The sequence below is a fragment of the Chenopodium quinoa genome, unplaced genomic scaffold (genome assembly GCF_001683475.1).
Source record: "Chenopodium quinoa cultivar QQ74 unplaced genomic scaffold, ASM168347v1, whole genome shotgun sequence".
NCBI lineage: Eukaryota > Viridiplantae > Streptophyta > Magnoliopsida > Caryophyllales > Amaranthaceae > Chenopodium > Chenopodium quinoa.
In genome coordinates this window covers 138,922-267,314 of record NW_018743893.1, presented here as the reverse complement: position 1 = coordinate 267,314, position 128,393 = coordinate 138,922, and the positions used below count along the sequence as shown (strand labels likewise).

Sequence of the window (128,393 nt, the reverse complement as noted above, 5' to 3'; positions counted from 1 at the left end):
TGTAAATCCGATATACTCCAAGTATAATCTTTGTTCTTGCTTCTATCATTCATATCTCGTTTGTATGTGGTATGTAACTTATCTTATACTCTCTCCTTTTACTACCGGACACAGTTACAATTACAGTCACTGTCACAGTCACCGACACTGACACAATCATAGTCACCGCCACCGAACCTTAATCCTTCTCGATCTTTATCTAGATTGCATGATATTTTGTTATACTTCATATAGTATGAATGAAGCTAAGGAAGATTGGGAAACAAACTAATATAACACAAATTTCATTTTTCTTACAAAAAAAATATACATATTCGTAATTAAGCATTGCTTCATATAGTACATATTCATTTCAAGTAAATTTTGACTGTTATATATATCCTAATATATATTTTAACTTTTAAAATTTTTTGAAAAAAGATTCAAATATGAAAATATACTTTTTATATTCATTTTACTTATCACATTCTAACCTATTCATATTAGACAGTTACATCAATTTATACAAGCATGCATGAAAGAAACAAAGAGCAAAAACCACATGAGGTCTTGTGTTAGAACAAAATGGAGGATAGAATAAGAGGGACCGGATATTTCTTCTAGGCACGTAACTTAATGCTGCTTTCCTAATAGTTTATTATCGCCCCTCTAAGAAACAACAGGGTTAACACGATAAAACTATTGAGATACAAAGAAGAGACCAATTGATTTAGGTTGTTTAACTAAACCAATCTACAAGAAATTTGTGAGCAAGTGTTTGTAATAACCCAAGAGAAAATACTCTAGAAAATTCTCACAGGAAGCAAGTTTAATGGTGTTTTTCTTGATCATCTTTTATTATCCATTCACATTAGATAACCATTGCTATTTATAGAGAATGAGGGATGTACATAAACTAGTGTCCCTCAAGAGTTATGTCTTTTGACCCAAAAGACATCAACGCAAATTAATTATAATAAATATTATAACTACGCAAATTAATTATAATAAATATTATAACTACGTAACTTAATTATAATAAATATCATAATTACCTACTTACGTCAAAGTACATGAAAAGGTAGTAAAAACATGTCTTTTCACTCAAAAGACGTCAACGTAATTAAATTTCATTACGTTCATTGCTATTTTTCATTTACTTACCCTCCTCTCATAACAAAACTGCATATCATTCATTTCTTCAACTCCCAACGATATAAATGTGAATCCTAAAAGCACATTTAATATATAAATGTTCTAACATCTTGCATTATTACTTTGCCTCGACCCTTTTCATTGAAATATCATTATATCATATCATCACTTTGATTACGTGTATGTCCACTGTACCATCCATCAAATTAAATTATATCGAAATTTAAACGTCCATTGATCCTAGCTAATTAAGCCTTTGACAATGCAAGTAAGGCCCTATTCAGTTCACCTTATAAATTTAATATTCAGCAAAAATAATTTCAGTTTAGTAAAAATAATTTCAGTTCGGCAAAAATAAGTTTAAATTAGTTCAATAAAATTAATTTCAGTTCAGTAAAAATAAATTCAGTTCAGCAAAAATCAGTAACTCTAAAGAAGAAATATAATAGAGAATCAGTAAAAATAATTTCAGTTCAGCAAAAATCAGTAACTCTAAAGAAGAAATATAATAGAGAATCAGTAAAAATAATTTTAGTTCAACAAAATTAACTTCAGTTCAGTAAAAATAATTTCAGTTTAGTACAATAATTTAAGTTTAGCAAAAATAATTTTAGTTTAGTAAAATTAATTTCAATTCAGCAAAAATAAGGTGAAGTGAACGGGGCCTAAAACCGGGCCTAACATTGATATCAAATCCAAAATTTATGACAAAATCAGATGACAATATTATTTTGTAAATGTTTACCAATATTACTAATGTTCGGCGTGCTCACCCTAATTAGACATCTTCCAAAACAAGTTATAACGCTCTGATTTTGCAATAAATTTCTCCCCTTAATTTCTCTGATTTAAAAATGAACTAACCTTTCTCTAAAGCTTGATCAACCAAATTAAAGGTGGAAGGTAGGGGACAGGAAATTTCCAAGTGAAGTTAATTTCCAAAATGCAATGATATTCACCCTTTATTTTATTTTTTTCCCTTCATTTAGATGGATGATTGTTGCATACCAACTGAAACAAACAGTTACTGATTTAGGCTTGAGTGGACTTAAAAGGTCTAACATGCAATCATAATATAATACGAACTACGCAGTATTATTTCTTCTTTTACTTCCCATTTTTTTTTTTTTTTTTTTTTTAAGGATTATGATTTGATAATTTAGCATCATTTTTCTCACCACTTAGATAGTTAGAATTGTTAGCCATAGACTGTACAAGATTAATAATGCTGAATTGACTCACTAAATTTTAGTCAAGCTAATACAATATATAATATCTTCAGCAAGCTAAGAAATTAAAGGTCATAGAAACGGAGAAGGAAATAAATTGTAAAGCTAATAATTTTTTGTTCTCTTTAAACTAATTGTAACATTATATTTTACAGTATAGGAATTTTCAAAACTTAGCGTTGATTTCATTCATTGTATACGGAGTAATAAGAAATGTAATGTAATAAGGTCGTCGAGGAAAATAAAGTAATCTGATTTCTCTTTTCATAATTACTCTGTGGTACACTTAGTAGGTTTAGAACTTTAGATCATTATTAATGTCTAAACCTTGAACATTTTATCTTAATAGTTTAAATAGGATTAATTTTCCTACAAGCTTGTTCTGTAAGTGATAAACTCTGTAATTTGTCCATACCTAATTTCATTTACAATCAAAGAACATGATTTCTCATATTGCACCATTTTATACTTTGAAAGTGACTTCATTTCCATAAATATAAGTATATTATACGAGGACAATTTTGCAATGGCTACAATAATACTATAGCTATAATAATTATTGAATCCTGGCCGTACATTTGTCAGTATAAAATCCATGTCATTCCTTAAATTGACTTGGAACAATTTTTTTTATTATTTTTTTATTTTTTTATTTTTTATTTTAATTTTAAAAAAAAAAAAAATTATGTAGTAAATATGTGGGTTTCTCTTTTGCAAAACCATTAAAATTGCTAATACCCTTCCTCTCTGTAGACTCTAATCCTCGTGATACTCCATCCAAAATTAAAACTTTATCTACCAAAATTCCATCAATTATCCTCTCCTCTGCACCTTTCTTCCTTTTTTTTGTGATTTAGTGCTACAGTGAATTTAGCATATGCTATTTGATTATAATTTATTTAATCGAACTCCTAACGACCTAACGTTATATACGAAGTATTATGTGTATGGAAATTAAATTCCAATTTCTCATCAAAACCACTTGTGAAGGCGATGAGATGAGGCTGTAAATATTGGTACTATAATTCGTCAATGGAGAACAACCACACCTCAAATCATACAAAAAAAATTATGAGAAATAATAATGAATTTGAAAAGCTTGTAAATATTGCAATAATTTATAGCCAAACCTAAGCCAAATGCGCTCATCGTTGGATTCTTAGGATGGTAAGAATTCCAAAATAGACTTTATCAAAAGCCGAATGTAGGAGAAAGGAATAATAAAGGAACATCAAATCTTCATCCTCCCTTTTACATTTTGTATGTTTTTCTTTAGACATTATTTTAATTTTCATAGCCTTTTTCTTTCAAAACAAAATCTTTTAATTGGTCAATCTACAATTCATTTTTATAGTGAGTTGGATACTTCACCATTAAGGTGTTTCCTACTACCATAAGCTTCATCATCCAAAAATATTCCAAACCCTCCTTTTTAATTTTCTTTTGCCAACTATATGTATAATATAAATGTACATATTATGATCACCATATAGTTATTGAAGTATCTTATTCTCCAAGAATGTTGCAGCTCCAACCATCTAGAATCTTCCTTTTTATCATGGAAGATTCACATTTTTTTATATGTATGTACACTACATTAGAGCGTCAAACTGACGGTTCATGAAGATCATTCGATACCAAAATGAAGTTAAAAGGGTCGAATGTCCAATAAAAGGTTATGAAATAAGTAGAGTTTAATAATTATACTGTATGTTAATCTCATTAATTAATTCAAAAAATATTGGGTTTTTCTACGTAGTAACCTCGTTTTTTTCACTTTTCTACGCTGTGACCTAACATATTTGATTTTTTACGCTGTAACCCTAAACTACGAAAAGTCACTACATTGTGGCCTTGCCGTTAAACTGCCGTTAGTTGCTTCCGTTAACATATTTCTTTTAACAAAATATTAATTTATTAAAAAATTAATTAAAAAAAAACTCCTTCCCCACCAACCACAATCCCTGTACATCCTACCACCACCCTCCCCCTCCTTTCCAGCCACCTCTTCCTCTCCCACCGCCTAATTCTGGCAGCTCATCCCCTTCCCCTCCAAATTCCGACCACTGCACCGCCTTCCCCTCCTAAATCCGGCAGCCCCACCACATTCCTCTCCCAAATTCGACCACCCCACCCCCTTCCCCACCAAATTCCGACCAGCGCACCCCCTTCCCTTCTCAAATTTGATAGCTCCACCACCTTCCCCTCCAAATTCCAACCACCGCACCGCCTTCCCCTCCTAAATCCGACAGCCCCACCACATTCCTCTCCCAAATCCGACCACCCCACCCCCTTCCCCACCAAATTTCGACCAGTGCACCCTCTTCCCTTCTCAAATTTGACAGCTCCACCACCTTCCCCACCGACATTGGATTAAATCTCAACCCCCCTCGAAACCCAGAACCCCAACCACGCAAATCTGGGTTTTGGATTTTGTGTGTTTGGATTCTTGGTTTCATAGATAAAGGGGTGGCCTGGGTTTCGGGGGTAGATGCAGGGAAGGAGGGGGTAGAGACGGCTGGGGAGAGTGAGGGGCGTCAGTAGGGTGGTCGGAAATTGGAAAAGGGATGGGGGGAGGAAGGGGAGGTTTCGGGCTGGTGGTTTAGAGTAAGGGGTGCCGGTTTTTGGGTGGGGGAACTGGAGGGGGTAGGGTCGCCGGCCGAAGCTTTGGGCACCTATGTCTGCAGGGGGGGAGGGGGAGAGGTGGCTGACGGGAAGGGGCTGGTGGTTATGGAGGGAAGAAGGGAAAGGGGAAGGGGAAATGAAAAAAAAAAAAGTTTAATTTTTTTCATTTTAATGGAAGCAACTAACAGCAGTTTAAGAGGTCACATATAGTGGCTTTTCGTAGTTTAAGGTTACAGCGTAGAAAGTCATATATGTTAGGTCACATCGTAGAAAAGTGAAAAAAAAACGAGTTTACCACGTAGAAAAACCCAAAAATATTTCTTCAAAATATTATTGGGTACTGGGGTTTTAGGCAAAGGCCGATCGAATATAAAGAGTACTTAAATTAATTATTGTATCTACAGTTAGAAATCAATAACATAATATTAAAATAGACATTAGGAATGACACGTGTCACTTCTAGTGCTGTTTTTTCCCTCCAAAACTCCCCATCCCTTTTTAGCTAAAATATTTTATTTTTGAAATATTTATATATTAAAACTACAATAATATTATTTCTAATCATATATATTATCTTTATAATGATTGTATTTCTTTTATTTCGTGTTCTATTTACTTAAAGTCCTTACACAAGATTTTGAGACATTTTAATTAAGGTAGAATAAGTTATAATTTAGAAGGTTGAAATATGGTGGAGTGTATAAAATAATGGAGCCAAAAGTACAATATTAACATTCAAATTACCATTATATATATAGTTGTACAATAGTGGGGTTCAATGGAGGAAAAAAAAAATTCTATTCATCGTGTTGATAGAAATCTTATGGACCAATAATAATTGAATTAGTTTTCTGTTAAATATTTCTGTGATAATTTACCAACTTATAACTTTTTTTTTCTTCTTCAAAAAATCTATTAACTATTACTAAATAGGTCATGCTTACATCGATCATTTTGGACATATATCAAACTATCATTAAAAAATTCCCGAAAACAATATATGATGTCATCTTTATTTATTTATTTATTTATTTATTTATTTATTATAAAATTTATTCTACTTAGCTTATTGTTTAGAAGTATATTGTATAATTTTTTTTTCACCTAAATTAATTCATTAATGAAATGTCATACGATATCTACATTGTATAATTTTATTGGGAATAACATGCATCATTAATGTAATATAATGTATACTATTTTTAAATATTTTTAACACAACTAATTAACAATAATATTTTTTTTCTCAATTGTAGTTTTAATAATTTTTACCTTATTATTTCGTCTTTCTAATACGCATTGCATTTTTGTTTATTCTACCTGAGTTGCCTCATTTTTATATTATATCACAAAACAATTATGGGAAAAAAAGATTATTACTACCATACATCGCACGGGCACTAATCTAACTAGTAGATTTTAATATGACAGCTTAGCTTAATAAGTTAGGGCAGGAGGGCGATTCTCTGCTTTGAGGATACTCAACATTGGTTGATAATTTACGCGACTTTCTTCACCAAGAAAATAAATTAATAGCAAATTACTCCATAACAAAAGGCATTTTTGATACAAGTGAAATAGGTCTAGAGAATAAGGGAAAGAACGAAAGAACAAGGCTCAGGTTAAAAAATAAGTCCTATTCTATTCTTCTATTTCAACAAATATTAGTTTAGATAAGATAATTTTTAGAAAAATAATTCATGATAAGAGTTTATCTAAGTTCAATTACAACTATAATAAAGTCTAATAAATTTAAATTAGTTCAAATAAGTTCATATATAAAAATCAAGTGAATATAACACACCATTAAATAGATATTTACCAATTTTAATAAAAGGGTTAATGATGTTATTAAACAACCAAAATTAATCGGGCACACCTCAAATCAAAATTAAAAATGCAACATACAAATTGAGACTAGTAAGTTTCAGACTTAATAACTATTCTAAATTTTTAAGTACCAAAAATAAGGGTATTTTTCATTAAGATTAGATAATAGCCCAGTAACCTGCTACCAAACCTTTGGTTACCACAAGAAAATTAAGGGAGGTTTTGGTTTTGTTGCACCTCACTTTTGAGTACTCCATTCTTATATTGTTCGTTTTTACTAGTCTTAATCTTAAAATGTGAAACTAATTTTAATTTTCTTTTGATTATCATGTTACAGGACAAATTTTGCAAGACTATATTAGAATTTTGAAACTGAGGATATCTATAATTTACAAGGCAAGGACAACGTTCTTGAAGAAACTTACTTTGATTACTATGCATTCATTTACATCGTAGATGCAAGATTTGTACACAAAACTGAATGAGCCCCACTGTACAATTCTCGGACTCAACACCTCGGTATACATATAGTCATGTACAGCCTCAATATGGACACATTCGCACAACAAAGGATATACAGAGAGGAAAAAAAGAGAAGGGAGAGGGCACAAGACCAACTATACAAAGAATTATGAGGGCTAGTTACTTGTTTCTTCACATCCATGCACCCCATCCAGGGAACATATTGCATAGCCTCTCTGGGTCAATCGCATCCTGTATCAGCTGTTGAACCTACAACACAAAGACAGGATGTTCCAGACAAAAAAAAAAAGAAAAAAAAAGAAAAAAAAAAAAAAGGAAAAAAGAAATAAAAAGATAGGATGTTAAGATTTCTAATAGACATAACCATCTTCAAATGACCTAAAATTAGCTAATCTTTGATTTCTGTTAAGCATGCAGGTTTCTGAACATATTCAGTAAAATCTAATATGAAGTAGCTTGTAAACAAAGTCATCTGCGGGGCAGGTATCACATAAATATAAACTACATTAACTTAAGCTTGAGCATAAGGCATGCTGCAATTTAACTTTGTAGGTTTCTCATGAACTCTATCAATTTAGAGTACTTTTGTCAGTGAGCTAATAAATCTCTCTCACAGTTAGTTACAAATCAGAAGACGGTATTATACTTCTATAAAAAATCAAAAACAAGAATCCTGCTTGGTGGCCTAATAGAGGTAATTGTTCTTGTACTAGCCTTTGATTTGTTATTGGTAGTTCAGCATTAAGGATATATTGGTATGGACTTGATATAAAAGAATAAGATAAACAAAGGAATTTGACAGTGCTCTCAATCTCATTAATTGTTTCATCACATGGAACTATAGAAGAAAGACTGAGAAAATGGACAAAGGAAAGACTGAAAGATTGGGCTCGACAGCGAATGGATGTAAATATATACTGTCAATTATTACCAACTCAATTTACCTGTCCATGCACACTTCTCATTTCACCATCCTCATAGCCATCTAGTTTTTGTTTAACACGCATCAGTGCACGTGCAGCATCCTTATTCCCCTCACATTCATCTTGCGAGTCTTCCCAGCTAGTCTCTAAATCTTCATCTGTTTCCTGTCAAAGGGCAAAATACATGGTGGATGAGCATCACTTTCACATAGTAACACTGATGCGCAAATTCACTTCTAATTTATCAATAATTATCATTTTTTTTTTTTTTTTTTTGGAACTGTAATTTTCATTTATTTATACTTAGCACATGCTTGTGCAAAGGGGAAAAAATAAATATATAAAAGATTACATTATACAAAGTATAAAGGATTTCTATTACACAATATGTTAAAACAAAATTCACAAATGATGATAACTTATGTTACATGTGGTCTCGGTCTGAGTGTTATCTAGACCAGAAATAGCAGCCAGTTACCTCATGTCCACTCGAGGCATAGTTCCCAGTCTTCCCACCCAGGAGGCCAGAACACCCAGGATACAGTCTAAGGTATTTAGGGAGTGAGAGCATCTGTGATGAACATTGTTGGCTGTGGCGCATGATGGATTTGAGGTTGGGTGGGGGGGGGGGGGTGTTCTTAAAATGGTCTTTTCTAGAGCAGGTGAAAATGACCCATGCCCAATTACCCAATTAAAACTTTGAATCAGACCCAAAACAAATATAACCAGAATTTGACACAAACTGATATGATGGTTATAAAATGACATGATCCTTATTAAAACGCCTAATATTTTACTAATGTTTTATGATAACCTAATTGGCAAAAGACTGGAATGTTTGATCACCCATGATATGACCAGAATCAGATAAATTGAATTAAGCCCAGTATGACGACTCTGAAGTCTGAACAACCCTCTTGCTAGGTCGTTCTTATCAAATGCTGCGAGTTATTCAGGTTTATATATATATATATATATATATATATATATATATATATATATATATATATATATATGATCTTGATGTGGTCCACAAAACTATCAATTGTACGTTTAACTTAGCTGTGGAAAGTTGAAAGCTACTATTACTATTCCTCACTTAGTTTTGGACTGCTTTCTTGATTTGCATAAGAGAAATTACCTTTTGCCTCTGCAGTGCCTTCAGTGGAGATAGAGCCCATTTATAAAGAGGATCGTGAATGAAAACCTGCATGGCGATAAGAAGGTAACTACAAAATACTAAATTGCTTATTAAGATCCGTAAAGACAAGAGACTTTATGAGTTGGCAGTACTTCAATGATAGTCAGGAGAGCTTCTTTATTTGTTCGCATCACGGCAAGTGTTTCCTCACAACATCTTCTGAAAACACCTTCAACTCCGGTGACGCCCATCCCATCTATGATGTCTCGTGTAAGCCTGAATGGTACCTGGAAAAGATAGGTGAACTCACACAATCAAGCAGAGAATAATAACACAGGTACACCATAGTAATTAAAAAAAGCAATGAATTCATAGACAAACCCTCTCTGGTGTTTTAAGCATCAAGCCCTGTTCAAAAGCTACACCAAGATCAATATGAACAACTTCTGCAGTAGCCTGATCAATTAATATATTCATAGAATGTCGATCTCCCAGTCCAACAATGTAGCCTACCTATAAAAGAGAAAGTTTGTGAGCATAAAAAATTCTCTAGAAGATAAAACTCACTGTTTGCAGCTGAAGCAATTAGCAGCCTAGATAGTTAACAATACACTCAAGTACGTAAATGAAGAGAAAATGTAAGGTGTACAGCAGCACTTGCAAGGGAAAGAATCTCCTTAATCTTTTAATTGGTCTAGTGGAAGTTTACCCTAGAAAGTATATAGAAATTTCATAACTACAGGTATTTTGAAGCCAATCAGGTCAATGCAGTTAAGAGGTTGATTGAACATATATTAACTATTTTTATCAGCTAATATACTCCACTGGTAGGGCTCAGGGTTAAAACAAAAATCTTGGTGCGTACATGTTATCATCCAATGATGTCACCTTCATTTCAACTCTGTTAGAATCTTTTGAGAATTTTTCCATTACAATTGATTTTCATTAAGGTTTGAAGCCAAGGCCCAACTAAAAATAGTTACTATGATGGCTTAAGTTATTTATACGGTAAAGATTTATGTGTATTAAAAAAGAGGTTAAATTTGTCTACTACAATCAAATGTATCTGACAGAATTCATCTTCACTGATACAATAGATCTATAGACCCCCTTGTTGAAGAAAGCAATAAAACACGACATGAAAGAGGGTATGAAGAATGTTCAGCAATGATTGTAGCTTTGCAATGATCATAGCTTTGCAGAAAAGGAATTTTTAAATTTGATTTGATTGATATGTAGCTATTAGATTATCTCTTGTTGATGTTCCATGACTTTATCAACTAATCAATTTATTTAAAATGTCAAAACGAGAGATAGGAATCCTCAATTCCTCACCATTGAGCTGGCTGCCACACTCCGAGTGTAAGCCAATCTTTTCTCAAACCAATCAGCTGGCTGCAAAAATCTTTCAAGAAAGAAGAAATGCATGACAGGCCTGCAATAATTGTCACGTCAGCCAGATAGAGCCCCCAATTTCTAAGCAGATTATCTGAAGGTAACCAGTACCTGAAATTTTCAGACACTTCCTGAAATGCCTTGCGCTTATCTTTCACCTATAAGAATCAATTACATAGATTTAATCAAGATGTTCAACTTTTGAAAGTTGAACTGGAGCAAAACTTAGAATAGGATGCAACAAAAGACTTACATTCATCATGTGCTCCCGACATTTAGAAAATGGCCAATCTCCTGCACCATAGCGCCCATGTGCACCTCCATTACGTGAGCTGACAAGCAATAAACATTTGAGATTTATCATAACTCAAAACATACATGGAGTAGGATAATCTATTGCACATCAAACTTACCTTCCTATAAGATATTCACCCAGGGGAAGAGTACCATCTACCCACTCAATAATACCCGCACTAGGAGTAAAAGGGACAACCTGCACAGCCCTCTCAATATTAGTCAAAGAGAACCTCATCTTAAACTTTTGCACTGACAGATACCAGTAAGCCAGATACTTTGCCTACCATATTCAACTTTTAGTCATTTTATGAGCTTAAATCACCTTCATGAAGAGACACACTCTGATATCATTTATTTTGGGAAGAAGAAACAAATTTAAAATACCTTAGAACAGAAGGTACATACCTTGTATGTGCGTACTCCTAATTTTCTTTTCCACGTGTCTTGATTATTATATAAAAATGTGTTGACCAAGCCAAAAAATTGCTCCATGACCTGTTAGCCACAGAGGAAAAGATGTCTAACAATAAAAACCAAATAAATATATAAACACAGGAATAAGAATTGTAGCAAGTAAATGATATCTGCAGCAGAAACTTCAGACTTCATGATTAGTATCAAAGATTGCTTCAGCCAAGGTTTGCCAATATATATGTTTCTGGAACTGAAAAACTTTCAAGACAAAATGCTCCTGATTAAACAGGAGATTGTTTTTATTCAAATTACAACATCTAAGAGGAGAGATAAAAAAGATAATTAGTTATTGTGTATTATGTTCTTCTTTTGATAGGAAATTATATACTTCGTATGTACTAGCCAAAAGCTCATTACATATTTGCAAAATTAGAAAACAACCACACAATAAAGGACTACGAGCAATAACATAGTATTTCCCTGAGAGAACCGAAAATTAAAGATTTTCAGTCCAACATTATCTTCATCTTCATCTACACAAATTATTCAAATTATTTTTTGAGAAAGTAGCCTGGAAGTCAGGAATAAAGTTACAATGACAGAAAAGAAAGTTAAAATTATTGGTCTCATCCACCATGTCAAATGACAATGTCAGGGGAAGTATATGCTAAAAGCATAAGAAATGAGGACCAGAACATCATCACATATGCAAACAGTTATGAATGGGAAAAAAAAAAAAAAAATCAAATAGACAAATCAAGATTTAAGAAGCAGATAAGATAACAAAAAATTACGAGTGAAAGATGTACAAAAAGATGAGATAAAGAACTGAAACTTCAGGTTGAACAAAATACCGCATCTTGTCTCAGATCATCATTTCCAGATTTTGCCAATTGCCTATATATTTTACCATCAGAACCATAGCACTCAACCACTTTTGGAGCATTGATACCATTCATCACTCTACACAAGGCAAGTTCATCAACTTGATGATTATAAACATGATCAAATACTGATCAGAAGTAACAGGAACAACAAACTTGAGATTTAAAGTTCATTGAACATACACAACAGAATCACCCAATCCTTTGAAGTAGGGAAACGTCCCTTCACTATATTGACAACTACGGTCAACAGAGACATTGGACGTCAACACTGGTACCTGATATTCAGCATAGCAGATTTATTATTAAGCAAACTTACAATCTATTTACTGTATGCAACCAAGAATTATGGTATTGGTATTGTTTCTTCAAAAAAAAAAAAAAAAAGGAATTATGGTATTGAACATACAAGTTCAAGTTCCCGGACACTTCGAATATCTCTTGGAAGGCCAACCTTCCTGTTGGTATCCTGTTAACAAAATAAGATTCAGTAATCTTTTAAAAAGCTACCATTACAATTTATATTCAGATTGTTACAGAGCTCAAAAAATTCAAGGGTTTAAATCTAGGATATCAAAGGGGAAGAAGAGGAACAAACCTCTCTCTTTGTCTCTAACTCGGCTAGTCTAATATAAATCTCCACCAGTTGTTTCATCTATATGACACATAAATCATCAAAACAGCTTGTCAATATTGGCGAACCCATTCGTATAGTGAACATCTACATAATTGTACTTTAATCAAACCTTGGAGCTCATACCAAACTGGCAACTTGAAAGGGTCAACAACAAAATGGTCGCCTACACTACTTAATTATAGTACATGTTTACCTGTCTAATAACGTTCCCATGATGTGATAGTAACTCTTTCAAAAGATTTTCTGCGGCAACCTTTTTATCTACATCAACCACATACGAGTTTCTACTGCGTTGTTTGTCCTTTATCCGGTCACCATTTGCAAGAGCCAAAAGCTGATTCCAAGAGATAAATGATACAGTGGTGAGGTGAAGGGGAAAAAAACAAGGGATCACCTTAAGTGGAAATTATTGAACCCCAACCCCCCCCCCCCCCCCCCCCCCCCCCAAAAAAAAAAAAAAAAAAAAAAAGAAGTATACAAAATTGAGAATATGCTATGAAATGGAAAGGCTGAAAACAACAATGCCCTTTTCCCTGAACCTATATAATATCATTACAGAGAATACAGGATACAATATACCTGCAGTAAGGTGTGATATGGGTGCTCAATGGCCATTTTCTTCACTAGTGAAGCCAAAGCAAACTGCATGATTTATTAGGTAGTCAGTCAGCTATATTGTAAAAAGAGCTCTCGCATCTATAATTTATTAAGCTGACTTGTAATTGGGTGTTGAACAGAAGCATATACTTAGACTTAACTTGAAAAAGGAGACTGTTCTAATTCTAAATAATGCTGCGTGGGAAGTGTAAGATAAGTGAAAATAGAATCTACAAGTCTATTGATCCCTATATATATGAAACTAAGAGCATAACAGTAGTTTCTATCAAATCACATCCACCATCGCCATAACTATCCTACACTCTACTCTGTCCTCTCTCTCCTGCAGAATAATAAAAGCTAACACTATTCTCTTTTTTTATATACTATGTTTCTTGAGTTGACGTTATACATATCTTCACAAGGAACACTCTCAAAATAGCAGAATATTTAAGATCTATGCTAAAAGCTTATTCACAGCGAATGTGCCTAGTAATGGAGGGGTCAAAAAGAAGGAATCCATCATTTCCAAGTAAGCTTGGAAAGGGGAAAAAAATAAATTGAAATACTTCGTGTGAATTACAGTTGTTTCATTTGACCGGTTACTATAGTTCTGTGTCACTGGTGGATGAAGTTTTCATTCGGTCAGAGAAACAAAGAAGTTTAATATATTAATCAGAATGGTGGGCTGGCCAAGGGTGTGTTGCCATTTGCAGAATGGAGGTTAATTCTTGAAAATTACTCCGTATGAACATGAACGTTGGTCATAATTCAAAAAGTTTATCAGGAGAAATAGACACTCTTGAACAAAGTTATCAGGAGAAAGACCGGCTACTTTAGAAAGAATGTAGGATGCTACTGCAAGAGTAGCATCAATAATAACATGCGGTAACCCAAAGACGCCATTTATGGAACCAACTCAACTGAGGCCTTTTCTGTGATTATGATTGCAGCTGACTTTTTTCTATGCACGTTGAAAATACAAGTCTCTCCAAAGGTTGGGTTGTTTCGTTTTGCAGAGAATTATTCTCTACTTATGATGCTCGACCCTAGTGCGGCGGGCATGGTTCAAACTTACAAGTCTCTAGAGGTGATCAAGATGGGCCTGACTTTTGGCGGGCTATGGACATGCATTTTAAACATTTTTATTTAATACTTTTGGCTGGTCCAAAATAGCCCGAAAAGCCCGGTCTAAATTTATGGGTTTTGGGTAAACATTTTCAGCCCAAACCCTGGCTCGGCCCAACTTAGTGAGACGATTTTTAATCCTCCGGCCTGCCCTTTGATCACCTCTACAAGTGTTCAGAATGAACATGTAAACAAAGATGCTTTCCCTTGAAGTGTTCAAATCTCTAAATTAATCTAAGATCTCAAATATCCTCACATCATAGGTCTCTCCAGGACTTTTGGCATCAATTATACAAAAATCTATCTGCAAAAGCCCAAAAACTAGTAGACAGTGTTGTTGATGCTGAAGTATGCATTCTGGTATACCTGAAAGCTATGGGGACCTTGAACTTCTTTTGTGCTGCCCATCCTAGATGCAATCTGGTAGACAAGTGGTATAAATTTGTATGACTGAACCTACAAACATGAATTTTAAAATTAACAAATATGATTGCGAAATTATGACAGATTAAAATTACAGAATAATAGTCCTGAGGAAACTGAAATACAAAATAAAAAAGCTGGCAGTCAATCACAATGCACATGTATCATGACAAAAATGGATCCACAACAACGCAAAATGAAACTGTCTTTCTTGATATCACTTTCACGCCGTGTAGGCTTTCTACCTCCAGGTAGCATTGAGTATAGGGGATGGGATGATTTCAGTTAGGCATAAATACAGGATAAAGCTTTTAGGATTCGCTTGGAGATGAAGCAAAAGGGCTAGTAAGAGGAGAGATTAGGTAATAAGAGAATATATATAATGAGAAAGCCAATAAACCATCATGATTTGAAACAATCCATTTTACAGACAAGAAGCCATCTCATATCATTTTTGTATTTGTTCCCTCTAATTTTCTATGGGTTAATTAATATTTACCTTGACAGCCTATCGATAGAAAATAAAATGAAAACTAATGATTCTAATACATTTTAAATTAACCTTTTGAGTTCCAGATATTCATTGGAGAATTCTAAATTGTTTTCAGAAAAAAACTAGCAAAGCACAAGTCTAGATCCCTCATGATTACACTATTTGCACGCCTTGGAACTTAGGAAGAGAGGGCACAAACTAGAATACCAGACAGAAGAAACGATTAGATGTCAAACAATCATACATTCACTTGTATAAGATTGAGCTTCTAAGCGCTGACATATGATTAATACACTAATATTGCTTTGCAATGACATTTACATACCTCATTAACAGTGTTGACCATTGCCTTAATAACATTTTGCCTAGAAGAGAGGCCAAACCAGATAGAAACAAGTCGGAATACCTGAAATAATCATAGAAACTAGATAGATTACTGCTAGCATAGGAGTCAATCAGGCATACGAGAAAAAACTAAAGTGTGTGCCTCGACACAACATTCCAGCAACTACATAAATAATTTTGTAATAATTAGAGGTTAGATAATGATCAAGTTGTAATTATAACTAGAATTTGGGTCACAATTGAATTATTTGTATCTTTAAATTTATTTAGCAGATATAATTTCTACAACATATATCACAGATTCATATGAAATGTACTTAGAAACAAGATTTATTTATGGTATATTGATATATTTACTTAACAAATCTAAATTACATGATCAAACTTTCAAAAGAATAGAAAAATAATGAGACCATATAACTTGAATTATATTAATCCCTTCGTCCCATAATGATGAGTACATTTCTCACATGTGCTACCACTTTTGCATTTAGTGAGAGAAAGTGATGGACTGCATAAATGGGAAAATGTAAATTGGTGCAAAAATCCAAAAACATGTCAACATCTTTGTTATAGTACAATTTTTGGTACAAAAAGGTAGGACAAGATTTATAAGGGTATAATTGTCTAAAACCACATGACAAAAATGGAATGATTCACAAATGGGCACAAATTTTTGGGACACCTGAAAAGGAGTACATGGACATTTTTATGGGACGGAGGGAGTATCATTTATATATAAAAATGATGTAGATAGCATTTAAGAAAGTATATTTGTAAAAAAATACTCCCTATCTTTGGTTCTAATTGCATCACTTTGATTGACACATTTTCCAAGACACAACTTTGACACTTGATAGCTTTAATTGTCTATTAATAAAATACAAAGAAAGTTGAAATTATGAAAATAACTATTGTGAATAATCAAACAATAGTATATGAATAATAGACTAGTAAAAGCGATGCATTTACAAGAAAACAAAGGATGCATAAACAAAAAAAAAATCATATGATTATAGTAAGTAATATTCCCTTGAGAGAATATTTATTCACCAAAATACATAAGAAAAGCCATTATCTTCCTCATTGAGAGAATATTCACCTAAATTCTTAGATACTCCTCATCACATGGGATTTTATCATATTGTTCTAAAGTGTTTTAATTTATCAGTTTTTGATGAATTGCATAAAAAAAAACAAACGAATTATGGTGGAATTCATAGCAAAGGCGTCATATTTTTCTCACTGTTAACCCGTTGTCTCTTTCTCCCTTTTCCCCCGTCTTTCTGTGCAGAAGCAATTCAGAAACCATCACTCATCAACAATTTAAAAAGCATCACATATTTTCAGCTTATTTCCCCCCGCCCCCCTTTCTTACCCTCTCTCTACAACTAAAGACATGACAATAAACTGGCAAGCTCCAGCGTCGGAAGTTCCTCTAGGGTTTGACATGTATGTTTATCACAAAAGAAGAGAAGAATAGAAACGTCCAAGCATTAAGTACCAGAGCACAACAAATTGAAAACTAACCACTCTGACATCGTATTTTTCCCCTAAGATGAGGCAATATTTATATCCATCAAGTGCCAGGTTCAAAAATTTATCTCTGTCATCCTGAAACATAAAATAAAAATGTCTCAGAAGCTGGATATTGAGAATGAATCACACTTTCTATACAAAGGTTTATGCTTATAAAGGCGGAAACAAAATTACTACAGAAGATTAAATGGTGGAATTCATAGTTACAACCACCTGTTATATGGCTGATGAAGTACAACAGTGAAAATATTTGTAGCAGAACTTTCACATTAGACAAGCAGTAACACTACTGCTGTATGTAATTTTCCTTTCATCTCATTGCTATTGTCAATACATCCATTTTTTCTGCCCAGTTACATTATCAAAATTGCACTTAACAAGAGTATTTGATGTGCTCTAGTGGAAAGTATTTTAGCTCCAAATGAGTTGTTAATCACATTCAACATTAACTTCCATATATCCTTAAGCTCTGACTATATGCATGTGATGCAGGAAATACTACAATGCATCTCAATCATCACTTTCTCTGGCAAGCACAAGTAGGCAGCCCATACCGCCAGATATACCGAACATCAACTTTAAGTGCAGATATAATCCAACATGCACATGATATGACAGATACAGCATTTAGTTACAAAGAAGAAACAAAAATCTGAAAATTTGCAGTTACAAAATACCTGTAATTTTTCAGCAACCTCAGTGTCCAAAGCAAGTTGCTTTTGCAAATCCTGTATTTTTAGTGAATAGTCTGTTTTCTCCCCCTATACAGCAGAAAAAAATAAGTGTTAAGGAAAGGGATGAGGAACGAATATACTCTATATTTATCATCTATATGTACAATAGACCAGTAAACAGTGCTAACTTGCCTTTGTTGAACTCCTGAATCTCTTAATGAGAGCCTCCAATTCCATTTTCTGCATTAAAATAAATTTCATGAGTTAATTCACTTTGCTTGGTATATTGCATTCTAAGTTCTAACAAGATTAAATTAGTACCTTGTGTTTCCTTAAACGCAAACCAGCTTGCCATTCGCTGGAATTCAGCCTTTCTTCATGACTTCTAAATAGTGCATCTGCATAATGTGCAAGATGGAAATGTGCCTGGCATTTTTTGTCCACAGATTTCCTGTTGAAAGCTTTGAGCTCCTCAGCAAATGTCACAGCACGCTTCAAGTACTTTTCCAAAATTGTCCTCGAGCTGCATCCAGTTCAACTATAAGATGCCTACAGAATAGAAAATGTTCATATACAGGAGACACATGCATGATATTATGACTGACTTGCTAGATCGAGTTTCTGCAAGCCACTTGCCAACCAAACGATGTACATCTGATGCATCTTCATTTGATTGGTTCTCTTCTGCAATATATTTTGCAAGGTTGATAGCCATCTCTTGCCGACCTTGTGCTCTCAGAAGTTTGGCCTCTTCAAGCTGCAAACACAAATTCAGTAACACAATTGTAGGTAATGACCTTTCAGGTTTCAATGACACCTTAGATTTTTGGTATCAGACTCCACACTGTTCTCGAATGTAACCTTGTGACATAGTATTACCACATTCTTTGAAGTTACTGATCAAGTAATTTTTACTGATATTTTTAAAAACTTGAACTTATTTTGCTTAACTGAACTTAGATTACTTTTACTGAATTCAATATGTTTAAAGTGAAGAGAACAAGGCCTAATAATAGCATAAAAAGGCCATTAAGTGCTTCTAAAGAAACACAATTAAATGCTTGTCATCATTTCTCTTGAAAACATCTCTCTCCATGGTCAAAATTCTATTATTGACAGCTTCATAATGCTTCTTGACGTCACCTAATGCTTACTAGCTCCTGTAATGCTTGCCATGTTCACTTAAAGAGGTCGGCTAGAAGTTTGTGGGCAATCGATTTTCCCATGTTTTGGTTAATATAATAATGATATACTCTATTAAAAAATTTTCTCCCTTACCCAGGAAATATATTTTCTTAATCTGCTCCATAATCATAGACTTCCCACTGCCTTGTGTCCCTCGTACTCAGTGCATCTCAGGCAAATTCTCATATTTTTGAACTGATAAGAACAAGCACATCAATGTTGCCTGGTAATACAACTATCCATATTCCAAAAGTTAAGCTGATATATTGTTAGGTCCAGATCAGGAAAAGTGTCTCTATAGCAAATTCGCAGCACAAGTGGTAACTGGTAAGTTTAGAAATGAACCAGCCCAGCCTACATACTGTTGAAGAAGTGAAGGGTTTAATTTCCAATTTGTTTTTAAGTTATTGCATCTAATCAATAGTCAACAAATTTAGTCCCTTCTCCCCCCCCCCTCCCTTTTCACCAAATTTTAAACTGATATGGTGTTTTTTCTTCTTTCAAAAAACATTTTATACTTCAGTTTAACAAAGAGTAAATTAAATTTTTTACCCTGCCATGCCAGTACAAACTTGTATTTTGGCCACCCAATTCCATGCACATGAATTTGAATTCATGTAAAGATGCAGCAGCTTGAGAGAACATAGTACCCTATCAATAAATAAATCATTAGTAAACAAATTGACAAAAAATTCTGACAAGAAAACATAGTATTTTATTTTACGAGTAAAACCTTGCGAAGAACAGATGAAGATTGCAGAAGATGCTGAACTGTACAATCCTTACAACCCAAAATTTGGAGCAGGACTTTTCTGAATGCTACAAATGGCTCTAACAAGTTCATGTGCAGTTGTGTCTGCTTCACAATGTACTTCCACTGTGCATTCAGACTTGATAGCTACATTATAAGAAAGAAAAGTGTGATAACCAGTTTTATGACCATATATATGACTACAGCCCAGTAGAAAACGATCCCCCTTTTCTTACAAAGAAATTATGAAAGTTAAAAATGCTCCTCCGAAAGTATGCTACTCCCTCCGCCAGTTTTCATTCTTTACGCTTTGACTAATATCTTCAACTTTTTAGTACTTTGACTTTAATAATTCACTATTATAAATTTCAAAATTATATCATGTGGGATCTTGTTAGATACGGCTTGAAATGAATTTTCTAAATATCAACTTTTCAGAATTTTTACTCATATCATATTGAATAAATACGCGGTCAAAGATAAGCATTAGATACCGTGAACTCCAAAGCGCAAAGAATAAAAAGTGACGGAGAGAATAGTTTACACTGAGTGTCCTAATATGAAGGCATTGTTGGACTTGCAAGTCATAGTAGCTAATAATGCTATGAGGATGAAGACTGTGGGGGTATAGAAGAGAAAGAACCTAGTTGATTTATCAAGACAAAGCATTATTTTTACCGGATAATATGTTTTGATGCAAATGATGATTTTTTTATCCAACTCTATTGCAGATGCATCCTTATTGATTCTATTCACACTTCTCATGGATAGGCAAGAAGCTATAATAACAATTGTCTTCAGGAATATCTTACTACAAAGAACTGACGGTGATTGTAACACACACATTAACCCTTTGTCTAGAGAAAACCAAAAAAGAGCTATAAGATAGCCTCAAGTACCTCATCCAACACTGGAAAAGTGGGTTCAGAAAGCACATTACACTTATCTTGCCAGGAACTTGTACTGTTACACATTGGTCTCCATCTCAAATCCCATGTCATGCCCAGATGATCTAGGATCTGCATAGTGTGAATAGGGAATACATATATTAGGGTCTATCCAATTGTCCTCTTCAACTACTTCTGATCAAAAAATATGGAATTTCAACTCTGCGATGTGCACAACATAGTTGAAGGTTCACAATAATACAAGGCTAAACCTTTGGAAATCCATCTAACATTGGGTTAAAGGGAAGATATACAACAGTGGAAAAATTGGAAATGGAAAGAAAGATGAGCATCAAATAACTAAGGTATATACCACTTGGCATTGTAACTGCTGTTCTATGATGTGCAGACCTTAAAACAGTAAATTAACTTTACCAGAGCATATACCTGTAGTTTAACTATTGTCGAGTAGATGTACTCTGTGCTCTCCTCACTTGCATGATAAAGAGACAATGCAAGCTCCTAAACACATAAAATTGTAAGTGAGTTGCCTATGTCCCTATATTGCATTAATATGCTGCCTGTCATAACAGAAAATCAGACATATTTATGACCTGTTTGGAATCCTTCAGTTCTTTATAATATTCACGGGAATCCCCTTCTTGCAATGCCCTTAAACAGCTGATCATATAAAGTAGAGGCACAATATTAATCAAGAGAATGAAAACTCTTACTCTTTCTTTGCAAGTCAGGGCACCCCATCAGTATAAATAGGATACGGTTGTGCAAATCTTACATTCCAGAGTCTGTTGGGTTAAAATGTAGCTACAACAAACACATGTACATCGAAAAGAATAATTGCGCGGCAAGTAGGTGTGTATGTGCAATGATGAGTGTGTGCATGTGCTGGTGCATGTGTGGGAGGGTGCACAACTGAATACATCAAAAAGAGAAATCCATATGGCATGCATTGATGAGCAGAAAGATTGTTGAAATTTAAATAATAAGGAAAAAGGAATAAAACCATTTCAAATATTCATTAACTTTTTAGTTAGGCGGAAAGAACCAAAGTAAAAAAATCTTAAGATAATAAATATTTATACCTTGAACTTTATCAGAAATTATATGTGCTTATAGGGGCCTGAGGTAGGCTTTTACAGAGTGCTGCCTAGACGAATCCTTGTACCAAAAAAAAGTCTCACGTGGAAATTTACATGGTACCTCTCTAGTTTTGGCAATTCTATTTTGTACAAATTGATATACATTGTTCTCATGGTACCCCTTTGAACTGTTCATCTTGCCCCTGAACAAAGTTCAATTGCTCACGGAGCGCTTCTCTTTTATCCATCAGCCCATCAATTTTTTTGAACTGCTCAGTCATGTACTTATCGGACGATGCTAAGTTGCGGTGCACGAAGCACACTGACTTTAAAGCAAAAAGATTGAAGACAGACACAGGGGCGGAATTCAAGTCGGAACTCAAATACACAATTATACCCAGAGAATAGAGACTTTGTTGCTTGGATGAAGCTGCGAGAGACCCGCCAAAAGGGCTCTATTAGATACTATGTGAAGGAATATTCAGCAATAATGTTGGACATCCTATACATGAATGAGGACTGTTTGTTCAACTTTATTAACAGTTTGAATAAATAGGCACAACAAGAGATTTTGAGTATCGGCAAAACATGGTGAAGCCCAAAATCCAAGTGTACCATGTGAAAAGTAATAATCATTGGGTATCAATTAACCAAAACTAGACAGGTGTCATATAAAATATTCAAGTACCTTCACATTCATTGTCAGGTTTGATGAAGAGTAGTTACCTATGCAGGTTTTGATTGAAACGGTCACTTCTAGAAAACTGGTTTGAAGCTATTGAAGTGTCTCCTATGTTAAACATAGAGAAGTCCCAGTTGCCAGAACGCCAAGCAGCCTCATACTAAATATAATTAAAAGAAGCAAATCAATTAAAAGAATTAGCATTAATAAGCATAATGAGATAACAACTTTAAAAACAATCTCAAAGCTCATCAAGTTCCTTCATATAATCAGACAAACCTGCAGTTCCACAAACTCCAAATCATGTTGGAACTCCCCTCTACAAGAAGCCAACCCTTGACAATACAAATCAAGTGTATGGGCACACCCAATTTGTTGCAGAGATTTAATGACCCCTTTGTATGGCTTTCTTTGCTTCACCCCTAATTCTGCTTCCGATAAAGACACACTAGAAGTTGCCCGACAGCTTTCATCAGTTGAGTACTTTGGATAATTCTCCAACGAATCTAACCTCACTTGTAAATCATAATATTTGAGAGCCTTGCTCCAGTTGCCCTCATGTTCGAAGGTCAGAATTTGAGAGGTCAGCTTCACAAAAATCCCACAACAGGAAATATTAATCAGTTCTAACTATGAGCTAATTGCACTCTTTCATCAGTATTTGAAATTTACATTAAACGCAGGGTGGCAGAGATTTAACTAGAATTCAGATAATCAAAAAGCATTTCATCATAGCAATTTCTTCAATTTCTACCACTATATATCTTGGATTCTAAAATAAAGGGAAGGCCAAAGTTTTGTGAGAATTGTGACAAAGCTTCTTATAAAGAAAATGAGCATTCTCCCTCTAATCTTAGAATAGATGCATATGTTGAGCAATATACTCCCTTCAGTTGAAGATAAGTGCAATTTTAGGATTACTGCCCAAATCTAAGGCATAATATGAGAGGTTGGAAAGGATATATTTCCCTTATTCAATCAGGTCAGTTTTGTTGGGGGGGAAATCATGCTATGAGATTGTGTTTGAGGTTGAATACGTAAATCTCTTAGAATATAAAAACTAATTTGAACAAAAGAAAAAGATCCTAAAACACAGGCCCTGTACTGTTCAACTTAATAATATCACTGCAGTAAAAAGAAAGTTTCAATCAGTAAGTTTACGTTTTTATCAGCAATAATCAGTTTGGTTGGTATAAGAAAGTCTTGATCAGAACAAATCAGTTTTGAATCAGTAAAGCAGTACATGTCATACAGTTGAAGGATCAGTAAAAATTAGTACTACTCAATAAAATCCAGTTTTATTCAGCAGAAATCAGTTTATTCTGTAGAGCTTTTTTTCAGTTCAGTATAAATCAGGTGAAGAGAACAGGGCCTTACATCTGAATGGAAGAAATAATGTATAGCATACCTTTAAGTATGTATGAGCTATAACATATACTAACACAATAAGCAAATGAGGCACTAGCCATATACTATAAATTATAATTCTGACAAATGGATGAAGAATTTTGCACTAAAGATTAGTGGAAGATCATCAGTTGCCTCCAACGATTCGCTTGAGAAACCTATAATCTAGCATGATACTAATACAGCTCAAGCTATTTAATTAATAACGATGCTTTAAACAAAGGGCCACATTATTTGCAGTACAAACATTTTCAGAATTAACAAGCTCAGTTATAAAGTTTCCAAAATTAAAAAAACTATCAAAGGCTGCAGCATGCTGTGCTTCCTTCAAACCAAATACAACTCAAAGACAGAGACTTTATGCAACCATGTAGTTTGTTGACAGACCTTGTGGGATTGAATAATTCCATATAAACCATCAGGTTCATTTATCTGTGTGAGAGCTGAGAGAAGTAATTCAATATGTTTGGGCAACTGCATGTCAAAATATTAAAGAGGTTAACATTAAAGAATTCTTCCTCATCCCTTTTTTTATATCTAATTCATGCATTTCACAACAAAACTGAAAGCAGTATCTCAATAATATTCACTCACTGTTTCAACATGGGAAAAGTCAGGCTTTCCAAGTGTAAGGTTCTTGAAGTGGTCTTCACACCAGTGCTCAACATACAGCATAGCGGTAAAGTAAGACCCACAGAGCTGTTTTTTATCAGCAATATTAGCTAGGAGAAAAGTTAATATTAAAAAAAAAGGAAACTGAAAAGGCTTCTGTAAATTGCTGTATTGGTACTCACAATTGCTAACTTCGCCACGGTAAGGTAATCAACATTGAGCCAGTATACCTACCAAATCAAGAACAATACTTCTCAACACGGAATTACAGGAATGACGTACATAATAACCATCTAACATGATCACTTTCCCCACTTTTTCTTTTTTTCTTTCTATTATTTAAATTGAAATACAACTAACATTATCGATACTATTTGTTTCTACTATAACCATTATTACAAGTAATGGTTTAGTACTTCTAATCAGATAAACAATTATCCAAAAGTACACAACGCACCAGTGGATACATCAGTTCTTTAGTAAACCAATTTGAAATTCTAAGGCCATTATGTATCAGTTAACAATAGTCAATAGGATCCATAAGAAGCCAAAACAGACATTTTCATCCTTCACCCAGTCTTTCTCTGATGTCTCCAAGCCCTATCATCTGTACTTAAAGTTCCTAGATTTCCAGCTATTAAAAACCATAAGACTAATGAGAAATGCATCCCATGTCAGGTTGTCCACTGTAGCCTTATCAACCTATACAAAAATAGACTACATATTTTCAATGAAATATTACAGCAATTATGGTCTCCTCAGGACCTCCCCAAACTCTGTCATGACCAGAACAGAATCCATTTAGGGGAGGAAGGGGTTACTTTGACCATTCTTACCAGAAAGGCAAACGACACTTTAGTTTTAATTGTAATTTATAATTCTAACAAAATCTTGGATAAAGCTAAGTCAATTGACTCACGATGTCCATCAACATATAGCCCGTACCTTGTGCCACAATGCAGTGGATGATCCTTGGGCCTTCATAGATGCCCGCGATTTTGCACCCTGTGCAGAAGAAGACCGAGAAGCCTGCATGACATCAAATACTTGCTACATGAAGATGCCAAAATAAAACACTCAAACATATTCTCCTTCACCACCCTCCTTTGATGGTCATCCACTACAAAGTGGGAAAGCGGGGGGGGGGGGGGGGGGGGGGGGGGGGGGGGGGGGTGGTGTAATTAAATAAAAAAGGAGGTAAAAGTTCACCTTTGAACTTTCTTGTTTATTAGATATTGAACCTGTACTGGCTCTCTCCATAACATGACACAGTCGTAATTCATTTAATACTTCCAACATCACCTGAATAGACTTGGTCAGGTTATTCGTCTCAACAAGTATATGCTGCTCTACCTGCATGTTCAATTGGAGATTATTGTAGTTTAAACAAAGTACAGATATTGGAGAGGCCTAGCCCTATTGGCTTAGAAGTGGCCTTTTAACACAAACACATGCTTTAGTGAATGAATAGGAAACCTTGACAGAGATAAGATGGCAGAAATCAGTTGCCAAATCCTTTCTTCCAGCCAGATTGATCATGATACTTGGCAGTAAAAGTTCAGCAATTTCAGCCTTCAGCAACACAATATCTTGACATAACCTGCCAGCAATCAACTCATATAAAATGACTTAAAGCCAAATATACAGTGCCGCACAGGTCAATGTTTTGGGTAAATCCAAGCCTTAAACATTGAAGGCCCAGAAAATTACCTAAGGGTGATATCACTGCAGTGACCAATAAGTGAGTAAACAAGTGGACATATCCAGGATTCAAACATTTTGTCACTTGTTTTCCATAGTGATGACTCTTCTAACGATCTTCCTTCAGCTAGTAATTTCACATAAATAACAAACAAGCTTTAGAGTGCAAATTAATAAATAAAATAGTATCATAGAAAAAAAAAAAATAGTATCATTGAACAAAAAATATGGTGCTAACTGTACTCTACCAGATTCTAACATATGCAGCAGCACAGCAGAAAGTGCAAATAATAAGAAATGCAACCTTATCCATCGTCACTACTCACTGTTCAATAAGGAGGCTGGGAATCTTAAGAGTTACTCAATTGGGAGGCACAAAGAAATTGGGAAAATCTGTAACAGCTTGTCCTCGTTCTATGTACTTCTCTTTTCCGCCAATAGTATCTATTCTTTTTTTTTTTCTTTTTTTAAAAAAAAGTAAAAGAAGACCCACCAAGAGTGAAGCGTACAAGTAAAGAACACGTAACCACATAGCCAGAAAATAAATGATAACATATTTCATTTTCTAGGTTAATATTTAGATGCATCAGATAATCAATCAATATATTTAGCACAATCCCTATATGCATTTATTAACAATCTACAAGTAGATGATTTAAGAGGTATATGTTTCAGAGGAGGAACTAAGATCAAAAGGCTACCAGTAAACTTCTTTTGCAGATCCAATAATATGCTTTCTACCAGCTGCATATTGAATCCCTTTGAATGAACCTACAGCCCAATATAACAATATAATAATTGTAAGCTCTGTTATACTATTATCTGACATATGAACTTAATCAGTGATTCAACTTAAGACCAGAGTCCATATAAACTAGCACAAATGTAATCAGACATTAAACCAAACAAGTTTTAGCACTGCACTAACCTCAATAAGAGACCTTTCATAAGACTCAAAAGATCCTAAAATTCTATTGCCTCTTTCTGTCGACAGTAAACCCTGAATAAAAAAAAATAAAAAAATAAAAAAAAAAACAATAAGAAAAAGAACCAGAAAAAGAACTTAATAAACTTATAAGATTCAAATGGACAAACAATACATCTTGTAAACAATCAATTACCCGGATCAAAACTTGGAGGGCAAGTGAAAAAGATGAAACAACAAATTATATACAGCTAAACCATATGTCAATCAAGAGATGACTGATAAACTTACACGGAGAGTTCTAGATGATAAATCAACTATTTTCACTGAATCATCCATCAAATATTTCTTCAAATTCCTTATTAGGGCAATCAACAGTTCTTCAGATGTGACAGCATCCAACTCAAAATTCATTACAGTGGCATAGTTTCCATCAGATGCTCCACAAACATGTACATGGCGTAAGTTACCAGGTAGATGGAAAACTACCGAACGTGGATCCCCAATTCCAACCTAAAAGCAGGGGGAAAAAAAAAAGAAGATAAAATCCAGATCAGCCTAAAAAACAGTATGAAGCTACACCAACCAGAATACCTTAGAAATCAGATCGGACACCAATGCCCGAGCATCTGCATCCTGTGAACCGCATATCCGAACAAGGGACCAGACAGCTTGTACAATCTCTAGGTCAGATTGCCAACAATTATCTATAGATTTACTTCCAGCAATCTCCTCGACGCAGAAACTCTCCCCACCTAGTAGCTTCCTGTGAAATGCTTGGAGACTACAAGTATTTCAAACAATTTGAAATTAGCACAGGATAGCAGTGCAACTAACTCCACTGTTATTTCCCTTTCTTTTACTCCCCCTACCATCAACTATAGATATCAGTCAAGCAACATACAAAAATCATTCCTGATCAGACACAAGGATCTCAAACTTGGCTGTACTTCAGATAAATTACGGAGTATTTCAAACACGACATTACAATCTTTCCTCTGGACATAATTCATGTCACGACATCTGATAACATATTGAAGAATCTTAGGAGTGTCAAAACAGAAAAGATGATTTCACTCTAACAACAGACATGGCTAAAGAACCGATTAGACCAAGCTGTTACTAGAATACAATATTCTGCCAAATATGTTAACGGAATTTTAGTGGAAAAAGAAATGTAAAGTATTTCCATACACATGTAGTACAGCCTCATGATTTTGCACTTCAGATCACCAGCCTTTGTTATTTGAGGTACAGTGCTCACCAACATTGTACATTGCACCAATATTCTAAACAAAGTTTAAAATGCTCATAATAATGAAGGTTAACTGCAGTGCTTTTATTCAAATTTCATCATTTGTAAAATATTAAAGAGTGTTTTTCAGAAATTTCACAAGATTTCACACAAATAATAAGTTGAAGACGTTGTGTAAAAATGCAAGAATCTGAATTATACTAAACATAAAAGCCAATTCTTTGTATGATTCTCTAACAATCCTAAAAAAAACTAATTACTATATAGATAAACATACTGATGAGATAGTTTAGGGTTTTCTTGTTTTCTAAAAGTTACAGGGTTCAAAAAAAGATTGGCTATCCACTATGTTACTTAAACTCTACATTTCATCTCAAGTACCAGTATCAAACTCTCGGACCCCGACATAAGTATGGACACTCTGTGCCTTATTCTGGGCCAATCTTTAAAAATTAAAATTAACAGAATTGCCAAGTTCGTAGCCTTTGCTAAAAGAAAGAGAATGTTTATCATCTCATCCATTTGAGTCCTTGGGTTAAATCTCTTTGGCAGTTTCCTCTTTTTTTTTTTAATAAAGAAGCTGGAGAAGTCTATCACTTTGACGTGCACGCACACATACACACACATGACAGCTAAAGAAAAGCCAATATATACAAGATAAAGCATACCTCCATAGAAGTAATCTAGGCGGAAGATGGCAAGATCTCTTAACAAACTGCAATAAAATACGTCACATCAGCGAGTAGTAAACCAAGAAGTTGAATGCATGAGCATGAAGAAAATCATAGAGACCAACATATTTAAAGAGCAGAAGGCAAATTGTACCTTCAAAAAGTGATCTCTTGGTGAGTAATCTTTGCATAATTCGAGATGGAAAATCCTAATCCTGTCAAAGATCTCTAGCTCGGGGAATGGTTCAAATTCCTAGAAAGAGGGGGGGGGGGGAGGGACCAAAACCAAAAAGTTAAAGGGAATTCATTCTAACTTTATGTTCATTAAACGAGAAGAAAAGACACAGAACTTGATTTTTTTTTTTTTTTAATATTCTTATCAATACTTGGCCATGCTATAAAAGTCCTCATAAATCACAATACACAATACAAAAGCAGGGGGAATCATGGTATTAGATCTCAGCTGCATAACCTCATTGTTAAGTACTTTTAATAATACTGCGACTGACACTTAAGCTGCACGGCCTGCAACATCTGCATTCAATCCACATTGCCCACAAAAGTGGTTACGTGACTGTTACCGCGTTTGCGACCACATCCGAGATTTAAAACCATGGGGATTATAATTCACAACAACAATGATATATAATTATAGATGCTTCAGCCAAGAGCTTTCTACCTCCCTACCTTATGGCAGGCCACTGCCCTCCATTGAAAGATAGAGAAACAGAAAATGAACAACAAGTTTACAAGAGACACAAATTTCACATCCTTGCTCCTTAAGTCCTTGGTGTAATGATATAAACTCTGTCAGAGCACTCTTCATGTTTTTTGGACACTTTTTCCAAAGAGTACCAAATAACCAAAGATCACAAACACCAGCTATTTACAGGGCCCCAGTTAACAATCAGATTATCACAGTAACTCCCCCCTCCCCCCCCCCCAACACCCCTACCAACAGAAAGCATTAAAAACAATTCCCAAAGAAGAAGAGGAAAACACCAAATAAAGCTACAATGTTGGGGGGGGGGGGAGCCTTACTCTAATGTAATCATGCAGAGATGGATCAGAATCCACTGTCAGAAGGTGAAGCAACGACAAAACTTGGGATGAAGGAGTACAAGAATTATCTGTATTAGACCCCAAGGGTATGCAACAGGCAACCAACTTTGACACCAGAAACTGCAGAGAACCAAGAGATGCATCAAGCTACATAAGCTTCGGATACCACTAGAATTTGGGTTAAGATATGCAATATATTGAATTTAAAAAATAAATAAATAAATAAATAAAAAAGGCAATCTTCAGAAAACAACAAGTTAAAATGACAAAAGCCCAATTGAGAATTTGTATTAAACATCACCACGAATAAACCAATGAACAATCATAACATAAATTTCCCTTCACCTCATTTGGTCTTATGCCTCCGGAATATTTATGACTGCCTGAGTATCAGTTAGCATACACATTTTGCCATTAGTTTCTAATCCTACAGAATTCCTTGTCCTCATGTGATGTACAGATATAGTTTCTAGGAGAAAGGATGAGCCAGATATATTACAAATCTTTAAAAAGGAAACCATACATTAATGCACAATCAACACGACCTGAACTCATTTATATTTGAAACAAAAAATACAACATAACTTGGAATGTGACTCCAAGACCGAACCTATGTTATTTGGACTGTTCATTTCACCTTAAGTACCCGTGTCGGATCCTCATTGATACTCAGACATGGATAGGACACTTTGACACTTTATTCTGGGCTAAAATCAAAGAAATGTTTCACAAGGTAACCGGGTCAGTCAATTGGACACATATTTGGGTTGGACATGGGTATCCAACTCCAAATAACATAGGTCCAAGCGCATATGAATTCTAAAAATCTGAAAGTGATTTTAAACAAAATGATGCACAATACTCTCTAAAGGCTTATTCCTCTTATTCCATTTTAATCCTTGGACAAAACATGCAACCCAGACAAGTCAAGACACCAACCCAACACATGAACACCACAATAACTCTGGTACTGAAGACATCAGTTGTAACAAGTTTCTGCAAAGAAGCCATCAAAATAAACGATTTTGACATCAAAGACTCGATCTCTACAAAAAGTGAAAAGCACAATCGACAAAGAGCCTAGTCAGTAAGTTTGTTTCAGGCTTTCAAATCATATAGCAAATTAACATGAATAAATGCTTATGTGTTAAAACTTCTTGCTTCTGGAAACAAGTCAAACACATTAATAAAATTTTAAAAAAGAAAAACAGAAAAAAAAAAAAAAAAAAAAAAAAAAAAAAAAAGGATGCAAACCTGCAGCTGTTCACCAAGAATGTGAGTAGTCTCTCTGGAGGGATTAGTCTTAAACATTTTGAGCAAAATGGAAATCATATGACAACATTGATCTTGTAAAGCTGGAGAACTGATTAATTGACCCACCAAATTAAACAGGTAACTGAAAAATCAAAAGCAAAAACAACATTTGTCAGACAAAATTCCAGAAGGGAAGATTCTAAATCGGGATTCTAACAGATAAATTGAATATAAAAAAATGATAAGGTCCATAAGAACTTGCCATGATGTGCTCGGAACTGCTACTCTATGGCCAAGGATACTAATAAGCACCTCGATTCCAGCTAAACGGTGTGACCTATGCCTTTCATGAACTGCTGCAGTTACTTTGTAATGCAACTCTACCAAAAGCTGCAAATTTGGCAATAGCAGTCAGACAGAAAAGCCTTATTACCTGGATATATTGTACTTGTCTGAAGTGTGTTAAGTAAACATTAACCAACGGATGCATCTCTTACCATCAAATAAAAGAAACTTTCAAAATAGAAAATGAAAAAGGAAATACCATGAATACTCTATCAGGACGAAAAACATTAATCTTATCAACAACTCCCTCAATTGAAGAATGATTGTCACTGCAATAAGCAGATATGTTTTAACTTAGAGAGAGAGAGAGAGAGAGAGAGAGAGAGAGAGAGAGAGAGAGAAATGAACACACAAAACTAACTCAGATAGGATATCTTACAGCTCCATAAAACCATCAACTACTGTCCGTACTGCAAGTTCAACAATCTTTCTGGAAAACAGAGGAACCATAGTGTCTGATGCAGAGGAAGCAAGACTGAGGATTTGACAAACTATAGTAACCTGTAGGTATAAGTTCAGGAGCACTTTAAAACATCAATATTTTCATTTATTTTAATTATTACTATCATATTACAAAAACAAATTAGAAAAGAAATACTTCCTCTGTTTCAAATTAGATGACACGTTTTGACTTTTGACACGATTCATAAACTTTGCTTTGACTAACATTTGTGATTTATAGATACATAAAAAACATAGTCATGTTGGATCTTGTTAGACTTGCTTCAATGTGTACTCAGTTAAAATTCAATTTTTAGTATTTTTACAATAGTATAATTGAAGATATTTTCGATTGAATTTTTGCATTGGCAAACGTGATAAAAGAAACGTGTCATCTAATTTTGGAACGGAGATAGTATGTATTTATGATAAAAAGACTACTACTACTACTACAGCAGCAGCAGCAACAACAACACAAAGCCTTAGTCCCAAAAGGTAGTTTATTTTTTAAGAAAATGAAGCATAAAAAAGACAAAAACAAAGTACTCCCTCCTTCCCACATTAGTTCTAAAACTTATCATGGCACATGGTTTTAGATAATCAGTGGTTGTTTAATCATCAATTGTTATTTAACTGGGAAAGTAGATGTGAAAGAAGATAGTGGTCTATTATTTTCATGAAAAAGTAGATGTGAAAGAAGATAGTGGTCTATTATTTTCATGAAAAAGTAGATGCGATAGAGGATAGTAGGTATTTTTATACTGAATGTGCGAGTGTTTGGCCCTAACTTTTTGGAAAAAAGAGGAATTAATATACTATTGGGCTCCTTCCAAAAATAGAATTGTAAAAACTAATTTGGGACGCAAGGAGTAAATTTTTCCAACAACATTTTAGTAGTTAGGTCTCCACAAATTTTCCTAATATGTGGCTGGGCATTAGGTTTACAACTTAAGTGAAATAAATGCATTTTGCAATATAAGAGCTACTGATCAAAGCTAATTCTGAAACATACAATCGTTTTAGGCTAGGTGAGCTTTTCTAATTCTTGAGTTTTCCTGGGATAATTGTTTACCTAATATTTAGCATGGTTTACACCATCACAACGGAGCTGAAGGCCAAAGAAGGTTCATCTATATATACAAAGCATCTTGATAATTTAAATTTCCATTTCTAAAAAGATATATAATTTGGTTTTGACCATAAAGACTAACGGCACGTTTAATAGCTGGTAATAAATTGTGGTAATGAGAATGAAATTTAAGTGTAATTTAGTATGGAAAACAACTAATAATCTCCATGGGAGCTCAATCTCATCCAAAGCATGTGTTTTCTTCATATATTTCCATTACTATCCATTACCACTTGAGAGGTGGTATTAGGTGGAAATGGAAATTTAGAAGAAAAATAGACAATTTAGGGGTAATCTTGAGTGATCATGGGAATGAACATAAAGTTTCTTTTTAAATTTACATTTAATTTATTCCCATTACCATTGTTTATAATTAGTTACTAAACGGGGCATAAGAGTAATTTCTAATGCACTGATGAGAACTACAAGAACAATTCAAATCGATAAAAATCCAAGATAAGAGAACTTGCAAAAGCAAAATTCAAACCATGTGTTTCTTTATTAGCATGTCTCTCTCATCCTCAGAAATCTCAGCAAAGTGCAGAATTTTGCTCTGAAGTGCAGCTGACCCCTTTTCCCAGCCAGCCATTTTGCTACAATACAACACCATACAGATAGAAAAGACTGGGACAAAGTGACTCCTAACCAATACAGGTACAGATTGCCTGGTAAGCTGCTTACACGAAGAAAGCGACGTTAGACAAAGAAGCAAATAAATATCACAAAAATAATATTAAATTCTAATTAAACAAAGCCAACCCTAAAAAACAAGGGAAGGGATGGAAAGCGTCAGAAGCTCAAAGGATAGTTTCATCATGATTTTCCTAAAGCTTTTGGAAGCAAAGGAGGTGCCCCAGACAAACAGAAAAGAAATGTGTACCGCAAGGAAAAAAGGGTTAGGGATAGGTTAGTTACCTCAGCTAAACATTGTAGGTTGGCGCTATCACCATGCAAGACAAGGGCAGGTAGAAGCCACGGACAACAAAAAAGTAGAAAATGATTTTGCTCAACATCTAAACCAAAAAGATCCATTATCTGCAAAAATAGATTTTAAGGTTAGAAAGCAGAGCTACAATACTAAAACTATAAAAGAGAACCTTCCAGCTGTGATGTAGATTGTTGCAGAAAAGGCATAACACTTATCTTCTAATTAAAATTATGGCAAAACTCAAGAAACATATAATAGAAAAGGCCTTTGTGGTTACCATTTTTTTTTCCTTTTTAATCACACTTTATCCTTATTTTCTTTGTTAGATGAAAGATGACCTATACTCAGTAAAATACTTACATCTCACATAAAAGTACTGATACACTGAATAAGGAAAAGAAGATAAGAGTTTAATGTTTACCTGTACAAATGCAAATAAGCTCATGCCACAGGCAACCCAGCTAAATAAGATAGGACCCATAAGTTCTTCCAGGTACTGCAGGAAAGCAGAAATTAATCTATGAAATACAAATTTAAAAAGATGAAGAACCAGCTTAATGCAAGCCTAATTATTATAATTTGTCAAAGCAAGTAACTAACAAACTATTTATAAGGGGAAATCAAACAGTAAAAACAAGAATGTGCACTGATACCATGCAAAAAAAGAAATAAATATATAAAATAAAATAAAATAAAAAAAACAGAAAAAATCACTAGCAGAAATTATTACTATGGCAAAGACAAACCTTTGACCGACATGCATAATGTAGCTTTCTTGCAAGATTATCTAACACTGTTTTGACCAATTGCCTGAATTAAAATTGTAGTCATAAAATTGCCCACATGTACTTTATGTAAATTTAAAGAAGGTAGCAATAACTACCTTTGACAACAACCAATTGCAGAAATCACACATATCATGAAAATTGCCTGCATTTATCATGGTTATTGAAGGCAAAATAAAAAAAAAATTCCAAAATAAATTGTATATATAAATGTTGCATTATAAATACCTCTGATTCTACTTTCTCACTATGAAAGGCAGCATGCATGAGAGTAATGACAATGGTTTCCATAATAGGATGAGAAGCATAATCATCAGGCCAAACCTCCTTTTCAGTAACAACTTTCTCTTTTGAACACATAATCAATTTCGGACCAAAGTTGGAGCTACAAGGAAAACCAAGAAAAAATGTCTTATTAAACCCGTCAAAAAAGCCAACAAATAAGAATGTGATAGAAGCATTTGACAAAGGAACTAGCAAGAAAAAAAATAAAAGTTACAACTAGTCCAACCAAACAATGTGATAGAGTTTATATTCGGATATTCCCTACATTTTTCAGTTTCCAGAGAGTGGATATTCTGAAAGGTAAGTGAATGATAAAAACCAGATAGACTTTATTGAAACAAATATACTTCCTAGGTTAATTAATCCATAATTTCTGTTTGACATGCTCCAGCTTCTAAAATGATGTCTGGTTGCTAAAATTCTTAAAGAAGTTAAAAAAAATTACTTGTATTACGCTTACTTATTTAATTTTCTGTATTGGCCTTGATTTTTCGTCAAAAGATTGATTTGACAAAATCAAACCATACGTATACAATACTTTATAAATTGTGAACACTTTTATACGTATAACAGGAGATTCCTAACAACTTACAAGACAAAGTGATTCTAACAGTTTGGGTAAGACACTAGCAATAGCTAAAGATTTTATTATACATTCTATCACCATCGATGTATCTATATAGTTGATTTACTAACATAAACTTACTAAATTACCATTGTGAGAAAGACCACTGCGAAATTTTGGACTACACCACTACATCAATTCCACATAATCATGAAATCTCACAACTAAAAAAAAAAAAAATCTAAGCATTAGTCAACCAGAGAAAGAAATCAAATCTACCAGATATCCTGAAAAAGCACATCATGACCATCCCATGTGAGGAAAAGAATACCAATTCTTCTAGCCAATATAAATCTCACTCGATAATCAGGATCCTTCAGCAATATAAACAACCTTTGGATCATAGTCTGTTAAAAAAAAGAGACAAGTTTTAGGCTAATGGCAATTTAAAGTCAGACAACTGCCTAAAAGGACCTAAGCACAAAATGTTCCCTGGTATCAACAATTTTCTTACCCTTTAAAAGCCAAGTGTCTGTCTTTTTTGAAGGAAAATGCGTTCATATAAGTCATACCATATTATAGGAAGCTAAAATACACAGAATAATACAGTCAAGGAAACTAAAACAATAAAGTTATTTATTATTAGAAATCAAAAGTATTTTGAGATTAGATTTCATAATATCTTTCCCAAACATTAATTTAGATGTTTAAAATTTAGGTTTTTCCAAGAACAAACATACTTCATCCGATACATAAAAATTGCAGCACTTTGAATTTTAGGGGGAACTTAGATATATTAACCGCATATGTTCACTAATGTATAAGAAAAAAACATGTTTTCAAAATATGATTTTTTACAACTCTTACTAATACACAAGTAAAACTATTTATGGTCGATATGGTGCCTTAGAGATCATGAAAATTGAAAGGTTGATATATTATAATTCAACGTATCATCTTTTATCATAAAATTTTACCCCATGCATAACAAAGGTCATCATACTAGTAAAAAACAAATAGGGGAGAGCTAGAAAGCAAATAAATGGCACCCCCTTCTTAACAACATACATTCCCAATCTTCCTTAGTTCAGCTATTTTAACATATGTGATGAAAATGTTAATTACCTGACCAATCAAAGGATTTAGACGAATAAAATCACAAATGCAATCAACCAGCTTTCGACGTCCAAACCAATCAAGCAAATTAGACTCGGCAACTTTGATCAACAAATCTCCAAGTGGCAACAAGCTCTGTAATCACAATGAATGAATAATTCATGTTAATGAATCTCCTGTCCTAACAGAATCATTCAAAAAAGGAAGACCGAGCATATAAAAATTTTGTAGATGTTGTATGCCTTTTTATTAATGAATTAATATTATTACTGAAAAAATAAATAAAATAAAGAGATGCCAGCATATGTAAAATAATTCAATTTGCTTCTTAGGCCCTGTAATCTTCATCTTACAAAAAAATAGCATTCAGTAAAAATAAGTTTAAAAATAAGTTTAAATCAGTAAATTAGGTTTTAATTTGTAAATATAAATTCAATTCAGTAACAAAACTTTAAGTTGAGCTTAAATAATTTCAATTCAGTAAAAATAATTTCAATCAACAAAAATAAGGGGAAGAGAACATGTCAGCTAATTTTACATTGCTTCCATAGCACTTCTATAAGACAATACTCAACAAATATTAGATGTACCATAAGCAATGTTGTAGTCTAATATGTAGGATGTCTTCCTTTATATGAATATCATGGTTTGGAAACCTTTTGTTCAGCAATCAAGCTTCCTCCGTTGTTTTTAAATTGAAATGTTGGAAATTTTACACTACTCAGACAAACTCCTTTGACCATCTTTTGTGACTAAATAAGTTCGGAAAAGCATAGTCACGTAGAGTCTTATTAAATTCATCTCGATATATACGTATAAGTTATTAGTTTTTATAATATTTACTGAAGTACAATAAAAATGCTCATGGTACAAAGTGTGCATTAGCAAGCATGACAAACCCAATGTTGAAATGATAAAAGTACAAAGGAAGTACTTTTAAATTCACTTTAACAAGCTCTGTTTGGTTTGTCAATTTGCATCACATATTACATAATAGAGTAAATCCATGAATTATAATGGATCATCCCTAAAACACAATGACTGAAAAAAATTATTTGGTCTAGCTTAACAAAGCCCCACTCCACCCCAACTCTATATACACTCTCCTCCTCTTCTCCGCCATTTCACTTTCCTCATATTTAAACCAATGATCACATGTACTGAGTGCTGATCCACTCCCTATCTAAGTGTAACTGTTTAACCAAATACCTCCCCAACACAACCCACTACGATGAGTATTCTCCAAAATGACCCAATAGATGAGATCCTCAAGCTCAAAAAAAGAGGTTTAGTTTTGGTAGAAGGGTTAGATCTCTAATAAATCATTAGTTCTCTTTAATTTTCTGTATCAAGCATAAAGGTGTTACAAACTAAAACTCAAGAAAAGTAGCACAACCAAGTTGCAAACCCCTGGAACTCTACCAAAGCAACGTGGCTAAGTCAAACAATGATACCAATTGTAACATCCAACCACTTCAGCAACCCACTTTGAGTAATAAACACCTAATGGGCAGTTGAGCATTTGGGCACATAGACCAAAACCCTTGAGTTCAAAAGGAGCATTCTTTGTTATTTTGGCTAAAGGGTTGAACCATTATAAACAATCACTCATTCAGTTCCCTCCCCCCCCCCCAAATATCCTCCAATGCGGAAATCGGAAAGTCATAAAAGTATGAGTAGGGATAAGTCATGTGGAGGCAATTTGGAGGAGAACGAGAAGTAATAAATCATGTGGAGGCAAGGAGCGAGAAAGAAGAGAAGTGAAAGATCATGTAGAAGCGAAGTCTGACGGGTCGTAAAGAGGTGATGTTAGAGGAGAAAAAGAAGTGAGGTGTTCCCACACTAATAAAAATGGCATTTTTTCCATGTAATCTCCTGAGTACAACTTAAAAAAAACCACCTGCTAAAATAAATTTAAGCCCAAGACTTCAGAAGATGAATCAAATTCGGAAAAAATGGGAACTATCAATGAACAGCATACCAAGCAATTTTGAGAGAAAAAAAGAGCTGCAAACCATTCAGGAGCTAATAAATAACAAAGCAATACAGAGCAGCTCAGCTAGAGCCCCCACTACCGCAGAAGGGCAGTACTGAATTTGAACAAGAATATGAAATTACACCATCCTGATGTAGTCACATGGAGCTCTGTTCATCTTCTAATATAGAAATTAGAGAAAATGGTCCCATTTAATCCCAAAACAAAAGAACATTTTAAGGAAAAAAATTACTAAAACGACAGAAAGGGATATTTTCCGGCATCCTCAAGAAAATTTAACAAAACAAAGGGATTGGGACAAAGACAAACATATCATCAAGCCAGTAAGATTTCTTCCTCCCAATGGGGGTATCCAAGATTTGTTTACAGGCAAAGGATCAATATTTATAAGTACCTTCTCATCAAATCTTTCCTTCATAGACTGAAATCCATCTTCATCTTTCCCATTGCAACGCCAGTATAGCAAGGTTGCTAATAAGCAACATATTGTAGTTAGGACATCAACGCAAGGAAGCCTCAGGCTCAGTTTCAGCTCAAGAATTTCATCCACCAAGGCAACCTGACCCAAAAAGTTTGTAAGAAACAATAAGCGATTCTTCTCTCTCAAGATAAAGGTTGCACTTTCCGCTTTCATAAAAAGTAATTACAATGTTATCTAGTTCACAAAGATTTTCCAGGAAGATATATACCATTTCAAAGTGGGATTCTTTATTTTGCAGACTAAGATATGAAGGCACATATATTCTCTAATTTACAATGTATTGTTACAATAAAGATAATGAGGAGAACAGATTACCAAGTTAGTTAGCTTCGCCAAAGAAGACCAGTGAGGACTCTGGCAAAGGCTGTACAAAATCCTTTCACATACCTGCCAAAACATACAGAATAACAGGAATATTAATTTAGCATAGATTGTTAAGGGTTGAGGGGGAGTTTCCTCAGTATTTGAAATGAATACTGTGCAAAAACAAAATACCTTGGAATCTCTTTCGGAGCTTAGAATTTCAAACAAAATGTCCCATGTAGCCATAGGCAAAACTGAGAAACAACTAGCCATTAACGATAATGTGTCCACTTTCAACTTTGATCCAGTAAGAAAATTTCCAGCCCCAGTTGTCCCATCAATAACATCACTAGACTCATCAGCCACATCCAACTCCATGTCTATTAGCCTGCTTTTGCTTCCCTCCAACGAGAAGGGTTTATCACCAGAGGAGCTAAAACTGGAAACCTCCGGGGAGATAGTCTCACTTTGTAGGTTTTGGTCACCAATAGAAAATTCTAGGTACAAATTAGAAAAGGCCTTTAAAAGCCTTTCGATACAAAGAACAAATGAACTACGGAATACAGGATCAACTGCAATTTCTTTTCCAACATCGCTGAAAATTGGGCAGCTGAGAAAGCTCTTGAAGCAGACAACAGAAGAAGTTCCATCAAGACTGGGATTTGAACTCCAGAAACTATGAGTTTTGACATCCTTTACTGATCCTTGAACTATTTCAACAGCTGATTCAATCAGACCTGACAGGCAGTTGCCAAGTTTTGCACGGAAAGGGGATATCTCATCTTTTTGTCTGCATTAGTATATACCATCAAATTTACCCACAGATGAAGTAATTCCACATACGTTCAAAGAAAATGTAGTCAGAAACAAAGAATGACAATATTCAACAATAGATTTGGTAGAAAAGGAACAACTTCAAAATAAATAGGAAGATCTAAGTGAATTTGAAACCTTTGGGCTATGCTGTGTTACAATTACATAGCACCTAAATAGCTAACTCCTAGCAAAATATGGAAACTTGTTTGTTCTTACCTTTTTTTTTTATTATTTTTTTTTTCCTTTTTACATGGGGAAAAATTACTTAAAAAGTTTGGTTGTCAAAGATATCTAAGAACACGGAATAACAAAATTCAATTGAAATGTATATCCCGGTCACGCATGAACATATAGTTCAAAGATTATGAGCATAGAGGTATTACCATAGGTACAATGAGAAATTATGCAAGGGAACAGAATGCGCTTTACAATAAGAATGTCTTATTCAAAGAATCTGAATTCATATTCTGAATGTATGGTAAAAAGAACGTGTAGGCATAAGGGGTCAGAATGTGCATATTAATATTCAAAAAAAAAAATTACGTCCTTGATTCTTTAATCCACACACAAAACTTGAACCATAAATATCTTGATTGTTTATCAAAATAATTACTATGTACAAAATTAGATGTCTTATATATAAACATTGAGTTTAATCCAACAACATTTCACAAAATAACATAGATTATATGTACCTCACACTTAAGTAAAAATATGTAGTTAAGTTATAATAAAGCAAAAGTCAAATGTTGCAAACTATGAAGAAAAAAGGAATACAAAACAAAGTGTGTGGACATATAATTGTATATTATGAAGGTATGCTAAAAAAATTTTAAAAAAAAAAACAAAAAAAGAGGTTTATAAAGAACATGTAGGCATACTAAAAAGAATATGCAAGGGATTCGGATGTCCTAGGCCCATAATATAAGAATTGAAACTCAACATTATCTTATGTTAAAAAAATGAACATGAAAAAGTAAAGAAAGAAGAATTTGAAACACTTGGACTATGCCACATTACAATAACATCAAAAAGGAGATAAACAGCTGATTTTTAACAATACATGGAAATCTATTTCTAGAAATAGCATAAGCGAGCAAAAAGCGGTACACACAGTTAAGTAGGAAAGAGACTGACCTTGTTAAAACAGAGCCATAAAGGATATTAGACAATAGCGAACAACGAAGAAAGATGTCAGACAGATTCTTTTCTGTCTTTTTATCCAGCAAATCATAAAGAATGCAGTTCTCCATCTCGTTCGTCAATGGATCTCTTAGCTGACGTGGGAGGCGTACACCTCGAGAGTTACAAGATAATAGCACCTAAAAACAGAGAATCACTAATAAAAATTACTTCTAGTGCACTTGTGTCAACTAAAACAGGCTAGTTCATTTAGTAATGATACAATCACGTCCTTTTATCAGCCCGCTCCCATTAGTAGGTAATTCTAGATCCCCAACACCACCTACTACACAATATTCTAAGAATTCAATTTTGTCCAATTTAACAGAGGAGTTCAATGGGTTACATTCAGTAAAACTTGCTGCAGCAGCACTTTAAAGTTCAGACATCAAAATTTTGTGAAATTAGCCTAGCCAGACAGTGTTTGAGTACAAGTTGTACCCGAACATTGTAGTCTAAGTCCAAATACTTCTTTAATATAATATATAGGTGTATTAAAAGTAGGTGTTATAAGGGTGGGCATAAAAACTTTCATGGGAGTTGCTTGATTTCAAAAATGATCTTTTAGCTTATCAAGCTATAATGGGACCTTTTGTTATAACTAGCATCAGCTTGGAAATTAATAGAAATTTATGGAAATAGTCCAACCATTATCACTTAGGTAGCTGAACCAGCCGTTTACTGCAGTGAATTACTGCTGTTAGGCCGAACCCTACAAGAATTATATTTTTCTGATCCATCTCACAGCCCATGCCACTACGAAGTTTCTTAATATCTAAGTAAGTGTTTTAGCTTAGAAATAGGACCTAAGTTGTATGGTGTTCGTGTTCCACTGTTGTGTTTTGTGAATCCAAATGATAGTTGAATTATATTGAATATTTACTACAAAAACTGACAAGGTCCTAGTGATCAACTGATCAATGCATACCAAACAGGCAAACCGCATAGATTATTTACGAACAAATAGAGAACTCAAACAGTAGCCAAAGTAATATTCAGATACCTTGTCCTGTTGATCAAAATTGATTTCTGCAAGGGTATGGACAAAACAATCAAAATATTCATCAGATTCCTCATGCTTTTGTTGATCTCCCTACACAAATGATCATCATTCAAGGATCAATCAACAATTCAAATTAACTACTTGATCTTAAATACAAATGGAATCCAACATAGCAACTTTAGAGATATTAATTGCCCTAAACAATGAAATTTTTTCAATATGTTCATTCCAGACAGATGTGACAATGGTGACATGAAAGCCTACAGGAAAGAAACTCCCATATATTATTTTATAGCACCATAAAGCCTTCAACTATTTAGCATACCCAGCCAAGAGTGCATTTCACTTATTAAATTTTCAAAAAAAAAAAAAAAAAAAAAAAAAAAAAAGGTTGCAATCACATTTATTGAATGATAATATTTTGGGAGGAAGAATTTTAGAAATCAGTATCAGAAAAATTCTGTCAACTTTTTTTTTTGTAAATATTCACTTACATAGATTACTCTAAGCCAGTCAACTTCCTTTCCAGCAGCTTCATCATCACAATAAGATGAAAACCCTCCACAATGATCCTTGATTATAGAAACTCCCACACATATTGCATACAGTGCTGCTGGCAATAATATAACCACATGCTCATCCAAAATGAGAGTCTCCTGCATCTCAAGATAAATTAAAAATCCATTATAGCATATTCCAATAAGTTTACGTGACAAAGTGTTTAGCACAACACTGTAATATGGAGTATAAAGATACTAATCAGATTGCTTATAATGATTCAAACTCATTGAAGTTTAGCTACTAGGATGTCACTAACCCTTGTGTTGATAATACTCATAACTCCTCTCAAAATATTTTGTCTGAGATATAAGTTGTCACGTAGATCACCCTGCAAAAAAAGATGACGCGTTACAAAATGTTCACAAGTCACCTTGTTACCACAAAAGTAATTTATTCTTCCAATGAAGCTTATTTTTAAGTACATATTACTTCTGGTAACCATTGCAAGTTCTCTATCTCAATTAGGTAATAACAGCTGAGGTATGCATACAATATATGTGTTAACACCCCAAATAAGAGCACATCACCTCATTTTACACAGAACTATCCAGGGTAGATCTTCTAGCAAAATTGAAATTAGAAAGTGAAAACTGACAAATGTTGTTAATGTTGTAACCATCGCCAATACAAAAGATTTTAGAGCTTGCAATAGAATACCAAACCCAGTGAAGGCATGACAAAAATAAAGTATGTTGACAAACAGAGAAGGGAATAGCAAAAGAGCAGAATACACCAGTTGCTGACAGATGCAAGGCAATAATGCCCATAAAAGAACACGTGAATCAGGAAAAAAAATAAATAAATAAATAAAACAATGAAAACATGGAGACTATTGGACAACAAGCTTACTTGAGAACCTTTTCTGGAGAAATAACAAGAAATGAAGTACAGAGCAGACCTGTAGAAAAATTTATATATTAAATAAAATCTGCAAATAAGGTTGCATAGAAAGCAAAGGGTGGTAGGGGGCAGAGTGCAACACGAAGATAAGCTACGTCTTTAATATATGCTTAATTGCTAATTTCTTAAGCCACTAATAACTTGCCACTAAACTACTCAGGACTAGGTTTTATACACTGACTTCACAATGTATTCACTTGATTCCTTATAAAACACTCTCAACTTTATCTCTCAAAAGTTTTACTTTTTAATATAAATACATAGTTACATACTGAAAACAAAAGACAGATTAGAAGGAGACAAAAAGGAAAAAAGTACACCAAAACTGAATTATGCCCGAAAGAGACAAGCCAGGGGAAGCCCCATGAGTTATGACCCTAAGAAAGGCTAATTATTGAGGGTAGAGCCCCAATGACAACATTAGGCTAGCTTAAGTATGGAAGATGTTCCCCTCACAATCTGGTGGTGCACTAGGAAATAAAGAGCCAATGGATTATCAAGGGTAGAGCTCCCCCTCGTCCAGGTTCGACACCCTTTATTTTAGCTTTTTCTATAGGAGTCATGTAGATAAGAGGGTTGAGGGTAGCAGTGCAAAATCTTATTAAAAAGTAAAAAAGCTTACGGAGATGAGATACATCTGAAGCATTGGAGGTCCCAAACATCCTGCGGTACTTCTGTCATATTCAGCATATCCTGGAAAATTGATAATTAGCTGCTTACTTAAATAGTTTAATAGCTGAGATTATCAGATTTCCATTAACAACCAATAGCAGAATGCTGACTCTCAAAAGTATAAGGTAATATGAATGCAGACACACATGTGAGACCAAATATCCAAGCAGTCTGAACGCAGCGTCTGCCTGCACACCATCAAAGTCAGTCCAGAAGGGGTTAGTGAAAGGGGTATTTATTTAAACGTTATAAACAGCAATGCTAAAAAGAAACCAAGAGTTCTAATCTATAACATGTAAGAGAAAATAGGTACTTCCCTGTAGACTACTGTAGAAGGGGAAAAAACAACTTATTGGTTCGTAACTTCAATAGGACTTTTGACAACTAAGCTTTATCTTTTGTAGTGCACATTTAAAACTACTAAAAGTAAAGAACGCGTTATTTAGAAATTTGCTTCATCAGCATGCATTTAGTAACTATTCTACTCGTCAGAAAAACGAAAAAAAAAACTATTCTAGCCTAAGTAACTACACACCAGAATCATGTGTTTTCTATCTCCACAAATTTATTTTCTAATGAAAATAACCTTAGAATTAGAGGTAACTGTTAAAGTAGTCTGTTACATTACAAAATAGTACTTACAACAGAAGTGATGCTGCTGAGCTTTGGGAAACCATGAACAAGGCAGCTCCAAACTGTTTGCCAACCTCGGAAAATCTGCCAAATTGAACGCAACCAATATCACCATTTTCCAACAATGAATATAGACTAGATAATTGAAGTGAAATATTCATATGGACTAAACAATGGGTTTTGTATGAATTTTTCCAAAATCACAGTGTCTTATATGAATTCAGAACTCAAATTATAATATCACGGTAAAAACAGATAACAGAAATCGCCACTCAGCTAATTTTGATTCATAGCCTCATAGGTAAGCCAGCATACAATGTAAACTTGCACCGATCTCCTTTTGGAAAATAGTCTGTATTTATAGCAAAGAATAAGAGGAAATACAACCAAAAGAAAAGAATTACTCACATAAGACACCTATCTACGAGTTTGCATATCTACTAAGAAAAACTCCTAGAAGTCACAGCTCTATGCTCCAGCAACACTTATTAACCCTCCTCGTTTCCAATTGACATGCAACACAGCCGATCCATAGAAGCTAAACCAGTACCATCTTGAGGCTCTTTTTGGGACCCCAATGCATTCTTGTTGAGCAATAGATTATGTGGCAAATGAACCACTTATAAGCTAATCTAGAAGTAGGCCATCATCATTGAACATTTGAACCACTCATAGAACAATCATCACTTTCATAGCAAGTATTAGATCCATTAGCATCTTTTTTTTTCTTTTTTTCTTTTTTTGATCAAGATCGAAGAGCTTAGGGTTTATCAAGAAAAATTTCCTTTAATATTTCTGTTTTATTTATTTCACTTGGGGTTCTCAATGCGTCATGACAAAGGACCATGTAGGCATGTAATGTAGCTCATACACAATACAGCCCTTTGTCAAGCCCTATCTTCATTAAATATCTGTTAGAAAAGAATATATACATATCGAGGATTCACTTTCACTTCTGATTGTATAAGTATAGAGAATTCACTTTCACTTCTTACACCACAATATTACGTATAATTATTTGTTGAAAATTTGGACGCAAAGAGGTAAGCCTTATTCATGTGACAAAGGCTCTCTTTCGAACAGAGGAAAAAATAACTTATATGAAACTGAACCAGTTGATTATACCCAGAATGGGGATTGTTATCATATTAATAGTAGTATACCTTGTTTGAGATTGAAGACGACTCCAGCGGGTCCTTCTCCACAGACACTAGGGGCAGAAGCACAATTGAGAGGTGATGTAAGCTCCTTCATGCATGGGATTAAAAATAAAGAAATTGTAATCAAACAAATAAAGAAGATATGTGCGAAAATTGTAAAAAGACTTCTTAAATTTAAGCAAAGTAAAAGTTGATAGAAAGATTCCGGGTTTAAACTTGACAAGATCACAGAGCTAAATGATATTTTTATGTTCAGCATACCGTAGTGTCCACAGCAGACCGTCATAAGAATGCTCCACATTAGCATCAGACAGGATTCTACAACATAGCACATGTCACAATGACCAGATAAACAAAGAATCAGTCAACACGGAAGGCTTAAAAATCAAAAGGCCATTGACAACTGCAACTACTCAAGTTTATCCCTGAGATAGGGAGGCCAAATATTTGTTACCTTACCTTTAAATTACAATAAAATGGCAACAAATCAAACATGAATACATCTATTCCATTGGTTGGATCTGAGTGGGCCAAGTAACTGCAGTTTTAACTCTAACCAACTAGCCCAAAAAAGACATTGAAAAAGCAATAATGTATTATTATTATTATGAACAGCTTATAAAACCGCGCCTAGGTGTTTCCTAGGAGAGGCGCATTCAACGAGGCGCACACGAGGTGCGTACCTTAATCACTTATTCACTCTAGCGCACAGCCTTTTTATACATTGATTACACTGATTTTATACACGATGTATAATAACAAAAGGAAAATAGCTTCTACTAAGATACACCCCTTAGCCAATATTCTGATACAATGATTTGAAGAAAAATATAGAAGATAAATGAGAAGATGGTTATTCAAAAAGAGAAAAGATACGCCCAGGCATTTCAGAAGTTGGAACAAACAAGAATCAGGTTAAGTCTAACAGTACAAAGCCAACCCTTACAGAGGAAAAAAAAAATCAAGAGATTAAAAGACATTGAGCTTGCTGAAGTCCCCGACAAAACAAGTGCTCAAGATCAGGCAGCCAGCTTATTGCACTACATCAAATACGGCATTGGATAGGGAAAAGTAGAGGGAGAAATAGAGGACATGTCAGACTTTCAATACAAATACTTACTTTTTGTACCTAAACTAATTTGCAAATTTTACTTAATTCCTTTTTTAAGGTTTTCTAAAACTGTTTGGTGTTTTTACGCGCATGTTTTTCCTCTCTTTTTTATCTCCCCTAACCCCTTCTATAAAACTTTCTCAAATTTTATTTTAAATATTCACTTAACACCGCCTCCATTTTTTGCTCGCTGTGTTATTTCTTGTTTTTCTTCCTCTTTCATTGTATCTTTTTTCTGTCTTTATTACATTTTTTGTGGACGGTTCCTTATGAATACTCATGGTAGCCGACCCCATGTCACTTTGGGACAATGGCTTTGTTGTTGTTTTGAAAGTGGCTATGCAGGTGAAGAGAGGAATCTTAACAAATCCACGCAGTGAAACCAGCAAGGGCCTAGTCAGCCAACAACTATGCCAGTGGCTGACACTAACCGCAAAGTACCACATCAGAGAGAGTCAGCAAGAAGAAAAATAGGGTTGATGGTGGCATTCTTATGCAGTCAATCTTCCGTTTTTTCTTAACAAAGATTTGACCATTTCTAGGAGGGGCAGGGGGGTTCACAATTAAAAACCGTTGAATTATCCTGTCTAGTGATCCAGATTCTAAGTTCTCAAATGGGAGAGCAGGAGAGGGTAAGGAAGAGGGATATATTAAGAGCAAGAAAGAGAATCAAGAAAAAATATACCTCTCCAAACTGGAGCATATGCCATCAAACCAATATGCTAAAAGTTCCTTAGGTAAGCGAGATTGGTGGCTGTGGCATAGATGACAAAAGACAGCATGCCTGTTGTAAATCCCCGTTAGATATATGCATCTTATATATTCCAGATTGTACACTCAGAATATAAGAATCACAAGAACACATTACTCATCAAAACAAACATCATAAGCATATATAAGAAATCAATCCTACCTCAAAAAATTTACAAACCTTCCTATTTCTTCAAATCTCTGCAATTAATTAGATTCATTAATTAAAGTTCACCCACCTTGACCCATGATTACCACGAATGGATCACGCAATTGAATCGGTCATGTTGGGTACTGAGACTAAAGACTGATTCAACTTTGGAACTGTTTCATTTATTTGGGTCCAAGTTATCAGGTCACAAGTTAAAATGTGCTAGACCATGAGCTTGAACTCCCATATAAAACTAACTCTATAAGGTATAAGTATATTGAGCCATTTATTCTGGATCAATACAACAAGTCTTACTATTAAATGTATTAGGCAAAACTTTACTTAAAATAAGTCATTGTAAGAAGATATTCATTTTTTATATATACTAGTACAAAAATTTAATCAACAAGAATGACATATCATAGTAGTGTTATTAGGCTAACATAAAATTCCTTATTAACAACAAGCACAAAACGTGACTAAATCTAATCAAAACACGAAGCAAAGATAAACTTAGAAAATATATTGCAACAAAATCACTTAAGTCAAAAATCATGAAATTAAAGGTCCTATGCAAGAGATATTGATTGAACTAAACCCATGCCAACAAATCGCGATATAGAGAAAAACAAATGACTAAATTATGTTTTTGTAACTTAAGCTGTAGAACACTGACAAGATGGCAGTCATCTTTAAGTTGATTAGCTTGAGTGGTCAATTAGTTATAGGTTCGTAACTATCATAGTCCCACTATTTGTGCTCGAGTTTACTAAGTAAATGTAAGCTTAAGTAGACTATTTAATTATCTTGTGGAGAGAGAATTTTAATTAACTTAAGACACTCTAGGATTTGTTTGATTCAACTTTTAATCAAAATAAATTTTTTAACCCAAAAAAAAAAAAAAAAAAATTAAATAAAAATAAGAAGAAGAAGAAGAAGAAGAAGAAAGTTGAACAGAACTGGGCCTTAAAAGGTAGCCCAACTGGCCGACTAACCAAGAAACCTCAAACAGTCGAAGCATATCAAGAAACAAACATCTGAAAATTCAAATAAGTAATAAATGTACTATAGGGTAACATCAATCTTTTGACACTATTTACTTAAATATATAAATCAACATACGTAGTATATACTGTAGTATAGAGGGACTAGATTTATAGGAGGTAACAACAACCACTTCCCCTGCATGTCATTGCCTTCAGTTATCAACTTACAAGTCAAATAGTTTAACAACATAGTCCCGCGAAAAAAAAAAATGTAAATATATCCCCAAAAGGCCACATTAATATACATAATAACAATATTAACTCAATTAAGCATATATAAATTTAGCATTCAAGCTTACCACAGCCATTTTCCTCTTGTCAACTGTTCTTGCAAGTAGGCTGCAGCATTTTCCCTCCTTGCTCGTTTTTCAGCCACTGGTCTTTTAATTACACCAACACATGCCTGCAAAGAAGAGCAAACAAGATAGTACTGGCATGATTATAAGCCTGTCTCAAAGTAAAATTTGAAAAAAATAGCAGGGATGAAAATGTCTATAAAATTATTTCTATTAGTCCAGTGAGGCAGCAATCAAATTGACATGATATAAGAGATATTTATTGTTTCCCTAAATCCTTTGAAACATGGGGGTTTGTTGGGCTTCATTTCCTTCTAAATTGGCTCATTTGCTAGTTGCCTATGTATAGTTATGAAGGAATAATGAGCAATTAATCCAAGTATCTTTGGAGATCAGCATGCCCAGCTACACTTTTAATTTTGTGACTAGAGAAAAATAAGGATTGTTTTTCTGTAATGGATGGACGAGCTGTGATTTTTTGCAGGACAGAGTACTTTACCTTACTTGACCAGGTTTATACTTGGGCCTTTTCTAAGATGATGACTTGTGTGGTTGATGCACTAATTTCAAATATTAGATTGTTTAAACAGGATACCTTGAGCCCTAAGGTTTACATTCTCCAAATACAAATTTCAGTAATGGGAAAAAGAAACTATAAATGATTTCAAAGGTTCATCTCCCACGTCTCCCTGATACTCCTCGATGAGTCTAAGGACAATGGAATGAGGCTGACAGCACTTGAACGACAAATCGACAATTACATAATTATGAATGAGGAAGAGCATAATGTCAATTTTCTCACTTCACGAGAGAGAGAGAGGGGGGGGGAGGGGGGGAATAATATTGTCCATGAGCATGCTCAATATATACAGTGAAATTCATCAAAAGTTCTACCTTATCTAGAAGCAATTTGTCGCCATGATAGAATCATTTAAACAAAATAGTGGCAGCTATATCAATACAGCGTAGTGTGACATAAGAGAGAGCTTCAGGATAACTACCCGGTAGAAAACAAGTGCTGCTAGCTCCAGTAGACTGCGATGAGAGCTAGCTAACATTCCGAACTTTTCATCTTTTGATGTGTCAGACCTGAGATTGACAATAAACCATTATTTTATTGCATTGCTAAATCAGCATTGTCTCTGTGGTTAGGTTGACAGATGATCAAATTTTTACTCCTGTTTCAAAAGAAAAGCAAACAATATTTTCTCAATTCTAATATCAATCCTAGACATAATACATGAGTGGGTATCCCTTCCAAGGTGAGTAAAAAAAATTGTTCTTTCCACGACTAGGAAATGCGGAAAAGCAACAAGTGATGTCAAAATGTTACTTTTGTTTACAAAAAGTAACATTTTGTTAGATAACATCTAGAGATTCTCGACTGTATCTAGCCAGAATTTTTCAGGAGGCTTTACATGTCCATGGCAAATCCAGATATCAAGCTCCACTAAGAAATCTAATCGCCTCTAACAAACAAGACCATCAACCTCTTGATCTCTAACAAGCACTTCCATATACCTCAAAATACAAAAGCAACTAGAATCAGGAAGAGGAATAGGGCCAGGAATTACTGAAATCTCACCGTGATGCAGAAACGCTGGGGATACTGTATTGATCTAGCTCCTTACTGAGTAGCTCTAAAAGTTGTTCTACTAAAGGGATGCCATCTTTATCTTTATCTTCTTCATCTTCATTAACTCTCATCAAATGTAGCTGTAACTTCATGTACAAAATAAAACCATCCTACAAAATAGATACAAGTCTATTAGTTGAATTGGCAGTTATAAGGAAATCACAAGTAAATGTTGCAGAGAGCATAAGTTAATTAGTTTGAGACCTTGAGATCACGATCAGCAATATGCCAATTATCAAATACAAACCGCTTCACAGATTTATGAACATCCAGGGACTGACGGCCTAGATTTGGACCATCTTTTAACAAATACGAATTCAGACACTCAATTAGCTTGCGTGAAACCCTCCCAACCTCCCTGCAAATTTCAGTTAAGGTAAAGAACTACATTCTGGGAGACACTAGCAAAATAAGATAAAGCAACAAATACAATATGAAGCATTTTTGTAGGATTGAGTGATGTACCTCATTGATTTAAAGATCTCAATAAAGAACTCAACTACTTTTTCTCTTAGATGATCAGGAAAATCACCGGGAGGATTTTCAATTAGAGAATGCAGTGTCAAGATACAACGGAAGACTTCTTCTTTGGGATTATTGGAATGACAATAATCCTCCTCCATTACACTTGGTTCAACTTTTTCCATGTACAGACGCACAAGCCCTTCCAGTAGATAGTAGATAACAAAAATCAGATACCCTAGAGAAACAAGGCCACGTCTTTTGAAGAGAGGCACAGATGTCAAATAAGATACAAAACAACTCACCAGAATAGACACGATTTCTCATGTGAAAACAATAATCATGTACTGCCAGAATATGCCGCAGGATAATAGAGTATTCAGAGTGAAAGCTTGGAACATCTTTTAAAACATCCCAAATGTGATTATAGAGAGACTTCACAGCTGCAATAAGTGGAAGATTGTTTCCTAGCAAGTGTAGAAGCAAGTAAAAATTTTAAGTATGTGTGTTTGTGAGTAGGTAAAAAAAAAGTATTAAACTAGACTATAATCCCCTGTTTTTCTATATTCTACTATTAAAAGTAGAGACCTGCATGTTTATATACATACATACACGCTAGAAATGCATCCTAGAGTTATTGGTGTTCCTCATATATACTGCAAGTTTTTATACCATAACAACAAAGAAAATTCTGTTACAAAAGACCAAAAAAAAAATGGAAATTGGTGAACTAATCATGCAATAGCATACATAATCACCATCCACCGTGAACACACATCATTAGAAGCCTTCAGCATTCTGTGTCAGCTACTTCCACACTGAATACACAATGATTGTCCCTCCCAAAGAACACATAAATAAAATCTTGAAGAGGAACAAGTCCATAATTTTACTTCCACTGCAAAGCACCACATACATAGACTACTTAACAAAATGAAAGTAGAGGCACATAGGTCAAGCCTCACATCCAAGGAATATGACAAGTCTCCGCTTGCAACAAGTACCACAGTCATATAATATTATAAGGACAATTTAGCAAAGGGTTCATCAAAATCTTAAAGCTATTTTCCACATTGGACGCGTAATAACAACATAATTTACTGGTGTCAGAAAAACAAGAAGTAGCACATTTTGGAATCAGTATGACAGTGCCACTATATATTTGATCATACATAAAAGACTAAAACAAAGTGAACAGCACTTCATTTGATGGTGCATATATTTTACGAGTTCTACACAATTCCACAAATAAACACAATGAGTATCCAAAATTGCAGATTAATTGCCTCTTTCTGCATACCATGTCAATCGTCAACTTCCTAACAATGTGTATCAGGATGAATTAATACAATTCCACTAACCAATAGTCTACAATTCCTAAATTCACAAAGAGTAGATAAACATGATCGTAAATTCATCATATTTTAATGATACACTTCAAACATGACAGAAATATTATACTTCCATCCATAATCTTACCATAACTCTTACTATCCTGTGCCCGTTGCACAACAATCCGAAGAGTTTTAGCAAACATCAACTTCGGCAATCGCCTCTTACTCGCCAATATCTCCTTGTTTATACAATCAATCAGCAAAGTAACAAGAAACGGCCAAGTTTCAGCTGCATATACACCATTGAAATTCGAAAACTGCTTTAAAAAACCTTAAACATTCAAAAACACAACACGACACGAACTCGAAAGAGGAAACAGGAGACTTACGGCCAGGAATTTCATCTGGTCTAAGCATCGCAGTCTTACGACTGAGAATTCGACAGAAATTAATGGACCTTTCGCCTCCTAACCATGTATTCAACAATTTCATTCCCTCCTACACTCATCGGATCATCAAAATATACAAATATCATCAAATTGAAACCAAAAAACTTCAAATGGAAAGCATAATCAAACAACAACAATGAAAATTCAGAGAATAATTAGGTTTTACATACTTCTCGAATTTTTGCTTTATCCGAAGATAGTTTGGAGACGATCTCATGTATGTCTCTTGAACTAACCGTCGCCATGGTTGCATCAATGGCGATTGAGAGAAGGAGGAAGAAGAAGACAGTGGTTTGGTTACTGCAATTCTGCAAAGAGTGTTGTGGAAGATAGAGAAATGGCGGGAATTAGAAGGAAGGAAGGGTTTAGTGAGGGTTTTAGAGTGAGAAAGTGAAGAACATTCCTTATATTCCTTTCTCAATTTGATATTCCAACACCAGGCCAGGTGACAATTACTCAATTAGAGGTCTTCTATACGGTGGGTTCCATGTCCACCAATATTACTCTCTTTCTTGCATGGGTAAATGGGTAATTTGTCACCGGTATGCATGGTCCGAACCAGGCTTAGCTTCGGAACAAGTTTAGTCTGTTTTGGTCGAGTCAGGTTGGGACAAAATATGCACGTTCAAACCCACAAAACCTAGAATGGGCTTTCAGTTTGGGTCACATTGTGGCCTAAAAGGCTAAAACTATGTTTTTGTTTTTTGAAAACAAAATCAATTCATTAATAAAAAGTCATTCGACATATACAAATGAAATCTAAATTAACAAATACATAAAATAGAGTCAAATAAAGGTTTCCTTCATCAAAGCTCTGATTGTTGAAAAGATCTTGCTTTGGGGCACATCCTCCGCTCACATCGTTGAGAAATGCAGCCTTTTCGGAGGGACGGTCTTACGATTTGTTGTAGCCGTAATGATGGTTATTATGTGATTCGTTTGAACAAATGTTGCGATCGCAAACAAATGTTTACCAACGAACTAATAATAGGACAAAGGACGATTACTTACTTGATAATCCCTAACACACAAATAAACCCTAATGAAAAATAAACAACTAAACTAATAAAAACTAACGACTCCACCATAGGAAAACGGACGAATATCTACACTACTCGTACAGATTTATTGAAACCTAAAATGCAAACGCTATAGAAAAACAGGATTAAAGGGTCGAAAATAGTCTAATTTCCGAATAAATTAAGCTATTTTCGACCTAAATGGCCAAAATATTATAAACCCTAAAGAAAAGAGGCCTAAAACTATGATAATAGACTATCTAAAAACCCGCTTATAAATTGGTAGTCCGATCCGAATGGATCAAAATTTTCTTTCTAGGATCAGTATTACTTTTATATGGAATATGTGGTATGAAATGTATGGAGTACAAAATACAAAATTTCTAAAGTAATTTTTTAATTATTCAATATCATTATGTAACACTTATTTCATAATCTGTTCCTCTTATGTAGATATTTGTAATGTTTTCTCAACATAGATTGAGTTAGAAACATAGTTCACCCAACACCCAATGGAATTGGGTGTGATCGTGGTGCATGAGGCTTCAACGTGGTGAGTTGAAACTAGGGTCATGTCCATTATTTGGATTAAGATTAAAATCCAATATAATACAATACAAATTCGGATTGGATCCGAACTTTTAATCGTGTCGGATCGGATTGAAATTTGTTGGAAATTTTGATTTTCATATCGAATCGGGTTGATCTTGTTTAAATCCAAAAAACCAAATATGAACCATGATTTTACAAATAAAGATTATTTATATTAATCACGTAAAAACTATATTTAATTATATTACTTCCTCCGTTAAATATTAATTATAGCAAAAGGGTAATATTTGTGATATATATATATATATATATATAAAATTCCTTTTGTTGCAATTAATATTTAACGAAGGAAGTAATATTAATCATGTAAAAGTATGTTCAACACTTGTATTAATCATGTACAAGTGTACAATTACACTTTCAAGACTTGAATTTTATAATTGCATTTTTATTTTTATTATAATCGCATTAGGCCCTAAAAATTTGCAACGAACGTATTTTAATTCAGATTTTCAAATCATTTCCAAACAACATAATTTTGATTCGGATTAGATTTGATGAGTGATTTGGATTGGATCGGATTGGATTTGGCCTAAATCCAAACCAAAAACTGAATGGAAATTCCAGTTGAGACATATACTACCACGGTGTTTTGCATCATATAATAATCATGCATAGAGCTCAAATTCTAGTTGTGCAAAACTAACGGGAGTCCTCCGAAAAGGCTGCATTTCTCAACGATGTTTGTTTGAGAAGTGATGGTTGATCGAACGGTAGATGTGATGAATTTGGACTTAAATTTAGGGCTTGAGTCTCCCCTGTCACCCGTGATAGGCCCGGGAACGGGGCCGTCATCAGGCGAATCGGTGAACGTTGTTGGGTGGGAATCACCTTATGTTAGGGAGGCTCTTAGGCAGAGAAGTAGGCATCGTTGGCGTTGGATCAATAATTCAAGGTGACTCACAGGCTCGGAAATCCTAGATTCGCCACTACACATGATTGAATGTATTGGATTTAGGATCAGTTTTATTTGAGATCAACTCAGGGCATATATCAATCCTAAGGTGATTTGGTTCGCATGAGAAAATAACTTCATACGGAAATTCTAATTTCATGGGAAATACTTTCCTTTGGCACTTCCCTTGGAGTTGGGCTAAAGTTGTTTGTTTCACATTGTTTAATTTCCTAATTAAAAAGCCACTTCCCCTACTTTGTCTGACGTACACATCTATTTCATATGGCATTGTTGTAATACCCCGTATTTTTATACGTAGTTTAATTTTCGAAATGAATTATTTATAGTATTTTATTAATTTAAAAAGGTTTATTTTAATTAAAGGTCCATTTTTATTTATTTAATTATTTTGGAAATATTTTATTTTATCATTTTGAAACTTTGGGGCATACTATTTTATAAAAGAAAGTTTTAAGGTCAATGTAATTTAAAGAAAGTCAAAGACTAGTTTGAATAGAAGAAGGAATCATTAAGGGTAGAAGGGGAATTTAAACTAAGAGGGTTTTGAGAGAGGGTATAAATACCCATCACATGAGCAAGTTAGACCTTGCCCAAGGTGGAGAATACCCAAAGGTAAACTCTCTCTCTCTCCTCTTATTTTCTCTACCCTTAATTCCCCCCCCCCCTTTTTTTACCTCACACGTACACACACATGGTGGCCGCTACCACTTCCCACCCGCCGGCCATTGCCGCCAGCAGCAGCCGACGGCGTGGAGGGCGGCAGCAACCCCTCCCGTCCGTGCGGTTGTGTTTTTAAAAAAAGAAAAAAAAAACACACTTTCTTTCTTTCTCTCTCTCTCTCTCTCTCTCTTTTGTTTTAAATCAATCCAACCTTGTTTAATTATTAATTTTTGATGTGTGATGCTTTCATGATGTTCTAATTATGATTAATATGTAATTAATTTTCAAATTTAGTTTTTGAATTAAAAAGCCCCAAATTGAAAACCCCAGGTTTCAAAATTTATGAATATTGATTGAAATTCATTGTAGTTGATTGAAATTATTAAAATTGGTGTTTTTAAACATAATTACAGCAATTTTGTATGTTTTTATAAAGCTAGAATTTTTATATAAAGGTTAGAATTATGTTTCTTGAAAGGATTTTTAATTACCCATTAATTGGGAATAAAAGCAGGTGTGGTTTAAATTAATTTTTATCATGTTTTAGAGGGTTTAAAAGTGATTTAAATAGTGTATATATTGCTGGAAATTTATTATGAATAGGTATTAATGTCTCTTTGTAATTTTGGGTTGTAGGAGATTTCCAAGCGAGTGATTTCGTGTAGTTGTGGCAATTTTGAGATCATATTTGAGGTACGTTTGCGTACTCGACATTTATTTAAGTGTGTAGTAGCATGCTAGGCTTTGTTTAATTAATTCTAAGGTAGTATCATGATAGGTATTGGTTGGAATTGTTGATGGAATTGATGTTGGTGATTGATTTGTGAAGTATGGATTGTTTGTGGTTAATTAATGATTGGAATTAATTATGTTGACATGTTGAATATGAACCACACTTTTATTATTGGTAGGATTGGAAGCATGTTTAATTTAACTAAATTTTTAATTTGGTTTGGAATATAAAAAGGGAATTTTATTATGTTCATATAATTTTTATTGATGCTTTAAGCATGGGAATTGAGCTAGTAAGTGTCTTAGTACACAGGAATAAAAGGAAATGCGGTGCCTAAGTGCACTTAAGGTGTTATAAACACCGAGGGATAGGATTTGCGATGCTTTATGCGCTTAAGGTGTTATTTAACGCCGAGATAGTTTAAAAAGGGTTCAACATTAAATTTATGTGGTCAATAATTATTCAAGAATTAAATTGGTATGTTTGATTACTTGAATGATTTATTATGATTAATTGTGTTATGGATTGAGAGTCATCACCAAGTTTAAAAATATGTAAATAGCGTAAAGTGAAAAAGATTACGCACCAAAACTCTTGGAACGTATACACCTTGAGTATGAACATATGGGGGGAGTTATGGGGTTTTATATTTAACCATAGCTTCTACTGGGAGTACAGGACGCTGTATTTTCCCTTATTTATTTTATGCACAGGACGTCCAATTACTTTCATGTGGCATTTGCCTTCCCGGTTAGCTCCCGGTATAGTTTACCTCAACTTATTTAGGGTAGGGATTTGGTGGGAAACCCGTTGATGCGTAATCAAATTAAATAAGTAATTCATTTATTTATTGGTTGGTTGTATGGTATGTTGTATGCTTGTAAAAAGGTGCAACAAGGTAAGTTGTGTGTTGATAGGATAAAAGCATGTTAGTGTGTACTGTTTACGTTTATGTACTCAGCTTTGCTGATTGTGTGTTTGTATGTTTGTTTGGCCTTATCTTTATCTTGGCCCTACGACCACCCATTTCAAATGGCGAGTAGTGGGGACAAATTAAAGAGAACCTTTTAAGGTGATGAAGCATATTCATGAAGGGCATAAGTGAAGAGCGAATCCTACTGAGTTTCCATAAGAATATGAAGTGTTTATTCGTTTTGATTATTATATATTTGCTTGTGACACTAACACAAAGGTTTTAACATTCGTTTTGTGTTTTGATAAGGGCTTACAATGGTTCTAAGTTGTAGGTTAACTTCGTTTGACTATGGTTTGACTTTTTAAGTTGACTTTTTTTGAATGGTTTTAAAATGAGTCTTCCACTATGTGTCTTTGATAATTGCCTTAGCCGTTTTTACGGTGGCGGTAATATCTTAGAATTTCCTATTTCGTATTTTTAAAAAAAGCAAAACATGTATTTTAAGGGAATGGAATTTCTAGGGTGTTACAATTGTAGCTATTTTAACTACTTTCACATTTAAGGGTATCATCGTCATTCCATGAAAACTGAACACAAGAAATTCAACTCACCATGCTCCATTTCCAATGTCTTGGAATTTTGAGTTTCCATGCTTTATTTATTTTTGGTCAACCAAACAAAACAACAAATACCCATTTCTCACGAAATCTATAAGGGGGTTGTTAAACAACGCTCCCATTTTACAAGGCACCGCTCGCGTTTTAATACGAACTTCCGTGTTTACCCCTTGTAAATAAATACTCACGACACTCACAACACTCATTTCTCATTTATGAAAATATCACAACTCTCTCGTAATTTCACTCTCATTTCATCTCTCTAAAATTAAAAAAAAAAACAAACAATATTCCCCAATATTATTTCTTTTATTATAATTTAATTTGTTATTATTATCAAATATTTAGATAATAATAATACAAAGATTACAATAATAAATTTAATAAATTAATAAATTAAAAAAAAAAAACAAAACAAAACAAAAAAAAAATTAGGAAAGATCCGCCTAAAAAATTAGGATCCACTTAAAATTTACGGATCCACCTAAGTAGATCCGGAAATTTAAGGCGGAAGGAGGATCTCCACATCTGCCCAGAATTTCCTACAAAATCAATAAGCTTTTTTCTAATATTTTTGTAGAGTTGGTATTATTTTATAGGAAATTGCAGATTTATGATTATTCCCGAGCTTATTGATCCACTACAAAGACATTGGAGTTGGATCGTATTTTATGACCGTATATTTAAAGCCCAAGACCGAGTTAAAGAAATTTAGTTCGGTGATTAAGAGCTCGATATATGAAGAGGTCCAAGATTTTACAAGCTATTGTTACTTGATAACCGAGTTAAAGAAATGTTTGTGGATTTGTGCAGTTGCTGTACAGGAAATACGGCGGGAACTTCTTTGTAAATTTGTTGGGCATGTGGAAAGAGTCTGAATATGGTGGTCAATCAATCCCAATTGGTGGACTTGCTTACTATGTTACTGCCCCAGCCAGGTGTGCATCGCTCTCAGTTTAGTTTGATTAGTTTCATGGTTTCAGTTGTTTGATTAGATGTTTCTCATTATTCATGTTTGGACTTGCAGCTTGGCAGACATGGCAGCACATCCTTTCCATGCTCTGTTCTATATAATTTTCATGCTTTCCGCATGTGCTCTATTCTCAAAGACATGGATTGAGGTTTCTGGATCATCTGCTAGGGATGTGGCTAAGCAACTCAAGGTAACATATAGAATAACAGTGAAATTTGTTTCTTGATTCCTTTTCTTTTTTTCTTTTTTTTTTTCTGTGTCTTCGGAGAGGAGACTGTTAAAAGCAGTCTGTTTGGTTTAAAGATGATCTCCTGGTATATCCATTGACCTTGCAATATTCTAAAATTTTCCAGCAATGTGTTATTAATTTGAGTGTTGTGACTTTGTAGGAGCAAGGTATGGTTATGCCTGGACACCGTGATTCAAACTTGCAGAAGGAACTCAACCGTTACATTCCCACTGCTGCCGCCTTTGGAGGCATGTGCATTGGTGCATTGTCAGTCTTGGCAGATCTCATGGGTGCCATTGGCTTAGGCACTGGAATTTTACTTGCGGTGACCATCATTTATCAATACTTTGAGACATTTGAGAAGGAGAGAGCAAGTGAACTTGGATTCCTTGGGCTTTGAGCGCCTTGATCATGTTGAACTTGCTCTAGGATAGTTTTAAAAACTATTTATTTTAAATCCTTGAACGTATGTGTAATGAAAATATATGTTAAAGATAAAATATTGTATGAAAATAAATATATTAATTCGCAAATATGAGAGGATGAAGCTAGATAGTTGGGTTGGTATGAGTTTGATTGAATATATTTTACGTAGAACATCAATTTTAATGTGATTTATAAAACAACAAATTTACTAATATATAATCATAATCATAATTTTGATTGATTGAAAATTTAGAATTATGTGTTATTTTATTGATTGTATAGATATAAACTATACTCCCTCCTCTTTGAATGTAGGGTCGCACATGGTGTGTGGAATAGTAGTCGCTTTCAGTCACCAGTGGATGATTCTCCGGACTCCTCTTTTCGTTCCAAACTTGTGTGGCTTGCAGGTAAGCTAGATCGTGATGAGCTACGTGTATTATGTGTCATGGCATGGTCCCTTTGGTTTTGTAGGAACGAGATGGTTCATGAGGGCTTGGCTCTAAATGCTTCTTAGACGGTTGTCGGTTATGTCAAGCTTGTTGAGGATTACTATATATATGCCAAGAAAGTGTTCTCTAGCCAACCTCGAAGGGACACTCTCTCATTAACAGCGTGGCAACGCCCCTCAGAAGGTTTATAAAAGTAAATGTGGATGCTAGCTAATTCCTATATGGGATTAGGTGCCCTGGCGAGAAACCATAGGGGGAGCTTATTTGGGTTGCGGTGAGACAAATTGAGGGTGTGTGGGAAGTGGAGTATGCAGAGGCATCGGCTGCGCGTTTTGGGTTGTCTGTGGCTAGGCGCCTGGGTGTGACGCAAGTATGGTTGGAAAGTGATTCTTCTTCTGTGTGTGCTGCAATCAACAACGGTTCTAGTGGTTGCTCGCCAATTTGGTTAATTTATGATGATATTAGCATGTTATCTAAGTTTTTTACTGCTTTTATTTCTTCTCATGTTAGAAGGACAGGTAACACGGTAGCCCACCTTGTAGCAAGATGGGATACCCGTGGTTGTTCGGAATTTATTTGTATGGGTCCGTTTCCGCAGAGTTTTGTACTTTTAGCAGATTCTGATTTATAATATTTCTAACGTTTTCCTAAAAAAAAAAAAAAAAAAAAAAAAAAAAAAAAAAAACTATACTCCCTCTATTTTTATCTAAGTGTCCTAGTTTGATTTTGACACTATTCGCTTTGACCAATATTTGTGTTTTATACGTAAGATAAAATATGATCCTTTGATACTTTTCAGCATTGATCGTCTCAAAATATAGTTTTCAAATATCAACTTCTTATAATTTATACTTACGGATAATTACATATATCATTAGTTAAAGTTGTGCATTAACAAACTAAGTGTGCTGGTCAAAATAGGACACTTTAAAAAAAATAGAGGAATTAACTGAAAAATAAACTAAATGTGCCGGTCAAACTAGGGCACTTAAATAAAAACATAGAGATTAACTGAAAAATCAAACAATATAGCTTAATTGAGCAGGGTTACTTAACCTAGCTACATCAATCTTTCTATTCCAATGGTAAGTTACAGTAGATGGATAACGAGGGATCAAAATGGTTCTTAAAGTAGAAGGAAAGTATCTTGAATTCACACAAGTAATATTAATAATCCGTAATAATTAAGGTGAGTGTAGACATAAAGCACATTCTTTGATGCATAGAAGCTTGCTAATCACACCTGTCCTACAATCTACGGACTAATGGACGATATAGTCCAATTCCAAGCCACCACTACTACTACACTAGCCTTAATTTAATTTGGGCCCACTAATTAGGGGTCCCATTTATAAATAAAGACACAAAAGCTATAGAATGCTGCATAAAGTGAAGAAGAGATTTGTACAGTACAAACTCAGTGTGTGAAATCCAAAATCCAAATGCAAAAGCAATTGTTCATGGTAACAATAACAATGTTTCCCTACTTGTACACGTTGCATGCATATACGACCAAAATTGTTGGTAGTCAAGATGTTTATGATGTTTAGTTATTGTAGTGTATTAGAGAATAATTATTACATCATAAAATAAATAATTGAGTAACTAGGATTCATTGTACTTGCTACTTAGCTTTCATCATTTTACACGCTTACATATTTTTGTCATTTACTTGTAATTGGTTTCTTTCTCATTGGTGTTAGACTAATTAAAACTCCTTCACGTGTTACACAATAATTACATATTTACATTACATTATACTTCACTTAGACCATTCTCAGCAGTGAGGAAAAAAAAAACCTCTCAATCTCTTTCTACCCACTTTCTCACTCCTCCCATACAATTTCTCTCATCAAATGTTTTTTTCACCACAGCAATGAGGAGAAAAAAAACCTCTCATCACTTTCTCCTCCACTATTTTTTAATTTATTTTTTAATTACGTTTAAAAATAATTTAATAAAAATTTATAATTACGTTTAAAAATATTAATAATACTAACTAGAAATTTTTTTTATAAGAAATAATTATAATAATAATAATAACAAGAAGAAATTGGGAAAATATGTTAATTTCTCTAATTTATGGGTTTTTTTTAAAGTATATCAAAATGCATGTCTATTTATAGAGAAAAAAAATTTATGGTCGTTGGTGATTTTTTTTTTTTTTAAATAATTACAACGGTTATATTTCAAATACAAAATATAACCGTTGTAAAAAAACAACAAAAGCAGTGGGGGCCACATGTTACTGTTCATCACCAAAAGCCCTCAACTCTTGAGGGTTTTTATTTTCACTCATCGGTGAGTGTTTTTTCACTCATTGATGTAGTCTTCGGATTTTTTTTTTACACCCTTATTTTTACTCGTGAGGGCTTTTCTCCTCACTGCTGAGAGTGCTCTTATATCCACTTGTATATGTATATATAGTACTACATAATTGTATGTATACAATATATATGGAGATATGCAATGGTGTACACTGGGAAAAAAAAAATGAAATTAAAATTATGGGTATAAATTGTTATGTTCATACGTATTCGTATAAACCAAGGCAAGTAGGAACAACTAGCTAAGGGAATACTAAAGTGAAACTCAGGTAATGTTGTTATTACTTAAATGGGCTTGATTTGTAGGAGAGACAATGTATTTCTAAATTACCGTGATTAGACTAATATCACACGGAGTTCTATGATTTTACTTGCAGCATTATATTATGCCTTGTATTATAAGGAGGCAATTAGATAATGTCAACGGACAAAATTTCATTATAATAAGTTTAAACATCTTACATATACCCTTATCCTATCATTCATTTACATTCTCTAATCATTTTCTCAAAGAAAATGTCAATGTATGACATTTTGTATAAGACAGTAATATTGTAAGTAAAAAATTTGTAAGAAGCTAGCTACATACGAGTAGTACTTAATAATTGTTTTTTTTTAAAAAAAAATAAGAGGGTATGAGCTAAATGCTTGATAATTATGGAATAAGTATTGGCACATAAGCCCTATATATTTCACTTGTACATAGGATGACATTTTTGTAAATAATGGGAATCTGAGAAAAATCGGTGGTAGAAAATACAATGACAAAATGTACCATTACATGCATAATAGTACATAATATTACACAAAAATGTACCACTGTACCATTAAAAGAGAGAAAATATACCACCGAATCCCCGATTGCCCTCCTATATGCATGCAAAATACATATGCTCTATGCGTCTATACTCACTCATAATTATGTGTAAGATAGTTTTCATTCTTTTAAATTAAACCAGTCGAAATATCAAAAATAAAATAAAATAAAATTCTAGAGCTTAATAAAAATGTCAACACATGTATAGCTCTCATTTGTATAATTAGTAATTATTTAGTACACTCGTATATATTGACTGCATGTATATCTGTGCTAGAAAGAATATTACTTTCCCAACAAGTTACTTACAGTTGAATTTTACCGACTAAATGCGGACCTCTGTAAAAATAAAGTTGATATGTTGCTGAAAATAACTGATTATATATATAAATGGATAGATGAAACGTGATTAAGAAGCTATAGGTTGATAACTTTCTTTACATCAAATGTCCTTTTCTCTCTTTTGATCCATGTCTTTTAACTTAAAAAATCTTTGGTAAATTACATGCATAATAAGACAGATTTATTTTTTCAAAATACTACGTATTTTATACATATTCTGTTACTCCATCCCCTTTTTACAATTTACTTTGATCTTTTTCTTTTTGTTATGATCTCAAAACTTTATGTACTTTATAACAATTTATAAATTTGAAAAGGAGGGAAAAAAAGACATTAATACAGTAGAAGTGAGTATATAATACGAGTAGTATTATATGCCAGTATTAACAAATTGAATGCAAAGATGATGACTTTAGTAGATGCATAGTGCAGCTTTTAACGGTTAAGCGGGAGTTTATTTTTTTTTGTACAAAGTAAACAAATTATTAATTTAAACGCTCTCTTCATCAATATAACAATATATGCATATCGAACATATGCATAATATATATGGCAGTATGGGTACTAAAATAAACCATGATCGTAAATATAATCAACAAAAGAAACATACAAAGAGACGACAGAGAGTGTATGTTGAAAAACATTTATTTATTAGTATAACTTATCATACTTGTAATAATTTTAACTTAGAATAATTTTGAAATTATATTATCATGATTGATTTCTAATTAAAGGGGTGAATTGTAATGGGATTGGAAGATTAAGATTTGAACATTGGATCTAATGAAACTATTACCTACAGCAAGACTACATTAACCTTTATGCACGCTAGCTCAAATGATAGGCATTTGCTTTTATTTTTGGAAAAATTAACAAAAATAATCCTATCTATTGACCATCTTCTCATTTTAATCCAAACTAGTCTTTAATTTAGAATAATTCAAAGTATAGGGGATAGTTGCTCATATTAGTTTAAACAGCTTAGCAACCTGCTAAACTGATTAAATTATATATGTGGGGCCCACTTTTAATTTTTTTTAATTGCATCTACTCTTCCTCTCTCCTCTAACCACCCAAACTATAGTACCATTTTCGCACCTTTTATGAAGCTTGGGGTTTACTCCATGGAAGTGCTTTCATCAAAGAACAATTTCACATGTATGACGTTTCGCCTTCAAATTTTGTAAATTTTCAATTTTTTTTATTTTTTTTTTCTATTCTTGATATCCGATTATGTATTTCTTTGGTTCTAATATTCCATTAAAATTCAATTGCAGTTCAAATTATTGGACCTTATAGGCGAAATACATGATTTAATATTCACTAAGCTTAGAGGCGAGACGAGACGAACATTGGTTTGTGGACATAGTAAGTTAATGCAATTTTCAATATCTATCGTATTTCAAATTTTCAATAATTTTGAAAATGCAATTGGGGATGAAAAAATTTCACACGCAATTTCTAATTTCACATGACAATTGGGAAGCGTTTGTATGGTACTTCTCACATCCATTTTAATTGCATTACTATTCCATTATTGACTACCCTAAGCTTCGACTGGAACATCAAGCCATAATTTTGATGAATGAGTTAATGCAGATGAGTGGCTGAATGATATTGCACCAGAAGACATGGTTTTAATATTGGAAGGAGGAACCAAAAGGATAAAATCTTGATGGTGACCAGAGGAAGAAGAAATAGTAGTAGAAGATGGTGATTTATGAAGATTTGATAAATGGTTCCAAAAATGACGGTAAGGAGGAGTAATGCAATTAATAAAACAACAAAAATGGGCCACACATGAGTAATTTAACCTGTTTAGAAGGTTACTACCTTGCTCAGACTAATATGAGCAAATACCCCAATACTTTAAATTATTTTAAATTAAAGACTAGTTTGGATTAAAATGAGAAGATGATCAATAGTTCCGATTATTTTTATTAATTTTTCCTTTATTTTTTTATATTACTTTGTAAATGATAATGTTTATTATTTCTTGATTAAGTTACTCTATCAAAATGTGTGCTTTACTTGTAAAAAAAATTGAATTTTGATCATCACATCGAGATCTGATTGGCCTTTTTCAATCCGTTATTAGTTTGCTTAATGTGCCTTTGCCTTTTTTGTTAAGCGATCAATATCATGTTTTTAGTAATTTACTAATTTAGCATTTTTTAATGACCATAAGAGAGAAATTTCAAACAAAATGCCTTGACGCATATACTATACTTTAATTTAGACCTTTTTTTTTTTTTTTTATTTTTTTTTTATAATTAACTTATGCTATTCTTATCTTATTAATTTGTCATACTTTTCAAAAAAATAAAAAATCTTGTTAATTTGTCGAATAGCTGCCACATAAATTATAGAAATGTTAATTTAGTTTTTCTATTGTTTAATTAACAAAGGGAATACCCTTCATTAAAGGAGCTAGTTCGATATGATCCCTCCCTAAATTATTTGTAACGACCTTACTCTTTTGATTAATAAGAAATCATGTCACATTTGATTTTATTTTATTTTCAAGTAAGAATAGTTGTAAATTGACTAAAATCATAACTTTTATATACTCGTAACTTTATATTCTATATTCTACACATACCCCCTAATACATTATCCTACATACATTTGTAGGTGGTACAGTACACCTGAATTATTTAAATTCCCAAATTAGTCTGTTTAAATAGTTTTCACATACAGATACATTTTAAAAATATAATTTGATTTTGCGTAATATACTTGAAGTGATTAAAAAAAGAAAAATTAACAATTATAATACAATTAATAAAGCTTAATTTGACAGGTTAAAAAATGGAAAATTATTTGATTTTCATTTTTATTTTTCTTGAAATGCTATAAACTTATGGTTGTTAACTTGCTATCGTCACCATTTGCATATTTGATTATGTGCATATTTTCATACGTATATGAACTAATGTTTGATTCTCGTAGTTGAAAATTTGGCGAGCCAATCACGTGTTAATGGAAGAAGTTTGAGTGAAGTGGAAAGGCACGTGATTTAAGAGAGAATATATCCTTTGCTTGTAAGAAGCGACCATAAGGGCCCCACAAAATTGGGCCCTCCTGGGTCGGTCATTTGGGCTCTGTTTCTTTATCGAAGAACGAGGAGCCCATCAGATAAAATATTCTCTCTCTTCTTGGATGCGCTTGCTCAAGTCACGTCAGACAACGACCACCAAAATTTCTTTCGGGTAAGCCTATGAACGATAAATATTATGTCTACGAGTACAATTTTTAACCACTGAAAACACTTGCACTCTTAAGTCTTAATACCAACGTTTTTCTTAGTAAGAAATTTAATTATAATAATGGATTATTATTAGACGGGTAAATATAGTTACTTTGATACATTTTAAAAATGATTAACAAATAATATACAGAGTATTGAGTACTTTGTAAAATTGCATTTCGTAAGTTCCATATAAAGACGCATCTAGATAAATGTCATCGAAAGCTACACATGATTTTTTTTTTGTATCTCTATTGTGGAGAAATGAGAAGTTATTCACTGCACCTAGCTAGGCATCCACCTGTATTTTTTCTGTGTTCGTGATGTTTTCACTATGGATTATTAATGAATAAAGACTTAGGAGTTAGGACTAATTAAGGTGAAGTAGAGTGATGTTACGCTCAATGACATGACGTATAAAATGCACATCATGTCCTCGAACATTTGATTATGAATTTGTGATTAATGCTCGTACATAGCAAATTACATTGTGAAAAAATAACATGTAACATGCATTAAGATACGAATCGGATATGTTCTTTGATTTTCAAATTGTTGAATGCGTGAGATCATGCACTCATATACAAAATCTAATTTGTAAGACATGAAACGATTGAGTTCGAATACGAGTCAAAATATGAAAACATTGTTGAAAAAATAAATTAATTTTCATAAACATGCGATTTGTAAAATTGTAAACACTTTTGTGAGTTCAGTTCAACGACTTCAACCTGAACATTACTCCGTCTAAAGACCAAAGAATAATTTTTGTTAATGTGTGTGTGTAATCTATGCATGTCGTTTAGTTAATTTGGATAGTGGTGTGATGTGAAGTTAATAATCGTACGAATCAGCTTCACACTGTAAGTAATAATGAAGACATCGCAGCCGTCAAAAAAATAACAAAGGTGAGTCAAGGTGATGTAAGAAAGTGGGGCCCAAGAGATTAGACCGGAATTATTTGGGACAGGGACAAGAAAATAGGGGGCCCAACAAAAAAGATGTCACACCGCCGACGCTTCGAAGAACACCGTAGTTTAAGGTCCCTAGAGGGGCTACTCATATCTGGGACAGTCACACCATATCTATCATTACCACCTAATTTGCCTGTCCTTGGACCCTGCGTTCTAAGTGGGGTACTTTGAAATTAGATGATGATGACAATATTATGTTTTGTTCTTTTAAAATAATATATAATTTAAAAGATTAAGGGAGTAGTCCGTGAAAATTTGTTATTTTCAAATTTAAGTTATACGAGTATGACCCTGTTCTTTTGAGCTTTTTGACAGAGTAGTATAAGGGTTAATAGAGTAGAACAAATTTCAACAGAGCAGAGCTTTCAACACATTGCATAGCAGAGTAGAACAACTTAAAAGAATAGGGCCTATGAATAGATAATATGAAAATGAAAAGAATTTTATGAAATAGAGGGAGTATAAAATAGTTTAACTGCAAAAAAGCTTTGATTTTAAACTTATATAAAAAAAAAATTGCATGTTGTGATTAATATAAAACAGAGCAATTAGAATTAGTTGACTTTGAACAATTGTCATTTACCATATTGTTACCTCATGTGTTCATTCCCTCTAAATGAATCATGCCGTAAAATGTGCATGTTAGACATATTAAGGGTATAATTGGGGACTTGGGGTACATATTATATCCTAATTACTTCCTTTATACCTGTATAAGAAAAGAGATAAGACTAGGTGTCTCATTGTACTTCCTCGGTCTCTTTATTTTTGCCCCATTGTCATTTTCTGGGTTAAATTTAAAATTTTGACCATAAATTACCGCTAATCTATAAAAGATAATATAGTCATGAGTAGTCTTGTTATATTCGTCTCATTGCATATTTTATTAGTATCACATTTTTACAATTTTTACATTTATGGAAATAAAGATATGGAGGTTTTAAGACGAGTTTTGTGGACCGTGCACAGTCAAATGGGGCAAAAAATAGGAATTTAGGGAGTATGAGGGATTAACCTAATATATATATACAATAGAGGTCTAAGAGGAGAGAGTTAGCCTGGATTTTTGTCATTACAAAAATAACTTACCTATAGGACATGTTTATATTGAGGAAAATGTATTAAAAAGGTAATAAAAATCAAATTAAGCAAAATGAAAGTAAATATAGGGAAGGAGGAAATAGTGATGGTGTGCTTGTAAGAAAAATTATGTAGTAATGGTGAGGTATGAGGGTTAAAAAGAGGCTCATTTTGGGGGTATTAGTTACACTAGAGGAGGGTGTGTAACTATTACCCTCGTTATGAGGATAATAATTTTTCTATCTCTCTCTTTTCTTCATGGAACAATTATCTTATTTCATTTATAAACATCTTACCTCCTACAATAACACCTCTAGCTAATTACTTATGTTTTTTCAAGTTTGACTTTTATTACCCCCTTAATATATTATCCCCAATCCAAGCATATATATGGGTAAATATTCCATGTAAAATCCGTATATAGTAATTGCATTTACTTTGAGCATCCTTCTAAGCATTGTTTACATACATATTGCACTTACTTTATTGCTTGTAAACATACACTATTCACTATGTATTACGATAATGATATTTGGAAAACTACATAAACTTTTGAATAAAAATAGTAGTAAAAGAATATAAAATCTTATATAACTCTTGTAATTAAAGATTATCTAGTTATTTAACTATCATCATCCATTGTATGAAACAAAGTGGATCATATTATAAATCGAGCTATAAAAAACCATTTGCCTACATTAATTATTTAATCCAATTAGCAGCTCGATTTGCTTCACTAGAGACTAAGTAAACAAGTAGAACACAATAACACTCTAATAACATGCATGTACCGGAAGTGCTATAGAGCTAGCAAAGAGAGAAACGTTACAATTGTAGATTTGTAGTCGTATAATAAGATCATGGGAATAAATTAAGTGGCTTTTATATACAAAATATATGTGAAAACTACTGAAATTATCATGATTGATGAGAATATATAATAGTATAATACAAGTACATAATACATAAAAATAGGAGCAGCTAATATAAGGATAGTTAAGTGGGCCATAATGATGATGTTAACCCCAAAACCTCACCTTTTTCTTCCTTCTTATTCACGACCAAACCCACTCAATACCTCCCACCTTTCCTCACTTCTTCTTCTTCTTTCTTTCTCTTTCTATACTTCTTCTTCAATTTTCTCTCTCTAACTATTTCTTAATACTGTACTACTATATATTCACCAATCAAGCTTAAATAATTTGGCTAATTTCAAAATTTGAGAGATTACATATATCTTTTATAAGTAATTATTATTTGATGATGGCGCATTCTTCTTTGCAAGTTTGCATGGATTCATCTGACTGGCTTCAGGTATATACATTTAATTTTTATTCATGCATAAATTTTTTCATAATTAACCAATACTATATGGTAATTAGCATATAGGTCAATTTATAACACGGTATCACCTACATTTTCACTATTTTAAATGTTGTGTTATAAATTTATTTTATCATTTCTCTATACATTTGTTTAAAGATGTTGATATGAAGAAATTTGAACTCTCAATTATTATGTACTACATATGTATTTAATTAGTACAAGTATAATTAAACTTGTTAAAATTTTCTTGTTATTCTAAAGAGGTAAAGCAAGGTGAATAAGAAGCAAGGTTACTTAACAGCTTAATGTTACTTAATGGAATAATTAGTACTCAATTTTTAAATGTTGGTGTAATTTATGCTGTTTTCCCATATGTGTTGCATCTGTGATAAGCTTGCTCTTGTACTTAATATACTGAACTTTAATTGGTTGTAGTTTAACTAAATTTACTATAAATAATCTTTTTTATGTACACTAATTAAGTTTATGATATTGCTAGCGCTCTCTGTCATTGTGGTGGAGTCTCATTCACCTAGATACTCGTAGAGTCGTACATATATACTGCTTGCGTTAGTTTTGTTTCTTATTATTTGCAACAAAGAGGTATTATAGTCGGTACTCAATATGTTATATGAACGTACTAGCAGGGCACAATGTCGGAGGAAATATCAACAGGGCTAGACTCATCCTCCTCGCCATCAGGAGGAACAACAACAACAGAGTGTATGCTAGCAGCAGCATGCTCGTCAAGGACGGGACCGGCATTAATGGAGAGAAGGCTAAGGCCACCACATGACCAACACCTGAAATGCCCAAGGTGTGACTCAACTCACACCAAATTTTGTTATTACAACAACTACAGCCTCTCACAGCCTAGGTACTTCTGCAAGACTTGTAGGAGGTATTGGACTAAGGGAGGAACCCTAAGGAACATCCCTGTTGGAGGTGGTTGTAGAAAGAACAAGAAATCGAGCTCGAAAAAATCCAACAATGACCAACAAAACCAACCCTTGAATGTCCATCTTCATCATGGTGGTAGTAACTCCATCCTTGGACCCAACTCGAGCCCTAACAACCCTATTGACCTCCACCTCTCATTCCCTCATGAAGTGCAATTCCCACCTCACCTTGCTAACCTTATCGGCGCGCAAATGAGCCTCGCCGGTGGGGGAGTTTCATGGAGGGTGGTGGTCTAATGAGGCCTATTGATTTTATGGAAAGCAAGTATGAGGGTTTAGTAGGAGGAGGGAATAGAGGGCATGATTTTATGGGGGGTAATACTACTAATGGTAGTGAACAATTTGGTCTAATGGGTGGATTTGGAGGGTATAATGGTAATAATACTACTACTTTTGGTGGTATTTATTCTTCTAATTCATCACCTTTTGGAGTGTCTAATACTAATGATATGCATCATCATCATCATGATGGAAGTTCAGGAATTAGCTTCATGGATCAAAGATTGTTGCTCCCATATGATGGGAACAATAATGATCATCATCATCATCATCATCAAAGTGGGGTAGATGTGAAGCCTAACCCTAAGCTTTTGTCCCTTGATTGGCAAGACCAAGGTTGTGCTGCTACTACTACTACTACAACTTCTGACCATAATGGTGGCAAGGACTCATCTTTTGGGTACAACATGAATAGTAATGGTGCTAGTCTTGGCTCGTGGACCGGCTTGATGGGTGGCGGTTTTCAATCTCCTACCACTAATTCACTAGTCTAGCACACCAAGGGAGCTTGCATACGATAGGGCGCTCATGATGAGTATCTTAGTAATACGTCGTACTTAACTTTTACATACTTGATATCTAATATCGTTATATCTATTACTTACGATGACCTGTCTAAAAAAAAAAAACAATCATGACGGATTCTACTTTGATGTATGTTGAGAATATTATGCTCATAATTTGTCCCTAAAACGCTTTATAGCGTAACTTAGGTTTTTTTATTATTATTATTTTTTTTTTCTTCTTTGCAATATAGTATCGATTAACCCAATCCGGTAACTATGTGAATTCGAGTTTTTTCAAGAGCAAGGTTAATGAAATGCATGTAATATAGACGTGGCCTGGGTCATGGATGTACTCCAATTTGAATAGCAAGAAGACATCATGATAATGTGAATGGGACTTAGGGGAGCTTCATTAAGTCAAAAAGGGAGTACACTATAATAGCATGCCTTAGCTAGAGTAGTATTATTAGTCCATGTAATTTGCTTTTATTCAATTTTGTTGTCTACGTTAGATTGGTTGGATCGGAAGACAAACTTAGGTTGTTGGGATTTGTTTGTCACACGAGGGCATATCATATATACATATGTGTAATATATATTATATTTTAATACTCAATTTAAATTAATGCACCAACATTACATTGCATAGTCCTTTAATTTCTATCTCACAAGCAATATCTTATTTTGATCATATTTTTAAATAATGTTATTGATAAGTATAGACGTACATTTTAAATGCTTAATTTTGATGATATTTGTTAATGGATGATTAAAAGTATTGATGGTTAAAGGTGTGTGTTGACAAATATGTCTAAAAGAAATAAACATGGTATTGTGGGATGGTGTGAATACCGTCTTTATAATTTTGTATTTGGCATACAACATGCAACCTTTATTTTCTTTTCGCGGCTAGGGAACATGATAATGATGGGAACTACTACTACAACACATAATTAATTAATTAAATTAAATACAAAAGTAACTTGACCTAAATGTGGTTAGAGTTTGAAACCTGGGAAATTAAAAAGAGAAAGCAAGAATTTCAGAAAGGAGAAAGTAAAATTCTCATCAGGAGTACAAAAGCATAATAACATGTGATTACAAAAACACTTTAAATCCAGAAAAATGTAGTATTTGCGCAAATTTTGTAAATGGTCCTGTACAACTGTAGGTTTGATCTATCAAATATCTTGGGTTTTGTAAACCATTAATTTCAGTCTTTCTAGCATGCTACAAGATAATGCCAAAAAGTGAATTAGTTGGGCCAAAGGGTCAAAAGACAAACCCCAGCCTATAGATCCACTTTAAATCATAATCATTTGGGACGAATTACATGATTTCCTTTTGAGTTTTGAATGATATAATAAGTTGAATTGTTGTTGATTTAACAAATTTTAAAATGATTGAACCTTGATTATTTTGCTAAATAGAATCTGTTGTGAGTTTATGCAACTATGCAAGAGTATTGTTTTGTGACATCTCAATTCAAACATTGTGCGTAGATGAAATTTTGAGTCCTTAAACACTTACACACTGATTTTAAGGAGATTTGAGGTATAGGTTTTGGGGTGTCATATATTACCAAATAATTGGCGGACATTACTTGTGTGCATTACCATTTTTCACAAGATAACGTTTTAGTAGAGTCACTTCTATAATTCAATTTATTTCCTTGATCAAATGAATTTTTGTGTGGAAAAGGGCCTCTTAGTTAAATGTCAATGGAGAGAAATAAGTTGACAAAAAAAAAAAATAAAAAAAAATGAAACAACTATTTTGAGTTTTGACACATTTAATAATGAAACTTAAATGAGGCAAATGATTCAAGACAAATGGAGTAGGAGCAAAATTCAAAATTCATATATTACTTTGTATATTTGATGCAACACATTTCAAATGGAGTTTTAGGTTTCATTCATTTTGGTGCAAAACTTTGTCATTAATGATTTGTAGCCATTTCTATAAATTTTTATTTAGCTAGTAAGACAATAATTAATAGAATGGTATGGTTTACTGAGTGCAGTATTTGATTAAAAAGACAAAATGTTTTAAAAGACGAAATGAATAAGATGGAGTATAGGAAACCCCCCAAAAAAAACTAACTCAAGTGCAAAATGTAGTCGTAGAAGTGACTATTAGACATGGTAGAGCGGTTAGTTGTACGAGTATTATCAACTATGAACAAGTTTTCAACCAGTGAAGATGCATACTCCCTCCATATCTAAATATGTGTACCAGTTTAACTTTTGCACTATTCACACTCCAACTTTGACTTGATTTTATACTCATATATATAAGTGCACATGTTATTGTGTAAAGTTTTGTTAGATTAGTCATAATGTATTTTCCCCAATGTTAACTTTGTGAGTATTATCAACTATGAACAAGTTTTCAACCCGTGAAGATACATACTCACTATATATCTAAATATGTGTATTAATTTACTTTTGCACTATTAACACACCAACTTTGACTTAAATTTATACTCTTATATATATAATGCACATGTTATTGTGTAAAGCTTTGTTATATTAGCCATAATGTATTTTCCCCAATGTTAACTTTGTTTTTGTAAAAATAAAAAGAAGGTTACATTTTTTACTTCATATTAATTTTGCTAATGGATAATTAATGATATTAATGGTTAAAGGTTGTAGATTAGCACGTGCGTCATTCAAAGTGATGTACCAATTCAAATATAGAATACAAGTTGTATAGGGGTAGGAAGGACTGTGGGATATTAGGGAAAATAAGTTCAGAATTTTTTTATTTTTTTTTTCCTTACAAATTAGCGTACATGTAAGGTCAAGCTAGAGTCAGATTAGAAAAAAAAAAAAAAATTTAGATCAAAGCTAATACTCCGTAATAAAAATACTACGTAAGTATTTTAAACAGTGCGTTTTGTGTACAGTTGACTATATCATGTCTTGCTTGTAAAAGAACAAAATAACCTCTATAACACTGATTAAGTAACCCCTACACCACTAAACAAGTAATCCTGTAATACCGACAGAGAAATCACTATAAGAGTGATTAAGACGAAATATAACACTAATGAAGTAACCCATAAGAATGGCTATTTGTTTTTTTTTTCAACGGAAATAAATAAAATAATTTTACTACGGATTACTGAGTACTTGCTCAAAGTAAACTACGGAGTAATAGGATATTGGGGCATTTTCACGGGCACTCTCCTACTTTCTCTCCTCCATTGAAGCGTACTCTGAATTCTCCGTTAAAGCGGCTAGTGAGCTTCCTCTCCTCCATTGAAGCAGCTTCTCTTAGGTAATTTTTATTTTTTATTTTTTAAATTCTATCATCGAAATCAATTTTACAATCTGTGTGTTTATCGTTAATTTTAATTCAATTTAGGGTTTCTCTAAGGTGGATAATAGAACTATTGCTTATAATTTAATTACCGAAAGATTATAGCAATGTTAGAATTTTGCTATTCATTAAGCGAGAAGGATATTTGATAATCTGTTGCAAAACCCTTTGATGCTAGGACGGAACTATGAAAATGGAGCCCAAGTGTCATTAGATATATCTATCAATTCATTTGGTAACCTGTAGCTTTATTTTGGTTTACAATTAGACGAGTAATTGTCAATTAGAAACTGGATTTAATTAGTTTTCAGGAATTTATTTACTGATATTTTGGATGGGAGAGTGTTTTAGAAAGTGGGTTATGTTTGGATGAATGCTAGCTAATTAAAGCAGACTGGATTAAAATGGTATTTGTAAATTGGTTATTTGGGTGTTGAATTTAGTTGCTTTTACGTGTAAAGAGCTCCCCAGCTTGGATCTTTTCGATTTTTTGTTTTCGGATAGAACTAAATTTCCCTTTGTTTAACGATGGCTTACTGTGATTTATAATTCTTTTTTGTGCAAGTTGTGTTTTATGTTGATATTAAGTTCTTTTGGGGGTTTGAATTTTCAAGAACCTATCTCCGTTTCCGTTTATGAACAATGCAATTTAATTGGAATTCTCCTGCTTTGAGCTCTCAAAATGGTGTTCGTCGCATGGGAGTAGGTTCGTTGGTAGAGTGACGTGACTTGTGAGAATGTGAGATCTTTCAGAAGAGGTGTGTGCTGAATATAGTGTGGGTGATGGTGATGATATGTGGCAAGCATAGGGGGATTTGGAGAGGAAGAAAGTAGATGCCCCATTGTTATTCTGTAGAACATCGAACCTGCTATAGGAATTTGAGTTGGCTAAAATGGGGGTTACTTTTATTTTTATTTTTATTTTTATTGATTGATGGTAATGATAAAAGCTATGATTTTGTTACTATTTTATCATGTGAGAATGTTGGATCTTCTGTCCAATAATGCTCTTTGATATGTCGACTGCTGTTTGCTGTTCTTGCTGTGTAATTTCTATTCAGAAGGAGCATTTATATGGCTTGTTGCTAATGGTGAAAAACTTGTGATCTATGATGTTTTTTATGTGACATTCCTACTAACTACCTATAATTCCAACTAATAATGTTACAGTTACTAGTTATTAGTTCTTTGGGGCTTTTATTGTATGGCTTATGAAAATTATACTTTTGAGTATGGTTTGCAACATTCCCCTGTTTGTGCTGTCTAGTTAACATTTGTTTGTTATAGATTTATTTAAGTATTATTTAGTCTAATACAAAGAGATTGCTCTCAACCAGTGTTACCTATGTTGTGGTACATGGACGGATACTAGAAACGCAATTTGCTGAGTGATTGTGTTAAACTGACCCAACAGTGGACCTCGTCCCAATTCACATGGTGTGTGAGTGTGTGTGTGTTGGGGGGGGGGAGTTGTTAGTGACTTAGGTAACGTTGCTCTCAACAATGCTTAATGACAATTATGAGAGAAACTCACAATGGATGAATAAAGCAGATATCGTTTGTTGCAACCTTGGTATCTTGTGTATTGAATGATAATGTGATTTAACTAGAAAAAGGTCACCGGATGTTACTTTTCGTAAATTTTTGAGATAGAGCGACCCTTCTTAGTCAGAGGGTCACTTTAGGCAGAATTCTGAGAATAGAGTTACTTTAATACAAAAAGATTACTAGATCTGAAAAAGGGTGTTTAGTTTGTTTAAGGGTCACTATGCGATGAAGAGGGTCAATATATGTAAAAGGCTTTGTTTGCTACAGTTAAAGTTTGAAGTATAGATGATTTGAAGTACACTGTCGCCTATTCAATGCGTGATACCCCTCTTTACTCAACGATTGATGTTGGTCTATATATTCCTTTTTGTTCAGTTTAAGCCTTCAACTACTCAAAGAGGTGTTTGGCAATGATAAAAAGATCCTTAATTTCCTTTTTGGGAGGAAGTCAATATTATGTTAGAGGCTTATGAGGAGAATTTTTTTTAAATGTGGAAAAATTGGTGTGGATGTCGATCTTAGGAGAGAAATTGAAGCTGGTAATTTGCAGTGTATTATATTGAAGGTGCAACGTAATCTGGTTCTGCTTCTTGCTTCTATCTGCAGAGTTTTAGGAGGGTTCACTGATCAGTGGTGTACCCAAGTTCATCTTGCAAGCAGTCACTAAAATATCTCTTACCTCGTTTCATTTGGTGTGGCCTAATCCACACTTTCGATCCTTTACAGTTTACAGCTGCATCAAAATTAACTTTGCATTAGCCAAGTGGTGGAGGGGAACATCTGATTGCATTTGTAGGAGGCTTATACCTCATTCTATTTATATTTATTTGCATCTTTGTATTTGCATTACCAGGCTACATCTTTGACGAGGTGAACATTGACTTCGCACAACCCAAGAGTTTGTACTCTTTTTCTCAATCTAAAAAGTGCCATATATGCTGATCATTTGTGAATGGCCTACAACCTACTGGCTCGGCAAGGAAACAGCTTATAATTATCTATGCCTTGCGTCTGCTTAGATTTAACACCACTATGATAGTGACTTTGTTGCCACTGTCTTTGCCCTGAACATAAAGCATCTTTCGTCCTATTTTTCGTACCTTTGAGGCTTTGAATCTTTGAACTAGGGAAGAATTCTTTTAAAGTTGTCATTTCTCTCTATCTCTCTCCTAATCACATGCATTATTATCTTTCTCTCTCCATTCAATACTCACAAACAAATTTTGCCTAGGACTCTGTGTAAGCTCATTTGTTGCACATAATATGAAACAGTCAAACAGAGGTAGTATTCTCATTTACTAGGGATCTTTGAACTAATTGGAACATATGATGCCTTTGAGGCTTTAATGTTTATGATTTTATTTTCTGGAGATGTTAAATTTTTTTAAATCAAAAGCAGGAAGCAGGAAACTAGGAATTATTTGTACTTTTGCTGTATCTGAATGAGAAGGACATAATTTGGGGGAAACGAATTAAAAACACACACATAGATAAAAAAAGTACTTCAGTTCTTGCTTGAGCCGAGCCTTGGACCTGCAGTTGTTTGGTCTTGAACTCTAGCCGAATCTGAAAGTTCATTAGTTTTTGAGTTGGGAATATTTTTAGTTTGCTGCTAGACAAGTCTGTGAACACTTTAAGATGCAATGCCTATTAAAGTATTAATCTCTTTATATCTTTTCCACGACTTATTATTGTATTTGTGATATTGTGTCCTTGTGTTTTCCGCTGTTCCTTCTCAGGTTAGATCAGCTGTGTTTGTACTTCCAAAGAGGCAGCTTTTTTTATTGTGAAGATTTTTTCTTGCGTTCCCTAAATCTCTGGTGGAATATGCATTTCATTAAGCATTTAAGAAACTTACATGTAAGGTCTATGTTTGAAAAAAAGTATATCTTATCTCAAGCTCGCTGTCTGCAAACTGACGTAGCTCAGAAGACCAAGCCTAAAAAGTACAAATATCCCTCAGTCTACGACCCATATGGATCAAGACCAGCACCATCGGAAAAAGTCAATCAGTTAGCAGAGCAAATTATTACCCTAACGGCTGAAGAACGAGCTCAAATTGGTCCAGCACTCAGAGAGATACTCAAACATCCTAAATTGGAGAAGATTTCAACAGAAGGCTTAGACTTGGGTGCTGCAGCTGCTGGAACCAACACTCAGGCTGAGGAGAAAAAGGAAGAAAAAACTGCATTTGACGTGAAGTTGGAGAAGTTTGATGCTACTTCCAAACTTAAGGTGATCAAGGAAGTCAGGGCGTTGACCAGTCTAGGACTGAAGGAAGCCAAAGAGCTTGTGGAAAAGGCACCGGTAGTACTTAAACAGGGGCTCACAAAAGAAGAGGCAGAAGGCATAATTGAGAAAATAAAGGCTGCTGGAGGAGCTGCAATAATGGAGTGAAACAGAACAAAGACAGAAAGAAAAACCCATTAAAAAAATGGATAGGTTTCAGGAGCTTCTGGTGTTTTTTACGCTTCTAATAGACAGCAATTGTTCCGGCTACTACGAGAAATGAAGAGATTAGTAGTTTGGCATATTTTTCGTTGGGACTTAATGGTGTTGGTTAGTTGTGCTGTAGTCCAATGTGCTTGTAACTGGGATTTTCTTCTAAGTTCTGAATATTATTGATATTTTTGGTCCAACGAGTCCTGACTTTAACAATAAGAATTAAGAACTAGGAAGAAAATATCAAATCAGTACCCTTGAGAACAGGTTTGGCACTTCTTAGTTTTTTGGTCCAACAAGTGCTCCAATATTATTCTTGTTTTATCTTTGTTCTGTAGTTAAGAGTATTATTTTGTAACTCTTTTTGCTCCAAAAAAGCTCACAACCAAACAACCCCACTCCCTTCCCCAACCCTGTTTAACGACCCCCTCCCTTCCCTCACCCCAGGTGGCGATTTTGGGGTTGGGGGAAGGGAGGGGGTCGGGTCGAGGGTTGGGGATGGGGATGGGAAGGGGTCTAGCTCAACACTTGCAGAGTACTTTTATCATTTCAGTTTGATGAGAAACAGATGAAGATGCAAATTCCGGGAGTATATTTCGACCTTCACATAATTTTTTTTTAAAAATTTGATTTGCCCTTATTTATTTATGTTTTTTTATTTTAATTTTTTATTGGCTGTTTCTGGGAAAGTTAAATGCATATGACTGATATAATCATATAAGTACTATAGCTGGTGCTTAAACTTTCTGCTAAAGTATTCATTCCTTTTTAACACAATAGATTTCTACAAATACTTGTAGTAGTTTTCATGATTATTGCTAATAAGTTTTGCATTGCTAATTGAATATGACCGACCCTACTGAACCAGCACAGGTCAGTGCTTGAGATAGAGGGGAGTAAGGGCTATGTCAAATTTACATCCAACGAATATGTACATCAAATAATTCTCAAACTTGTGTTCTTTAAACCAAAAAATTCGGACATCTACATGAAATCTCAATGTTCTAGCTCTACAGAACGCCTCAGTAAGCAATTCATTATTCGAACAACAGAAGTTTGTCATTTCAACTTGCTGGTTCAAATCTGCAGACACAATCGTAAATGTTCCCCTTGAGTAACTTCTCTGCCAATCTCTGGTTCTTCACCATTGCAAGCTGCGAAACAAATATTATATAACAATAACTTAATAATGGTTCTAAAAGGAAATGGGGGTATGCAATTCCTCTTATTCATATAAACTTTGTAAGACGCAGGGTTACAATGCTCACCTTCAGAGCATCGCATTTGAACTTAGCATTGAAATTAGTATGAATAGCTCGACCCATGCCTTCCAAAATTACCTGCACGCCACAAACATACATCATTCATGTAATTTGCGTTCGCATTTACTATTTTATTTATGTTTATTCTTCTTTGTTATTTTTTATATTTTAAGCTATAGGCCTTGACAAGTTAACAAGACGAAACACCAAAATAGATACACGAGTACATTCAGTTAAATCTTGAGTTCTTGAGTAAGGAGAGACTTGAGATATCAACTTATAAAGCTGACTCAAAAAGCTTACAAGAAACTCAACATTTTTATTTATAGTTTTTTTTTTTTTTATTTTAATTTATTAATTAAGTTGAAATTTAAAAAACCTCTAATAGGCTTTCATTTTCTATGATTTCAAGCTGAAGCTCAAATGTACAGGTTTCAACAAGTGCAAGTCAAACTTTGCAATTTCCAACTTCCAAATTTATGGGAGTTTGAACTAGCAAGTAGAAGTATAAGTCGAGCTCGAGCTTCAGTATCTAACTTGTATGACATGCGTCTCTTCATTCAATTAACACAACAATGTAAAAAATCATGAATCAACTGAAAAATCTCTCCAAAAGAAGTGCAGTAAACGTACCAAATCAGCATCTTTGGCAGCAGCAGCTACCTCAGAGCTCACTTGTCGTAAGTCAATGCATGGACTTCCACATCCATTTTCAACAACCATTAGCGGCACGGAAGGCAATTCTTCTTTAGAACTTTCTTGGACGTTTATCATTGCATCCACAAGAAGCCCACCAGCTTCAGCTGCTCTTCGGAGAATATCACAATTCTAGGAAGAGAAAATTGAAACATGAATTCATTTAGAACACCCACAATGAACCTCATGCTCAAATCAAACACGAGATTAGAAACATACCTTTGCTGCCTCTGCAACAATGTCGGGAAGCTCCATGGCAGTCACATCATTAAGAGCAGGGAGTGAGTTTGCTACCAGGACAACCTGCAAAGCAATCACCGTACTAACTAACAGTTAGATGAAAAGGCATAAGGAAAAAAAATATATAGTCGGACAAGCCATCAAATACTTAAGAAGAAAAAGAGTAGCTATGGGAATCACATTAAAGCGTCCAACATAAATGGATTTGAAAATTATTTATAGTGAAAAAGCGAGAATCATTTTAAACATTCAATTTGGCTAAAGAATGAAGAGCTTCAGTACTTGATACCAACATTAACAGAAAGTCAAAAGAAAGAAGGATAAACAAAGGCTAAAAACACAATACAATTATCTTCATGGACTTGTATCAGCTTAGGTGTTTTTTATTTTTTTTTAACAGACTTATCATCTCTAAATATCGAATGTACATGTTATTTACTAGAGCCTACAATTACACTTACTTCAGTTCCACGTCGAAGAAGCTCTCTAGCAAGGGGAAGCATCCCTAAGACAATGTCAGCACCAGAATTATCCACAAAGAGCAATGCTCGTTTATGAGGTGGTGGCTTTTTGCCACTTGATCCGAGCATTCTTTCCTTGAACATATCAAAATCATCCACCTGATACATGAGATCAAATCATTAACAGATACGATATTGGAAAACAATCCAATGACTAGCCCATAAAGTGAGGAATGACACAATGCGGTGTAGAAATTTGCAACAAAAAGAAAAAAAAAGATCAAAATCATATCGGTACACTTACTCGCCATGGTCTTTGCATCTTTTTCCGACTCATTCTATAAATCTCAATAATTGTCCCTTTGTGATAGAGGTCCACACATGCACGAGATCCCCAATCAAAAATGTTTGCTGCAAGGACTCCCTCAATCAAGGTAAACAGTCTATCCTCCTGCATAAGTAAGAGAATTATATATAAAGTTCTAGAGCAAATGCTCATTGATATTACCATTATAAACCACACATGCTCTTGTTCTATGACATTTGATCATGAAAACAACAAACGCTCACACATACCTCAGACATGCTGTCAAGCTCCATAAGAAGGTCAGGTAAAACAGCAAGGGAAGCCTCGTTTTCCCTACAAAACATGAATGCATAATAAAGATTTATAAAAGAGAGCATTTGACATAGGTCTGAGCAATATTATAATCATTAGTTGATGACAATAATTGATTAAGAGAGTTAGATGCTCTTAAATTTCCATTAATTAACCTTACTATGTTTATGCTTCTATACGGTAAAGTACAAAAGCAGGTACCTTTGCTTTATGCTTCTATATGCATCATTAAACTGAAATTCCCTCAAGCATTCCTCCCTCAGTTCCAGAAGATTGGCAAGTCCTAACTTCCCATAAGCAGCAGGCTCTTCCATCAACCTATTAAGGAGTTCACAAATAAAATTGTCAGATAAAATCTTTAGTGTTTGAGAACCATCAATCTCGGAATATACAAGTATATGACTAATAATTAAGAACATTGGAGAGCATATTGGCATACTAATCATACAATAAGCAACAATAGTAACAATTGTGCCAGATATGACTGGAAGTGGTTATAGATAAAGATCCAAAAGCAACTCAACTCATCCAGTTCAACATGAAAAGTTCAAAGTTCAGCCAAAACTGAGTTCCTTTTTACAGGACCATAAGCCATCAGTTTTCACAAGCTTGAAGCCTTTTTCCGCATTAATTTTTATTCCTTTTTTTATTGCTAATAAATTTTATTGGTTGAGTGTAACATGTGATTACAGATATTTCCTTTCTAGTGAGAGTGAGGGATAGCTCAAGTGGTTAGAGTTTCCCTCCCGGTTCTAGGAGATCCTGGGATCGATTCTCACCCCTGCCCTTGTGGCTCTCTAAAACCAAAAAAAAAGAAAGATATTTCCTTTCTAGTGACATTGAAAGTTCCTGGGGCAGAGGGGGTAAACAGAACACTGACATCAGTATCAGTAGTGTCAGTGTCAGTAGAAACTAAGACACTTGCCGAACGAAGTTGTGCTCTCCAACAAAAGCTTAACCAAAGACGCATATCATAAGAGATTCATCCAACATACAGAACCTTTTTAACAATTTTTGCTATGAAGTATCAAATTCATGGAAGCAATTTAAGAATAACAAGCATTTTGCTAGTGGTTTAATTTAAATAGGGTAAAGAAAAAAGGAACAACAGGAGACCCTCGTCACATGAGGGGAGCACCTGATGCACAAGTTTGAGCACAGAGTAGAAATATACGACTCCACTTGTATACCAGAGCTCATTCAATATATTTCACCTGGCCAAGTGGGCAGAAAATGCACGAGAAAAAGCATCACCCCTTCTTTTAGCATCATCAGTACCTCCTTCACTTGCCACAGCCTATGAACAAACATCAAAATGGTAATCAGAAAATAATGAATATATATATTCTTTGTCAATCTAGAGGAAAAAATAAAGTTAATATCACTGAATCCTAATGACAGCATAGACATTAGGTATATAAAGGCCACTTTACAACTATAACCACTTACCTTGTCAACAAGATCTGGTAAATGGTCAGACAACACTGTAAGCCATAACCTACAATACAAGCAATAAAAAAGCGACATTAGCATATTAGACAAACTTTTTAGATGTTATCTGGATTGATGGACCAGATAAGAAGGGTTTTATAGCACATTACTTACTCTAGCTCACCATGGTCCGAGAGATCAATGGTGTTAGGTTCATACCTGCACAAATATTATAGAAATATAATCAGTGCAAGTTTATAAATTATTTTTTTTTTTTGGCACGAAGCACAAATGAGGCATATGGAGTAAATTCTATCTAGAAGCTTGGAACTAGTATCAAAATGGGGCTTCCAAAGATTATCTTTAACTAAATAAGAAAAGCAAGAGATATTGACCTAAATCATGCCAGTAAAAATCAACTTCCACAAAGGTAATTCTAATTTTTTTTAAGAAGTATAGGATCAACATTGACTCAGCAGCAGCAAAGATGACTTAAAGATTACTCCTACATTTTTGAGTCCGCCAACAAAGGAAACACATCCAAAGTAGGAACAAGGTGCAAAACTCCAACATTCAAGCTGCTTGCATCGGAACGCAGAGTATCTCCTCGTGATAAAGGAACTTCAAAGCCCCCAAGTCCAGTTGTTCCAGGAGGAGTCATGGGAACAGGAGCAATAATTTCAGTTCCTTTCTGTACAAATTTTTCCATCCATGATATCTGCAATTTTAAAGCCCAAAAAATGTTAAAAGCTAAAGGATAAATTCTAAGAATATAAGTTCATGATATTTCATGTATACTACAAAGAATAAAACAATAAAAGAGTTCTTTCAAAAGTGGCGCAAAAGCATTCTATTCAGATTCGATTCCCTATCTTTTTAAAAGTATTGAGTAATGAATAGTGTTGAGACGATTATGTCCCTAAAATGTTATTTACATATTTGCCCTCATTAATGTTAATTTTTTTTTTTTTAAAAAAAAAAAAACTTTTAAGAATAGCGTGTGGACATTTATAACCCTAAAAAATATACGTTTGCATATTTTCACTAATTAATGCTACTAACAACTAAAGTTATAACATAACGCCAAACAGAAAGAACTTCCCGGACATGGCTAGCTATGACGCACGCTTTAGCCGCTATAGCTATATTAAAAGTGTATCTATACCCTCTATAGTCTATACACTCACATTCAAAGGCTCAACTCCCAAAAAAAAAAATTAAGAGAAAATGCTTCAAAGATTGCTTCTTGGAAATTATCTGCTAACAATTGAACTCTAAACTTGAAAAAATTAAAAACAAACTGAGAGTATTAAGGATTAAGTTTTATGGGTCTACCGACTTAGTCATGTGGGTAGAGATCAAGATTGTGCCCATTTTACGGCCTACATAGTTTTTTATAAATACAAATAATGTGGCAAAACAAAAGGTATTAGAACATAAGGTGGTACACCTATAACAGACTACTTCCAATATCAGCAAGGATTGCAACTGCTTCAGCATGGGGGAGGAAAAATTGGCATGACCAAGCATAAGATGATATTGGCTCGCAGAATTTGTATTGCATTCTTTATTTACCTTCTCATTTAAATCTCCCAAAGGCGGGCCATGGATCTTTCCTCCAACATATGGTGCACCCATAGGAAACCGTTCCACCAATTGATGGACCATCACATCGTCAAGACCGTGTTTTTCATAACTCATAAATGCACCCAAAGCTCCAAGAAATCCTTCATGCCTCAAGAACATCGCTTTTGCATCGCCTTTAGACCTAGATGAAAATCAGAAAATGGAATTATCAAAATGACCATGCCATACATAGACATCACCCTCATGAGGCTCCTGCCTATGGCCAGGTAAGACGGTAAGAGAAGATGACCTAAGTAAGTAAGTAGACAATCATCATTCTGAAATCTGAACTAGTAAAGCAATATTAAGTTACTCACCAAAACTGAACAGCAAAGGAGATAGTATCCATTGTGTATGCATGTCCTCTGATGAAAAAGCCTCCAAAGAATATGCGTTTGAGGCCAAAGCGAAGAGCATTTAAGTAAGCTATCTGAGAAATACCACACATGGTACGATATTCAGTTACTCGGGAAAGCAAAAGTTCAGCGATATCTATGTATATAGCTGTCTAAAATTGTAATTAAACTTTAAAACTCTATGGATGAAGGGGTTCACAATTATTATAGATTTAAATTCAACCAATGAAGTTCATTCACCAGCATTAAAAGAAATAGTCCAAGAATCATAATCACTAGCCAAGCAAGCTCAAAGAACAAATTCAGGACACCAGATATTTCAAGTGATGGAATAAAATTAAAACTTCATAACCCTCACACAGTTGACCTCATAAGTGCAACTAATTTAACTAATCCTTCATTAGTTTACAAGAAAAGGCATATCCTACTTTATTACTTTCAATCCATCACATCATTCTCAGTTCAAGAGATCCATATCCTTATTCAATGATCTCTATAACTTACCTGCCCAATGTTATATGAAATCATTCGCAGGAGTGAAAGAGATATATCTTCAGGTCTATAATCTTCAAGCTCCTTGTTTTCAGAAATTGTCTTGCCAAAACTAGAAGCAATTGTTGATGCAGATAGACCAATCTGTGAAAATTAGAAGTAAATCAGTGAAAGGTAAGTACCAATATCAGATAGCACATCAGTAAGATACTGAACACCTTAATGTTACCTTGGAATAGTCCATACCACCATAAATATCTCCAACAAGCATGTCTATGGTTCTATTATCTCCACGTTGGCTTAACTCCAGAAGCTCATCAAAGCTGTAGTAAGAGGAAAATTAAAAGGTTAGAAAAAGTTTCGTAAAAAGAGAAGAAACTTGGAAAGTGAAAATGAATAAACCCAATATGACCTCTTGCACTGGGTCAACAGCTTCCCTAAACCCCAATATGTACCACCTCCAACATTTGTACCACTTACACGTTCGAACTTTCCATCACCATCAACCTATATCAATTCCAGATCAGAACATATCTATTGTTGTGAGACATTAAATGAAAATAAAATGTAGTCTATACAAATGGTTTCACCTTTATCATACTAACACCAGATCCAATGTTTACAAGAAGGTAAGGAAATAAATCATTTTGATCTATCTGCACGAACTCTTTCTGACCCTCCATATGCGTAAAGGCCTCGTGACGAATTGCCTATACAGAACGCCAAAAAACACTCAGAGCATTTACTCTTGGATCTTGATAGAACCATGTTAATCCAATACAATTATCTCAATAAAAAAAAAAAATCTTCATAAACCTAAAATCATGATGGAAATCTAATTTAACACATATTAAGGGGATATCATGCACCGATAGACACTTGCATGCCAAGTAACCCTTTCTTTTTATTGAACAAACAAGACAAATATTATCGCTCACGTTATCCATATAGTCTATAGTATATATAAATACAAATCATTGGCAATGAGATATATAACTATAGAATCAGCAGAAATAAAAGGACTGCATGTTCACCTTGAGCAAAAAATTCGCTCCAGCAACAAGACAATCCATCTCATCCTCCTTGTCAAGACTAACACCAAGTCTATCTTTAAACAGGTCTGCAAATTTGTATGCTCCACCTCCAGTGGCCTTCACCCATATGCAAGCAAATATAAAAAATTATATACAAATATCACTAATTTGATGAATGAAGAGCTGAAGTAATTTAAATAAAAAGGGTTTATGAAAGAACATAAATTGCCGATCATTGTTGAGAGTCAAATTATCTTTGTTATTTGTCAATAAAAGACCAAAAGAAAGATATTTGAGGCTTGGTTATGAAGAAATTCTACAACTCAGCCACTTATAGCATCCTTAAAAAAGGATCATACAAATCTACAGGTGCAACATCCTCAATAAGCTAATGTGAATTCTTATACCGAGTACTTTTGAAGACAAATTGAAAACTACATTTACCTTGACTAAAACATTTTCATTTGATAAGGCATCAGTAGGCCAACAACGAGCAACCATCCCTGCATCATAAGGGAAACCTTTAAAATAATAACTAGTACATCTTTAAGTGCATAGTGAAAAAAGTTTACAGCAGCTCCAAGGCCTCCAACAAAATCACGAGTAAAAAAAGTTATATAAAGTCATGCATTGCTATATTAAAGAGCCACAGAAGTGTTAAGGACACACACTCAAAGAAAAACAAAAAGAAAAGAAGGGGGAACCAGGCTTGATAAAATCAAATACCTCCACAGTGTAGTTGCTTTGACTTGATGAAGTCCAAACACTCATTTATCTTTGCAGTTTCAAACTTTACAAAATGAAGTCTTCCACCAAGTATTGGATAGCTTCTCCTATTACCATTAGAAATTCCAAATCTCTGCTTCATTGACCTCTTACGCTTATCTTCAGCTGATTTATTCTCATGTCTTGAAAAATAGACAAGCTTGATGAGGGATCCTGGCACACCAACAAAATAAGTTCCCAGTCGGTCATTTTAGTGGGCTGGATTCACATCCTTTAACATCAAAATAGATGAATGCAATGGAGAAGGATCAAGTTAATACAAGAATAGTGACCAGTAAATAAAAGAAATGTCAATTATCGTAATGGAAAGAATTAAAGATAACATTCAGCCAAACTTTATCTATCTATAGGATCGAACTGAATAGAAATATTCTATGATTAATAAGCTTTGAAATTCATGCAAAAATGCTTCGGCCATGGTTTCATTTTGGTGGTTGCAACCTAAAGCAAACCCTTTGATATAGCAGTGATTTAAGTGCATGCCCACTGTAGTGTACCAAAAGAGGACCCTGTTCCTCAAATAGACATAGACCTTTCTTTCAAATATTTAACCAATGTCGTGGAGTATCTAGATTATAGGTGTTTCAGATTTGGATTGGAAGCAATTAAGTATAATCATTTATCAACACTAAATTTCAGTAAGACAACACAACGAAAAAATTGAGCAAAATACTTTAAACTTAACAAAGATACCCATCCAAAGAAATGAATAAATGCAACTCTCTTATACTTGGTTCTCAATCAAGGCCCTTACAACATATATATTGTTTAAGGGAAAGGGTTGCAAGATCAAGTACTAGTAATATCAAATACAACAATGCACTTAATCTACGCGTGAGATCCTGATAAAATCCACTCACTGCCTTTCCACACTAAACAACCAATTCCACATACATGCAGACAAGAGACAACTCCATTTCATATCCTTATCCTTGATACATGATACACACTTCAACTAGTATTACTACATTGGCAGTTAAATTTGGCCTCTATACTTCAGCCTAAACTACACATAATCTGATCACACTTCCCATCAACTAATCAACATGCAATACACCAAGCTAAGATCAACAACAATAAGCACACTAAGATCCTACAAAGCTATCACTCAAAAAATGAACAATGTGACATCCCACCACCATTTCCTACCAACTCAAAATCCATAAGAAAATCTCAGCAATCAAACTCAACAATATAATCATCAACAACTTAAATAATTCACAAATTTACAAACTTTCACATCACTCCATCAAATCCCACATCAAAAAACCAATAATTCCAAAAATAAAATAAAAAATGAAAAATTAGAATTGACCTCCAATGTCCAAAGCCAAATGAGAAATATCATCAGATTGATTAGGCAGCAAAATAGTTGGGTCTCTCTCCTCAAAATTGCCTTGAATAGCAGCACCACTAAGGTCAAGCTGCGGCCGGGAACCCGAACGATGAATCGAACTTCCGGCAGCCGGAGGAGCCATTTCCGTTTCTCTCTCCTCAGTTTTTGGTGAAGTTCTAGCTTCAATCTCTGGTTTAATACTGTCAACTGGGTTTTTGATTAAATCAGCCATCACTGAATTTTATACCTGTAAGTTTCCCAATAAACTTGCTCTCTCTCTCTCTTCTCTCACCAACCCACCCCAACTCCCCGCTAACCCCCACCAATAAATTTTCTGGGGTAATTCACACTTTCAAGACTTTGTCCTGTTTCAGAATATACCCATAATTTTATCTGGGTCAAATTTCAAACTTTATGAATTATTTATTCACTTAGTATTGATTTAGTCACTGGTTACGAAAATGGATTATGGGATGATCCGACGATTTCTTAATTTTTTGCCCAATTCTGAAAAATGGGGCCTTGAATTGAATTGTATTGAAGTGAATTATGAATAAATGGGTGTTTGAGTTTGAGATTGAGAAAAGTCTCCAACTTTACTGTAGAAATCAATTTCACAGTGCACAGTAGTGCCAGAATTATTGATGAATGATAATGATGGAGATTGGAAAATAAGCACGGAGTAGTGGAGTACTACGTAATTAGTATGAAGATCATACGTCACTTATTGAAAATTTTAATTTTTGTTTTATATTTTGGTCATGTTTTGGTGGTCAATGAAATTGATCAAAGTGATCAAGGATGCAATAAGACTAATGTTTTTATTGTATTCTTCTAGCCTCCACATATTGCCTTTAAGTACTTTTCAAATGTTAAAGAATAGATTATCCAAAATTGAGGTTTAGTCACATACCTCCGATGTGTAGGCCTGCATAAGTTGAAGACATAAGGAATTGGCGTTAAATGTTGGTCGATGGATGTGGCTTGTGGTGGTGATTGAGTGGGCATTATGAGGAGGAGAGAGTGTAGACGTGTAGTGATGCTTGTTGACCATGACGTTAGTACTCTTAGTAGTGGGTGTCAGTTGACAATGTTGGTGGCGGTGACAAGAGCTAGTCTTGTCAGGGATGGTACATGAGAAGAAAATTTAGTAGGGTAAGGTCCTATTCACTTCACCTTAAAAAAGAATATTTGATAAAAATAATTTCAGTTCAGTAAAAATAATTTCAGTTTAATAAAAATAATTTCAGTTTTATAAAAATCAGTAAACATAAAGAAGAAATATAATAGAAAATCAGTAAAAATAATTTCAGTTCAGCAAAAATAATTTCAGTTCAGTAAAAATAATTTCAATTCAGCCAAAATAAGGTGAAGTGAACGAGGCCTAGGTAAGAGTGAGTTCCGCTCATACTTAGACATTGGAGCACTTCGTATCTGAAAAATGTAGTAGCTTTGAAAGTTGAAATGAAAACCAAGATACAAGATATTTTACCTTTACCATTGGTCATTGGGGTGCTCTAATTGCTTTTTTAAAATCATGTGATTCTTTTAGTAACTCGCTCATGGTCGTCAAACAACACTAGCCAAGGGAAAGGACTCAAGGAGTAATATTAAGGGATATTATTTACCTACATAATTAAAATTTACCTACATACTTAACACAAGTAAAAGATAATATTCTCCCAAATATTAACACCGGTCAAAGATATGATATGTTTCAAATACAATATACAAACAACCATTCTTGCTATTGCTATTATCTTCCATAAAACTCTCTTCCAATCTATGAAAATACTTGATGATTATGTAAATAATGTAAAAATCAAAATATTTCGGTCTATGAAAATACTTGATTATATAAAAAATACACAAAATTATGGCACAAAAACTAGTTTTGTGTTGGAACTTGGAAAATCTGAAATCTCATTTACAGTGTAACATAGGAATTATGCTTAATGACTTTTTTTTTTTTTTTTTTTTGACAAAGGATTAATTACATATATCTTGTGCACCAACAATAATATGTATACACGAAGTGGGATATTTAATTGAATTCCAGCAATAGCAATTTTCATAGCTTGTACGGAATGATCACCAAGAGGCTAACCATACCAGGTTAACAGCAAATCCTGAATTTTGGAGTGCCACTACGCCCGAAGTAGACAGATAAAGAATTTGCCAAGCACAATACAAGATCCACTTGCAAAGTAATTTCATGTAGCAGCCCTTGCAGGTTAATCAAACATCACACGAACAACTCTCACAATGATACAAATCTTCAGTTCCAAATGTTTTTTTCTTCATTATCATCAAAAAGGGAACAAAAAAACAAAAAAAAAAACTTTGAACAAGACAATCAGTGACAGCAATGTTAATTTACATAGGCGTAAGGTAAATAGTTCAAGTCTTAAAGACAACTATGCCCAGTATACCCAACTAATGCTGGTACAACCATTTATTAGTACAAGGTGGTAATCATATTATACTAGCACTCTAGCAGTAACTCTGAGATGTATGCCCAGTTCAAGCCTCAGCAGCCTTCTCGCTAGATGCAGCCTCTGTGCTGCTACCATTCAACTTTGCACGCTTTGCTGTGTAGTCTTTAACTGCTGCTTTGATTGCGTCTTCAGCAAGCATACTGCAATGCAATTTCACTGGTGGGAGAGACAAATGTTTTGCAATTTCCCTGTAAACATCCATTTTAATCAAAAGACATATCCACAAGACCACAACATATAATTGTAGATCGCCAAACTGAGTTCTCAATAACCCATACATAAAAAATTAGGCAAATGTTGCATTACATGGTATTTTACATGTGGGGTCTAGTCATGATATATGATTGCATGTTCAGGCTACATGGAAAACTTGACTAAAAGATCATGATTTATCAACGATGTTTTCTAGCATGCCAAGTTACATAGATGTTATTCTTCTAAAAATATAAGCATAAATTATCGAATTATGATTCCGCAGCATACATATGCTATGAAATTGCAGTTATAACAACACAAACCTGGCATATTAATATTACACCCATCACAGCCATTACACATCTATGAACAGGACCTGCCAGAGGCTTTTCCAAGGCATACTAGCTTACTACTTCAAGGGGGTGAGGGGAATAAACGACAGTTTACTGAAACATGAGGGTCAGAAACATCTTAATCCAAAATCGGAAATTCTTAATGATGGACTTTTATGTATCACACCATCACAGTAGATAGCCATCACAATAGGTCATATATTATATTTGGGACAGTGATGATTGTAATGCTTATATGAGGGATTTGAGGTACCAAGTACTGACTGGAAGTGGTATAAAAGAACAGCCAAGTCCAAATATATCACTTTTACCCCCAAACGTCAGCCACCCAAAAGGGAAAAAAGGGTTTCACTCCACACAGATACAGCCGATAAGCAGATAATACTCTACATATGACAAGTCTAATATGATCATAATAAATACAAAAGATCAAGAGTGTAACTTACGTGTTTTTTATTGACACCACATCCTCCATCTGTTGCCCTTTGACCCACTCAGTAGCTGATGAAAAAGAGACAAAACAAGTCACCAGTCAGAGAATTTTTATATAGATGCAAACGACTTGTAAAGCTCCAAAAGACACATAATTAATAAAGCAAATAGACTTAGGCACAGCAACTCATGCTCACAGGGGAAAAAAACATTCAATAATTGGGGGAAATAAATAAATAAATAAATAAATAAAACAGCATCAGCAAAATAAGGCAGCATTTAAGGGAAAAATTTCCTCTAAAACTCTAGCTTCTTAATCCACTTGAAGCTCAATGCATTTGAGCCTTCTCTACAAAAATTCTATTTGTTGTCACCCATTACAAATCTCAACATACATATTCAGAAGATACTAGACCTCAAATATAAAGGACGACCAGACAGATACAATAATGCCTCTTTTAACTAAGATGACAAGCAAGGAGGATTGTGCCAAATGCACCCACTATTATAAGATTTATAACTCTCTAAATTCTCTATCCATATCTCAATAGCAAGGCACCATAGGCTACAAACAGCAAAGATAAACTCCGGAGTAACAAATTCCTAGGTCTAAGGCTGCTTAGATAGTTTCAAACTTTAAAATCCACATTAATATAAGAGTAGGACCAAAGTATACAATATTATATCCTTAGCAAAGATATGGCCCAATCAAGCCTTCAAATTCATAGTAATTATCAACTAGCTAAAAGCGTAAATATTGCAAAATTCCAACTTTTGGAGATTACCTTGCATTTTGAAGTAGCCAAGCATAACTCTCCAACATTCTAACTTCTCATAAAGCTATGGATGTAGTAAATCAGCCTATGTGGGTTCGTCCAGGACATTTCTAAATATTTAAATCCTAGCACATCACATATTCAACTGCAAGCTCGGATATGAACATCTCTATCAATAAATCATGGCATACAAAACCCACTATATTATCATTTTTATATAAAGCAACTGTAGGGACAACTCAACATCTGCCCCAGATTAAGCTCTTCTTAACAAATAAGGACATGCACAACAGCACAAAGCAACTAGATCAGTGCCCATGAGTGTGATAGTACAAAATCCATCTTCAATCCACAAAACAAACTGAGCAAGCCCTAAACTACTTATACATTAATGTTCGTGACTACTAGCTGCTCAAGTGTTTTACGATCAATGAGCAATCCTCAAGTGATAGACTTAAAATTCTGTAGCATCTAACATTATCTCCAGAACCCAGTCCTTTTGTGCAAACGCAAAACTAAAAAGTCTAAAAACATGGAACCATTTTTCTTTCTACCAAGAGATAATTGGTGGATACAGGAACACCCCATTAGCTGACTTTTGTAGTACAAGGTGTGAACCGAAAAAGATTAGAAGAGGGCTATTGTCCCTATTTGACATTAATGAGATTAAAATAGGAATTGTCCCTATTTGCCATGAGCCGAAACATTATTAAATCAGGGATATTGTCTCTATTTAAATAGGGATATTGTCCAAGAGTTTACATCAACGAGAAGGCATGGCACCTTGATGTCCACTCTTTGCCATCTAGAGTACTCCGCTTGAACCTTCCCTCAACTTTGATGTTATGCCATCCTAACTCCTAAAGTGCTCTTGCTACAAATTCATTTAGCTGTGACTGATTATTAAGGGTGAAATGCCACTCAAGAGTTAAGACAGAGCTAGCTGGTTCTCTTAGTTGTATATATGATACAACATATAGCACTATTTCCCCTTTGTTTCAACATATCTTAAAAGGAATAATGAAGGAAGATATGCGCAATGGTTGGCAAATATAGCAATTTTCAAGCAATGCCGCGCTTACTAATTAGATATCTTCAGAAATCACTAAGAGATTAAGAGCTCTAAGAAAGTCGCCTCACAAACCTAAATTTAAAGGCCCGCAATAAAATTCAAAGTCTAACTAGCTAACAAATCACGAGGAACTTCCACAGAAAATCTCATAAACCTAATAAATCACTACGAGAGTAAGTCTCTAAGAAAGTCACCTCACAAACCTAAATTTCAATCCCAAATTCTATGTCAAACTAGCTGACAAATCATGACGAACTTCCACAAGAAATCTACTACTACAGAGTAAATCCATGGGAATAGCTATGAATACCAAGCCTTAATCAACACGACATCAATTTACAGATTCAAACCCTGAAAATCATTATGAAAGAAGAAACCATAAGTATAAGGATTACCAATTACAAATGATAAGTATATCCCTTGCCAAAACCCTAGAACACAATTCAACACAACAAACCATATATCTAACTGAATCTCAAATAAGCTAAATAATAACTAGAATAAAATCAATCTTTGAATATAACATCATAAACAATCAATTATAAAACTACATAATAAAAACGCACATTAATCAAGCTAATTAAACAAAACTTCCAACAAATTCAACCCAAATTAGCTCAAATCAAAAAATAAAATACCCAAATCATAAATTGAACATACCAACAGAAGAAGAAGCAATAGCAGAACCACAACCAAAGGTCTTAAAACGAGCATCAACAATCTTCCCAGTTTTATCATCAACCCTAATTTGAAGCTTCATAACGTCCCCACAAGCAGGAGCACCAACAAGACCAGTTCCCACATCTGGGTCGCTATTATCGAAAGACCCAACATTTCTAGGGTTGTTGTAGTGATCGACCACCCTTTCATGGTAATGGCGCGCGATTCCCAACGATGATGCGCGCAACTGGGGCTGCGATTGGGCGTGCTCGAGGATCTTCTTGCAAGTTTGACGCAACATTTTTAGGAATTAGGGTTTGTGCAAGATTTTGTTGATTGAAAAATAGTGGAAAGAAGAGTGGAGGAGAGAAATTGGGGGTTTTTGGGTGGTTATAGAAGAAGATATTTGTAAGTCGGTTGTTTGGATGAATAAGGAAACTTGGCGGTGTGTTGAGGGTTGTGGATTATTGTTCCAAGTGTCTAAATGTTGCCCAAACATTTGGAGTTGTGGAAAGTGGAATATTGTTAAATTGATTTAGGCAGTTCGATTAAATTTGGATGATAGGTATTCGGTAAAAATAGTTATGGTAAAAGTGTGGTATTTTATATATGATAATTATGTAGGTGGATGTTAAAAATTAGAGTTGATGTTAGCGGTTTGCTAATAATTATAAGAGGTAGCTGTCATAGTAATTGTTGGGAGAAAGTGAATATGCTTGACATAAAATAGTTGTTAAAAGACTATATGATTAATGATTTGTTAATGAATTTTTTTTAGGAAGGAAAGAAAAACTAGGTTAAGCCCTATGAAAAGACCAATCTAACTCATCCATGTGGATGATAAGGGAGAGGGAGAAGGAGAGGTCATGAGAACTAGAGGAGCAAAGTGCTACATAGCGCTCCCCTTTGTCGCCAAGAAGTCCGCACCTTAATTAGTCTTTTGGTAGTAGTGAGTAACTGAGATCGAGTTGAAGTTTGTAAGGTCCCTCCTTCTATCCTAAATTAGCCCATTAATTCCTCTCGAAGGATTCGTCAAACTTAATTCATAGAGTTAATCACCACTGAGTTGTCCCTCTTTAATGATGAGATTTTTGCATTGCACAACTATAGCACTCTTGATTCCTTCATGGAAGAATTAGAGCTTTTGCAACCAAAAATAAAGGAGTCCTTTTGGATGACCCACCACCATTAATTTGTAAAAGAATTTCCTTCGTTTGGCATCAAAATTTAATTTGTGGAATCCATGAGGAGAACAAGACCACGAAACCTGCATATGAGACCGTATCAAGTCCTTTTTAACTGAGATGGAAGAAGAGTCTTAGGCATCAACATTGTGTAAGACCTTCCTATAGTTGGAGATCAAGATTCAAGAATCTAATCTCCCTAACTATCAAGGTTTCATTACAATCAGCTTCTCTATACAATAATTAATGGTACTTAAAAGAAAATTTGCTAGTTTTTGCAAACATTAGTTCAAAAGCTAATTGTGTTGAGTGAGATTTTAAGGCCAGGTTTGATCTGATTCAAGGCTTTAGGTAAATCTAAAATATATTTTTAAACTAAAACTCGGCTAGGCCCAAAAGTTAACTCTAGCATAAATCAAAAAGTTTTTTTGAACCATAGCTCTGCCATGCATTTGGCTCGACAAGGCCAACACGATTTCTTGATCTGCAACATACCACTTGTTTGTCAAGCTCGGTCCATGATCACCTACAGATACATTCACACTCATACCCACTTTTATTAATTAAAAAAATAAATTGATTAGTTCTTCGTTACACAAAAATCGCACTGTTTATCTGTTTAGAAAATACTTCGTTTGTATCATATTTTTTGCACCATTTTCCTTTTATGTAACTTTTGCCTTATACATTTACCAATATATCCTTACTATAGCTAAAACCCATGTGAAATATGAAGTGTTCCCGCCCCACTTGCATAATTCATTGCATATACTTACTTCGTTTTAATTAGAGTAATTCTTTGAAGGACATAGTATAAGGACACTTTTGTCATTTTGCGTCCGATCTCCTTCTCCTATCAAATTTTATTGTTCCTCTATGATGCAATAATATTTGTGAATTGAAAGAAGTATATATTATATTTAGGATGTATTAGCTAGTCATGTACACTCACTTATTAAACAATCGACAATAAGGTATGAAACCACCAAAAAAACAAGAATGATGTAAGAAGATTAGAAGAACCTCAATATAAGTAGTTGGCTTGTCTTATATATGCATCATAAAAGTTTCAGGTTCATGCATAACATCAATTATTAGATGAAACTGCATGGGCTTAATGTTTATCATGCTCTTTATAATTCGATTAGATGGTTAGATGGGATTTGCACCAATACACTTTTAGTCCTCTTATCTTCAAGATAAACTAAGCTAAGGTAGTCCACTTTTACAGTACAAGTTGATGAAGATGAGAATATTAGGTTTCATTTAATTCAATTCATAAATCATTATCATGTCAATATGTTATATGTACCTCCAAAAACTACCAACAAGCTTGTGGCCTTGAATGTTTCCCACTTATAGTTATAGCACCAATTTAATTAATTTATGATAAACTATTCACTTTGCCCATCGGACTTACATAAGCTTGATTTTAATCTTGATTATTATTATGCATGTATACTTGAATTTAATTTAGTCCTCTTTGAGAAAGGGGAGATGCAAATAGGTACTTGACGTACGTAGAATAGTGATGCTCTTTGTCATTATATTGGACCACGGTTTTGGCTTTGTGGTCTTGTCTTATTCAGTTATTCTTATTACGTATGCTTGTTAGAATTAGAGTATTAGACCATGTTATAATAGAATAGGTCAGCTAATTTTAAGTTAAATCAGATGAAATCAGAAACATATATTCATTTTAGATCAATTAACCATACCGAATTATAAAGATAACAATTCATATGATGAATCACATTGGATCGATAAAAAACGGTTTTTTCATCATATACCCTTGAGTTTTTTGTTTATTCACCATATACCCATGAAATTTTTCAAATTCACCATATACCCCTAAATTGTTACAAAAATTCACCATATACCCCTAATGAAAATAAGATGAGTGGAATTTGGTGGATTATACATCGAAACCACCTGAAATCTCTCCCCCTCATCCTAAACCACTCCTCTCTTTTCATCAGCCTCCTAAACCACTCCAAATCTCCATAACCATATCCGTATGATTGATTTTGAGGATGAGAAAAAGAACTTTAGGGTGATTTTGGGGGTGGAAAAAAGGAATGTGGGTGGTTTCGAGGGTAGGGGAATGTATTTAGGGTAGTTTCGGTTCATAATTAACCCTAATGATTAATGAAATTAACAATCATTAGTCATTAAGGGTATATAGTGTATTTTTGTGAAAACTCGGAGGTATATGATGAATTTAAAAAATTTCAGGGGTATATGGGGAATAAACAAAAAACTCAGGGCATATGGTGAAAAACCCGATAACAAAAATCCAACCCATGCCAAACAAAAATAAAATTGGAATGGAGTAGTAAATGATGAACTTTTATGAAGTTAGATCACAATACCTTATACAAGGTGAAGATAACATATACTGTACGTATGACCTACTGGTCTATTTGGTAGCTAATACACTACTACATAAACGAGCAAAGCAACCCCTAAAAATCGTTACAATAGGGCAAAACCGTTACTATAGACCTATTGCAACGGTTAAAGGACCATTGCATCTGCGGCCGTTGCATGAGCTTTAATGCAACGGTTCATTTAACCTAATGCAACGGTCCTATCCCATTAACCATGCATGGACCGTTGCATCAGGGCCTAATTCAACGGTAAATAAAATCTAATGCAACAGTTCTTTAGAAATCATACGGACCGTTGCAATAGACCTAATGCAATGGTCTTTTAGTTCTAGAGCAACACCCATTACTTTCTACAGAACCGTTGCATTATTAATGCTCGTAGTAAATAAGACAATTATATCAATAAAACTACAAAGAACAAATATTGTAAACATAATTATATAACAACCATTTTATTTTCTCTAGAAAGATGTATATATATACACATTAAGTAATTTTACATTGATGTTTGACTGTGCAAACAATTCGATACCCAAAATGTTTATCTAAATAGTTCACATAATATTTACTAATATATAAACCTATATAAGGACATTATAAAACCTAATTTTATATGTATCTAATTGTCTGACAATATTGTCACAATAATCCCATCATCATTCTTCCTCCTTGATGTATACCATGTGGTTCATCATCTATCATATCACCATGTACCTATATATATAAAACAAACAACTAAATTAGAAAATAAAATCATTTATTCATATCACTCAACATTTAAAAAAAAAAAAAAGAAAGAAAGAAAAAAAAAAGTTAGTTTAATTTCTTATTAGATAAAATTGCTAAAGAAGGTAATAATTCATATTTGTCATAATACAATGATATGTTAATACTAAGCAAGCCTATATATAATTAATTTAAATATCAAAAAATTAAATTAATCCACAAACCAAATATAACACTTAAATTTAGAAACACCCATAAATATTAATCTAAAAAAATAGATGAGCAAATGAAACAAAATCCCCAAGAGAAAAATAATCTAATTAAAAACATAATTGAAAGAAATAGAAGAATTGAATGATTTGATAAGGACTTGAAAAGAACTATAGCATGACCAACACTAGTTATAAAATAATTCAATACAACAAGGCATTAGTTAAATATTCATTGATTTGTAATAGCTAATTATAAACAAAAATTAGCATGTCAATAATTATAAACAAAAATTAAGTAAATTTGTAATAAACACATTAATACTTTATATATGAAAATATTAAAGAAATAAAATTGACATAACAAAAACTTACAAAAAAGATGATAATTGAAAGTATTTGAAGCTTGATGTTGGAACTTGAAGAGAGAGAGACGAGATAGATATAGATAGAGAAAGAGAGTAGAGGATAAACATCAAGAGTATGTACATGGTAAGAATTTATTTCGGAAAATAATGATGTCCTGTTGAATAACAATTTCAAATTTTCGAGAAAAATGGGAGCAGGAAACAAAGTGCATTTTTGCATTTTCACATTTTAACACCTAATGCAACGGTCCAAAATTGATTGGCTGATGCTATGGTTATGTTAGGACCGTTGCAATTGTAATACCCCGTATTTTAATTTAAATCATTATATTATGAAGCATTTAAATAATATGAAATGAATTATTTATGGTATTTTATTAATTTAAAAAGAATTAATTTTAATTAAAGGTCCATTTTTATTTATTTAATTGTTTTGGAAATATTTTATTTTATTATTTAGAAATTTTGGGGCATATTAATTTATAAAAAAAATTTAAAATCAATGGTATTTAAAGAAAGTCAAAGGACTAGATTGAATAGGAGAAGGGATCATTAAGGGTAGAAAAAGAATTTAAGCTTAGGAAGGTTTTAGAGAGAGGGTATAAATACCCATTTTATGAGCAAGTTAGATCTTGCCCAAGGTGAAAAATATCCAAAGATAAACTCTCTTTCTCTCCTCTTATTTTCTCTCTCCTTTAATTTTCCCTCTCCCCTTTTTAATTTTCACACACCACCACACACACCCATTTTATGAAGCTGTATGAGCTTCAACTTCAAACTCTTCTTCAGTATCATGGTCCGACTGAACTTGACGGTCGTCCAGGGGACGCCTCTCTTCAGGAGTCGGTACAGACATGGATGCCATCTCAAAAGTACTCTCCCCACAGACGGCGCCAAAATGTTTTGGGGTTTTCTGATGTCCCGCGGGAGAGTTACAATTTCGAGACTGGAACCGGACGCCTGTACCTGCAAAACAAACGGATGCTCCGGATGGTTGGAGATCCGCCTCCAACGGTCAAGTTAGTACTTGATTAAGGAGTAATTAATGCGGAAAATGTAATTTAGTCTCTCTAGGTGAGAGTGTTAAATGTGCGTAATCCCCCTTAATGAGGATTAATGAGCATATTTATATGCCTTGGGATGCGTGTCAATACTAGGTTTAGGTTAAACCTAAGGCTGACTGGGCTTCCCAAACATTGGGCCTTGTTGGCTGATTTTCCCATTTGGCATGGGTGGACACGTGTCGCGTCGCAATTGGTCCATGGAGGACGTATCTTTGATTGACACGTGGCAGGCTCCGATTGGCCTACATGAAGGACATGTGGCGAAACCTGGTTGGTCCACGTATCAGATGGTGATTGGTGGATAAAAATCCCCTAATCATTTTCCCCTCACAGGTGGCACGTGACTGGTCACGTGTTACCTGTGACAGGTGTCGCACCGTAACAGGCGACGGCCTGCTACAGGTGTCACTTGATGAAAGGCCGAGAGGTTTCCCGCTCAAATTTTGAATTTGGGAGTGACCCTTCGCCTTCTCATTTTGCCTATATAAGAGTGTGTTGACTTCAGTTATTTTCACACTTGAGAACTTTTTAAGAGAACATTCGGACCCCTGAACCTGCTCTGACATTCCGGATACTTTCTACCTACCGCCTGCTCTGACAAGTCGGCCGTTTTCTCAAAATTTTCAGAACTTCGTCAACTTCTCACTCGTTCAGGTGACCGTCGGTTCTCTCACTCTTTTAATTTTTCTTTATTTTTTCCTTTTTGAAATGGCACCACGGAAGCACACGACACGACCTAGGTTAGTGATCAGCCGGTCACCGGGGACGGCTGAATCTAGGACTAGGAGTGCCGCCTGCCCTTTTCCGAACCAATCTTTGCCCTTTATACAAAGTCCGACTGTCTATGTGTCTATGCAGAACATAATGCCCAGAACAAAAAGAACTGCTAGGATCACAAACTCAGACGACTCCTCCTACCAAGTGCCGATTAGTGAGACATCTGACCAGGTGCAAGATGCTGAAGTAAACCAAGGCGGCTTGACCGCCGACAGCTCTGAGGGAGGGGTCAAGGTGGTCCCTACCCATTTTACAGTTGACATGTCTAACTTTTCTCCTGCTCCTATCGAAGGAGAGGAGGCGGGCCCCTCTGGGAGAGGAGAGGAGTCGTCCTCTTCGGATTCGTCAGAGGACGAGTCCGAGTCTAGTTCTTCTGGTCATACTTCTCTAGACACAGAAGAGAAAAACAACCACCTACAAGAGGCGAGGCTTTCTCACGCAGTTGAGAAGGGGGACAATTGGGCGGAGCCGTCCGCCTCTTACAGAGAGCAAAATACCCCTTACTACTGCACTGTCCCAAAAGGCTGGATCAAGGCCATGCAAGAGAAAGTGGGGAGCTTTATTGCAAACCACACAATGGGCCCCGGCTTTTTAGTTTTTGTGCCGGATCCAGAGGACACAGTCGTCTGGTCGGCTGGTACCAGCTACGATAGCGCCTGCTTCGGCTGCTACGAGGCGGCCATCAGAGCTGGGCTGCGCTTCCCACTACATCCGGCTGTTCAGCGGATCTTGGATGGGTATGAGTTGGGGTTATGGCAGTTAGCCCCAAACTCCTGGTTCAACGTTCTCGGCTATGTGGCCGGGTGCGAACTGTACGGGGTGGAGCCAAACTTCGAGGCTTTCACCCACATGAATTACCTCAGCCGAACCCCTAAGGCAGGCGGTACCGGCTGGTATCAATTGACGAGCCACAGAGGCTACCTCATGACAAGAGGTAAAGAAAATAAATGGAAGGATTGGCGAAGCACCTTCCTTATCATTGAAAGTTCAGACACAGAGCTGAACAAGCGCTTCAACAGGTGGAACAAGGATCCGCCTCTTCTTGCAGGCGGCCGTAGCATGCCGCCTGTTCCTCCAAAGGCTAAGAAAGAGATCCTGGACAAAGGACTCTTCAAAGTAGAGTCGAGGGTCGACTCTACTACAGGGGTGCGAGAGCAAGTACCCATGCACTGCGTCCCAAGCTTTAAATGGCTCTATGACGAGTACTTTTTGGCCGCCTGTGGCCTCAGCAGTCGGTGTCCAAGAGGTAGCCGGCCTGTCGAATACTCTCTTTTGCCATGCATTACTTGTTATAACTTTTTATTTAACTTTGGTATTTGTCCTTGCAGTGGACGCCATGAGCAAGATCACCGCTCCCAAGACTGCGGCGGCTATGTTGCGAGCCTCTATCTTGCAACAATCTTCAACCGACTCTCCCAACAAGGAGGCGCCTTTGGTAAGTTCCAAGCCTTTCACACACTCTCCTTTTTGAAGTTGGGTTTACGGAGAGACTGACCGCGTGTTTTGTTGTTTTTTTTTTAGACGAACACTCCTAGAACTTCTTCTTCCCAACAGTCGGACTCCAAGACTCGGAGGACGAATGTTGCGAGCTCTCCTGGCACGGCCAAGAAAAATGCGGCGAATGCGAAACAGTCGGCCACTCCCTCCCAAACTCCAATAAGGCCGCCTAGGAGTATGGACCTGTCCTTGCGAATTCAGACTTGCTTCCCTTTTACTAGGTCTAACATGCTTGTTTATGCTTGATGCAGCCGGCTCTCAGGAACCGGACCTGATCGAGGTGGCCAAGTCTATGATTAAAGCCGTCCCTCCGGCTGAGAGAGAGGCGGTCAGGGGTGTCGGCACCCTTGACCTAGACGGAATCGCAGGGATCCTGGCTGAGGTATACTTGGCATACTCTTGTCGTTTAAACTCCAGGACGCCTGTTTTTTGTTTGAAAACTGACGCCTGTTTCCTTTTGATCAGGCTCTGCTCCGAGTGAACGGCCTTCGCAAGCCGCTTGATAGGAAGAACAAAGAGGTAAAGGCTGCTAAAGCTATGGCCGCCTCTGACTGTGATAAGGAAATGTTTCAAATTGCCCAAAATGAGATTTTGACAACTTATATTCTTTATTATCAGGCGCAGGTTACTTCTCCTATCCGGGCTCAGTTGGAGGCGGCCCAGAAGAAAAATAATGAGCTGGAGACCATCAACAATCTCAAGGCCGAGCTGAGACCTCTTCGCCAAAAAATGACCACATACGACGTCTTGGAGAAATCCTTGGAGCGCGTTAAAGAGCGCTTGGCGACTCAGGAGAAGAGTCTCACTGCGAAGCTCTCGGCAAAGGTCGAGCAGGAAAAGAAAGACTTGGTCCGAGAGATGATGGAAGATTCGGCTCAAATTCAGCGCCTGACCTGGGGCCGCCTCTTCCCCTATGCCGACTTTGCCTCATGGGAAAAAACGTACCGCCAGTGTTCCGACAGATACAATCAAGAGATCCTAGCGGCTGCTGAGGACGAGGCAATGGAGGATGAGGATCCGATAGTGGCCATAGTGCCGATTGGGGTGGATGCGTCGAAAAAAGATGCAGCTGAGGCCGAGTCAAGCAAGAAGAATGCTGACCAGGCGACAACTGCTATTATTGAAGATCTGCCCCCATCTTAAGCTTTGTCTTCTTCGGCCTGCGTGCCGTTTTCTTTCTTTTACCCGGCCATGGGGCCGGGGCTCTGAATATTTTGCCGGTCTTAATGACCGGATTCTTTTGTATCTTTTACCCGGCCAAGGGGCCGGGGTTTTGAATATTTATGCCGGTCTTTGTGGCCGGCTGTTAATATAACTTAGGCGACCATTATTTTAGGTCGCCTTTTTTTGCCAAAATGCTTCGAATTCTTCGAATTTGCGCTTTTATTTTGCTAAGTATCGAAACTCTGATATCCAGTTGCATACTATACCGACTGTTTCTTGCATGGCCGATAGTTGCACACAGGTAAGAGGTAGTCACGCTAGACAGGTAATGGGTAGTCACGCTGCCTATGCCCCTGGACGACTAGTTGTCTGTTTCCAAGCTAGGCGATCAGTCGGCTATTTATTCAACTGGTATCTGACTTATTTTGAAGACTGGATCCCCTTTAGGCGGGCGGTCCTGTCATTTTTAGTATTAACCAAGTAGGAAGATGGTTTCTCGCCTGCCATGGTTTTAAGCGAGAGAAACTAGGCGGTCTGGGCCGGCTAGTCCCTCTGTGTTAACTTAGTGAGAACAGGCGATATATGAACACCTTTTTAGTTTTATACCAAGTTTTAAGGAGTGACCAATTAAACATGGTTGTTACTTAGACGCCGAGTGACTGAGTAGTAGGGGCTTCAAACGGTGGGTACCGATTGTTCCCCTTTATTCGCCAATGTTTGTTGGCTATTAACTCATAAGGTACCGACTGTTCTTATCCCAAGTAGTTCAGTCGGTCGGCTGACACGGATGGTTACTGCAAACACTTGTTGGACCTAATTACTAGGTTAAGTGAGAGGTATCCTTGTCTGAGAAACGGCTACGTGGTTGTCTTGGTTAGACAGTTGTATAGGTGCCGTGTAATTATTTTATAGAACAATGTTCCACCCAAAAGGGAGCTGCCCTCTGCGACGAATTTCATCCAGATGGATGCCGCTGGAGGCCTGCTATGATGTTGGGACAGGTCGGATTAGTTTATCGTTTGAATCAGTTGGCATGGCGCCTGATCTGATCATTTCGGCCATAAGCCTTTGATAGTTCTTGGTGAACCATGTTATGGGAGAGTAGCCGGTTGTGTGGAACAAACGGCATGCCCCTCTTAAGTAGGAAAATAAAACATGGAGAGTAGCCGACTGTTTGTTAGTAGGCATGCCCCTCTTAGTACAAAATTGAATGAAACAGCAAACTTTTATTAAGTAGCCCTCGTCTATTTACATCATTCAAAAATAATATTTCTTAAGATTATCTACATTCCAGGTTCGAGGCAACGGTTGGCCGTCTGGTGCTTCCAGACGGTAGGTACCGTCCCTGACCTCTTCATAGATTCGGTAGGGTCCTTCCCAGTTGGGAGTTAATTTGCCAAACTCATTAGCCCTACCGACTGCTTCCATTTTTCTTAGTACAAAGTCCCCCACTTTGAGTGGACGCCTGTGTACTTTTTTGTTGTATGATCTGGTCATTCTCAGACGGTAAATTTCATGGCGCAAGACGGCATTGCCCCTTCTTTCTGGGAGTGAGTCCAATGCTAGGCGCATGGATTCCCAGTTCGCCTCTTCGTCGTATATTACTCGAAGAGTCGGCTCTTAGTGTTCAATTGGAAGAACAGCTTTCGCACCATAGGTTAGGAGGAATGGAGTCTCTCCAGTCGCCCCTTTTTCAGTCGTCCTAATGGCCCAGAGAACATGTGGTAGTTCATCCGCCCATAGGCCGCCGGCTCTTTCAATCTTCTTCTTAAGACCGTATGAGATGATTTTATTGAAGGCTTCTACTTGGCCGTTTGCTTATGGACGGCCGACTGATGCAAAGTAGTGTGCGATACCTTGGTCACCCAACTAGCTTTTGAGAACAGGCGTCTCAAATTGGGGACCATTATCAAAAACCATAGACATGGGAACCCCGAACCGAGTGATGACATTTTTCCAGATAAACGAAATTACATCCTTCGTCTTGATTCCCTTTACAACCTCCGCCTCCACCCATTTAGTGAAGTAGTCGACTGCAACAAGTATGTACTTCCTACCACCTGTAGCAGGCGTATAGGGACCTAGAATATCCATGCCCCACTTAGCAAACGGTAGTGGACTTTGAATGGTAGTGAGGTCAGTAGCCGGACGGTGAATTAGTTTTCCAAACTTTTGACACTTGTCACATTTTTTCACCATCTCCATTGCATCTGCTTCTAGAGTAGGCCAAAAGTAGCCCTGCCGCCTTGTCCATTGGGCAAGCGACCTGCCGCCTATATGGGAAGCGCAGTAACCAGAGTGAAGATCGTCTAGTATCTCTCGCCCCTTTTCTGGAGTAACACACTTCAAGTAGGGTTGGAGATACCCTCTTTTGTGAAGTTATCCCTTTATCATTTTAAAACCGGCTGCCCGTTTTTTCAGTGCAGCCGCTTGGTGATGATCATCCGGCAAGGTGCCGTCTGTCAGATATGCCCTGATTGGATCCATCCAGGTTGAACTTCTATCTAGGATTCCAATGAGGTCTTTCTCAATGCTTCTTTTTTCCATTACTTCCCAGAAAACAGTTCGGGGAGTATCACAGGAGGCCGAGGATGCTAATTTTGAAAGAGCATCCGCCTGGTTGTTTTCTGATCTCGGCACTTGAGTCAGATGAAAATCCTCAAGGGATCCGACTGCTTGTCGTACCGCCTGTAAATACTTGATCATTGCCGGATGGGTTGCTTCGTATTCACCATTGTATTGACTCACTATTAATTGTGAATCAGAACAGGCGTCTATCTTTCTTGCCCCTGCCGCCTTGCACATGCGGATTCCGGCTAGTAAAGCTTCATATTCTGCCTCATTGTTTGAGGCCTGAAAACTGAAACGTAGAGCATACTCATACCTGTCGCCCTCATACCTGAAAACTAAAACCTTGCCTTTTTCTTAATGGTCAGGAAGAAGTATAAGCATTTGTCGCCTGATCGACTTAGAAATCTTCCCAGAGCCGCCAGACAACCTGTTAACTTCTGAACCTCTCGGACGGTACGAGGCGACTGCATGTCGATGACCACCTGCACCTTCTCAGGGTTCGCCTCTATTCCTCTCTTATTGATAAGGAATCCGAGAAATTTCCCAGACTCAACCCCAAATACACATTTCTTGGGATTGAGCATGACATAGTACCGCCTGAGTGTGGCGAAAGTTTCTCGGAGGTCCGACAGATGATTTATCTGAAGCTTAGACTTAACGATCATATCATCAATGTATGCCTCGACGTTCCTCCCAATCTGATCAAAGAACACAGTATTTATCATTCGTTGGAAGGTGGTCGGGGCATTCTTCAGACCAAACGGCATGACCGTGTAACAGTATAACCCTTGATCAGTGACGAAGGCCGTCTTCTCCTGATCTTTCTTCCATAGAGGAATTTGATGGAAACCAGAGTAGGCGTTCATAAAGCTCATCAGAGCATGGTCGGTTGTTGAGTCGACCAGATTATCAATTTTAGGCAGAGGGTAATTGTCCTTGGGGCACGCCTTGTTTAAGTCCGTGTAGTCCACACACATTCGCCAGGTACCATTCGGCTTTTTAACAAGCACTACATTTGCAACCCAGTCTGGGAAGTAACATTGCCGAATGAACCCTGCATCAAGTAATTTCTTAACTTCGACGGCTGCCGCCTGACTTCTTTCTTCGCCATGGTTCCGCTTTTTCTGCCTTACCGGCTTCTTTTTAGGATCCACGACCAGTTTATGTACCGCTAGGTCAGGACTGATGCCTGGCATTTCATGGACTTTGAATGCAAAGATGTCCTTGTATTCTTTCAAAAGTTGGTGAAAGTCATCACCCAGAATTCTCAGAGCAGTCGTCCCAACCCTGACTGTTCGGTCAGGGCGCGAGTCGTCTAGGATCAGATCCGTATGCTCACCAACCGGCTGAGGGCGGAATTCATCTGACCGCTCCTCTGCCAATGACTGCTATTTTTTCTCTTTTCTTGCGGCCCCCATCTGGCAGCCTTTCTCTTCTTGTCGCCTGCTTCTTGAACAGGCGTACTCTCCTTGACATTGTCAAGGTCTGTTTTTCCACCACTTGACCCAGCGGCCATGACAAAGGGCTTGATATCCGAGAGATAGCACTCTCGGGCCATCTTCTGATCTCCCCGTAGGGAGCCGTCTGTTCCATCATCCCTCTCAAACTTGAGCAACATAAGAGACGGGATTATAACAGCCTTGGAATTATTCAGGGTTGGTCGTCCTAGAATCATGTTGTAGGCCGAGAGTTCCTCAACTACCAAGAACCGGACCACCATGTGTCGACCTTCCCCTTTTTCACCCAGGCGGATGGGTAAATCCACTCATCCCACTGGGTGGACTCCTCCTCCTCCAAACCCTACTAGAGGGTGGGATACCGGATGTATGCAATCAGTCTGATATTTGAGCTTTAACAGACATTTGCTACTGATAAGATCTGAGGAGCTGCCGGTATCTATGAGGATTCGGCCAACCCTCTGATTGGCCACTTTACATTCAATAACAATAGGGTCGTCATGCGGCCCTCTTACCCCTCCTAAATCTTCTTTAGTGATTACAATTTCAGGAAATGAATATTTGGAGGACCGTTCTTGGTGAACGGTATTGACGTCTAGCCGCCTGATATTGTCTTTGTTGCCCCTAATAGTGGGGCCGCCCCCTGAGAAGCCGCCTGCAATGGTGTAGACGACTGCATCATCTGTATCAGAGTTGTCGGCCTGTTGATTCTTTTTGACCGACTGCTTTTTCGAGGAAGTGTTCCCCTTGGATTTCTTGACATAAGAGTCAAGATCGCCTTGCTCAGCCAGGCGGTCCAGATACCGCATGAGGCTGATGCATTCGTTGGTTTCATGACCAACGTCTTCATGATAATCACAGAATTTTCCTTGGTTCCAATTGCTCGCAGAACCCTTCATGGGGGTCGGCTTCTCAATTGAGATACGTCCCTTGATTTCTTTTAGGATAGCTTGGCTATCCTTGTTAAACGCATACTTCGGGGAGTATGGTTTGAATTCTTTCTTCTTTTTCTGGGCCGGCTGTTTAGAGGAATCAGCCGCCCAGACCTCTTTTCTTTTTTTCTCATCTTTGTTGGACGACTGTTTCTGTCGTCCTTTTTTGTCGAAGCTCTTCCCGTTCGAATGTTTTCCCGTACTACAAAGATCAGTCGCCTATATATAGGCTTCTGCTTCAATCAAAGCTTCTTGAAGAGTCGCCACCCTCTTTCGAACCAGATCAAACTTGAAGGTCGACCCGTCTTTGAGGCCTCTGAAAAAGTCAGTATAGGCCACCTCATCCGGTAGCCCTTGAATCTGTATTCTCATCAGGTTAAACCGCCTGATGTAAGAACAAAGCCCCTCCTTCTCACCCTGCTGAATTGTCCCTAAATCAAGGGTTGTCTTCTTCGCAGGTATGTTCATGGCAAAGTTGGAGGTGAATAAGTAAGCAAGAGTCCTGAAGTTATTCACACAACCAGTCGGCAGGTTGCCGAACCATTGTTGTGCGATTCCTTTAAGAGTCGCTGGAAAACACTTGCACCAAGTGGGATCATCCAACCCTTGAAGGTACATCAGGTTGGTGAATGCCATCAAATGGTCTTCTGGGTTAGTAGTGTCGTCATAGGCGCCTACTAACACATTTTTCACTTTGGCCGGCTGAGCAGCTTCAGTAATTTCCTTGGAGAAGGCCGACGGCTGTTCCCCAAGTCTAAGCAACTGTAGCTGCCAGTCCATAGGTTGGACATTTTTTGCCGCATGTCCTCCAAACAGAGGTGGCTGCAAGAAATATTGTTGTTGTGGTTAGGGGTGTACAAAAATTGGCCCGGACCTGAAACCGGACCTGAACCGACCTGAACCGGACCGGACCCGACCCGACCCGGACCTGTTGATTCAGGTCCAGTCCCGGTTCTTAAAAATCCAGGTTCCCGATCCCGGTCCGGACCCGGTCCAAACCCGGGGTTTTCAGGTCCGGACCTGAAACCCGGGAAAATCGTAATTAAAAAAAAAAAAAAGAAGAAAACCAAACTCTGAAAAATTGAAACTGAGTTTTCGTGGACTTATTTGTATTTTCGGTGGACTCATTTGTATTTTTGGTGTTTGAGAATTGGGACTTTATAGACTTTATGTAGTTTTGTAATTGATAATTTTGGTTTGTATGTAATTATTAAATTATGCAACAGGTCTAAAAATCATAAAACAGGTCCATATGCAGGTCCATATGCAGGTCCAACAGGTTTTGTATTAAAAAAAAAACGAAAAAGACACAAAATAGGTCCATTCAGGTCCAAACCCGGACCGGACCTGATTTTTCAGGTCTGGCCCGGAACCGGACCTGTTAATTCAGGTCCGGTCCCCGGTCCTCATAATTACCCAATTCAGGTCCCCGGTCCAAACAGGTCCGGTCCAGGTCCGGTCCGGTTTTGGACCGGTGTACACCCCTAGTTGTGGTACAAATGGTAAGTTTGGTACCGCCTGGTCACTATGAAAACCAGATTGACGAGAGGTACCGCCTATCTGACTCTCATGATGCGACTAAGTATACCTCATAGAATTATTGCGCAGACTGTCTTGAAAATGTGAAGTAGAGGCCGACTCTGACAGTCGGTCGTTCCTCTTCTGCTCTAGCAATAGCCGAGCATCTGTATATGTTTTCTTCGACCCATCCGCCTGAATATGACGAACGGGTTTCCTTTTTCCTGGAGTAGGAAAGCGGTACTTTGTGAAATTAAGGACATGCGGCTCCCACTTCCTTGAGTTAGGATGAGGGGTCGCCTCTCGCCCTTAAACAGGCTTTCTCTTCCCTGAAGAGGAAGGTTTCTTTGCCGACTGCTCCTTGGCCAGAGCATGCCTCTTTTTATTGATCAGCTCCTGAATCTCTCCCTTGAAGCCCCTCATGAAGGTCATGAGTTCGCTCCTTGTAATGGGAGCAGACCTATCAGCCGGCTGCTGATGAGCAGGCGGTGCACCGACTGGATCGCTGAGTCCAGTTTAAGGATCTTCCCGTTCTTTCCTTTCGGTATGACGGGTGCGCCGGGGCCTTAGGGTCCCGTATGAAGCTGTATGAGCTTCAACTTCAAACTCTTCTTCAGTATCATGGTCCGACTGAACTTGACGGTCGTCCAGGGGACGCCTCTCTTCAGGAGTCGGTACAGACATGGATGCCATCTCAAAAGTACTCTCCCCACAGACGGCGCCAAAATGTTTTGGGGTTTTCTGATGTCCCGCGGGAGAGTTACAATTTCGAGACTGGAACCGGACGCCTGTACCTGCAAAACAAACGGATGCTCCGGATGGTTGGAGATCCGCCTCCAACGGTCAAGTTAGTACTTGATTAAGGAGTAATTAATGCGGAAAATGTAATTTAGTCTCTCTAGGTGAGAGTGTTAAATGTGCGTAATCCCCCTTAATGAGGATTAATGAGCATATTTATATGCCTTGGGATGCGTGTCAATACTAGGTTTAGGTTAAACCTAAGGCTGACTGGGCTTCCCAAACATTGGGCCTTGTTGGCTGATTTTCCCATTTGGCATGGGTGGACACGTGTCGCGTCGCAATTGGTCCATGGAGGACGTATCTTTGATTGACACGTGGCAGGCTCCGATTGGCCTACATGAAGGACATGTGGCGAAACCTGGTTGGTCCACGTATCAGATGGTGATTGGTGGATAAAAATCCCCTAATAAATTGGAATTAATTATATTGGCATGTTGAATATGAACTACACTTTTATTATTGGCATGATTGAGAGCATGTTTAATTAGACTAAATGTTTAATTTGGTTTGGAATATAAAAAGAGAATTTTGTTGTGGTTCATATAATTTTTATTGATGCTTTAAGCATGGGAATTGAGCTATTAAGTGTCTTGGTACACAGGGATAAATTATATTGCCGTGCCTACGTGCACTTAAGATGTTCTAAACACCAAGGGATAGGGTTTGCAGTGCTTTATGCGCTTAATTAAGGTGTTATTTAACATCGAGGTAGTTTATAAAGGATTCAACATAAAATTATATGGTCACTAATTATTCAAGAATTAAATTGGTATGTTTGATTGCTTGAATGATTTATTATGATTGATTGTGTTATGGTTTAAGAGTCGTCACTAAGTCTAAAAATATGTAAACAATGTAAAGTGAAAGAGATTAGGCACCAAAACTCTTAGAACGTATACACCTCGAATACGAACATATGGGGCGAGTTATGGGGTTTTATATTTAACCATGACTTCTACTGGGAGTACAGGACGCTGTATTTTCCTTTTATTAATTTAATGCGCAGGACGTCCAGTCACTTCATGTGGCATTTGCCTACCCGGTTAGCTCTCGGTGTAGTTTACCTCAATTTATTTGGGGCAAGGATTTTGGTGGGAAATCCATTCGATGCGTAATCAAATTAAATAAGCAATTTATTTATCCATTTCTTTGTTGGTTGTGTTGTGTGCTTGAAAACAGGTGCAACAAGCTAGGTAAGTTGTGTGTTGATAGGATTAAAGCATGTTAGTGTGTACTGTTTACGCTTATGTACTCAACATTGTTGATTGTGTGTTGTATGTTTGTTTGGCCTTGTCTGTATCTTGGCCCTACGACGACCCATTTCTAATGGCGAGTAGTGGGGACAAAGTAAATAGGAGTTTTTCAGGTGTGGAAGCATATTCATGATGGGTATGAGTGAAGAGCGAATCATGTTTAGTTTTCATAAGAATATGATGTGGTTTTGTTGCTTTAATTATTATATATTTTGCTTGTGAGATTAACGCAAAGGTTTTCAAATGTTTTATCTAGGTTTTATTAAGGGCCTACAATGGTTCCAAGTTGTAGATTGACTTTGTTTGACTTTGGTTGACTTTACTTTCATTTGGTTTGACTTTTTAAGTTGACTTGTTTTGAATGGTTTTAAAGAGAGTCTTCCGTTGTTTGTCTTTGATATTTGCCTTAGCCGTAATCACGGTGGCAGTAATGTCTTAGAATTTCCTATTTCGTATTTTAAAAGAGCAAAATAGGTGTTTTAAAGGAAAGAAATTTCTAGGGTGTTACAACAATAGCCTACAAATACGTTGCATTAGCCTTATCCGTTGCATTGAACCGTTGCCTTAGATATCACCGTTGCATCAGACCGTTGCATTAGCTTTAACCGTTGCATTTGACCGTTGCTTTTGCTCGTTTTATGTTGTAGTGGATAATAAATTGCGATATTTGGAATAAATTCTAAATGCAATTTAGTACTTCGTATTTCGTATATTGTATATGGAAAACAAACTATATAATCTCTATATGGGGCTATGGGAGCACAATTTCATCCCCCAAGCTTGCATTTTCTTCATTATTGTTCCATTACCATTCATTACCACTTGGGAGGTAATGGAGATGAAAAGTTATGAAGAAAACTAGACAGAGTTAGGGGTCATCTTGAATTCTTGAGTAATAATAGGAATGAACATTAATTTTCTTCCAAATTTACATTCAAATTCATTGTTATTACCATTATTTATAACTAGTTATCAAAAAAATTGTACAAGGAGTGGATGTCCATCAACAAACCAAATTCCCACATTTAATTTTTTTTTAGTACGAAGTACGTAATTACTAAAGAAATTCATGTTTATGATTAACCAACATTGAGTTACATATAATTAAATTCAAGCACTTAAAAATCATGGAGAAAAAAGAGTTTACAACATCTTAAACAATTCCAAAAAATCTTTTATCTTTAGAGGTTTCTTTATCAAGGTTTAACTAGATTTTGAGTTGCGAATTTTGAAAGACGTAATAGCTAAAACCTAATCTATGCCATTGATAAATGTGCGCATCGTGCTATTCGTGTACGGACTACATGGTTTTGTCAATCTTATCTTCATGCAACATGTCTATTTCTTCATACTTATACTTCGATGACATGATATTTTTTGTAGACAAGAAAAAGAATTCAACTTGCATAAGTCTCTCTGTATGCATGCCTCATTTTTTTTTTATTTTTTTTTTGGGTCCATATGTAGTATAATTAATAATCCTATGTGACATAAACAGTCTAATTTATAGGTAGTATATATTCGAAGACAATCTTAATACTACGTATTTATAATCGGTTGTGTGTTGTGCAAGTTTAGGTTATTTTTTACCTGTTTACACCTTACCTTAGCTTGTAAGTATATGAGTGGCCAATCTTAATATTTACAAATCGGTTGTGCATTGAACAATTCTAGGTTATTTTATTACCCTTTAACATGTACCTTGTGAGTGTATGAGGGATTGAGCGGCCAAAATAGAGCCTTGCTTGACTATCTTAATATTTACTATCGGATGTGCGTTGTACAAGTCAAGATTATTTTTTTACCCATTTACATTTACCCTATGAGTGTATGAGCGGTAAAACAATAGAGCCTTGAGCCCTTGACTATCAAACGGTGAGTATCATCCTTATTCCTGAACAGAATGATACATATGAGTAGAATAGTTTAACAATGTTTGTCTTGAGTGTTTTAGAAGGTACAAAACGTATGTTAAGGTACAGACATAGATAATAGTAGACCAAATTTTAAGCGTAGGATCTACATTGGTGACAATAATATCTACCAAATTGGGTTTTCGTTGTAGCCAAAAAAAAAAAAAAAAATGTTCTTGAAAAATTAAGTAAGTTTGATGAAATAAGCGAGTATAATAAAATAAAAATTCAATAAAAATAAGTTTTTATTAATTAGAGCTGGTCATCAATTTATTGGCTAGAGTAGTATTTTTTTCAAGCCTATTATGGAGTTTGGAACAAATCCAACTCATTGTTTTTTTGATCAAGTCTTTTTTTTCTTTAACAAAAACAAACTAAGTTTAACAAAAATAAATCGAGGAGATCATCCAATGATAGATTGACAACGGAATCGCTACTTCAAAACAAAGATGTATGGTCATAATATGACCTTAATTAAATAACCCCATAAGCAAATTAAAGAAAGAGAAGGAGGTGGAGAAAGACAAGGACAAATGGACAATGTAATAAGATAAGTTGGTTTGAAGTGTGTAAACGTATCTAACTAACTAGCCTGTTATTTGTATTATGCTAAAATCAACTTATCATAAGAGAGTACATATAGCATTCAAAAATTAAATGAGCCCATAAAAGAAATCCAAAGTTAGAAGATAGTTTTGCATGAGGCATGAAGTACTTGCATCATATATTTGTATTAATGAGATAATATCTTTGATACGGTTTTTTCACCAAATACCATTGAGTTTTCATTTAATTTACCATATATCATCGAAAACTTTCAAATTCACCATATACCATTCAATTTTAGAAAAATGTCATAACATACCATAATTGACTAACGGACGTTAACACCGTTAGTCATTAAGGCTAATAATGCCACGTGACAACATATAAGTGGTTCCCTTTTAAATCATTATTTAATTTTAAAATAATTATTTAATTAATTATCATAAAATAAAATAAATATAAAAAAAAACCCAACTACCCAAAGGCGTGGTGGCCCAGCCACCACCCTGTCCCGATAACCCTCGCCGGCGCGGAATCAGACCAGAACCCCGACGCCGGTGCGAAAACCATCCAGAACCCCTGCGCCGATGTGGAATCCGACCGAAACCCCCGCTGGCGCTCCTCCCCTTCCCTTGAACCACCGTTCCCGAACCCTAAAAACCCCTATCTCCCTCGAAAAACCCTCCCCTAACCACTGACCGGCGCCCAAACCCCCCTCCCCCGTGTCGGCGAACTCAAATTCCCCTCCTTCAGTCGTTGCCGCCCAGTTTAGTTGAAAATAACCACCCCAAAACCCCAAAATCGAAACTCTAGATTTTGGTTTTAAGGTTTCGAGGTGGTGATTCAGGGGAGGAGGAGGGTGGAGATGGCAGGGGTAGGGGCGAATTAGGTTTGCCGACATTTGGAAGGGGTTTGGACGGCCGGCGGGTTCGAAGGGAGGCTTTTCGAGGGAAGGATGGGGTTTTTGATTGAGAGGATGGTGGTTTAGGGAAAGAGGAACACACCGACGGGAGGTTTGAGGTTAGGGAGGCGCCGACATGGGGTTTAGGGCGGGAAGTGCCGGCGTGGGGAGGCCGGGGGTTGGGGCCATGGTGGGTGGCTGGGTTGCGGTGTGGTGGTTAACTGAGTTTTTTTTGATAAATAATTCATTTTTAAAAAACTTAAAATAATTTAAACAAGAACCAATCATATGCTGCCACGTGACATAATTAACCTTAATGACTAATGAAGTTACGGCCGTTAGTCATTTGGATATTTGGTGACATTGTTTTTAAACTCAGTGGTACATGGTGAATTTGAATGTTTTTATGGTATATGTTAAATTAAGTGAAAACTCAATGATATATGGTGAAAAGGCCGTTTTTAATAAGTACAATGTTTAGTATGATTGGAGTAGGTAGCCGTTACTTTGGGAATTTTAAACAATAAGATCAGAATACTACTAACTCGCATAAGCATATCCCCCACCCTTTGGCCGCCCCCCAAACTCAATACTAGGGACCCTAGGGTGGTATATTGTACGAACTACTAGTATTAGACATCTGTTTATTTATTTATTTATTATTTTTGTTTTTTTATGTTTTCTTTTTTTTTTTGTTGTAAGATCGAAAGATGAATAGCCCTACTACACCACCACCCCTAACAGGTCATATCAGCTTAGTTATGCAAGTCAGTGTTTGAGAGTAAATGCGAGACGTAAGGAAATCCCCCTACTTCAAATCAAATGTGATTAATGGGGATCAAACTTGTAATCTAAAGTCACAAAAAAAAGGTTATTACTAAAGGTATGTTTTGTTCAGCTTAATTTCAACTCTAATTAGTTCAATTCAATTCAATTCCTAATTTTCTTCTCTCATAAACAATTCATTTCAGCTCTATTCATTCAGTTCAGCCCCAATTAGTCCAGTTCAGTTGTTTTCAGTAAATCGGAACAGGCCCTAAATCCCACAAAGTGATGACCAAGCCTTCTAAGCTATAGACATCTGTGAATTGAATGCAATCATATCTACAATGCATTAGATCTTAACAAAACTTTACGATTAGGTGTACTTAGGGTACGACGGGACTTTGAGGAATTACAACGGATGACTTTTGACCCTATTTGGTAATTAACTGGTAGCCGATTGATATAACTACCTGTATTAACTAGTTTACTAGTTGATTGTAAATTGCAGGTTGTGTGATATTTTTTTTTAGACAAATAATTGTTAATTGTTTCTTATTTCAACGTATGTATTAACAAAAAAACCCAAATATTCAATATGAGTAAAGTAATTTCAAAAAACGTTTTCAAGAGGAGGTGCTTTTTGAGCCTAGGAAGGTCTTTCAATAAGCTATGTAATATACTTACACGACAAAACTTTATAAAAGCTCTTTCAATAAGTTTTTCAACAAATCACGCGTGTCATTAACAAAAAGATGGCGAGAGTATTAAACAGAGATGAAAAGCATGATATAGGGTGGACGGGTGATTAATAGAAATACTCCCTTTGTTTTTAAATACTTGTTCCATTTTTCTATGAGCGGAGTTTTAGGAGAAATTGGAAATAAAATAAAATATGGAGGTAGTGGATAGATGAAAGAATAAAAAATTATAAAAAGCAAAAGTAGTTGAGAGAATTAGAAGAGAAAGAATATGAAATTAATAAAATATGGTTTATGTTGGGTCCACTAGTTGAGAAAAATGGATTAAATATTGTAAAAACTTTCCAAATAAGGAAATAGAACAAATATTTAAAAACGGCAGGAAATGAAAAGTGGAGCACGTATTTAAAAACGGAGGGAGTACTAGACAAACTTTGTTGCAATACCACACATATTAGACCATCAATTATACTGTATACATCATAAAAATTAGAAAAATTTGTAAAAAAAACAAAAACCTTTTAAATGCATTGTGTAATTATAATTTAAATTTTTTTTGCAAAATGATGTATTTAAAAGGTTTTTTTTTTTTTCTCGCAAAAATGCATTTAAAAGGTTTTATTTGACAAATTTTCCTAAAAATTAAAAATACTATATCATAATTATCATGTGGACCCGATCCACAATAATGACATTCATACTTTGTAAGCATTGGATGATGATTTAGTACAAAAAAGACATCATCGTTTAAAAAATGTTAATGATTTAGCTAAGTGATTAGAAAGGCTACACACAAAAGCCTAAAACCTAAGAAAAATCATATAAAAATAAGTGGATGTCACATTGGTTGTGCATTCATTTTGTGTTATGCTTACTCTTTAATTTAATAATTCAATCAGTCTCTCTCCCCGCCTAATAAGCTTGCGTTTAATTTGACCCCTCTTTTTTTTTTTCTTTTTCCCATACTCAATTTCAAAGTCCCAACTCTTTCAAATTCTTTTCTTATTTATTCTCACATTATTTCTCTCACCACAAACACCAACATCCCCATTTCATTTCCCTCAAATCTCTCTCTCTTTGACTCACTTTCTGCTCATTTATTGCCTGCATAGCTGTGTTACCCTGTTCTTTTCTGCCTTCATTGCCGTTTCTAATTTGTCAGTTTTTTCATTTTCTGCTGTCAAATGTAATTTTTCTGCTTCATTTTCAGTCAATTTTAGTACCCAGTTGCCAAATTTTCTTCAAAATCATTTCTTTATACAGTTTCCGTACATGGGTTTTCTCTAATTTACGTTTTGTGATTGTTTTTATGATGCCCATTTGCCCTTAATCTTGTTCTAGAACATTCTTTCTGCAGTTTATAATCATGGGTTTTCGCTAAATTTGATTTCTTAGTTGTCTTTCATCTGTTTAGGTGATGCCCATTTGCCTTAACTTGTTCTAGAACACTCTTTCTGCAGTTTATATTCACGGGTTTTCGCTAATTTTTACTTTGGAGTGATCCCATTTGCTTTAATCCGCTTTAGAATCAGCCTTATTGCTGTTTTTCAGTCATGGGATTTCGTTAATTTCTCTTTTCTGAGTTGTCATTTCGTTTGTGGGATGCTCATTTGTTCAAAGCTGTCGTAATCCATTCTTAATTGAGTTTGAGATAATGGGGTTTCGTTAAATTTGTTGCCTATAACCTCGTGTTCTTGAACTTGAGGCAGTGTTGTTGAGTGTATCAAGCTTGATTATGTAATTGATTGTTTGGTTTTTGAGTGGTTTTTTGGTGGGTGCTTGTTGATGAGGGCTTTTTGTGAATGATTTTTCAGTATCAGTTTTAGAATGAATCTGAAATCTGTTGCAGTTAGCCGCTAGTTGGTATATTAGTTGATGGAATTTGCTGGTCTATTCCGCTAAATTTTACTCTCTTGTATATCTATGGATTCGACTCGTTAGTCATCTTTGTTTACATAGTTATGGAGCTCAAGTAAGTAATAGATACTTGTTTGCTCTTCAATCAATTTGATCAAGTACTATTCTTTCATTCATTTATTGCTGTATATCAACTAACCAAATCTATTCTGAGCATAGGTTTAGGTTCATTAAGATGTAAAGCTCACCACTTAAACCACATCCAATGAGCAAGATGAACCAAATATTTTGCTTCTTGATTATTGATCACCTACCATTAGCTTTCTATCCATAATAATCTTGGGCCTATCTCTTCTTATGGAAACTTGATTATTCTTTTGCCTCTCGAGTCACTTCGATATTTTTGAGTGAGTTCAGTTCTTTTTTAAGTGTCCTTGTCTAGTTGGGATATTATAGTATATCCTTAGAAGGAGGGGGGGCTTGTAGACGTGATTGATCGATCATGGAAGAAACTTTTGTTCCCTTTCGCGGAATTAAAAATGATCTTAAAGCAAGACTTCTTTGCTACAAGCAAGATTGGACTGGGGGACTTCGTGCTGGAATTAGGTTTGTTACACCATTCTTTGCCATTAGTTTACTGTCTTGTGCCATTTTATTTGAGCTTTTGATAGTCCTTTCTGACTAGGGGCTGTGTGAGTAATTCTACTTATCAAAGACATGCTAGTTATAACTCAATAAGAAGCTTATATTCACTCTGCTCATGTCTTGGTTCAGGATTTTAGCTCCAACAACTTATGTTTTCTTTGCTTCCTCAATTCCAGTCATATCTTTTGGGGAACAGCTGGAAAGAACTACTGGTACTGGCACACTGTTAAGTTATCCGCGGAACAAATGCATTCCTTATTGATGCTGTGTCAATCAAGCTTTAAAATGACATGATTTGTTCAATTATTATTGCAGATGGATCTTTGACAGCAGTTCATACTCTAGCATCAACAGCAATATGTGGCATCATCCATTCAATCATTGGAGGACAACCACTGCTTATTCTAGGCGTTGCTGAACCAACAGTTATTATGTATACATTTATGTACAGCTTTGCCAAGGAGAGGACAGAATTGGGACACAAGCTTTACTTGGCTTGGACCGCCTGGTAGGTAGTTTGGAAGGCTCAACTATAATATATGGAGTATATGAGAAAAAGCTTTGCTGAATTATTGTTAAATGCCTGTATTTGTGCATGCAGGGTTTGTGTATGGACAGCCTTTCTGCTTTTCTTGTTGGCTGTGTTGGGAGCATGCTCTATCATCAATAGATTTACACGCATAGCTGGTGAGCTGTTCGGCCTGCTTATAGCAATGCTCTTCATGCAGCAGGCAATTCGTGTGAGTATGATATGCTTGTAATATCTTCTTATTGATTTTTTAAGAGCATCATCAATCTAAAGTGTATAAAAATACGTTCTGTCAGAATTTCTTAATTTTGACATGTTCAATGCTGTACCGATCCTTTCTGACTTTTCTAGGACAGTTTTGAAACAAAACCCACTTATCTTTAATTAATTGGAAGAAGCACCTTTGTTGATCTCGACCAAACTTTTCATCGTAGGGAGCGGTGGAAGAGTTCCGTATACCTGATAGAGAAAATCCTAATCAGACTGCATTTCTTCCTTCGTGGCGCTTTGGCAATGGAATGTTTGCGTTGGTTCTGTCGTTTGGCCTTCTATTAACTGCATTAAAAAGTCGTAAAGCTAGATCATGGCGCTATGGTGCAGGTATACATTCATTCTTTGGATCTCTATTCTTGATCCTATGGATAGAAAAGGGTGTTTTAGGTTTGCTGAATGTAAATTGACCTTTAACGTATTATTAAACTTTGCTTGATTCAAAATGAACAGGTTGGTTACGAGGGTTAATCGCTGATTATGGTGTGCCACTTATGGTGCTGGTATGGACTGCTATATCGTACATACCAACTCATAACGTTCCGGATGGGATTCCTAGGCGTCTTTTCAGTCCAAATCCATGGTCTCCTGGTGCTTATTCAAATTGGACTGTCATCAAGGTGTTTATAGCGTGTTGCATCTTGTATTTTATATAACAGATGATAAAAGTGTGTTTGCTTCGGAATGAAGACATAGTTTTATCTATGCTTCCTTGCTGCAGATCCTTGTAAGAAGTACATCTTTCTTGTCTTTCAGGAAATGCTGGAAGTGCCTGCATTGTACATTGTTGGAGCATTTATCCCAGCTACCATGATTGCTGTCCTCTATTATTTCGATCATAGTGTTGCTTCTCAATTGGCTCAACAAAAGGAGTTTAACCTGAAGAAACCTTCCTCCTATCATTATGATCTCCTTCTCCTTGGTTTTCTGGTAAGTATTCTATCCCAAGATTGAACCAATTTCTTTATGATGTTTGAAGTAAAATTTAATTGTCTACTTTGGTTTAAAGTTTTATAAAGCTTAATATTATTTGTCAAATTGACATTCCACAGGTCATATTCTGTGGTCTTATTGGTATTCCCCCCTCAAATGGAGTCATTCCTCAATCTCCCATGCATACAAGAAGCTTGGCTACTCTCAAACACCGGGTATCATTCACTCATAACTTGGCTAATAGTTATACTACGACAAACATTTTTTGAAACCTGTTTATATGAAATGCAGTTCTAAGATGATTTACTGGCTTTTGATACAGCTTTTAAGGAACAAGCTTGTAGCAGCAGCAAGAGATAGCATACAGAAGAATTCAAACTTGGGTCAGTTATACAGAAACATGCAAGACGCTTACCAGGATATGCAGACACCTCTTGTCTATCAGATACCATCTTCTCTGGTAAAATAGCTGACCTAAATCTGTTAATTAGTATTAATAAGGATTATAGTGTTGCTTCCTTTATGTTGAACTCAGAATTCCTAACAGGGACTTAAGGAGTTGAAAGAATCAACAGTACAGAAGTTCTCAGAGGGTGGCAGCATTGACACACCGGTTGATGAAACTGTTTTTGATGTAGACAAGGACGTAGATGACCTTTTACCCATTGAAGTAAAAGAACAACGCCTCAGCAATTTGCTTCAAGCTGTAATGGTTGGTGGCTGTGTAGCAGCTATGCCTGTTATAAAAAGAATCCCAACAGCAGTTCTTTGGGGATACTTTGCTTTCATGGCCATTGAAAGCTTACCTGGAAATCAGTGTTGGGATAGAATATTGTTACTCTTCACTGCTCCTGGTCGACGATATAAGTATGCACTTCTAATTTCCAACTTTCATGCAGAGTGTCTCATTATCCTTGCTATCTTACATTTGTTTCCTGTTGACATTTTTCAGATTGCTCGACGAGCAGCATGCAACCTTCATTGACACAGTTCCCTTCAAAACGATTGCACTCTTCACGATTTTTCAGACTGTATACTTGTTGCTGTGTTTTGGCATAACATGGATCCCAATAGCAGGAGTTCTTTTCCCCTTGTTGATTATGCTACTTGTCCCAGTAAGACAGTATTTATTGCCTAGATTTTTCAAGGGAGCCCATCTTCAGGATTTGGATGCAGCTGAATACGAAGAGGCACCTGCCATTTCCTACAAAATGTCATTTGAAGTAAGCTCTCCCAATCCTTCTACCTGATTTTCTCTTCAGACTAATTAGACAACCACTTATGTTCTGCTTGCTAATTACTATCTGCATAGGGTCAAGATCCCCAGGCTTCTATGACTAAAATGGAATCAGGAGAATTCCTTGACGATATTATGACAAGGAGCAGAGGTGAAATCCGCCACATTCAAAGTCCAAAGATAAGCAGTTCTACCCCAGTTTCTCAAGAGAGTTTAAGGCATGCTTCTAGCCCAGGGTTGTCTCATAGAGTATACAGTCCTCGAATCACTGAACCAAGGAAGGGGAAAAGTCCTGGAATGAGCCCAGAAGGGGTTGAGATAATGGAAATTCCCAGTTCTCGACCTTCACCACTTGGAAGGAATGGTCATGCTTCATCTTCAAGCTAAGAAGTCTATTTCCCTTGATAGTATAGCTGTTTGTGAAAGTGCTCGAGAGGCCTATTAAATATAGATATACATTTATGTTTTGTGCTAGTAGTTCTGATTCTAACCAATCATTTTGTGTAGATTGTCTGTTGTAATGTTGTGTCAAAAGGATGATGGATAGTCAATGTTACGATAATGAAGAAGCAATTATCAAAGTTACCTCTACTAAGAATTCTGAATTCCTACGTTTTTTTGTTTGGCTATGATTGAATTGAAGAATGAGAGCGGCAGTTGCATTACAAAAATTCTGACCATTGGTTTAGCATAACATATCACAGAATGACAGATCAGAATCGCTGCCAATCATTTTTAATGCGCAAATATGCATTGTGTATTACTAGAAGCACTTCTTAAAAAGATCTCCTGTGATGTAATCATGTAAAGAAAAACATGATCTCTTGTCTGAAAACTCTGTAAGCAGCATTGATAATGATTGAAGATATGATAGAAGATGCTGTAATAGAATATTAGCTTCTACTATATCTTCTATCAGATATGTTAAATTTATCTAAAGATTTGATTGAATATCTAAATCTTTACTCTCATATACATGATTTAAAAATGCTGCAGTCTAAGAGGAATATGATCATGAAATGGATTGCACTATGATCAGATTCCTTGTGTTAGGTAAAATACCCTGATGAGCTCAGTACTTGCATCTCAGGTAATTAATCATTGGTACTTCCTGTTGTTGATTGCTGTTACTGAAATTATTTGAACTCTTGTGAATTCCATAGTCAGTGACCAGACAAGTGAGAAATTCCAGGTGGAGAAAACATTTGGAGCCCGAAACTCGGAACATCATCATGGAATTCGCAAGTTGTTATGCTAATCAGTAAATCTGATAAATTATTGTCCTATACATGTCCTAATCTGTTCACGTCTTATCAGGTGGCCTCTTTACTCATCACTTGTCTGTTTTGTTTCATGCTTTTTTGATCTTTTCTTAAAGACTATGTGTTCTCTTCTGTAGTGAGTGCTTGGGAAGGCGAAACGTCTTCAAATGATTTATCCAATAATGGCTACGAGCTACACCATGGGAAACTTTTCAACCAGGTATGAGAGTAGGGTTTACAAAATGCCCTACATAACCTTCTATGATTACAAGCAAAGGACAAATGTTATGGAATATGTCATCTATGCACTGCATCTGTCACCTACCCGATCTTGTTACTTGTTAGCTATGTGCTGAGAGTTTCTTTCTCTTCTGACCTAATATTTTTTAGTTCTGTTAGGTTGGTTTGTTTTATTGATACTCGCATGATTACAATTTTACAAATGTAAAGTTCTCTTGTGAATGTTGTAGTTGTCTTCACCTCAGAATGATTGATTTCATATTGTAGTGATCAATGTAGCTGTAACACAAATTTCTACATGAACCTGGACACCTGGTTATACCTTAAGGATAGGTACACTTGCGGCGTATGCCCTCACACACGTCATGTGCAGCGTGTGCAATTGCATGCCACGCACTGGTGCAGGTACACCTTAGAGTATGAACGTATGATTGTAGTAGTTGTACAGAGTGTGGTCATAGTTCCTTCAGTTTTATACTCGTATTTGATTAACAAATTGACATGATCCAAATGAATACAGGGTAGTTGGCTGAAGTATCCATGATTTGACATATAGTTTATCATCTAGTATGAGTGATACATGAATCTGTATTTTGGGGATGCCAATAAATGACTGGTCCTGGATTTCCTTCAAATTTGTTAACTTCTGGCTAGTGGCTACTGCTTACTGATGTTCATGCTATAATTAGAGAAGTCCAGTTTTCTTTCTGTATTGTGATATTTTTTACAGTGCAATTGAATGTTGAAGTAGGGTTTTTCTCACAGTACATTCTATCAAGATTTTTTTTTGGGGTGAAACCTGAATTAGTCCCTTTTAACAGCTAAGATCGGTTGCAGAAATTGTGCACTGCTTTGCCGGTAAAGTACAACAGCACTCTCTAGCAGGGAAAGTTATTACAATCTTCTCCCATCGGCCCCTTCCTCAGAAAGATAGATCATCCCTCATCTTGGGGGTTTGGTAGGTACTGAACTGAAGTGCAGTAATCCTGTTATGAGGCAGAATTAAAATTAAGATATTTAGATTAAGATTGTGGTCCGTACAAAAAGGTCCATTACCTAAGAGGGGTCACATAATTAGAGGGGTCATATTAATCTTAAGATCTTGACATGCCCAAAAAAGATAAATTATTGGGTCATCGTACTATTGAAACACATACTAGTGGAATATGATTGTATCATCGTATGTCATTGCTCCCACCATAAAATTGCTTTTTATTCTATAGTTTTCTGATGTGGTGATAAAGATTGGTAACCACTAAGGAAGCCCCATTATAGGGTCTTTGCTAAGCTTATTTTGGTGAACTGTCTTTCTTTTGTCATTCTTTGGTTTCTTCTTTGAGTGAGGTAGGATAAACCCCTATCTTTGGCTTGCTGCTTATTTTAAGCTATGTTCATCTTACTAGATTTCCATT

General features: G+C 35.4%; 6 protein-coding genes and 1 pseudogene across 10 annotated transcripts; 4 read left to right on the top strand and 3 right to left on the bottom strand.

The window, feature by feature from the left end:
• Nucleotides 1–7,226: 7,226 nt before the first annotated feature.
• On the bottom strand, nucleotides 7,227–54,645 carry LOC110686636 (serine/threonine-protein kinase ATM-like). 3 transcript variants are annotated; one of them, XM_021863237.1, is made up of 79 exons: nucleotides 54,390–54,645; nucleotides 54,160–54,268; nucleotides 53,916–54,059; nucleotides 52,742–52,903; nucleotides 52,440–52,638; nucleotides 52,179–52,332; nucleotides 51,924–52,084; nucleotides 51,340–51,427; nucleotides 50,342–50,445; nucleotides 48,781–48,879; nucleotides 47,246–47,302; nucleotides 46,988–47,072; nucleotides 45,834–45,908; nucleotides 45,302–45,379; nucleotides 45,142–45,212; nucleotides 44,469–44,517; nucleotides 43,876–43,947; nucleotides 43,553–43,714; nucleotides 43,059–43,148; nucleotides 42,011–42,195; nucleotides 40,250–40,847; nucleotides 40,070–40,141; nucleotides 39,668–39,832; nucleotides 37,287–37,412; nucleotides 36,441–36,568; nucleotides 35,540–35,696; nucleotides 35,410–35,456; nucleotides 35,273–35,336; nucleotides 34,948–35,022; nucleotides 34,514–34,633; nucleotides 34,086–34,271; nucleotides 32,408–32,529; nucleotides 32,228–32,297; nucleotides 31,946–32,073; nucleotides 31,684–31,825; nucleotides 30,409–30,549; nucleotides 29,522–29,620; nucleotides 29,365–29,411; nucleotides 28,036–28,225; nucleotides 27,733–27,954; nucleotides 27,445–27,516; nucleotides 27,218–27,287; nucleotides 26,526–26,643; nucleotides 26,292–26,415; nucleotides 26,025–26,168; nucleotides 25,761–25,844; nucleotides 24,998–25,045; nucleotides 24,798–24,902; nucleotides 24,591–24,677; nucleotides 23,076–23,384; nucleotides 22,841–22,956; nucleotides 21,629–21,695; nucleotides 21,462–21,536; nucleotides 21,027–21,146; nucleotides 20,110–20,274; nucleotides 19,929–20,027; nucleotides 18,797–18,948; nucleotides 18,513–18,714; nucleotides 18,384–18,431; nucleotides 18,195–18,278; nucleotides 17,509–17,592; nucleotides 15,959–16,039; nucleotides 15,084–15,173; nucleotides 13,572–13,634; nucleotides 13,186–13,326; nucleotides 12,954–13,010; nucleotides 12,765–12,824; nucleotides 12,539–12,633; nucleotides 12,326–12,434; nucleotides 11,463–11,552; nucleotides 11,174–11,253; nucleotides 11,014–11,092; nucleotides 10,872–10,918; nucleotides 10,701–10,800; nucleotides 9,747–9,878; nucleotides 9,518–9,652; nucleotides 9,366–9,431; nucleotides 8,246–8,389; nucleotides 7,227–7,550 (listed from the first exon to the last, which is right to left on the bottom strand). In XM_021863237.1, exons 1-79 carry the CDS (start codon nucleotides 54,462–54,464, stop codon nucleotides 7,473–7,475), a joined length of 9,138 nt encoding a protein of 3,045 aa, XP_021718929.1. In that variant the 5' UTR covers nucleotides 54,465–54,645; the 3' UTR covers nucleotides 7,227–7,472. The 3 variants fall into 3 exon arrangements, with proteins under 3 accessions (XP_021718929.1, XP_021718930.1, XP_021718931.1); XM_021863238.1 differs by having other exon boundaries at nucleotides 45,338–45,379; XM_021863239.1 differs by lacking the exons at nucleotides 7,227–7,550; nucleotides 8,246–8,389; nucleotides 9,366–9,431; ... (5 more) ...; nucleotides 11,174–11,253; nucleotides 11,463–11,552 and having other exon boundaries at nucleotides 12,367–12,456.
• A 1,903-nt stretch (nucleotides 54,646–56,548) lies between these two features.
• Nucleotides 56,549–61,309, top strand: LOC110686736 (protein transport protein Sec61 subunit alpha-like). The gene is made up of 4 exons (XM_021863346.1): nucleotides 56,549–56,745; nucleotides 60,484–60,630; nucleotides 60,720–60,855; nucleotides 61,055–61,309. The coding sequence occupies exons 1-4, from the start codon at nucleotides 56,549–56,551 to the stop codon at nucleotides 61,292–61,294; spliced, it is 720 nt and encodes a 239-aa protein (XP_021719038.1). The 3' UTR covers nucleotides 61,295–61,309.
• A 10,222-nt stretch (nucleotides 61,310–71,531) lies between these two features.
• On the top strand, nucleotides 71,532–74,253 carry LOC110686635 (annotated as a pseudogene).
• A 2,505-nt stretch (nucleotides 74,254–76,758) lies between these two features.
• On the top strand, nucleotides 76,759–81,286 carry LOC110686634 (50S ribosomal protein L12, chloroplastic-like). Its single transcript, XM_021863236.1, has 2 exons — nucleotides 76,759–76,917; nucleotides 80,247–81,286. The coding sequence occupies exon 2, from the start codon at nucleotides 80,335–80,337 to the stop codon at nucleotides 80,902–80,904; it is 570 nt and encodes a 189-aa protein (XP_021718928.1). The 5' UTR covers nucleotides 76,759–76,917; nucleotides 80,247–80,334; the 3' UTR covers nucleotides 80,905–81,286.
• Nucleotides 81,287–81,697: 411 nt separating this feature from the next.
• Nucleotides 81,698–91,960, bottom strand: LOC110686633 (pantothenate kinase 2-like). Of its 2 annotated transcripts, XM_021863234.1 has the most exons (22): nucleotides 91,268–91,959; nucleotides 89,893–90,105; nucleotides 89,611–89,669; nucleotides 89,167–89,283; nucleotides 88,723–88,842; nucleotides 88,545–88,639; nucleotides 88,362–88,455; nucleotides 88,145–88,276; nucleotides 87,602–87,714; nucleotides 87,234–87,426; nucleotides 86,168–86,376; nucleotides 85,833–85,877; nucleotides 85,677–85,725; nucleotides 85,442–85,524; nucleotides 84,429–84,545; nucleotides 84,185–84,248; nucleotides 83,913–84,059; nucleotides 83,609–83,767; nucleotides 83,127–83,210; nucleotides 82,845–83,039; nucleotides 82,218–82,289; nucleotides 81,698–82,103 (listed from the first exon to the last, which is right to left on the bottom strand). In XM_021863234.1, exons 1-22 carry the CDS (start codon nucleotides 91,518–91,520, stop codon nucleotides 82,014–82,016), a joined length of 2,703 nt encoding a protein of 900 aa, XP_021718926.1. In that variant the 5' UTR covers nucleotides 91,521–91,959; the 3' UTR covers nucleotides 81,698–82,013. The 2 variants fall into 2 exon arrangements, with proteins under 2 accessions (XP_021718926.1, XP_021718927.1); XM_021863235.1 differs by lacking the exons at nucleotides 81,698–82,103; nucleotides 82,218–82,289 and having other exon boundaries at nucleotides 82,901–83,039; nucleotides 83,127–83,229; nucleotides 91,268–91,960.
• Nucleotides 91,961–93,168: 1,208 nt separating this feature from the next.
• On the bottom strand, nucleotides 93,169–97,751 carry LOC110686632 (iron-sulfur cluster assembly protein 1-like). Its single transcript, XM_021863233.1, has 3 exons — nucleotides 97,275–97,751; nucleotides 94,781–94,835; nucleotides 93,169–93,974 (listed from the first exon to the last, which is right to left on the bottom strand). Exons 1-3 carry the CDS (start codon nucleotides 97,573–97,575, stop codon nucleotides 93,812–93,814), a joined length of 519 nt encoding a protein of 172 aa, XP_021718925.1. The 5' UTR covers nucleotides 97,576–97,751; the 3' UTR covers nucleotides 93,169–93,811.
• A 23,133-nt stretch (nucleotides 97,752–120,884) lies between these two features.
• On the top strand, nucleotides 120,885–126,355 carry LOC110686631 (boron transporter 1-like). 2 transcript variants are annotated; one of them, XM_021863232.1, is made up of 12 exons: nucleotides 120,885–122,471; nucleotides 122,687–122,735; nucleotides 122,826–123,018; nucleotides 123,112–123,250; nucleotides 123,474–123,639; nucleotides 123,763–123,929; nucleotides 124,066–124,239; nucleotides 124,362–124,457; nucleotides 124,565–124,702; nucleotides 124,790–125,109; nucleotides 125,195–125,465; nucleotides 125,555–126,355. In XM_021863232.1, exons 3-12 carry the CDS (start codon nucleotides 122,942–122,944, stop codon nucleotides 125,864–125,866), a joined length of 1,860 nt encoding a protein of 619 aa, XP_021718924.1. In that variant the 5' UTR covers nucleotides 120,885–122,471; nucleotides 122,687–122,735; nucleotides 122,826–122,941; the 3' UTR covers nucleotides 125,867–126,355. The 2 variants fall into 2 exon arrangements, with proteins under 2 accessions (XP_021718924.1, XP_021718923.1); XM_021863231.1 differs by having other exon boundaries at nucleotides 120,886–122,471; nucleotides 122,640–122,722.
• The last annotated feature ends 2,038 nt before the right edge of the window (nucleotides 126,356–128,393 follow it).

Bases quoted from the DNA above. Each gene is read 5' to 3' on its own strand.
- LOC110686736 (XM_021863346.1), top strand. From the start codon at position 56,549: ATGGTTGATCGAACGGTAGATGTGATGAATTTGGACTTAAATTTAGGG. The intron at 56,746-60,483 runs GTGACTCACAGG...ACCGAGTTAAAG, and splicing joins CGTTGGATCAATAATTCAAG to AAATGTTTGTGGATTTGTGC. The intron at 60,631-60,719 runs GTGTGCATCGCT...TTGGACTTGCAG, and splicing joins TATGTTACTGCCCCAGCCAG to CTTGGCAGACATGGCAGCAC.
- LOC110686633 (XM_021863234.1), bottom strand. From the start codon at position 91,520: ATGGCTGATTTAATCAAAAACCCAGTTGACAGTATTAAACCAGAGATT. The intron at 87,715-88,144 runs GTAAGTTATAGA...GGTATTTCTCAG, and splicing joins TTTCATATAACATTGGGCAG to ATAGCTTACTTAAATGCTCT. The intron at 87,427-87,601 runs GTGAGTAACTTA...ATTTTCATCTAG, and splicing joins TCCTTTGCTGTTCAGTTTTG to GTCTAAAGGCGATGCAAAAG.
- LOC110686631 (XM_021863231.1), top strand. From the start codon at position 122,368: ATGGAAGAAACTTTTGTTCCCTTTCGCGGAATTAAAAATGATCTTAAA. The intron at 123,640-123,762 runs GTATACATTCAT...CAAAATGAACAG, and splicing joins ATCATGGCGCTATGGTGCAG to GTTGGTTACGAGGGTTAATC. The intron at 125,466-125,554 runs GTAAGCTCTCCC...CTATCTGCATAG, and splicing joins CCTACAAAATGTCATTTGAA to GGTCAAGATCCCCAGGCTTC.
- LOC110686634 (XM_021863236.1), top strand. From the start codon at position 80,335: ATGCATTTCATTAAGCATTTAAGAAACTTACATGTAAGGTCTATGTTT.
- LOC110686636 (XM_021863237.1), bottom strand. From the start codon at position 54,464: ATGGCGACGGTTAGTTCAAGAGACATACATGAGATCGTCTCCAAACTA. The intron at 25,046-25,760 runs GTACGGGCTATA...TTGATTTGGTAG, and splicing joins CCACTGCATTGTGGCACAAG to GTATACTGGCTCAATGTTGA. The intron at 18,432-18,512 runs GTACTAATTTAA...ATTTTAATGCAG, and splicing joins TGCGTTTAAGGAAACACAAG to AAAATGGAATTGGAGGCTCT.
- LOC110686632 (XM_021863233.1), bottom strand. From the start codon at position 97,575: ATGTTGCGTCAAACTTGCAAGAAGATCCTCGAGCACGCCCAATCGCAG. The intron at 94,836-97,274 runs GTATGTTCAATT...CTTTTTCATCAG, and splicing joins TATTGCTTCTTCTTCTGTTG to CTACTGAGTGGGTCAAAGGG. The intron at 93,975-94,780 runs GTAAGTTACACT...GGATGTTTACAG, and splicing joins GTGGTGTCAATAAAAAACAC to GGAAATTGCAAAACATTTGT.